The sequence below is a fragment of the Mobula birostris genome, chromosome 10 (assembly GCF_030028105.1).
Source record: "Mobula birostris isolate sMobBir1 chromosome 10, sMobBir1.hap1, whole genome shotgun sequence".
Lineage (NCBI taxonomy): Eukaryota > Metazoa > Chordata > Chondrichthyes > Myliobatiformes > Myliobatidae > Mobula > Mobula birostris.
In genome coordinates, this window is record NC_092379.1 from 128,220,251 (window position 1) to 128,364,429 (window position 144,179).

General features: G+C 42.3%; 1 protein-coding gene across 2 annotated transcripts; it reads right to left on the reverse strand.

The window, feature by feature from the left end:
- Window positions 1-30,614: 30,614 nt before the first annotated feature.
- On the reverse strand, window positions 30,615-115,229 carry eda2r (ectodysplasin A2 receptor). 2 transcript variants are annotated; one of them, XM_072271318.1, is made up of 11 exons: window positions 115,177-115,229; window positions 101,128-101,202; window positions 81,213-81,323; window positions 69,702-69,880; window positions 64,738-64,823; window positions 55,605-55,769; window positions 53,357-53,497; window positions 49,759-49,858; window positions 40,160-40,661; window positions 35,244-35,293; window positions 30,615-31,489 (listed from the first exon to the last, which is right to left on the reverse strand). In XM_072271318.1, the coding sequence occupies exons 2-10, from the start codon at window positions 101,164-101,166 to the stop codon at window positions 35,255-35,257; spliced, it is 1,362 nt and encodes a 453-aa protein (XP_072127419.1). In that variant the 5' UTR covers window positions 101,167-101,202; window positions 115,177-115,229; the 3' UTR covers window positions 30,615-31,489; window positions 35,244-35,254. The 2 variants fall into 2 exon arrangements, with proteins under 2 accessions (XP_072127419.1, XP_072127417.1); XM_072271316.1 differs by having other exon boundaries at window positions 115,004-115,215.
- Between the last annotated feature and the right edge of the window lie 28,950 nt (window positions 115,230-144,179).

Below are 144,179 nucleotides of genomic sequence, written 5' to 3' on the forward strand. Positions count from 1 at the left end.
ACTAAACAAATCTCTTCTGCTAACATAATGCTCAATTCCTTCCATGTTTCTCACATTCATGTACCTATCTAAATGTCAGCCCTTTTATTTCTTCTACCAAAGTGCATGACCATATATTTCCCAACACCATAATCCATCTGCTACTTCTTTGCCTATTCTCCTAATCTGTCTAAGTCCTTCTATAGCCACTCTACTTCTTCAAAACTACCTGCCCTTATACCTGTTATCATATCTTCTGCAAACTTTGCAACAAGGCCGTCAATTCCATCATTCAAATCATTGAGATATATCATAAAAAGAATCAGTCCCAACACAGACCCCTGTGGAACATCACTAGTCACCGGTAGCCAGCCAGAAAAGACTTCCTTTATTCCCACTCTTTGCTTCCTGCCAATTAGCCACTGCTTGATCCATACTAGAATCTTTCCTATTATACCATGGTCTTGTAGCCTATTAAGCAGCCTCATGTGTGGCACCTTGTCAAAGGACATCTGAAAATCCGAGTACACAAACATCAACCAATTAGTCTATCCTGCTTCTAATTCTTCAAAGAATTGCAACAGATTTGTCAGGCAAGATTTCCCTTGAGGAAACTATGCTGACTACGACCTATTTTATCATGTGCCTCCAAGTACCCTAATAATCGACTCCAACATCTTCCCAACCACTGAGGTCAGACTAACTGGCCTATAGTTCCCTTTCTTCTGCCTCTCTCCCTTCTTGAAGTGTGCAGTGACATTTGCAATTTTCCAGTCTTCTGGAATCTAGTGATTCTTGAAAGATAATTGCTAATGCCTCCACGATCTCTTCAGCCACCTCTTTCAGAACTCTGGGATGTACACCATTTGGTCCAGGTGACTTATCTACCTTCAGACCTTTCGGTTTTCCAAGATCCTTCTCTCTAGTTATGGTAACTTCACACACGTCATGACCCATGACACCTGGAACTTCCATCATCCTGCTAGTGTCTTCCACCATGAAGACTGATGCAAAATACTTACTAAGTTCATCTGCCATTTGGATGTTCCCCATTACTACCTCTCCAGTATTGTTTTCCAGCAGTACGATATCCATCCTCACTTCCCTTTTACACCTTACCTCTTCTGCACTCTCTCCAAAGCCTCGACATCCTTTCTAGAATGGGGTGACCAGAAAGGCACGCAATATTCTAGATCAGAGGTTCCCAACCTGTGGTTCAGGAACTGACCCCTCCTCCCCTGGTTAATGGTAAGGCTCAATGGCATAAAAAAAGGTTGGGAACTCCTGCTCTAGATACTTCATGCAATTCTTCAGATCTAAATAATAGAGGCAAAATAAATAATACGAAAAATGATCTAAACTAGTTTCCCTCAACTAATTCTAGAATCATAGAGTCATACAGTACAAAAGCATAGAAACAGGCCTTTCACCCATCTAGTCCATGCCAAACTATTATATTGCCTTGCCCCATCAACCTGCACCTGGACCATAGCCCTCCACACCCCTCGTATCCTTGTACCTACCCAAGTATCTCTTAAATGTGGGTGGAGCTAGGAGGATGATGTCAGAAACAGTTTTATTTCTATCTTTGATATCTCTTTTTTTCCCCTTTCACGGCTCCTTTGAAGACCCTGACCTGGAATTTCAGGAAATTCGGATTTTGCGGAAAAGGGACCATCTCTCAGAGACTCACAACTGGCTGCTCTTCGATATACCAAGGACGCAGCCTGGAAGACTAGTGTGCCTTCAGGGTGCTGGATTTTCATGGCTCTGGAGACAGGCTGATTCGAGGACAGTGCTGCCACCTGATTGTCGTGGGAGATGGAAGATCGAAAGCAGTGAGCTGGCTGCTGGCTGTGTGCTCAGGGTTCTTTGGGCCCAGAGCTCGGAAAAAGCGATGCATCAGAGCTTTTAACACCATAAATCAGCGAGTTGTTTTGTTATGTCTCTCCTCTTACTGTGAAACAGAGGCGCCTCTTTTTCCCTTTATTAGGGAGAGAGAAAGCCTGTGGTATGTAGAATACCAGGTGATTGAGTAGTCTTTGGGGTACTGCAAGCCTGTGTCTTTATTGATGCTTTGAAGAATGCTTGAGTGCTCGGTGGGGGGTGCCGATGCTTTTGTGCTGGTGGGGGAGGGGGGTCGTAGCTTTGCTGCTGCTTTTGCGTGGGAGGGGGAGTTGAGGGGGGCTTTGGTGTCCTAACATTTAACTGTCATTTATTCTTTGCAGCACTCCTCTATTTTCGTGGATAGTTGCGAAGAAAAAGAATTTCATGATTGTATACATATACTGTATTGTATACCTGTCTCTGACATTAAATGTACCTATTGACGTGCTGAAGCCAAACCTGCATCCACCACTTCCACTGGCAGCTCGTTTCACTCTGTGAATGAAAAGATTCCCGCTCATGATCCCCTTAAACATTTCTCCTTTCCATGACATCACCCAACCCCAGTGGGAAAAGCCCGCTTGCATTTACCCTATCTACAGCATGCCCCTTATAATTTTACATGCTGCTCTCAAATCTCCCTTCATTCTCCTACACTCTAGGAATAAAGTTCTAGCCTATTTAACCTTCCCTGATAACTTTTTTTTAGCGTATCTCACCACACGGTCAGCCATTCTTGTCTGGCGCGTGGTGTCAGGATTGGTCTCCTTTCGGATTAACCGGGTCACGATACGAACGTTCCTGACTCGACCCTTTTGTTTTTACGAGGCCGAGTGGCTAGCTTGACGCTCAACCTGGCACGGATGGAAAGCGTACTCGGGGGGTGGCCTGACTTGGATTCGAACTCGGGAGCCTTCACTCTGGAGTCCAGCGCTGATGCCATTGCGCCACCAGCCAGCCTCCCTGATAACTCAAGTCCTGGTAAATTTTCTCTGCACTCTTTCAGTTTCATAGATATCTTTCCTGCCATTTTCAAGGAATTCTCTGAAATATTAGACTAGTAAATAACAATCATGCTACAGTGCCCTTCCTTTCTCTTTGGCTTCTTCTACAGTTTCCCTTTCTTCCTCTTTCTATGTTCCTAATTTGACACTATGCACAAATTTCTGTCTTACCTCTACCATAGCTGCTGCAGCTCTATAAAACCCTGATTAGACCACATTTGGAATATTGTCACAAACAAGAGAAAATCTGCAGATGCTGGAAATTCAAGTAACACACCCAAAATGCTGGAGGAACTCAGCAGGCCAGGTAGCATCTGGGAAAAGAGAAGAGTTGACATTTTGGGCCGATACGTTGACTGTACTCTTTTCCTTGGAATACTATGTTCAGTTCTGGTTGCTTCATTACAGGAAGGATGTGGGAGCTTTAGAGAGGGTGCAAAGGAAATTTACCAGGATGCTTCTTAGATTGGTGAGCAAGTCCTATGAGGATAGGAAGGATGTGGGAGCTTTAGAGTAGGTGCAGAGGAGATTTACCAGGATGCTGCCTGGATTAGAATACATGACATGAGGAAAGGTTGAGCGAGCTAGGACTTCCCTCTTTGGAGCAAAGAAGGGTATGAGGTGACTTGATAGAGATGTACAAGATGATAAGAGGCATACATTGAGAGGACAGTCAGAGACCTTTTCCCAGGGAAGAAATGGCTAATACAAGAAGGCATAATTTTAAGGTGAAAAGTATAGGGGGATGTCAGAGGTACGTTCTTCCGACAGAAAGTGAAGGATGCTTGGAACACCTTGCCAGGGGCGGTGGTGGAGGAAGATACATTCAGGACATTTAAAAAACTCTAAGATAGGTATGGATGATAGAAAAATGGAGGGTTATGTAGGAAGGAAGGGCTAGATTGAGCTTAAAGTAGGTTAAAAGATTGGCACAACATCATGGGCCGTGGAGCCTGTACTATGCTGTAATGTTCTATGTTTTATAACAAAGCTTCACTAGAATGACCCTTGATAGCCCTTGAACAGCTGGTGATGAGTTGGCATCTTGAGTCAGAATAGTGATGGTACACCCTTTTCACGGGATTATGTAGAAAAAGTTTTCTAAAACAAATCTGTTTCAAGGAAGAAAACATAAAAAAAACAGAAAATGCTGATTATCCTATTATAATATTATAAAGAGCAGATGCTGTTTAATTAACTTGATCAACTTCTTCAACAAGCATAATGGCACACAGGGTTTATGGCATATTTGGCTGAATGTCAACCACAAATGTTGCAGTGATATTCTATACCAATGACATTATTGTGCTATGCAGTGAACAAACCAGTACACAATGCTCAGGATGCTGTACAGTCATTGTTATTTTGACAGAGCAAAAATTGATGTGCTAGCTATCCACTGATCCATTTTAATGCAATCTTATTGCATTATAATAATGGAAAGTGAAACACTAGGTTTCCCCTCCGCACCTTTTAGATCTTTTCACAATCTAATGCATTACATGTTTAAATATTTTTTTCCTCTATTCAAATTACTCAAACTTCAGGTAAACAGTTGACAAGTGTCTAAAGTGGTACATCTTAAGGACATATTCACTTAAAAGACTCACAAAAGCTGTTATCAGGCATTCGTTGACAATTTTTCCCAGTTATAATGGAGGCTGGCTGAACAAGACACATCATGACAATATAATTATATCTATTGTTCTCATTTCTCCTCTTGTTCCTCTTGACCTGCAACCCACATATTTTTCTTTGCCCCATAATTTCTCTGATGAAATCAAGACATTACAATCTAGAATCAAAATAACCTATTGCATAAGAGGAGACGGTTGGCACATATGTCCATACAAGCCAAAAGAGATCTATTACTCATTTCACTCTCTGGCTCTCAGTTGTACTCTTATCAGCTGCAACATGTAAATACATTTTAAATGTGATGAGGATTTCTGCTACAATCACATTTATGGGAAGATACTTCCAGATCCGATCATCATCCAGTAACTCTTCACATCAATCAGGAGCTACCAAAAAGAAATTTACAAGTCAGTCAAACAGCCAAAGTTTTCAGATAAGATATCCAACTTTCGTGAATTATCCAAAATCAACAATAAAAATAAAAGGTGCAAGAAACATTCCACAGGTCACGTGGCATCTTTGGAAAGAGAAACAGAGTAACAGAGTTTACATCTCAGCTCAAATACTTCCTCAGAAATGGGGTTAGTATGTTATAATGTGAAAAAAGCCACCAGGGAGTGAATTACAGCACATTTTTATTTGTTAAAGAACAAAAGTAACAGGACAATTTCTATAGTTACAATGCCCTCATAATGCTTCTTTTGAGTTACATGTACTTTTCTGGCCTGGAACCACATCCAAAATGAGTGTTAATTACTGTGGTCTTTCAGTGGTATTCATGCAATGGAATGTTGATTGCATTCATGCATATGCAGACATATATTAGTTACAGCAATTGGATGTTTCCTGGTCTGCAATTTACAGTTCTGAACTGTAGTTTGAATTCAATCCACAATCCATATTCAGGTCTGAAAACTAGTTACTGAAGTTAATATTTGCTAATGTCAGAGGCTTTTTCCCAGGGCTGAAATGACTAGCATGAGAGGACACAGTTTTAAGGAGATGTCAGGAGTAAGATTTTTTAACACAGAGAGTGGTGAGTGCATGGAATGGGCTGCCGGTGATGGTGGTGGAGGCAGATATGATAGGATCTTTTAAGAGACTCCTGGACAGGTACATGCAGCTCAGAAAAATAAGGATAACACTTGGTAATTTCTACGATAAGGACATGTTCGGCACATCTTCGTGGGCCAAAGGGTCTGAAGGTTTTTTATTCTATGTTTCTCTATCATAACTCCAGAATACACCCTAACAGTAAGTTTTCAGTTTTAATGAAGGGTATTGGACCTGAAACATTAACTCTGTTCCTCTTTCCACACACACATTGCCTGACCTACCTAGTGTTTCCAATATTTTCTGGTTATATATATTTCAGATTTCCAGTCTCTGCCATTTTCTTTTTTATTTTTAATGATCCTAATTCTGTCTTATCAATACCTACCAGAGCTAATAGGTTCCTTGGGTTCATCCTATTCAGATGTCAATTAAATCTCCACACAAGCCTCTTCTGTTCGAAACTAAACAACCTTAGCTTGAACAGAAAATGCTCCAGCTTTGCAAGTCTCGTCTTAACTTTCTCTCATGTTATAACACCTTGACAACATCACAGCAGGTCTTGCAGTCTAAAATAAAGATAGCTTTATAACTTAAGCCTGGCTGGATTTAATCACTTCTAATCACTTCCAGAACGAGGGGTCACAGTTTGAGGATAGAGGGGAAACCTTTTAGGACCAAGATTAGGAAAAACTTCTTCACACAGAGAGTGGTGAATCTGTGGAATTCTCTGCCACAGGAAACAGTTGAGGCCAGTTCATTGGCTATATTTAAGAGGGAGTTAGATATGGCCCTTGTGGCTACGGGGGTCAGGGGGTATGGAGGGAAGGCTGGGGCGGGGTTCTGAGTTGGATGATCAGCCATGATCATAATAAATGGCGGTGCAGGCTCGAAGGGCCGAATGGCCTGCTCCTGCACCTATTTTCTATGTTTTCTATGTTTCTATGTTAATACTCTTAATCACTATTAGTATTGCTTTCTGCAATCAGTGATGTTGTAGAGGCTTTCATCATAAATTCAGGCACAGGGATTAGAGCTACCTGTGCTCCAGAAGGCACCCTTTGTTAAAACTTCTCTATCATGAAGCAAACAAAGTTCAAGGAATAAGCCTTACAGATGTAATTCAGGATCAGGGACCGGAGAAAATGTTCGGCATAAGACAATGGCTGAGAAACAATCATTGCCATCATAAGACAAAGGAGCAGAATTAGGTCCTTCAGCCTAATGAGTCTGCTCCGTCATTTCTTCATGGCTGATTTATTATCTCTCTCAACCCTATTTTCATGCCTTCTCCCTTTTCCTTTGACACCTTTACTAATCAAGAACCTTTCAACCTCTGCTTTAAATATACCCAATGACAGCTTCCACAGCTGTCTGTGTCAATGAATTCCACATATTCATCATCTCTGGCTAAAGAAATTCCTTCTCATCTCTGTTCTAAAGCGTCATCTTTCTATTCTGAGGCTGAACCCTCTGGTCCTAGACTCCCTCACTATTGGAAACATCATCTCCACATCATCTCTACCTAGACCTTTCAATATTCAACAAGTTTCAATAAGGTCCTCCCTTGTTCTTCTAAGCTCCTGTGAGTGCAGAACCAGAGCCACCAAATGCTCCTCAAACATTAACCCTTTCATCCCCAGGATCATTCTTGAGCACCTCCTCTGGACCTTCTCTGATGCCAGCACATCCATTCCTAGATAAGGGACACAAAACTGCTCACGACACTTGAAGTATAGAAACAGAATCAGAATCCAATTTAATATCACTGGCAGATGTCATGAGGTGTGTTACTTTGCTGCAACAGTACATTGCAATACATAATAATAACTATAAATCACAATAGGAAGAAGATAGCAAAATATAAATTTAAAAAGTAGTGCAAAAAGAGGTACTGTCCTTCATTCAGAAATCTGATGGTGGAGGGGAAGAAACTTTTCATGAAGTGTTGAGTGCATGTCTTCAGGCCCCTATACCTCCACCTTGATGGTAGCAAGGAGCAGAGTGCACGTCCTGGGTGGTGGAGGTCCCTAATGATGGATGCCACCTTCTTGAGGCATTGCCTTTTGAAGGTGTTCTGGATGCTGGGGAGGCTAGTGCCCATGATGAAGCTGGCAGAGTTTACAACTGTCTGCAGCTTTTTCTGATCCTGTGCATTGGCATCTCCATACCAGACAGTGATGCGACCAATTAGAATGCTCTCCATGATTCATCTGTAGAAATTTGTGATGGTCTTTGGTGACATAACAATTCCCCTCAAACTCCTAATGAAATATAGCTGTTATTGTACTTCCTTTGCAATTGCTCAGGACTGATCCTCAGAGATATTGGCAATCCAAGAACATGGAACTGCTCACTCTTTCTAATTCTGATCTCCTGTTGAGGACTGCTGTGCATTCCCTTCTTGAAATCCACAATCGATCCCTTGGTTTTAGTGACATTGTGTGAAAGGGTTCTGCTGCAACACCACTCAACCAGCTGATTTATCTCACTCCTGTACACCTCCTCATCAACATCTTAAAATTCTACCAACAGTAGTTGTGTCATTAGAACATCTTTAGATGGTGTTTGAGATGTGCCTAGCCGCACTTTATATAGAGACAGCAGAGTAGTAGGCTAAGCACGTGTCCTTGAAGAGCACCAGTGATGATTTTCAGCAAGGAGAACATGTTATTTTCAAAGATTCAAAGTACATTTATTATCAAAGTGTGCATGCGGTATACAACCCTGAAATTCCTTTCTGATCCGCACAGACTGTGGCCTCCCATTGAGGAAGAAATTCCTTGTGCCCTTGCCACACATACAGTGCCTACACACACACACATAGCCATTTTTTTCTCTCTCTCAAGACAAGGCTTCCTCATCTTCTCCGACACAGGGACTGTAGAGGCTTTTGAAAGAAGTTCACCAGGACGTTGCCTGGATTGGAGAGGATTGGCTTTAAGGGTTGTTTCCTCTGGAGCGTCAGAAGCTGAGGGCAGAATTGACAGAAGTTTATGGAATTATGAGAGACACAGAGAGTAAGAGTCAGAATTTTTAACTAGACTGGGGATGTCATATACTAGAGGGCATAGGTTTAAAAGTGAGAAGGGAGACATTTAAAGGCGAGGTGTGAGGCCTTTTTATTCCCAAGCCTGAAGCATGCCTGTCCTGTGAGTTGGTACTGTCAAGTACAGGAGCAACTTTTAAGAAGCATTTAGATTGGCACATGAACAGTCAGATGACAGAGGGATATACAGACAGAAGGGATTAGTCAGTCTGGAATCGTGATTGATACAGACATTGTGGGCTGAAGGGACTGTTTCCGTGCCGTACGGTTCTATGTTCACACACAGTCACACTCTTTCTGCTGGTCCCCACTGGGTGGTGCCAGTGCAGCAGTTACCAAGGAAGCTGGACGATCTTCCTCAAGGAAACAATAATTTACGTTGGCACTCGAATGGGGCCAGGTCTGAGAAAGAAGTATCTTTGAGTTTTCTCTCAAGCTAGCTTCCAGAGAAATTGTAAGTAATGCACTGTATGAGCCAGCCAACACTGTCAGAAAGATCTCCATAGTACAAATACTTTACCATAGTCAGCATGGAACTTTTCTCTTCTGTGTCACGCTGCACTGCCGGAATTTACCAGGTAACACTCTCCATTATGAAAGCAAATACTTCACTTTCCTGGCAGAAATGCTGCCCTGTCTGTAATGCAATGAGAAACACAGTACAATGTAACAATGTAACAGAGTGACAATGCAGCACCCGTGCAGTGCAATGATGCATTACAGCTTGCGTCGCACCAGGTGCGTACCAAGCAGAAACCCAAAGTCCAACAGCACCGGATTTGAGATCAGTTAATTCCTTTCAACCATTCAGTTCTTGAACTAACCACCACAATCCTAATCACAAAAGTTTAGCAATACTATGACCATTCTGATCACTGAAGGGAAAATCACAGTTGCTCAAAATAGAAGGGTAAGAAGTGCTGGGACTCTTGTTAGTCATTATTTTTAGAAATGATTTGGATGCAAATATAGAAGACTTGATCAGGTTGTACAAAATTTGGAGGTGTTTTTGACAGTGAAGAAGGTTAGCACAGATTACCGGGGGATTTTGATCAGTTTGGGAAGTGGTCCAAGGAGTGGTAAATGGATTTTAGTACAGGTATGTGCAAGGTGATGCATTTTGAAAAGTCAAACCAGTGTGGGACATATACTATGAATAGTAGGAAGCAAAGGAGAATACAGGAACAGAGGAACGTAGGAGTACAAGTGTGTAGCTCATTGAGAGCCGCATCAGTTGCATGGTAGACACCAGGAAATCTGCAGATGCTGGAATTTCAAGCAACACACACAAAAAATGCTGGTGGAACGCAGCAGGCCAGGCAGCATCTATAGGAAGAGGTACAGTCGACGTCTCGGGCTGGGACCCTCGAGAGTGTCAGTTGCATGGTAGGCAGGGTGGTGAAAAAGGCGTTTACTGCGCTGGCCTTTACTAGTCAAGGCATTCATTATGACATAGTTGTAAGTCATTGGGAAGGGCAAATCTGCAGTACTGTGTACAGATTTGGTTGCTATGTTGTAGGAATTATGTAGTTAAACTGGTGTGGGCATGTGGCCAAGTGGTTAAGGCATTGGACTAGCGACCTGAAGGTCGTGAGTTTGAGCCCCGGCGAGGCAACGTTTTGTGTCTTTGAGCAAGGCACTTAATCACACTTTGCTCTGCGATGACACTGGTGCCAAGCTGTATGGGTCCTAATGCCCTTCCCTTGGACAACATTGGTGGTGTGGAGAGGGGAGACTAGCAGCATGGGCAACTGCTGGTCTTCCATACAACCTTGGCCAGGCCTGCACCCTGGAGAATGAAGACTTTCCAGGCGCAGATCCATGGTCTCGCAAGACTAACGGAGCCTTTACTTTATTTAGTTAAATTGAAAAAAGTGCAGAAAGGATGTTGCCAGGACTAGAGGGCCTGAGTTCTACGAAGAGGTTATCCAGACCAGAGCTTTATTCCTTGGAGAAAGATGGGTGACCTTACAGAAAAGCTTAATATTATTAGAGGCAGGGATGGGAACAGTCTTTCCCCAAAGCATTCCACTCAGAACATTGCAATATTTTTTGAGGAATGGTCTGAGAGACACCATTTATGCATCCCAGCCCACTGCATAGAAACAGCTCTGGGGGAATCACAAATAAGTCTGCTTTTTTAAAGCCTAAATCTGATGATTTAGGGCTAGTGTAAGTGGTTACCACATCACCTCCCAGCACCAGCGATCTCCAATCTGGGTTCAATTCCCAGCCGTAAGGAGTTCGTACGTTCTCCTCATGACCGTGTGGGATTCCTCGGGGTGCTCCGGTTTCCTCCCACAGTCCAAAGGTTAGGGTTAGTAAGCTGCATGCATGCTATGTTGGTATCAGGAGCTTGGCAACCTTTGCAGGCCCAGTACAATCCTTGGTGATTTGATCTGATGCAAACGACACATTTCACTCGATGTTTCAATGTACATGTGACAAATAAAGATTAGCCATGAAAAAACCCTAAGTAGAATTTTAAAATTCCTAGATAATAAATTCTCAAGTTTGTCAAATGTTTAATTTCCAATTGCTATATCAACTACCAGAAAGTAATAAACTTCACAGTGACAAGTTATGCAGTGACTACAAAATTTACCTCAGACACAGAACCTGCAGAAAATTTGTAACTTATGAGAGAGAGGGAAGCATCACAAACAAAAGCATTCTGCTGCATTGCACCAATCACTAACTTCTAAATTTAAATATTGTTTTTTGACATCAAAACCAGCAGAGAAACACTGTCTGATTGAATACGTTCCCCTTCTTCGGAGAAAAATGAGCTGCTACTTACCTGCCAGCTTGGGCATGTTTGAAATATATTAACATACACTCAGTGGCCAGTTTATTAGGCACGCTTGTACACCTGCTCTTTAATGCAAATATTTAATTGGCCAATCATGTGGCAGCAAATCAATGCATAAAAGGATGATGATATAGCCAAGAGATTTAGTCATTAGTCCAGACCAAACATCTGAATGGGGAGAAATGTGTTCTAAGTGACTTTGACCCTGGAATGATTGGCTGGGCTGGGCTAGGCAGATGGGCTGGTTTGAGTATCTCAGAAACTGCTGATTTCCTGGGTTTTCATGCACAGCAATCTCCAGAGTTTACAGAGAATGGTGTGAAAGACAAAGACATCCAATGAGCGGCACTTCTGCGGGTGAAAATGCCTTGTTAATGACAGATGTCAGAAGAGAGTAGCCAGACTGATTCAAGCTGATAGGAAGATGACAATAACCCAAATAACAACTGTGGCATACAGAAGAGCATCTCTGATGGCACAAAAAGTAGATGGGCTACAGCAGCAGAACACCATGAACATGCACTCAGTGGCCACTTTATTACATACAGGTGGTGCCTAATAAAGTTGTCATTGAGCATACTTTAGAGCCAGAAAACTACACTGAAATGTGTCACTTACTAAATGGTGACTACAGTTTAAATAGGTATGATTAGTCCTGTAATTCCACAGACAACTGCCACCACTCAGTCACCAACAAAAGATCCCAACCTTTCTATCGTGTACGAAGAGTGAGCCAAAGCAAACCTCCAGCTTTTTATATGCGATATATTTCTGTTAGAAAACCCATGGGTGGTCAAAGATGAACTTGCAGCTGGGAATGTGATTCAGACTCATTTAGAGATTGGATTAAACAGCAATCTCTCTTGGATATGTGATACAGAAGGTGAAGAGGAAAGGTTCAAATTCAGATTCAGAATAATTTATCACTTGGACATGGAAGCATACAGTGAAATGTATCGTTTGCATTAACTGGGAGCAACCTGCCTGTGTCTCTACACTTCCTGGCGCCTCTCCCACATCCCTGTCCCTAAACTCTAACATGATCTCCAATTCCCTTCTCTGTCCCCAAAACCATCCCTAACTGCCACAATCTCGACAGAGGACACAGCTTGTCACCATCTTGACCAGAAAGTTCACCCACAGGTTGAACTCCTTAGCGTCGTCTGAGGCAGCTTGGTTCCTACAATAGGTAGGACAGCAGTAAAAGTTTTGGAGGATGAATGAACTGTGGGCAGAGCTAGATCACCAGCTGCCTCGCACATGAAGAGGAACCTTCAAAAGATAATTTGGACGGTGTTTGGGAGTGTATCAAAGAAAGAAAAGGCAGCCCAGGTTAGGAGGAGCCTTCATTTACTGTCCTCACTTCCAATAATAAAATCCATTAAGCAACCACTTTTGCTCCTTGATTCTCTCATCTGCTCAGACCAATCCGGGTGAGGGGGGGGGGAAGATGGGAAGATGGAGAGGGGAGTAAGAAGTGGAAATGATGCAAGAAGCTAGTGGGTGACAGGTGGAAGAGGCAAAGAACTGACCAGAATGGATTTCCCTTCCACCTAGATTCACCTCCTCTCACTGCCTCCACCCTTTTAATCTGGCTTCTGCCCTCTTCCTTTCCAGTACTGATGAAGGGTCTTGGCCCAAAACATCAGCTGTCATCTTCCCTCCTCAGATATTGCCTGACCTGCTAAGTTCCTCAGAGATTTCTGTGTGTTGATCCATTCCCACACCTGCTGTCTCTCTGTGTCTCCAGGATGAGATTAGAGTGTATATTGTAACCTTTTGGAATGTAAATTCCATCTTGATTTTACTTGGCACCTGAACAGTATTAGTTTAGTTCCAGCACTCTCTGGCAGATGGAAGACTTGTTAAAGTGTTACCACTTTAGTTCCTTTATAATGAGGTGCTGTAAAGAATGTACATTTGTAAAGTACAATAATCATCCAGTACAGACCCACCCAGCAAAAAAAGTAAAATCTGAAAAATGATCTAATTGACAGCTTCCGTACTGATTGAGCTAATAGAGTTCTCACAAACTGAATTATTAATTTTAAGAGATTACGGAAGTCCAAGATTCCTCTCCATTTTGGATCAGGTTAACTGCCAGCTGAAAGGCATTATCAATTATTACTTCTGCTTTAGGGCGAGTCCCAACACCTGATTATATTAAGAAAGAATATGGTTGTCAGAGAGGGCAAGGCCAACAGGCTCTGTGTTCATAGTCAAATGTCATTTCACTCACTTTACAGATGTGCACACAAAGAGCAGTAACTCCAGCTAACAACTGGAAAGCTTGCCAGCATACAAAGAGCCTCATTCAATAGGAGTCTGAGAGTTACAGTTCAACAATTTGGAAAGCATGATTAAGACAGTGAACCGAGATTAAGACAGTGACATTCACAGCATGTCCCATCTTCCAACGAAGGGTAACGGTTATAGCATTCCTCAGACACTTCTTGAGTAAATGCAGAAGTCTATTGCCCCTGCCTTGGTGGTCATAGATCAGAAGTTCAGCAAACACAAAGACACAGAGATAAGAACAGAAAATGCTTCAAGTACTCAGAAAGTCTGATAACATTTGTGCATTGAGAAATAGTGTTAGTGTTTCACATTGAAGACACTTATTTACAATTAAGGAAAGGCAGAAATTATACTTAGAATATAGAACAATACAATACATTATGGGCCCTTGAGCCCACAATATTGTGCTAACCTTTTAACCTACTCCAAGACCAATCTTCCCTCCTATACAGCCCATAGACCTCCATTGCATATCCCTTAAACTTTCCTCCACTTCTCCACGCATTTTAAAATGATAATGTTTTTATGGCAGCAGTACAATGCAATACATAAAATTACTACAGTACAGTGCAAACGTCTTGGGCACCCTAGCTGCATATATGCATGCCTAAGACCTTTGCATAGTTCTGTATTTCTCTTATAATCTTATACACCTCTGTCAAGTCACCTCTCATCTCCTTCACTCCAAAGCAGCCGACTCATCCTTTTCTCATAAAACACACTCTCCAATCCAGGCAACGTGCCAGTAAATGCCCTTTGCACACTGTCTGAAGCTTCAACCTTCTACCTATAATGAGGCAACCAGAAATTAAATCTTGATTTAAGTTGCAGAGGTGGGAGGGTTGGAGTAAACAAGGGGAATGCCTGTGATAGGTTGTTGATACCAGATTTGAGAGGGTGGTGAACATTTATTAATCACAGCTGATCCAACCACCATTATTGGGCTACCAAGGGTAAGTAGGTGGGCAAACATCCACAAAATGTAGTACGCAATGAGAAAATGACAATAGTCTATTTTGGCAAAAACAATAAAGAGCAGCATACTTTGTAACCGATGACAGATTGCAGAACGCTCAAATTAAAAGGGTCTGTGGAATGGAGTGCATGATTCACCAAAGGTAACTATGCTGTTTTGCAAATAATTAGGAAAACTAAAGGAATGCTATCATCTATTTTTGGGGAACGTGAATAAGAGTCATGAGTAGAATAGAATGTGAAGGTGAAGTTACTGCTGTCACAGCAATGATCTGATCAAATGGCGGAATGGGTTGAGGAGATGGTTAGCCTTACTCCTGCATTAAACACTAATGGTTATTTTGTAAACAGGAGATAAAGAGAAACATGGATACACCTGATTGGGAGGTTCAATGCAATTCCCTGAAATCTTTAAAAGAGTTAGTTACAAGGCTGATAATGGGATTTGAGGACCCGAGCTATAGGGAAAGGTTGAAAAGGTTAGCGCTTTATTGCCTGAACCATAGGAGAATGAGGGGAGACTTCATAAAGGAATGCAAAATTATAATGGGTAGAGATAGGGTAAAATGCAAGCAAGCTTTTTCCACTCCAGTTGGGTGAGACTAGGACTGGAGGTCATGGGTTAAAGGTGATATGGATGGGAGGGGTAAAGAGGGGTATTTTCCAGGTGAAGGTCAATAGGACTAGGCAGAATAATAGTTTGGCACAAATAAGATAGGTGAAGGGCCAGTTTCCGTGCTGCAGTATTCTTTGACTCTGTGTAGAAGAGAATGAGGTGAGAGAAATCATAGTGGGTGTGAGATTCAGGGTGCACTGAATGCAGTACGCTAAAGGGACATGGAAGCTTTAGAGAAGGTGTGGAGGAAATTTACCAGCATGCAGCCTGGATTGGAGAAAATGTCTAATGAGGAAATGTTGAGTGAGCTTGGGCTTTTCTCTTTGGAACAAAGGAGGATGAGAGGTGACTTGATAGAGGTGTTTAAGATGGATAGATAGAGGCATAAATAAAGTGGCTTTTCCCAAGGCGGCAGTGGCTGTGCAGTTGAATTATTCCTTTACCTGGTAAATGCGCTTATGTCCCAGGAAGTGATTCAAGGCAAGTTTTGTATCTCCTCGGGTTGCATGGGAAGATAGGATATTGGCAATATGAAAAATTAACCAGAGCGTCACAGATTTGGAGAGGAAGATCTATGTCATGGTGGCATCTTATTGAAGGTGATGATAATTACAGAACTGGTATGTTGGAAGGGTGAAAGGAATCCCATCACTGCTGTTAGGCTATGAGACACAGGAGCAGAATTATACCATTCAGTGCAATGAGTCTGTCCGCCATTTGATCAGGGCTGATTTAAAGTTCAAAGTTCAAATGATCAAAGTAGGTACACTGAATACAACATCGAGATTCATCTTCTTGCAGGCAGCCGCAGAACAAAGAAACACAATAAAACCCACACGACAGAGACTGTCAAATACCCAATAAGTGAAAAAAGAACAAGTCGTGCAAACAATAGGAAAAAAACAAAAATGTATGCAGAACATTAACTGCAAAATCCCCTAAAGTAAGTCCACAGCTGTGGAGCCATTTCAGTGTTCAGCTTCCACTCAACCCCATTCAACTGCCTTCTCCCTAGAACAGAACTTTTAATGTCCTTGCTCATCAAGATCCTATCATCCTCCAATTTTAAAATACCCAATGGCCTGTCCTCCACAGCCACTTATGGCAATGATTTTCACAGATTCACCATCATCTAGATAATTAAATTTCTTCTCATCTCTGTTATAAAGGAACATTGCTCTATTCTGAGGCAATGCCCTTTGGTCCTAGACTCTCCCACTATTGGAACCATCCTCTCCACATCCACTCTATCTAGGCCTTCCATATTAGGATTGAGAGGAAACCAATAACCTCATGCAGTAGTTGGATCATTTAAATTTCTGAGAGTTATATTTGATTCACGATTAACTTTTCCATATCAGGAAAGTTGAGGAGAAATGTAAAAAAGTAATAAATGTGATGAGATGTTTGACTGGTAGGGAATGGGGAGCAAGTTGTTCAGCTTTGAAGAGAATGTATGTGGCTTTAGTAAGATCTGTGTTGGACTATGGAAATATAGTATATGGATCAGCAGCTAGGTCTCTCATAAGGAAACTGGATGTGATTCAGGCTCAGGCTTTGAGAGTGTGCAGTGGGGCTTTTAAAACATCACCAATATCAGTCCTACAGGTAGAAGTGGGAGTAATGCCTTTGGAACTAAGGAGGATGCAATTGATGGCAAACTACTGGGCTAATTTGCAGGGACACAATGATTCTCACCCTGCTAAAGGAGTGTTGCAGGAGTGCGGGGAAAATGGGAGGTTTCAGAGGGATAACTTTAGTCAGGTAGGGAATGATATTGCTAAAGAATATGGAGTGTTTGATCTAAGGGTAAGTCCTTCAGTAGTTTATCTGGTTGTAGCTTCATGGAAGCCTGTATGGCCTGACACAGACTGGCATTTGTTAGAGGTAAAAAGGAAAGGAAAATATAAAACGGATTTGGTAAGTGCATTTAACTGTCATGTGATGGAAAAGTATAGTGATTTTACTCAGATTTATGCGGATGGTGCTAAGGATCCTGAAACAGAAGTGACAGGGTTTGGGGTGGTAATACCAGCAAAAGAAATTGGAATCAGCAGAAGAACATCTAATAATTTAGGGGTGTTTACAGTGGAGATGCTGGCAGTGTTGGTTGTGTTGCAATGGGTGGAGAAAGCTAGACAAGTCAAAGTGTTGATATGCTCAGGTTCATCCTCAGTTCTAGCAAGTTTAAGGTCTTTTCACTCAAACAGTCAGCAAGATGTACTTTATAAATTCCTTCAGTCACTCACAAGAATTGCAAATCAGGGAGGTCAGGTAAACTTTCTATGGGTTCCAGCACATGTAGGGGTGAAGGGGAATGAGAGGGTGGATGAGTTGGCAAAGAGGGCATTAAAGAAAGAAAATGTGGAAATGCACATTAGTATCAGTAAAGCAGAGGTTAAGTGTGTAATCTGGGAAAAAGTCAACCGAATGTGGCAAGAAAGATGGGACAGGGAGGGGAAAGGGAGGCATTTATATCAAATACAAAAAAGTATCGCAGGTACTAGGGTAGGTAGTGGATACAGAAGAGAGGAAACTGTGTGGACTAGGTTAAGCCTGGGGCACTGTGCATTAAACAAAACATTGAAAATGATAGGGAAACCCCAAACAGGATTGTGTGAGGAATGTCAGGAAGAGGAGTCAGTAGAACGTGTAGTTCTGAGTTGCAGGAAGTATGGGATACAGAGAGATGATGAGAATTAATCTAAGGGAATTGGAGGTGCAGGAATTCACATTAAAGGGGTTGCTGGGCATGGGTGAGAGAGCACAGGTCAGGGTATTTTTAGCTTCCTTAAGGGGTACAGGGGTTTTTGATAGGATACGATAGATAAGCAGGAATAGGGTACTAAGATAGCCAAAGATGGGAGAATAAAGTGTAGGTTAGGGTATGTGTGTGTGTGTGTGATTGGGTGAAGGGATTTAGAATGTAAGTCTATTGCATGCTCCCGAGCAGGAGGTGGCGGTAATGCACCATTAACCTGGGTGCCAACCGCCGTAAAACAAGACAGAGAAGAAGAGAAGAACCTCATGCAACATGGAAACAAGCCCTTTGGCCCATCTTATCTCTGCTGGTCAGGATGTCCAACTAAACTACTTCCATTTTCTGCAGCTATGTGCGGCTCTGTCCAAGCTGTTGTGTATTTCAGCCTCTCGTTGTTTAATTTCAGATGTTCTGCATCTGCATTTGTTTACATTTCAATAAAGAAACAATTTCAAGTCAGAAAGAGATTACTTGGATGGCATCCTGCATTTGAAACCTGTTACTTTTGTTCTTTCAGGCAGCATAGTTACAGGATTGGGAGGTAATTGCAATCCATCACACGGTTCTGCTGTATCCTGTTCTGGGAATCATAATTAGAGACCAAATCAGTAATAAATCTTCTCACCCGGAAAACTGAAGATGCAAACACTAATCCTGAAAAAAATGTATGGAAGAATTGAACTGAACAGACAATTACAGGGCAATGCTGAATGAACAGGGAACAGTGACTTGGGATAGCTCCAGTGGAAATTGATGTAGACTTAATAGATTGAATGTCCTCTTTCTTAACTTTCCTTTTTTAAAGTCATAATAACTTGGTACTTATTTATTATCGTCACAAAAGATTCTTGCAAATTTCTGCAGATGTACAATGGAGAACATTCTGTGTAATGGTATCACTGCCTAGTAAGAAACCTCCAATGCAAGAGGCTGCAGTGAGTTGTAGACTCAGCCAGTTGCATCATGGGAACAATCCTCTCCGCCATCGAGGACACCTTCAAGAGGCTGTTTGTCAAGAAGGCAATATCCATTTTCAAAGGCCTTCACCATCAGGGGCATGCATTCTTTGTGCAATCAGAGAGACGGTACAGGAGCTTAAAGATATACACTCACTATCTTCATAACAGCTTCTTCTCCTCCGCCATTAGATTTCTGTACAGTCCAGGATTCTGCCTTCTTCCTGTAGCATTTGATGCTCTTTCAAATCGAGAACATATCAACCTCCACTTTAAATATATCCAATAACTTGGGCTCCACAGCCATCTGTGGCAATGAATTCTACAAATTTCTCCTCATCTCTGTCCTAAAGGGATGTCCTTGCATTCTGAGACTGTGCTCTCTGGTCATAGAATCCTCACTATCGAAACCATCCTCTCCACTTTACCTTGGCCTTTCAATATTTGATAAGTTTGGGATGGGATGAGACGAGCAACCTCATGCAGTATGTAAACAGGCTTCTTAATATTTGGTAGTTTTTTATAAATTAATTTATTTGAAGTACAAACTAGGTGCCTGAATTAATCTGGCAGCCCATTTTTACTGCATTAATTAGGTCATTATTGTAAGCAAACCAAGCTCCTGAACGCACTGTGAGCCAGAATTAGCAGGACTTTTCTCCTACTCCAGAGAGAAAAATGCTTCGAGGTTCAACAGCAAATGATCACTCATCTTCAAACTGTAAATTGCAGAACTGAATTTATTTTCATTGGGGAAAAAAAGTTATTGCAGATTTTTTTTCATTGAGAAGAATATAGAAGACATGCATGAATAGGATTGTTCACCTGAGATTGGAAGGGCAGGTTCAGAATCAGCAGGAGCTAAAGTTTCAAGCAACAGATTTTGTGAACAGTCATTGATACACAGGACAATCTTTCTTAATTGGCTAATTACATATGTACCAATTAGCACTTTTAAAAATAGGCTTGGTTGAATGTCTGGTTAGGAATAGGGCTGTGATTTCAAGTAACAAGCACAAATATCAAATGTTGAGTGGAATGTGACGGCTGTTGGCTCCTGGGAACACACAGGAGATTGACAGGTGGAGGGGCTTTTGCTACAATCCTTGTTTCATGTCAGCATAAAAAATCTTGGAATTTACAAACATATAATGAGGAGCAGGAATAGTCACATTCACCATTTAATTAAATCAAAATTTGTGTTGTTGCCTGCTTATAGTATCTTCATTACATACATTCCCATCCATCATCATCGGCTAATATAACAACCATATCTCCAGTACCTTCACACTAGTAATTCTATATAACTTGCAAAATGACCAGCTGATCTCTCAAAGTTTCCAAGCAAGTTGATAGGGTGCATAAAAAGGCGTATGGCGTGTTTGCCTTCATTAGTTGGCTGATTGAATTCAAAAGCCATGAGGTAATGTTGCATCTGTATAAAAGCCCAGGTAAACTTGGAATATTGTGTTCATTTCTGGTGGGCTTATTATAGCAAGGATGTGGAAGCTTTAGAGAAGGTGCAGAGGAGTTTACCAGGATGCTGCCTGGATTAGAGAAGATGTCTTATGAGGATAGGCTGAATGAGCTAGAGCTTTTGTCTTTGGAGTGAAGATGAGAGGAGGCTTGACAGGGGTGTATTAGATAATAAGAAGCATAGATTGAGTGGACAGCCAGAGACATTCCCAGAGTGCAGATGGCTAAAAGGAGGGGGCATAACTTTAAGGTGATTGGAGGAAAGTACAGTATATGGAGGACATAAGAGGGAGGTTGTTTTTTTTTTCCACAGAGAGTTGTAGGTGTGTTGAAAGTCCTTCTAGGAGTGGTGGTAGAGGCAGATACATTAGGGACATTTAAGAGACTTTTAGATAAGCACATTGGTGAAAGAAAAATGGAGGGATATTTGGGAGAGAAGGGTTAGGTTGATCTTAGAGTAGGTTAAAAAGTTGGCTAACATGGTGGGCCAAAGGGCCTATACTGTGCTGTTGTGTTCAGTGTTTTACGTTCTAAAGGTGCAGGACCCAGTCTCTATCCCTATGTCATATCACTGCTTACATTATGACAACCAGAAAAGAACTATCTTTTTTTCCCATTTTCTCATTCTTGTTAGCCAGCTCATCATTTGTTCATGCCGATATGTTACCTTCTAAACCATAAGCTTTTCTTTTCAGCAATAACCTTGGGTATGATACCTTATGAAAGACTTTTGTAAGTCTAAATATAGTAACCTCACCAGTTCACCTTTATCTAAAGTACTTGTTTCTCCTTCAGAGATTGCCAGTAAAACACACATATATGAATCTCCTATCACTTTAGCATGTTGATTTTGACTGTTACCCTAAATTTTCCTGAGAGTCACATTACAGAATCTTGATTAATAATCTCTTGCATTTTCTCCATGACAAATGTTAAGTTTACTAGTTTAGACCATAATATCATAAGAGACAGGAGCACAGCTATGCTATTCAACCCATTGAGTCTGCTCTGCCAAACCCATTCTCCTGCTTTCTCCATGTAACCTTTGATGCTCTTACTAAAAGCAAGAACCATTCAACCTCTGTATTAAATACACCTAATGACTTGATCTCCACAGTCAACTCTGGCAATGAATTCCACAGATTCACCACCTTCTGGCAAAAGAAATTCCTCTTCAACTCTGCTTTAAAGGGACATCCTTGTATTCTGAGGCAGTGCCCTCTGGCTCGAGACTGCCCCATTAAAGGAGAAATTTTTGATTTGTTTGTAGAACAAAATTTGATTGTAGAGCAAAGCTTGTGGAGTAATAGTTGATCTGATCACCCTGGTAAAAGGTAATGCTCTTTTAATTTGAACATGGTTTCATTACACCCAGTGCAATCAGATGTTCTGATTGAGAATATGTGAGGCAGGTTCACTACTTAGAAATGCCAATAACCCAGAGCTGTTGGAAAATTCCCCAAAAGGTCAGGCAACATCTGTGGGGAGAGAAAAAGAGCCAGAATTTGAACCTGAAACATCAACTTTTCACAGGTGCCAACTAATCTGCTGAGATTTCTAGACTTTTCACTTGATCTACATAAAACAACATAAGAAAAAGCCAAGCAAAGTTGCTCAAAATAACATTAGTCCAACAGTTTTAGGCATTTGTGTGTTTCCAGAGTTTTAATTCCTCAGAGAAACAATGTTTAATTACACAGAAAATTAGAATGCTGAGCAGATAGAATTAAGTCCTCACCTGAACATAATTAAATAAAATTTCAGGAAGGGGGAAATTGGTGGAAATTGGTTTGTTGCATAAATCAACCAACTAATGTGCTGAAGAGCTCTTTGAATCAGGATCTGGATCAACAGTGATAAAATTATACAACACTGAAAATAGGGCCTTCAACCCTATTCACTCTACTAAACGAATTGCTTAACTGAGCTCATCCCATGGGCCATGTTTGGCCAATTTCTCTTCTAGACTTTTCCTATGCACCCATTTGTTCAAACTTATAAAACCTTGCAACCGTACATGTCTCGGAATCAGAATCAGAATTAAAATGATGTTTAATATCACTGCCATATATTGTGAAATTCATTAACTTTGTGGCAGCAGTACAATGCAATACATAATAATACAGAGAAAAAGCTGTGAAATACAATAAGTGTATATATATTGCAAAAAAAGTGAGATATTGTTCATGGGTTCAATGTCCGTTCAGAAATCAGATGGCAGAGGGGAAGAAGCTGTTCCTGAACTGTTGAGTATGTGCCTTCAGGCTCCTGTATCTCCTCTCTGATGGTGACAATGAGAAGAGGACATATCCTGGATGGCAGAGGACCTTAAAGGTGGATGTTGTCTTTTTAAGACACCACTCATTGAAGATGTCCTGGACACTATAGAGGCTAGTGCCCATGATGCAGCTGACTAATTTTATCACTCTCTGCAGTTTACTTCAATCCTGTGCAATAGCTAACCCCTCCCTCCCCCAATACCAGTGGTTGCTGCAGCCAGTTAGAATGCTCTCCACTCTACATCTGTAGAAACTTGCCAAGAAACTTGGTGACATACCAAATCTCCTTAAACTTCTAAAGAAATATACCACTGTCTTCTTTATAGCTGCATCAATATGTTGGGTCCAGGTTAGGTCCTAAAAGATACTGACACCCATGAACTTGAAATTGCTCACTCTCTCCACTTCTGGTCCTCCTATGAGGACTGGTGTGTTCCTTCACATTGCCCTTTCTGAAGTCCTCATCAGTTCTTTGGTCTTACTGACGCTGAGTCTTACTATTGCTTCCTCTGGAAGCTTGCTCTACATACCCACCTTCCTTCATATGAAAGACTTGTTTGTCAGGTCCTGTTTGGATTTTTTCCTCTCACTTTAAACTTATACCATCTAGTTTAGGACTCCCATACTTTGGAGACAGTGTCTCAGGGTTACAGAGTTATTGAACTGATTTCTGCAGGAGCGGATTTCTACCTGATGTCTGCAGCAAGAAGTGACTGGTGAGGATCTCTGATGATGGATGCTGCTTTCCTATGGCAGTGTTTCATGTAGATGTGCTCAATGGTTGGGAGGGCTTTACCCATGACGAACTGTGTGGCGTTGCGTCCAAAGTAAATCTTTGGAACAAAACACTGAAGTAGAATAAAATTAATCTGTTCTATCTCAGAGATACAGAGTTTGCTATTTTTATCCAGTCAGTGCAGAAGTGGCCATTTTAACGATAAACTTCTAAGTCACAACTAAAACAAATCCTGAGTCAGTAGCACAGAGCTTGGCAGCTGTCCATTACAAGCTGGTTATATAATAGCAGCTCATCCTTAAATATTGTCTCTTCATTATTCACTCCAGAATAGAAGAGAAAGCTGGAGCTGCCAGCATCAAACAAAGCCTACAAATCTGCTGCTCAAACAGCTGCAGAAGATCATTAACATCAGAAGGCAATTCCATTGATAATTGCATCTTGAATAGCTCTTAGGATCTAAATCCTTGTACTTTGTGAGATTTCATTCACACAGAGGAAAACAAGTACACTGGATCTGATCTTCACAAGAACTCTGAAGCACAAGGACGAGGTGGTAAATGCGGGTTCTTTTTTAACATTTAAGAATAAATTGGACAGATACATGGATGGGAGGTGTATGGAGGGATGTGGTCCGTGTGCAGGTCAGTGGGACTAGGCAGAAAATGGTTCGGCACAGCCAAGAAGGGCTATAAGGCCTGTTTCTGTGCTGTAGTTTCTATGGTTTCTATGAAACATGCTATCAGCTGAAAACAATTTTTGGATGGATAAGTGTTTGCTCCATTTTTCCACTTGACCTTGCCCTCTGGGTTTCACGCATGCTCCAAAGAACTATCCATGGCACACTAGAAAATTGGACCATATCATTCAGCAGTACAGCACATAGATGGAAAAGTGTTCAGATATGATCCCTGCTTGGCTAAGCATTCGTCTGGCTACTCTCAGAAGTAGAAACACTAAACATGATACCCACTTGAAGCTGTACAGCATATGGATCTACATCTGTGTGGATAACAGCCGAGAATAGGATTGGGCTTAGTTCTGCAAGGTTTATGACTAAATATCACTCCTTTCACGAATCCAAGCTTACACATGCAGAACAGTAATTCGGACTCAGAGTAGTCCAGCACAGAAACAGGTCATTCATCCCATCCAATCTATGCTGACCTGACTTTCTGCATATTCCCATCTACTTGCACCTGGACTATACCCTCCTAAACCCCTCCCATCCATGTACCTATCCAAACTTTTCTTAAATGTTACAATTAAATCTGCAACTACTGTTAGAGTGATTTTTGGCTTTAACACATTTTCATTTAGCAAATGATTTCATCCACCAACCTTGAGATCTGAATATAAATTGCAGATTTAACTTAAAATGTAGCTCTAAGCAATAGGGTCCTAAAAGCCTTGCAACTCAGACCAGACATTGCTGATTAAAATTCATTTAGATGTCTGTGGTGTGAGTGCGAATAGGAAGATATGATGTTTGTGTATAGTTTCAAAGAAAGCATTGTGAATTCATTGTAATTATGGAATTGTCCCATGATGTTTAGCACACAAAATATCGAGCCCCATGTTGGCCAGGCAGAACTTTCAACCGAAAGGGCCTCATTATGATGCCTGCTGTATCTTGTTTTGTCAAATAAAGAGGCAGCTTCATAATCAACCACTACTTTTCTCTGGTGACATCATTCGCACAACGACCACCACTTCTGCTGACAACTTTTTCCTCTGAGCGAAGAGGTTTTCTCTTGCATAGCCCTTAAATATTTCACCTTTCACCCTACTAAGCCAATCTGAGGGGAAAAATATAACCACAAGATTCCGCAGATGTTGGAAATCCGGAGCAGAACACTCAGAATGTTGTAGGAACTCAGCAGGCCAGGCAGCATCTATAGAGAGCATTAAACAGTCTCTTCATCCTCAGCTGAAAACTTACCAGAGAGGAAAAGTCATTGCCTGAAACATCAACCGTACTGGATTTCCAGCATCTGTAGAATCTCTCATGTTTGTGTTTATGATTTGCTGTACTACTGTGAAGTCTCTTCAAGGTATGCCTACCACAAAGAAGCTTAAATCCAGATGAAGGGTCTTGGTCCAAAACATCGACTGCAACTTGTTATGCAAACCTCTCGAGTTGAGTATGATGTTCTCCAAAGGGGTTGTCTATTAGTGGGTTTTCAGAAGGCTGATCTGGGAGCCACATATTGCGGGGTGTTAGGGTGGACTCTCTTAATGGAAGATGTCTGTGCATGACTGATCCAAAGACAGTCACCACACGGTCCTTGACAGTTTGGGATCAGGGTCCCGTGGCATGGAATTCAAGATGACTGGGGACCCTTCTCTGCCATTGTGATGTGTCATCATCTTCTGCTAGCTCCACCAATGAGGTATTGAGTGGATCACCCTCTCTCTGGAACTTTCCCTTTGACCTTACCCCCATGGGTGACCCTAGCAGGAACTAAGTGCAAGATGGTTAAACTTCAGACAGCTCTGCTATTGGGATCTCAGGAATACACAAGCCTCTCCACCCCAACAAGATAACAATCTTTGGAGTGGTGTTATGTTGTATAACTTGAATATAACATCGAAACAAGCCTGATGCATTTTGGAAACAAGTCCTGCGGACTGATGAAGTTAAATAGAACTTTTTGGCTGCAATGAGCAAAGGTATGTTTGGAGAAAAAAGGGTGCAGTATTTCATGAAAAGAACACCTCTCCAACTGTTAAGCACAGGGGTGGATCGATCATGCTTTAGGCTTGTGTTGCAGCCAGTGGCAAAGGAAACATTTCACTGGTGGAGGGAAGAATGAATTCAATTAAATACCAGCAAATTCTGGAAGCAAACATCACACTGTCTGTAAAAAAGCCAAGGATGAAAAGAGGATGGCTTCTACAACAGGATAATGAACCTAAAGACACCTCAAAATCCACAATGGACTACCTCAAGAGGCGCAAGCTGAAGGTTTTGCCATGGCCCTCACAGTCCCCCAACTTAAACATCATCGAGAATCTGTGGATAGACCTCAAAAGAGCAGTGCATGCAAGATGGCCCAAGTATTTCAGAGAACTAGAAGCCTTTTGCAAGGAAGAATGGGTGAAAATCCCCCAAACAAGAATTGAAAGACTTTTAGCTGGCTACAGAAAGTGTTTACAAGCTGTGATACTTGCCAAAGGGGGTGTTACTAAGTACTGACCATGCAGGGTGCCCAAACTTTTGCTTCGGGCCCTTTTCCTTTTTCGTTATTTTGAAACTGTAAAAGATGGAAATAAAAAAGTTCTCTTGCTTAAAATATTAAAGAAATGTGTCATCTTTAACTTTATGCCTTTTGGAAATCAGCTCATCTTTTACTCGCTTAGCTATTCACAGTAACAGAAATTTTGACTGGGGTGCCCAAACTTTTGCATGCCATTTTTCAAAAACAAAAGAGTTGATCATTGACTCCAGAAAGTGTACATGCTCACTTCTACATCAACGGCATTGAGACTGAGATGGCTGAGAGGTTCAATTTCCAGAATCAGAATCAGAATCAGGTTTATTATCACTGTCATATTTCATGAAATATGTTGTTTTGCAGCAGTAGTGCAGTGCAATACATAAAACACTATAAATTACAAATATATATAAATTAATAAATTAACTAGTGCAAATAGAGAGCAAAAATAGTGAGGCAGTTCTCATAGTGGATGAATATCACCAACAGCTTGTCTGTTCCAGTCACACTGACATCACAGCCAAGAGAGTTCACAACACTTCTACCTTGTCAGAAGGCTAAAGAAATTTGTTATGTCCCCATTGACTGTTACTAATTTGTATCGACGCACAGAAAACATTCTAAATGGATGCTTAGTAAAGCAACTGCTCTGCAAGTGATACAAGAAACTGCAGAGATTTATGGACACAGTTCAGTACATCACAGGAACTGGCCTCCCCTCTGTGGACACGGTCTATAGTTCTCACTGACCCAGTTAAGCAGCCAGCATAATCAAAGACCCACACCTCTGGGATATTCTCTCCTTTCCCTACTTTCATCAAGCAAAGGATACAAAAGCCTGAAAGGATAGAATACCAGGCTCAAGGACAGCTATGATCCCTTGTTATCAGACACTTGAATGACAAGATGGACTTTTGGCCCCATAATCTACATTGTTATGATCTTGCACTTCATCATTGACCTGCACTGCACACTTTCGTAAGTTTTTACACTTTATGCTGCACTGTTACTCTTTTACCTTATTCGAGGACAAAGCACCATGTAGAGGTTTGATCTGTATAAACATTATGCAAGACAGATTAATAGTTTGGTATAGACTAGATGAGCTGAAAGGCCTGTTTCTGTGATGTAGTGTTCCAAGACTCGACAAGCATTGTATTCTATTTTGGGTAAATGTGACAATGTTTCTGGTGGACTGCATGGCCAACTCCAGACTCCAGACTAATAACCAATACCAATACAGTACCTTGAAGAGATTTCAAGGGAGCTTTACATTGATGAAAGGTCATCAACTTGAAATGTTAACTCTATATTCACAGATGCTGCTTGACCTACAAAGCATGTACCACTTTCATTTCATATTTCCAGCATCTGTTGTTTTTTTTTTCTCATTTTACATCAGAATCAGGTCTTACATCACTGGATTTTGTTGAAATTTGTTGATTTGTGACAGATGTAAAGTGCAACACATGAAAGTATAAATACAATAAGAAATTATATATATGTATATATACACATACATACATTAAAAATTGAATAAGTAATGCAAAAAGAAAGCAAAAAAATTGAGGTAGTGTTCAAGGGTTGGTTTACTGTCCATTCAGAAATCTGATGGCAGAGAGGAAAAGGTTGTTCCTAAAGCATACAGCGTGTTTGTTCAGGCTCCTGTACCACCTCCTGATGATAGAAATGAGAAGGTGGCATATCCTGGGTGAAGAGAATACCGCCTTTTGAAGATGTCCTCAATGTTGGGGAGGTTAGTGCCCATGATGGGACTCACTATTCATCTCTTCCTTCACCTCTATTCAGGGCCCCAACAGTCCATCCAGATGAGGCAATATCTCACTTGTGAATCTACTGAGGCTGTTTATTGGGTCTGGTGCTCCCAATGCAACCCCCTCTACATTGGAGAAACCTATCGTAAATCAAGAGACTGCTTTGTCAAGCACCTTCACGCCAACTGCCAAAAGCAGAACTTCCTGATGGCCAAACATTTCAATCCTGATTTCCATTCCCTTTCCACCACATAGGTCCATTGCCTCCTCTTTTGCTAAGATGAGGCCACCCTCAGGTTGGAGGAGCAACACCTTATGTTCTGTCTAGGTATCCTCCAACCAGATGGCAAGGACATCGATTTCTCCTTCCAATAAAACACAATTTTCCTACCCTTCCCCTCTTCTATTCCCCACTCTGGTCTTCTACCTCTTCTCACCTGTCTATCACCTCCGTTTGGGTCCTTACCTCCTCTTCTTTCTATGTCACCTCTCCTCTCCTATCAGATTCCTTCCTCTCCAACCCTTTATGTTTTCTACCTATCTGGATTCACCTATCACCTTCTAGCTATCCTCTTCCCCCACCACCCCACCTTTTTATTCTGGCATCTTCCTCCTTCCTTTCCGGATCTGAAGACGGGTCTTCGCCTGAAACGTTGACTGTTTATTCATTTCCATAGATGCTGCCTGATCTGCTGAGTTCATCCAGCATTTCTGTACGTCACTTTGGATTTCCAGCACCTGCAAAATTTCTTGTGTTTACGATTTACAACCCTCTGCAGCTTTTTCCAATCCCGTGCAATAGCCCCTCCGTACCATACAGTGATACAACCAGTTAGAATCCCTCCACTGTACTTCTGTAGAAATTTGCTGGAAAAGTTTGCCAGTCATTGATACCTCACAGTCACTTTTATTTTTAAAAAAGCTGATTTAATTAAATGCCCCAGTCATCAAACTAGGATTCAACTTATTTATTCTCTTGATAACCAGTCCAAAAGCACAATACTACCATTCCCTAACCAAATTAGTAATGCTACAATTAAGCTACTAATTGTAGAATAACCCCTTAGCGAGGAAAAAACTTCAAGCATAAAAATAAACAAACACCAACTCCAACGGTTGGCAACATGGAGAAAATAGCATGTTTAGTGGGGTGGACAGGCTAGAAGTTCAAAAGTGGAGGTAATAGAATGGGAGATTAAACTGAATCCTATTTGTTTCGAGAGTGGAAAGACAGCTGCTTGAGGGCCTGAGTGAGTTTGAAAAGTGTACTCCACTTGGCCCAAGCTCTTCTCACACCTTTCAGAGCCCTGATACTAGGTGCTGGATGCTTTGATAAATGATAAGATCTCCCTCCTGTCTGTGTTCTGAGTCTACTCTTCCTTTGCTTGTAAGAAAATTAAACATAAAACATCTTACATCAACATCAGTAACTATAGTGTAAGGGTTTCTTCTTTTATGTTACTGCTAAGGTGAATAAAATGGTTTGTCTATACTGTTAACTGCTGAGACAGTGGTTCTCTATAGCAGTATGCTTGGATTATAATTAGTGATAACGGAACTTGTATTCATTTGTTAACCAATTGGGTAGATGTTATTCTTTCTGTGTGAAAGCTGTTACTTGCGTGGGCTTTGGGGAGAAGGCGCGAAGAGGATGAAGAGAGTAGAGGTGGCTTGAGGAGACGGTTGCCGGACCCGCTGGGCCTGGGCTCGGGGCGGGAGCCCAGGGGTCGACGACGAGTGAAGGAGGATCAGCGACAGGGAATCCGTGAGCTCCGTTTGTGCACTGGACATGTTTATGAGATTATTGGCGCCTTTTATTTGTTTTCCTTTTTTTTTGTTCTCTACTAACCCCATACTTAAATATAAACTCTTACTTGTTTAACCACACATTGTGAACTGAATGTTATTTCAGGGTACTGATGTTACACAGGGGACACAACACACAGCATCCACCCAAGCTTGATTACCCAGTTTGGCGGGGCCGAAGGCTGCTCTCCCCAGACGGAGCGAGCTGAGCGAGCCTGAGGCTTACCGGGGGCTACAATAGTTTTGTACAAAAAAGTTGAATATCCAGGTAAGTGTTTTTAGTCTTTAATGTTAGTGTAAAGTTATCAAAATAATTAGCAAAAATGGAGTATCAGCACACAAACAAATAAACAGTCAGTTCAATGCAAGAAACTCCTAGTAGAAGATGACAGAATATAAAATTCCACAGGGTTAAATCACAGTATTAAGTTCATTTCTTTCCCGAATGCCCTGCAAAATATTACAGACATGTTCTTTAATGGTTAATGTTTTTCACAATTTCCCCCAGAAGATATCTCATCTTACATTTTCACCTTAAGGCTAGTGGGAATAATGGTGTTCTGATTGCTTCTTGAGCCCTTGCTCAGCTGCTGCTATTACAGGTATTTATTATGTAGTATTACTGAGCTACTGGCAATGAATACCAGCAATATGTAGAGAACTGAAGTTCCACATCTTCCATAAAGTAATCTCATTACTGAAAAGCATCACAGGAATAGCAGAGACAAAAATAGCTCCTCAGTAACAAACTTGGATTGTCTAAATGGTCCTCATGCCCTTTTTAACACTGCAACCAGATTTTGTATCACTGGTCCTCAAATCTATTAGGCTTCATTACCTCACCATTCCAGAGAAAAACTTAAACCCGTCCCTAATAACTACAATTTAATTGGTCCAATCAATGTCCGTCAATTGTGTTCCACTGATGGCGTTGCCAAGATGATCCAAATGTCACATCACTGCAGCGGCTGAAGGGTCTTCAAGGGATCCAGCACCAATGTCAGGGTACGATAGTCAAGGTAGCTAAAGAGGCTCAGCTCCCTTCCTGTCATTCCCCATCTTCCTGTGAGGTTCCTGTTTTCTAAATGCCTCTTCCCCTTCAGGCTCAGTGGGAAAAATCCATCTTCATACTCAACCTTCCACAATCTCTGCAGGAGCTAAATGCACACACCTGGAGCAGCAAGAAAAGGTGAAAAGCTCACATTACAATTAGGAAATGGTGATAATTTAACATTACAATTAAGAAAAATTAATAATTACTATAACTAAATTACATTAATCAAACATTCTAGTTAGCCCCCCACCCCCACCATCTATTACCTCAACCACTGCATTGTAAACACTTTAAACCATTGTTTATAAAGCTGTTTATATTATAAATACAAGCTGGTATTTATGTGCTTATGCACATTTTATTCCATATCCATACTTCTCACATTATTATACAATTACTTATTCTTTATCATTAATGTTAATATCAATGTTGCTTTCCTGTTGCACATCTTGGCAGCAAATTCCTAACACATGAATGTACATGGCAAATAAAGTTGATTCTTGACAAAGTATTTTCGTTCTGATGCAGGTTGATCTCATCGTCATGAAGCTGGAGACAGTTAGCCTATCCCCTTTACTCTTTGAGGTGTATTTCTCATTAAGGTACTCCCAAATTAGTGCATCCTTTACAACTTGCATCTTACCTCAGCACCACTGAATCCTGTCCTGTCTACTCTTTCTTCATTCCATCTCGCACCCAGATCTAGCATCTAATATCCCTGGAGATCTACCACTATAAAAAATCCTCTGACAATCTTTTTTTTAATGTCAAACCACTTGCTCATTAAAGATTAGCTTTGTTTGTCACATGCATATTGAAAGATCAATGAATGCAATGAAACGCGTCATTTGCGCCAATGACCGGCACATCTGAGGACGTGCTGGGGACAGCCCACAAGTGTTGCTATGCTACTGGCACCAACATAGCATGTTCAAACGTATTAGCCCTAACCTGTTTGTCTTTGGAATGTGGGAAGAAACCAGAGCTTCCAAAGGAAACTCCTGTGGTCTTGTATTGTGCTGTAATGCATTGTACTAACCACTACACTACCGTGCAGCCACTGAACAAAAGTTGTTTTTGGAGAATTTTACAGCTAGACTTGTATTATTAAGGGAGTTTATCTAGGAGTAATCATTTACCATTGGGAAATTAGTCTATGTGGAGTTCGATAGAATATTTTAAAAATACACTCAGAGGCCACTTTATTAGGTACACCAGCTTGTTAATGCAAATATCTAATCACCCAAGCACGTGGCAGAAACTCAATGCATAAAAATATGCAGACATAGTCAAGGGGTTCAGTTATCATTGAAACCAAACATCAGAACGGGGAAGAAATGTGACTTTGACCGTGGAATGATTGTTGGTACCAGACAGGGTGGTTTGAGTATATCAGAAACTGTTCGGCTCCGGTGAGCATCCTGTTCTGGGGGTGAAAATGCCTTGTTAATGAGTGAGGTCAGAGGAGAATGGCCAGACTGCTTCAAACTTAACTCAAATAAACATGCATTACAACAGTGGAGTACTGCAAAGAACCTTTGAACACACAACAATGGATCCTTGAAGCAGATGTGCTACTGCAGCAGAAGACCACGGACCTACATAGTGGTCACTCTATTATACTTGTAAGGCAGCCACTGAGTGTATGCTCACATAACATGCAGGGAGGCTGTTCAGCAGACAAAGAAGTCTGGCAGCATGAAACAATGCAAAGAACAAAATGCTGGAGGAACTCAGCAGGTCAGGCAGCATCTATGAAAATGAATCAACAGTCAACATTTCAGGCCAAGACCCTTCTTCAGGACTGGAAAGGAAAGGGAAAGATGCCAGAATAAAAAGGTGAGAGGAGGAGAGGAAAGAGGACAACTAGGTGATAGGTGAAGCCAGGTGGGTAGGAAAAATAAAAGGCCAGAGAGGAAGGAATCTGACAGGGGAGGAGAGTGGACCATAGGAGAAAGGAAAGGAGGAAGGGACTCGGGGGAGGTCATAGGCAGGTGAGAAGTAAGAGGCCAGAGCGGGAATAGCAGAAGAGGGAAGAGGAAGGGAATAGTTTTTTTAACTGGAGAAATCGATATTCATGCCATCAGGATGGAGGATACCCAGACAGAATATAAGGTGTTGCTCCTCCACCCTGAGGGTGGCCTCATCGTGGCTCAAGCAGCAGCCATGGATTGACACTTCAGAATGAAAATGGGAATGGGAATCGGAATTAAAATATTTGGCAGCCGGGAAGTATCACCTTTGGAGAATGGAGCAGCGGTGCTAGATGAAGCTGTGCCTTAATACAAGGTATTGTGTACAATAGACAGGTCGACATATGCATTGCTCATCTATCATGCATTTTACCTTCTCCCTCATTTGTTGGAGGCCTCCCACGAAATTGGCCTGAGCCTCCACCCCAGTTGCTGTTTTAGCATATTTTTCTGGGTGTGCTATGATATCCTGGGGCAAAAGTCAGCAATACATAATCACAATTTATAAATCTGATAATTGGTGTCACTTCCAGTGTTTGAACTCGAGTTAGATTACAGGAAATCTCAATACGTGGAAGTTCTGTATTGCAGAAGACATCTTAAAAATATCCAGTTCATTGTTAATATAGAAATTAATTATATTGTTTGTAGACTTTGATTCTGATCCAACAATTTGCCCTTAATCAATTCTTTCAAAACACGAAGCAACTGATCAATTATCTCTTGGCTTCTTGTTGGGCACCTCTGGCACTAAATAATTGATGCAGTATTTCAACACAAGTTACAAGCAACTGGAAATATCCTATTAACTTTTGTGTGATATACACATAGAAGAAACAATAAACCTTACTAAAAACTCTCCAAAGAGATATGGCTCATTTGATTTCCCAGCTGCATGAATACTGCAAACATTACGTGCCTCTTGATTTAATAAAAGGAGCTTGCATTCAAGTATTAAATATCATGGATCAAAAGTTAGGAGGCGTGGTGGTTTTAAGGTGAGTCCTAATGAAACAAAGATGAGTGAAAGAACAAAGTGGTTTGGGGGGAGGAAATACACAGTTGGGAGTTAATAAGAATATTCAGAGTACGACATAGCAGGTTAAAGAGAATCTAGGAGTAATTTTAAACACAAAGATGCATATTACAAAGACAGAGACTAACATAGACTGGTAATGACAAGAGTGATATATGCTTGGTACTTGTGTAATGCAAGACACAGACAGCAGCATTGTGAATAGACTGAAGTTTACTTTGGATCGAGGGTGGGTGTCTAGCCAGGAGACCTTTCAAATAATTTACTTATGGAACAAATAAAATTCTGGTTGAAGCTTTTGAGTATAGACAGTAGCCTGTATGGTTAGGGTGGTAGAAGTGAGAATAGTTCAACTTGAAATGGATAGGTGGTCAGAAAATCAATTGTGAAGAACCTGGTTTGATCCAAACCTCAGACAAGGAAGGATAAGAGTGGCAGGAGGGCAAGGAGTTTATGTCAGGGGTTGAAGGTGATGGATTTCCAGTGATCAGGCAAAGTAATTGAAATTTCAGGAGAAGGTATATCCTCCTTCAATAGCATCGCAACAAATGGCCTCCTCAAAGAGGTGTTTTATTGCCATTTAAATAGTGGTCATTATTTTAATTGGTGTAGAAGAAATGAAAGCACAATGGAGAAGATAGTTATCTCCAGCTCCAATTAAAATCAACCATGGCAGCTCAGTGTTGCTTATCAGGAGGAAAATGCAGACGTACATTGTTTTTTTGTAGAGACAGCAATTTCTAAGAAAATATTTCACTCTGTTGACCATCCAAAAGGAGAATCAATTCAGAAAAGAATCCACCAAGGTAGGTAAAGTGGTAAAAATTGCAGAGACTGGGGGAGGGACAAAGAAAAGACTTACCTTGAGTAGGTTCATGGGCTTTTCTGACCAACGTTTTCCAAATCAGGGATCTAATAAGGAAAGATGTACATTAGCTGGACAGACTGAATCAAATGGTAAGAACCAACAGAAGGATGCATAAGCACATTCTAGAAAAAGATATTCTTCAAGATTCTGGAGCCGGTAGCGAGCCGCACAATGTGGCTTGATCTTTTGGCAAGGCGGTGACCAGCTCTAGAATCTTGAAGTATATCAATCACAGTAACTTTATCATAAAAAGGAACAGGTGATCACCCAGATATCGCAGAACTCAAGGCTGAAATGCCTGAGACATCCACATAAAGCACCATGAATCTGGGCCTAATCGAAACCAAGGAACTTCACCAGAAAACAGATGAAATAATAGTTCTGATGAAAGTTCTCAGACTGAAACATCAACTGTTCATTCCTCTTTATAGATAATGCCTGAATTGTTAAGCTCTTTCAGTATATTCTGCGTGTTGCTCTGAATTTCCAGTACCTACAGAATCTCCCATGTTGAAAATGAAATAATTTGATCAATATCCTCAAGTGCCCAATTCAGCTTTGGAGATCAGAAGGATCTGCAATTTTATGCGTGCATTTCTCTATAAGTGGGGATAAAAAACTTTGGCTTTCAGCATTAAATCCTTGCATAGATTTTGACTGTAGGGTGCATTCAGCTCCACAAATATAGTTCCATTAAAGTCAATAACCAGTTGAGCATAAAAGATCCAATTTATTTCTAAGCGGACTGTTCTGTTCAGTGTTCAGGCTGACAGTTAAATGTAAAACTAACCTTAAATAATTGACCTTTTGTTTAACACCTTTTGTGGAGTCTTACTGTGTGCATTCAGATGCCTTGTCCTCTAGCTTACAATGGTGTCCACACCTCAGAACCACTTAGCACTTCAGGATCTCCTGATGTCATAAAAACTCTCCATAAGAATGTCAATCTTTTCCTTCCTTACCTACAACTAGGCAGCTTACTTCAGGAAACTCTCAACACTAGGTACAAAAGCAATATAAAATAGGTTCATGAGAAAAAAATAATTTCACTCTGAAGTCTGAAATTTTCCAAAAGTAGTTGCAAAAACAAAACCAAGTTCATGTTGTTCGTCCTTCATAGTCAAGATAACCATGGCTTCAAAGTCAAATGGGAGATTGGTGGCTGTGGGTCCGGAGGTGACTGATGAGGCCAATCTGGGCCCTGAAGGCTCGCCCACATGTGGGACACAAGTGGGTGGGTGCTGTCGTGGCAGTGGATGCTGCTCGGGCCTTGCACACAGCACGCTTTCGTTGCACCTCGATGACGCGCCTGACTTCAGCTGCACGGGCTCCTGTGGTGATCTTGCTGCGCCAAGCTGGACGGTCGAGGGCAAGCGTCTCCCACGTGTTGATGTCGACACCCAGGCCTTTGAGGGACGCTTTGTGGCAGTCTTTGTAACATTTCTTATGCCCCCCGACTGAGCGCTTGCCCTGACACAGTTCTCCGTACAGCAGCTGCTTAGGCAATCGGCTGTCTGGCATTCTGACCACACGTCCAGCCCACCTGGCTTGGGCTTTCAGCAGGAGGGTGTAGACACTGCAGAGCCCAGCTTGTTCCAGACTTTCCATGTCGGGGACTTTGTCCTGCCACCTGATGTGGAGGAGTCTGCAGAGACAGCTCAGGTGAAAGTGGTTGAGCTGTTTGGCGTGTCTGCTGTAGACAGACCAGGTCTTGCTGGCATAAAGGAGGGTGGTAAGGACCACTGCACAGTAGACCTTCAGCTTGGTGGTAAGGCTGAGTCCTCTCCGCTCCCAGACATTCTCACAGAATCTCCCAAGTTCATAACCACACTTAAATTGGAAGAAATGGTGAAAATATACAGCAAATAAAGATCCAACTACTGACTACAAGTGGGAGCAGAGACTGATTAAGTCTAGGACGATGGTCCAAACTGAATTTCTGATGTAATTCTACCCATCGGCTGCTGGAATGCAAAGGCTGTCTGTATGAATGGTGAGCTAGCGAAGGTGGTGGTCCTATGCAAGGTGGTCCTGGGGGTCACTTCAGAAGTGACATTGTAGCCCAGAGTCTACCCCCTACACATTAAAGAGGAAAGAGAGAGAGAGAAAATTGGACCACAACAACTGTGCATTGGGTATAGCTATCATAAGTCTCACAATGACCTAATCCTCCAGTAGCAATGGAGGAACAAAGGAAAATTCAGAGAAAACAAATGGTCATAGCATCTTCTCTGAAGTTAAAGGACAGTGAAACAGACAATAGACGATAGGTGCAGGAGTAGGCCATTCAACCCTTCGAGCCAGCACCGCCATTCACTGTGATCATGGCTGATCATCCACTATCGGTATCCAGTTCCTGCGTTATCCCCATAACCTTTGATTCCACTATCTTTAAGTGCTCTATCCATCTTTTTTTTGAAAGCATCCAGAGACTTGGCCTCCACAGCTTTCTGGGGCAGAGCATTCCATATATCCACCACTCTCTGGGTGAAAAAGTTTTTCCTCAACTCCGTTCTAAATGGCCTACCCCTAATTCTTAAACTGTGGCCTTTGGTTCTGGACTCACCCATCAGCAGGAACATGCTTCCTGCCTGCAGCGTGTCCAATCCCTTAATAATCTTATATGTTTCAATAAAGTAAAATGGAAATAACCAGAGAGAAAGAAAATTGCTGGTCTGAGGTGAGAGAACTCTCAGCTAACAGATTTTTGCTTGGCAACGTGTGCAAAATGCTGGAGGAAGTCAGCAGGTCAGGCAGCATCCATGGAAGTGAGCAGTCAATGTTTCAGGCCAAGACCCTGCTTCAGGACTGGAAAGGAAGGGGGAAGATGCCAAAATGAAAAGGTGGGGCAGGGGAAGAAAGATAACTGGAAGGTAACAGGTTAAACCAGGTGGGTGGGATAGGCAAAGGGTTGGGGAGGAAGGAACCTGAAAGGAGAGGAGACTGGATCGTAGGAGAAAGGACACTGAATCATTTTCCAGATAAGTGCCTTTTGGAGATGTCTAGTTACTCAGATGCCTTTGAGAGCATGACATTTGCACGTCTCCCACATATCACACACAAAGCCAGTTTGTCTTATTTTTGCTCTAAGCAACACAGGTCACTGCAGTTCCATATACTTAGAAGGGCTTGGAATTGGTGCCACTCCTAGTGAACATAAATCTCATGATCAACAGTTTCCTAATGTAACAAGTTTGGGCTGTTGACCAAGTTCCATGACAGCATGACTCAGAGTGCTACAAGGACAAAGAGTATGTGAAAGGAGGCATCACATGTTGATGCAAAAATACAGGAGCAATAGAAATAAAGAAAAGCTCTTTCAGCTTTCCAGGAGATGAGGTACAAAGTGTGTTATCATTGGTTGTTTTAAATCAGGTAAGACAGCCAAAAGAAGAAAATTCAAAGTTAAAAGCAAAACACTCCAGGGTCTCAACGATACACTACTTGATCCTATTCTGTTGAACTCTTTAAATTATGTTTTTATATTTCAAATAAAAACATTAATGACCTGAGCTCTCGGCTATAATTGATAATTTCAAAGTCCATTGAGTTGCAGTCTTCCTAAAAATACAGGATGGAATCACAGTATACAATCATCAAAACTAATCTCTATAAATACAAATATTTAATTTGACTTGTTATTAATGTAATTAATGCCCCTAGTTTTAAACAACTGGAAATGGAGCTATTTATTTTTCAAGTGCTGGATTCCTATATAATGAAGACACAATTTGAACTTCTTTGACATTGTAATAACCTCCTCCTATTTGACTGATTTAAGTGGTACCACTTATCAGACACTTATTGAAAGAGTAATTGACATACCATTACTTGACTTTGAGTAAAGACCTTTCCTTAGTAAAAGATCTTTTTAAGAGAAGATGAGGACCCCAGGTAGAATAGTGTGGCAGGATCTCAAAACTAACAAAATCCAATGAATTCCATTTAAAGATAAATAACCTGAAATTGCATCATCAAGCTCTGTACTTGCCTGAACAGCCCCACACACTAAGCAAGGAAACCTGACCAAAAAAAAACAGGCCCAACCAGGGAAGAGTAATGGGGGCAAGGATAAGGAGGATGTTTCCTTCGAGAGAGGAGAAGCATGTAGAATGTGAAACGTTGCAACTTCTGGACACAAGCTGTGATTGTACTCTGTTAATTCTGCTCGGCTGTTTGTAGGTCTGAGCACTTCATGGGGCTCAGTTTAAGATCCTAAGGCTTGCAAATTTGTACGCTTTCCCCTACCCCCCAACTTCTTACTCTAGCTTCTGCCTCCTTCCAGAACTGATTAAACGAATCGACCCAAAACTTTGGCTGTTTTGATACCTGACTTGTTGGGTTCCACCAAAATTTTGAGTGCTAATGCCAAGGATGCTAACCCTAATGCTAAGAATCTCTTTCTATTGCATTCAGCATCACCAAAATAATTACAAATGTTTTTCAAACAGCAGGAATGTATACACTTGTATTTCCTTATACACATCTCCTCCGTTGTCTAGTCGTGAACACCCACATCACATTGCCATACCCTTCATAATCAACATTCTGTATTTTAAAAGAGAAAATTTGTTGTTAAGAATATGAAAATGTTAATCAACAAACATCCTTTCTTGTTTTACATTCTCAAATGTTTTCAAGTGTTTATTAATGCACATGAATGCTTAAAAACATAGCATATTTGATTTATTTTATTGGTTATGTGGAAGGAAGCCTTGGTGATACAAGTGATTTTTGTGTTTTCCACAGGAAGTCTCCCACCTTTTTTCTCTCGGCATAGTATTTGCCCGTTTCTCACTTGGAGAAAGGAAGATAAAAGGGTGAAGAGAAACAAGTTTCCAATCATTTCCAAATGTGCCTGAGACATCAAACAACATGTCATTTTCATTTTAATTGAAACAATTGCTTACCCAGTTATTCCCAGCGGATGGACTGTGAAGCTGAAAGTTACCACATCTAATGTTGTGGCATTCCTCTGATTTGCTCTCACTACGCTTCCACATCCACAACTCCTTTGCACTAGGATCAGCTCTAATGCTACCGGAGGCTGTATGAGGCCTTACATGTGGTCTTGAGGGCTGGTAGTGTGCTGCGGTCTCATGGGCCACGACAGTGCATTCATCTTGTACATCCGCCACATATTCTTGCAGGTCCAGCTCAGTGCATTCAACTGGGACATGCTGCAGTCTGCTTTGGTACCTGGAGGCACAATGCACCAGAGCGGTGTTGTAGCCTTCTCCCACAGGCAGAATACTGACACCTTCATCACATTCCAGGAGGAATGTACCATCTAGTCCACCATTTGAAGATCTTGGGGTTGGACAATTGCTGCAGCCAGTTGCTTGGACCAGTGGTTGGCCTTCAGGAGAGCCATGTGGAACGGAGCTAGAGAATGTAGCACATGTAACAGTGCTGTAAAAACAAAAATAAATGGTTATTTAACAAAACCTTACTCAGTGACTACTTTATTAGGTATCCTTGCTTGCTAATGCAAATATCAAATCAGCCAATCATGTGGCAGCAACTCAATGCATGAAATCATGCAGATATGCAGACACATTATCACAGAAATGGCGTAGGATTCTATGCACTTCCTTCTCAAAACTATCAGATGAAGTTGCATGCAGTACTAGTATTCTGCTTTCCATTAGCTCACTGAAAAGGTGGGGCTGTTTTCCAGATCAAAGAGTAACCATTAATGCAGCAGGGACCAGGGATTTCCTTGCTCTCCACGGACTAACATGGTGCCACACTGACATTTCGCCTGTTGTGTTTAGCAGCACTGCAAGTGGCACCTTGTCAAAGGCCTTCTGAAAATCCAATTAACCAGTATCCACTGACTCTCCTTTATCTATCCTGCCGGTCAAATAATTCCTTTAGCTTTGTCAGGAAAGACCTCCACAAAGAAAACTATCTTGGCTTTGGCCTATTTTATCAAAGTAGTCTAAAAATTCACCATTAATAATGGAATCTAAAATATTACCATCTATTGAAGCCATGAAACTATCTGGTTAAATCACATCCATTCTTTCAAAAGCATGCATGCTTGTGGAGGACACAGGTGAGAATGCTCCATTCTGAGAGTCCAAAGCAGAGATGGAAAGAATCTCGGTTTCAACGTAGTGAGGACTGAGTGTGAGAAGAGGTCAAAGAGCTAGAAAGCAGCAGAAACCCCAGAGGGAGAGCAGCAAGAAGTTCCCACTGCCACTTATCTCTTCCCTCATGGTTCCCAATCTTAACTGCTTTATTTACCAGAGTCCACCACTGGTGGCCCTTAGTGTTCCTCTTAATCTCCCTCTGATAGCTTCTCCACTTTCCCCCTATAGTACCATCTTCTCTTCTCATTTCGGCCATTGGGGAGGAGGTACAGGAGCCTGAATTCACACACACTCAACATTTTAGAAACTGATTCTTCCCTTCCACCATCAGATTTCTGAACAGTCCGTGAACCCATGAAGACTACATCGTTATTTTGCTCTCTTTTTGCCTTACTTACTCTTTATATTTTTCTTACTGTAACTTATAGTATTGTTATGTATTACCCTGTACTGCTATTACAAAACTAATTTCATGATAATAAACCGGATTCTGTTTCTCCATATTTTGTCTTTTTCTTCGTCTCCATCTATCACTCACCTGCTACAGTCTCCCAGCTCCACACCTCCTCCTCTTCCCCAATGACACAATTGGTCTGTCACCTTATATTCCCCTCCTTAGTCCACCAGTCACCTCAGACTCCTTTCTCCTCTTTATACTAGCCACCTTTCCTCCCCATCCTCAGCCCCATTGCAGGGTTTCACCCGAACATCAGCAATCCCTTTCCTCTCACAGATGCTGCTCAACTCGTTGAGTTGCTCCAGCAGATTACTTGTTGATAGTGAGGAAAAACTGAAGCAATTAATTTTAAGTTCAGAAAGAAGGGGTTATAATCGAGGAGTTATGGTACTGTAGTAATATTAAAAATAGCATGATCGTTGTTTGCTCTGGCAACCTAATGCTGATTTTGATTTCTGTACCTGCATTAGGGCAACAGATGAAGTATTATGCAGACTTTATTTTGATGTGAACAGGTTCTAGGCAGTCACCTGCAGCCCAAGGGGCTGGATATTCCAAAAGGTTCACATGAAATCTGTTTCGAGTAGCATGAGGTGACACACAAAAACAACATTCTACTAACCACATGCATAGACCAGCTAATCTGTTGTTGAATGGAATTTAAAACAGGGCAACCAAAGGTCAACAATACTCTCATTCCTTTTGTTGAAACAACTCGAGTATATAATGCCAGAGTCTGTTTGCTTGAAGTTAATCAAATGTTAAATTTCACCTGTTAATTCTTTGTGGCTTTTGTGATATTCCTGATACCAAGTCCAAAAGTACTGTATGCCCATTTCATTTTCTTCTCTGCTGAAAGCCATTGACTAAATTATGGCAAACAGGATTGGTATAGATGAGTACTTGATGATTAGCATGAAAAAAATAGACTGAAGGGCCTGTTAATGTGAGTTATGACTTTACAATAGGAAAAAATTCATCTTCCTGCTTTGCCCTGCTGTGCTAGTGACCCCATCACAACAAAATGAGATCCATGATTCTCCTGACTGCCAAAGTAACAAGTTAAAATAGTGAGGGGTTGTCAGTAACTTCAAAAGGTCTTGACTAAACTAACAAAATGCTTACAGTGACCACTTGGAGACTCACTGTAACTTGCTCCTGATGGGGACTACATACGTGGCTGTCAGCACAGAGGGGTAGGCGGGAGGAAAGGAACTGCCGAGGTTTCGGGTTGAAACCACAGGGTTTTGAATCAAAATATTCAAGATTCCTTTCTTCCCACAGGTGTTGCTGAACCTGCTGAGTTCCCCCAGCACATTGTTTGTTACAACAGCTCAGAATCAGATTTAATATAAGTAGTGCAAAAAAACCCAGAAATAAGTAAGACTGCAAGACGTAGGAGCAGAATTAGGCCATTTGGCCCATCGAGTCTGCTCCACCATTTCATCATGGCTGATCCAAATTTCCTCTCAGCCCTAATCTGCTGCTTTCTCCCCGTATCCTTTCATGCCCTGACCAATCAAGAATCTATCAACCTCTGCCTTAAATATACATGAAGAGCTCGCCTCCATAGCTGCCCATGGCAAAAAATTCCACAGATTCACCACTCTCTGGTTAAAGAAATTCCTCCTCATCTCCGTTCTAAAAGGATGCTCCTCTATTCTGAGGCTGTGTCCTCTGGTCTTAGACTCTCCCACCATCGGAAACATCCTCTCCACATCCACTCTATCAACATTTCTATAGATTTCAGTGAGGTCACCCCTCATTCTTCAGAGTTTCATCGAATATAGGCTCAGAGCCATCAAACACTCTTCATATGACAAGCCATTCAGTCCTGGAATCATTTTCCTGTACCTCCTTTGAGCTCTCTCCAGTTTCAGAGCATCCTTCCTAAGGTAAGGACCCCAAAACCACTCACAATGCTCCAAGCGAGGTCTAACCAGTGCCTGAAAGTTTCAACATTACATCTTTGCTTTTATATTCTAGTCCTCTTGAAACGAATGCTAACGTTGCATTTGCCTTCCTCACTACAGACTCAACCTGCAAATTAACCCCAACCAAGAGAAAATCTGTAGATGCTGGATATCCAAGCAACACACACAAAATGCTGGAGGAACTCAGCAGACCAGGCAGCATCTATGGAAATAAGTACAGTTGACATTTCGGGCTGAAACCCTTTGGCAGGACTGGAGAAAAAACACTGAGAAGTAGACTTAAAGGTGGGGGGAGGGGAGAGAGAACCACCAGGTGAGAGGTGAAACCTGGAGGGGGAGGGATGAAGTAAAGAGCTGGGAAGTTGATTGGTGAGATGAGGTGAGAGACGGAAAAAGGGGATGGGAAATGGAGTAGTCGGTGGGGGGGGGGGGGGGCGCGGCATTTACCAGAAATTTGAGAAATCGATGTTCATGCCATCGGGTTGGAGGCTACTCAAACGGATAGCCTCCAACCCAAGTGTGGCTTAATCACAACAGTGGAGGAGGCCACGGATGGACATATTGGAATGGGAATGGGAAGTGGGATTAAAATGGGTGGCCACTGTGAGATCCCGCTTGTTCTGTCTGCCAGAAAGTTTGATGGAGTGGATGTGGAGAGAATGTTTCCTATGGTGGGAGAGTCTAAGACTAGAGGACACAGCCTCAGAATAGAAGGTCATCCTTTTAGAATGGAGATGAGGATGAACATCTTTAGCCAGAAGGTGATGAATCTGTGGAATTCTCTGCAGGTATCCAGAATGAATCCACAATTCATTTTGTAACAAAAGAGCAATGCCACCTCCTCTGCCTTCCTGCCTATCCTTTCATTACAATGTCTATCCTTGGACATTAAGATCCCAGATATAACCTTTCAGCCATGATTCCGTGATTCCTAATACATCATACCTGGCAATCTGCAACTGTGCTGCAAGTTCATCTGTATACTGCATGCATTCAGATACACCACCTTCAGTCCTGTATTCACACTCCTCTATTTTGTCACACCACGCTCGACCTTTTGATTCCTAACTTTGTCTGACGTCTTACCAACATCTGCCTCTGCAACCTCTCCACTAACTGTTCTGGCGCTCTGGTTCCCATCCTCGTGCAACACGAGTTTAGACCTCACCATGAAGCATCAATAAAGTAGTGAGGTAGTGGTTTGCTGGTACAGGAGGCTATCAAGAAGGCAAATTGAATGTTGGTGTTTATTGCTAGAGGGAATGAATTTAAGAGCAGGATTGTTATGCTGTAACTGTACAGGGTACTGATGAAGCCGCGTCTGGAGTACTGTGTTTATTTCTGGTCTCCTTACTTGAGGACGGATATACTGGCTTTGGAGGTGGTGCAGAGGAGATTCACCAGGATGAGGGAATTTTAGACTATGAGGAGAGATTGAGTTGCCTAGGACTGTACTCCCTGGAATTCAGAAGAATGACAGGAGATTTTATTGAATCATATAAAATTATGAAAGAGACAGATAAGATAGAGGCAGGGAAGTTGTTTCCACTGGTAGGTGAGACTGGAACGAGAAGACATAGCCTCAAGATTTGGGGGAGTAGGTTTAGGATGGAGATGAAGAGGAACTGCTTTTCCCAGAGAGTGGTGAATCTATAGAATTCCATGCCCAATGAAGCAGTGGGGGCTACTTCAGTAAATATATTTAAGGCAAGGTTGGATAGATCTTTGCTTAGCAGTGGAATTAAGGGTTATGGGGAAAAGGCAAGTAGGTGGAGGTGAGTCCATGGCCAGAAAAGATCTTATTGAATGGCGAAGCAGGCTCGACAGGCCAGATGGCCGACTCCTGCTCCTATTTCTTAGGTTGTTCTTATGTTCACAGGTTCAATGTCCATTTAGAAATCAGATGGCAGAGGGGAAGAAGCTGTTCCTGAAATGCTGAGGGTGCGCCTTCAGGCTTCTGTACCTCATTCCCGACAGCAACAGTGTGAAGAGGGCATGTCCTGGATGGTGGTGAAGTGGCTATACTCAGCCATAATGCTCCCTACCTTCCTCCAAAAGCTAACATTTAAATTTATACCTCATTCTTCATGAGGCCTTACCAACAGAACCCCATCACAATCTGGGTCAATGCCTTCAGAACCATAAATAAATCTTGGTAGAGCACTAAGTCAAAATAGAAGAAACAGAATTCTTCAGGATGTGACCCTGTCAATTACATTCACACTGCTATTTTCTGGTAAAAATCACACTGTAATCTGTGGGGTCAGTGTGAAGGCACCAGATAAAGAAGGCTCCAAAATGGCGCCAGACTGTGACCTCCGCTAAGTCGCAGCTCAGATGTAGTTGTTTTTAAATTTGTTTCTTCAGGTTTATAAAGATGGTTTTGGAGACAGAGAGAGAAGTTAGGGTTCAGGATAGGGTTTAAGGATGAGCCTGTGGGGGAATTAAAGGTCAGACAGAGTCCAAGTTTCCACTCCATGCTTGAAGACCAGCAATGCTGACATGGCTTATCTGTGGTCAGGGACAAGGGCCCCACTAGGTCAGTGAATGGTCGGTGTCCCGGAGTCAGAGTTCCTCATGGCCAAGAGAAGTAAGTTCTGATGGCCCCCACCCTCCAGGTTCATGACTCAGTGAGACTGGAGTTTAATGCCTAGTGTTCAGTGAATCGAGGCCTGAGGGTCAAATCAGAAAGTCCAGAGGTCAAGGCTCATTGGACGGAGCCGAGTCTGTGGTGAATCTCTACAAGTCCACTGGGAAAGTCAAAGCCCAATGTCAGTGAACCTAAGTCTGAGTCTGCTGGAGACTGGTAGCCTGTCCTGGGGTGAGAAGACTGTGTGCGTGGGTGAGAGGGAGGAACAGACCTTGTTTTGCTGTCGTTTTATTGCTTGCTGTGTTTGGCCTTATTCTGCCGAGCAATGTTGGTATACTAATTTGGCACTGGAATGCATGGCGACATTTGCAGGCTGTGCCCAGCACACCCTTACGCATGTTGGTTGCTAACACAAATGGCACAGTTCACTTAAAAACACAAACACGAGGAAATCTGCAGATGCTGGAAATTCAAGCAACACACATCAAAGTTGCTGGTGATCGCAGCAGGCCAGGCAGCATCTCTAGGAAGAGGTATAGTCGACATTTCGGGCTGAGACCCTCCTGAAACGTCGACTGTACCTCTTCCTAGAGATGCTGCCCGGCCTGCTGCGTCACCAGCAACTCTGATGTGTGTGGCGCAGTTCACTGTATGTTTTGATATCATGTGACAAATAATCTTCAAAATGGGTGAGAAGATGTTACAGGCTGATGCTTGTGTAGAGCTTGCAGCTGTAAACTCAAGCCTCTGCCTGCCTTCAAAAGAGGGATTCCTATACTTCCCCTGCCCCATCCTCTCCCAGAGGAAACAGGCTCAGACTGTACCTCACGGCCAATAATTAACCATGTGAAGAATCCTGCTCCTCCCTCTTTTTCATGGACCATTTTCTATGGAACTCCTGGGGTAGGAATGCCTGCCAATGGGAACTGCTATCCCAGCCCTTCCCCCCATTAAAGTACACAACCTGAGAAAAACAAGGTGCTGTTGCTTATAAGGAAGCTGGTGAGAGAATAGCTCTATTTGTCAAATGGACATTGAAATATTGAACTATACAGAGAAATCATATCAGCAAGGATTGTGCTGGGCAGCCTGCAGGGGTGGCCATGTCACTGGAGCCACCCAGAACTCACTACCCCAACCATAAGTCTTTGGAAAGTGGGAGGAAATGGGAGCACGTGGAGGAAATCAAAGAGGTCAAGGAGAGAACATACATACTCCTTACTGACAGCAGTGAGAATTGAACCCCATTTGGTGATCACTGGCAGAGTAAAGGGAAGCACTAACCACTACACTGCCATGCCGTGAAATCCTGAAAGGGTGAAGGTTTGTTGTTGTTGGGCCTCCCCTTGTTTCCCATCAGTCTCTCACAAGAGCTTCTGGTGGAAGACATTTATATGATACGGAATACCAAGACACATGCTCAAAGTACATCATTACATCATGGAAAGAGTTCAGAAAAGTTTGACGAGGATGTTGCCAGAACTCTAGGGAAAATCAGAATCAGGTCTAATATCACTGTGGTGAAATTTGTTAAGTAGAGTGCGATTCATAAAAAACAATTATACATTACAGCAAGAAATACAAATATATATAGTGCTAAAAGGGAGCCAAAAATAGTGAGGTAGTTTTCATGGGCTGGTTCATTAGCCATTCAGAAATCTGATGGCAGAGGTTGGGCGGGTTAGGACTTTATCCCTTGAAGCGAAGGAGACAGAGGTGTGATTTTATGGAGGTGTGAATGCACACGGTCATTTTCTCCGAAGGAAAGGGATTCAAAAACTAGAGGACACAGGTTTAAGGTGAGAGGGGCAAAATTTACAAGGGAGCTGAGGGGCAATGTCTTCACACAGAGAGTTGTACATATCTGGAATGAGCTGTCAGCTTTGAGGACATGACAAGCGCAGTGGATAGGGGGGAATAGATGGATGTTAATTTCCAGAAGGCATTCGATAAAGAGCAGCATAAAAGACTTATCCATAAGATAAGGATGCATAGAGTTGGGGGTGATGTATTAGCATGGATAGAGGATTGGTCAAATAATAGAAGGCAGAGAGTTGGGACACATGGCTGTTACTTTGGTTGGCAATCAGTGCTGAGCGTTGTGCCGCAGGGGTCGGTGCTGGGCCCACAACTGTTCATGATAAACATTAACAATCTGGAAGAGGGGACCCAGTGTAGTGCACCTAGGTTTGCTGATGACACTAAATTGAGTGGGAAAGCAAATTGTGCAGAAGATACAGCGAGGCTGCAGAGAGATATAGATAGGTTAAGTGAGTGGGCAAGGGTCTGGCAGAGAGAGTACAATGTTGGTAAATGCAAGGTCATCCACTTTGGTAGGAAAAATGGAAGATGAGATTATTATTTAAATGGTAAAAAATTGCAGCATGCTGCTGTGCAGGGGGACTTGGGGGTGCTTGTGCATGAATCACAAAAGGTTGGTTTGCTGGTACAGGAGGCTATCAAGAAGGCAAATGGAATGTTGACTTTCATTGCCAGAGGGATTGAATTTAAGAGCAGGGAGCATATGCTGCAACTGTACAGGGTACTGGTAATTAAGGGTTATGGGGAAAAGGCAGGTAGGTGGAGATGAATCCATGGACAGATCAGCCATGATCTTATTGATTGGCGGCGCAGGCCCAATAGGCCTTATGGGCTACTCCTGCTCCTATTTCTTATTTCAATAACAGCATTACAAAGACATTTGAACAGTTACATGGATAAGAAGAGCTAAAGGGATATGGGTCAAATGCTGGCAAATGGGACGAGCTTGGATGAGCATCTTGGTCGGCATGCTCCAGTAGGACCAAAGGGCATGGTTCCAAATTGTTTGATTCTTTACACCACAGTATTGTGCACAATCAGACCCACTGAAAGGTAGTCATCACTAATCAAAGTTATCAATAGAATACTTATTAATGCAAACTCAATACTGGTTGCCACAGTAGTGTAGTGGTTAGTACAATGCTGTTATAGTTCAGGGCATCAAAGTTCGGAGTACAACTCCAGCTTCCTCTGTAATGAGTTTGTGATATATGTGGGTTTCCTCCTGGTGCTCTGGTTTCCTCCCACAGTCAAATGACGTATCAGTTGGCAGGTTAATTGGTCACTGTAAATTGCCCTGTGATTAGGCCAGGGTTAAATAAGTGGGTTGCTAGGCCGGAAGGCTTGTTCTGCATAGTATCTCTAAATAAATAAGACACAGGAAGATTAACATTCGATTAACTTGGGAAACATTTTGACAGAAATTTAATTGTGTTACTGCTCTAATTGGGAAAATCAGGTTTTCGAAATTCCATTTATCACCACCTAATCATTTCTGTTGATTAAGTTAATATTTCACCAATCACTGTGGTTAATATCACCACCACTGGCCCCCAACTCCTTACACACACCAGAAAACCATCTGTTTGTACTTTTTTACCAAGTTTACCTTCTGTCCTGGTCATCAGATCCCGATGGACACAGATAGGTCACGAAACATGATCTCAAGGTAAGCGGTGCATCTTCAGGCTGAACCACATCAGCTGGCCCTAAGTACAAGGACAGCAAAAATGACTTGTGAAGGTGAAATGACTGGTTTTATCTGCTCCTGGTAACCAGTAACACAAACTTTGTTCCAGTTCATTTGGAGAAGAAAGTAAATGCTACTCATGCCTTATTTAATTTCCTTCTTTAAAAAACTGATCATTACCCAGACTAGAAATTCAACCCTGTAGTGTAATATTTTCAAGTATGTTATAATAGAGATCTGTAAAGTGACTGCTAAGTGGAGCTCTATTTGGCAAGTAATTTGGGAATGAGTAAGGCACCCATTGCACATAGAATAGTTACTCAGTAAATTACAATGATGTGGAGTGATGTGCGTTGCTATTAGGAAACTATACCATTAAAGCACATGAGTGATACAGTCAATAACTAAAAAGCACGCTTCAACTGAAGGCTGAGGAGTTTCTCCTGCAAATATGGGAGGACCTTTTCCAAACCATGAGACAAAGAGACGATTTAGTTCTTCCTGAGGTAGATAAAACAATGACATTTAAAATACATCTGAATGAGTATATGGATAGGGAAGGTTTAGAGCAGGAGTTCCCAACCCTTTCTTATGCCAAGGACCCCTACCATTAACTGAGGGGTTCACGGACCCCAAGTTGGAACCCCTGGTTCAGAGGGATACAGACTAAATGCAGGAAAATGGGAACTAGCTTGTTTAGTATAGATGAATGGGGCCGAAGGGCCTGTTTCATTCTGCATTATTCCATAATTCTATGATTGATAGCCAATGTCCCACTTTCCATTAGAGTGCATTTTGTCCATCTCCATGACAACCTACCACTTTGGGCCAAGTCTGTACCAAAGCAGTACCACAGCTTGATGTGGCGATCCTAATGGAAACTTCTACTTTAAGATCTCGTACCACAGTAAGAGATTACACTGCAAATTTTGCACAAAAGGCCCTAGCTCATAATCATAAATGCATAATGTATTGTACATTATGTGTATTAAAATCTCATCTCCCCTAAGCTTTGCATAAAACCTAGCAGGTTAATTGGTCACATAGGTGTAATTGCGAGCTCATTGGGCCAGAAGGGCCTGTTACCATGTTTTATCTTTAAAAAAAACTTGTGGAGAACATTGCTGGTTCAAAGTCTGTTTTTGTAGATGCAGAAGAACTTCTACCATTTAGAACATAAAAAATAAGAGTAGGTTACATTGCCCCTCAAGTTCACACTACAATCAAATACAGTCATGACTTGTAGGATCTTTGATCTCTGTTCTACTTTCCTGCTTATCCCTCAAATCCTCTGCATTGAATATACTCAATTGCTTGACATCCTAAACTCTCTAGAGAAGGTTTATAGCCCTGAGAGAAGAAATTAATCTGTAGCTCAGTCTTAAACATGTGCTCATTTATCCAGAGGTAATTTTCCCAGGGGTGTATGGGGTGTCAAAGGACTGGTAGCACCTCTGGTGAAGAGGCTTGTCATGTTTCTTCTGGGGCAGATCAATCACCTTTGTGCTAGTCTGTACTCTCAGCTCTTACCTGTGGCTCCAAGTAGCTGTCTGCATGTGACAGTGGCCACACCCCGGTACATCACTTTAAACTTTGACACACTTCCTAGTTTTCATCCTCCATACTCTTGCAACAAAGGCCAATATTCCACTTCACTCCCTAATATACTACTGTTGTTACTCTACCTGAGTATGGCCACATCGCGACAGTAGAGGATGCTATGGATTGACATATCGGAATTGGCATTGCAACAGTTGAGGAGGCCATTCCGATACATCAACCCACAGCCTTCCCTAATATCGCAAAGAGGCCACACTCAGGTTGGAGGAACAATAGTTTATATTCCGTCTGGATAGCCTCCGACTTGATGGCATGAACATCGATTTCTCAAGCTTCCCTCTTATGTGGAAGCTCCCCTCCCTCTGGTGCTCCTCCCCCTTTTTCTTTCTTCCATGGCCTTCTATCCTCTTCTATCAGACTCCCCCTTCTCCAGCCATCTCTTTCGCCAATCAACTGCCCAGCTCATTTACTTCATCCCTCTCCCTCCCAGTTTCACCTATCACCTTGTGTTTCCCTCTCCCCTCCCCACCTTTTAAATCGACTCCTTGTTTTTTCTCTAGGCCTGCCGGAGGGTCTTGGCCCAAAATTTCTGTCTGGCCTGCTGAGTTCCTCCAGCATTTTGTGTGTGTAACTTATAAAATGTGTGTTTTTTTTTACATTTCCATATCCATATGTAAACACCAATGTCACTATATTTGAGATTTATTTTTCATGGTCTGTAACCTGAAATTAAATGTTCCAAACTCCTCATTTAATTCTCATTCAGTTAGATACACAGCTAAGAATTTAGTCCTGCAGTGGCATACTCTACACCTCAGACAACTCCTGCCTCTCCCACATCTAAACGACACAGTGCACTCTCTTTGGCACAATGTGAAACTATCCTTTGTACAAACAGTTTGCTTCAGCTGAGAATGCATTTCATCTGAGCTAGAAGACCCAAAGATTAGACTTCTCCTCACTTTTAACTTTTAGCATTGTACTGAGAGGTACTGCAGTTCTAGAATTGCCAGCCATCGAATCTGAAGTCAAATTGAGCTTCCAATGAATATTAAGGCCCCATGAAGTTATATAGCAGCAGGGAGATTTTCTCATGACCTGATCAAAAATCAACTTCCTTTAACAAGCAGATTGACTTCATTCATACCATTTTCTATCAATTAGGAGCAAACTGTGCACAGCTTGACAGCAATATTTATTCGTGTGCAAGCCAGCAGCTGAGCGATACAGAAACAATCTACATTGGACACAAATTACTGCTAAATTATTTCTTCTGTTTGCATGTTGTGCAAAATGTAAGCACATATCCACTGGTATATCAAGCATAATACCCACTGCATAATGTGGTTCTGTCTCATCCAGTATGAATTTCCGTACATCTTTTGTATCCTGACTGACATTAATATTAACAAATTATTTTGTTGAAACACATAAGATTCTAAGAAGGTTTGACACAGTAGGTGCCAAGACATCGTTATCTTTGCTGTGGAGAGAAAAATCAGGGAGCGGAGTTTTAGAGCCAGGGATTAAAGAGAAGTTTCTACACTCTGAGTACACTGAATCTTTAGAATTCTCTGCATGGGTTCTGAACCTTTTTTTTTGCCATGGACCAACACCATTAAGCAAGGGGTCCATGGACTTCAGGTTGGAAACCCTGCTACAGCAACAAGCTGTGGAAACTGTCATGAACTTATTCCAGACAGTGGTTAATACATCTTGCACTCAAAGGAAATCAAAGGATCTGGGAATGGGGCAGGAAAATAGGAAAGTCATTGACTTTAGTGAACACAAAGTCATAACCTAATCTTAACTTCTACTAATCTTTTTCTTTTGAGCGTTGGATTTGGGCTCATCGGTGAAGTCAGCACCTATTGCTCATCCCTATGTTCCCCTAAAATGATATAGTGTCAGCTTTTATGCCATTGCAGTCACAGTTTTCATAATGGGCTTCTCTTACCGAGAGATTGTGGCGAATTATTCACAGCATTGGCATTCTGACAGTATTTCACCAATCCTTCAGTGCTTGTGTTACCCAATTGTCCCTCAGACGACAAAGACTCGTCTCTGGCTTGCTCATGCATTCGGGGCCTCTGAAGTCCTAAAAGAAGAAGTCTGAGTGAGTGAACTTTGTTGAGGAAGGACAGTGACATAGATGCATCTAGCTAAAGCTCCAATGTACGTTGTCAGAAGAAAAGTGTTTCTTTAACATTACATTAAACTCATTAAGCTTGATAGAAGGGATTCAATGCACTTCATAGAAGAAGTCCACCTCATTTATAAAATTACTTTCTCCACAGCTGGACAGTCCTAATTGCTTTATAGGTAATGAGAAAATTTCAAATGTAGTGGCTGCTCTGTCCCAAAAAGCGGCTGAAAACAAGATTAAAATATAAACAGCACAACGGGTTAGCACAGCTATGCAGTGGCCAGATTGGTGTTTGATGTACCAGTTCAATTCCTGCCGCTGTCTGTAAGAAGTTTACATGTTCTCCCTGTGACCCGTGGGTTTCTCCCTGGGTGCTCCAATTCTCCTCCCCACATTCCAAATGTTTTCGAGTCAGTAAGTTGTGGATGTGCTACGTTGGTGCCGGAAGCACGGTCACATTTTCAGGCTGTCCCCAGCACATCCTCGGACCGTGTTGGTCACTGATGCAAACTACACATTCCACCGTATGTTTCAACGTACATGTGACAAATAATCTAGTCTCTCCGATATACTCTGCACTATAAACGCTGGGAAGAGGAATCGGCTACATCACTGTCACCGGAATGAACATTTCAAAATTAGATATCAGTGTCTGATGAGGAAAAGCGCACAATTCAGAGTTGAAACTAAGGTCTTTAGAAATTTATTCTCTCAGAAGGTAGTGGGTCTCTGGAATTCTCTGCTACTGAGAGTAGTAAAGGCCAGATCTTAAGAAATACTTAAGGAAGAGATAATTATATATCTGAAAGAATAAGGAATTGAGGACGGAGGAGTTAAGGCTACCACGCTCAGCCAAATATTAAACAGCTGAGCAGGGTTGAGGGATGATGGTTTGCTTTTCTTGTGTTTTTGAGACTGTCACACTACCAGGAGTTGGAATGTTATTTTGAAGTTGCATAAATTGGTGAGTCTAAATTTGGATTATTGTGTGTAGATCTGGTCACCAATCCACAGGAAAGATATCAATAGCCTCAAAATAGTACAGTAGAGAGAAAATTTACAAGGATGTTACTGGGACTTGACAACATGAGTTTAATGCAGGCAAGTGTGAGGTTTTACACTTTGGGAGGACAAACCAGGGTAGGACCAGCATTGTGAATGGCAGGGCACTGACGCATGCCGTAGAACAAAGGGACCCGGGAATACAGATCCAAAGTTCCTTGAAAGTGGCTTCACAGGGAGATGAAAGTGTTAAAGAGAGCTCTTGGTACATTGGCCCTCATAAATTAGGGCATTAAATACAGGACTTGGGATGTGGTGTTGATGTTGCAGAAGATTTTGATGAGGCTGAATCTGGAGTATTGCTTCCCATTCTGTCATCTTCCTAGAGGAAAATTATCAATTAACTGGAAAGAGTGCAGAGAAAATTTAAAAGATGTACTGGGACTTGAGGACCCGAGTTATAGAGATTGGTTAGGACTCATTTTTCCCCCCTTGAAGCATAGGAGAATGTTGGGGGAGATTTGATAGAGGAATTCAAAATTATGAGGTGAATAGATAGGATGGAAGCATGCAGGCTTTGTCCCTTCAGGTTTGGTGAGACTAAAACTAGAGGCCCTAGGTTTAAGGTGAAGAGTGAAATACTTAAAGGGAATCTGAGCAGAAAGCTCTTTACTCAGAGGGTGGTGTAAGTGTGGAACGAGCCGCCAGTAGTAGAGTTCGACTGTAACAATTACGAGGAGTTTGGAAAGCTACATGGACGAGAGAGGTTTGCAGGGATATGGTTTGGGTGCAGGTAAATGAGACTAGGCCGAAGGTCAGGTTGGCCTGGAATGGATGGGCCAAAGGATCTGTTTCCAGTCTGTAGTGCTGTATGACTCTACCTCGCAGGACAAGCAAACATGACAGCACAGTGGTTACTGTAATTCTTTACAGCACTAGCATTTCGGGTTCAATTCCCGCCACTGTCTGCAGACTGCATTGGTCGTTGATGCAAATGCTGCATTTCACTGGATGTTTCAATATATGTGAGGCCAATAAAGCTTATCTTTAGAGTTACCATTGCTCTGCTTTTCTGCAATCAGCCGTCTGCAGTAGATGAAACAGAGAAGTAGCGCAGCCAGTAGGACTGTCGTCAGGGCGCTGCAGATCACAGCGACAAGGGCAGTGTCATATGGGGGAGCGGCGGAGCTCAGAACCTTCACCACATCTGTTCTGGAGGTACCTGTGAAGCAAACAGAAAAAGAGAAAGCCCTAAGACTCCTGTGCAGTGAAGACATTTTATTCTTGGCCTGAAGATCTATCCCAGCATAGATAACAGGCAGTTCACCAACTTTTCCATTACTTTGCTGATTACCTGCTGCCCAGCTGTCCACGAAATCACAGGGATACAGGTGTCCCCCGCTTTACGAAAGTTCACTTTACACCACTTCGCTTTTACAAAAGACCTATATTAGTACCTGTTTTCGCTAACTAAAAGAAATCCAAAGAGGATTTTCGCTTTTACGAGAAAAGGCGCCCGCTTTAAACTTGTGTTTACCCCGATAAAGACTACCACGACCGTGAAACCTTGCGCGGGCAGGTGTGTGCGCATGTATGCCCATGCCGATTTTTTTCGACAAATCGGTTTTGGCTAAATCTTCCCGATTTTGCTAAGTGAAACTACACTGTACATACATTATTTCTACTTTACATAGGCTGTGTATTTATCATATCATTCCTGCTTTTACTATATGTTAGTGTTTTTTTAGGTTTTATGTGCTAATTGGTATGATTTGGTAGGTTATTTTTTGGGTCTGGGAATGCTCAAAAATTTTTCCCATATAAATTAATGGTAACTGCTTCTTCGCTTGACGCCATTTCGGCTTACTAGAGGTTTCATAGGAACACTCTATTTTCAGATAGCGGGGAAAACCTGTACATTGCTGGTACACTGGATCCTCTCCAGGTACACCCCAGCACTTGGAGAATGGAGCATTCACAACTTAAGTACAGATTTAGAGTGACATTGTGATTCTGGCACTTGCTTCTCAATACTGTCAGATAAATTTGCATTCAACACTCGCATCCTACTTTCATTAGCTCACTGGAAGGATAAAGGTTTTTTTCCAGCTCAAAGTGTAACCATCAGTACAGCAAGAACTAGGGAATTCCTTGCTCTGCATGGACAGACACATCACCACACTGTATTTCATCCCTCAAAGGTGAATTATTGACTATGATTATTTTAAAGCCTGTTTCTATCATATTTCATGTTTTTATTTATTTTGAAATACATGACGGAACACGCCCTTCTGGTCCAATGAGCCACATTGCCCAGTAACCCACGTATTAACCCCAGTCTAACCACAGGACAATTTATAATGACCAATTAACCTACTAACTGGTACGTCTTTCGACTGTGGGAGGATTCCAGAGCACCCGGAGGAAACACACGTTTCATGGAAGGACATACAAACTTCTTACAGAGTGTCAGACATAAACTCTGAACTCCGATGCCCCAAACAGTGGTGGTGTTGCCCTAACTGCTATGCTACTATGACACCCATTTTATGCCCTAAAATTGGGATTAATTCCCACTCAGTAGAGGAACATTATGACCACGTTGATCACTCAGCACTACAATGGACCTTTGTTCTAACTGGTATAGAATCAAAGGTGTCATAGAAAACTACAGCACAGAAACAGGCCTTTCAGCCCATCTAGTCTATGTGGAAGCATTTAACCTGCCTAGTTTCATTGACCTGCACTGGGACCATACCCCTCCCATCCTTTACATATCCAAACTTTCCTTAAACCTTGAAATCAAGACCACATCCACCACCTGCGCTAGCAGTTCGTTCCACACTCAGTTCACTCTCTGAGTGAAGTTGTTTCCTCTCATGTTCCCCTTAAGCATTGCAACTTTCACCCTTAACCTATGACCTCTAAAGTCTCACCTAACCTCTGAAAAAAGCTTGCTTGCCTTCACCCTATCTACACGCTTCATAATTTTGTTTTCCTCTTTCAAATCTCTCCTCAATCTTTTACGTCCTAGGGAATAAAGTTCGAACCTATTCAATCTCTCCTTATAACTCAGGTCCTCTAGTCCCAGCAACATTCTTGTAAATTTTCTCTGTACTCTTTCAATCTTATCTATATCTTTCCTGTAGGTAGGTGACAAAAATTGCATACAATGCTCCAAATCAGGCTTCACCGACATCTTATACAACTTCAACATAACATCCCAACTCCTGTAGTCAGTACATTAATCTATGAAGGCCAATGTGCCAAAAGCTTTCTTTATGACTCTATCTACCCGTGATGCCACTCACAATGAACTATGTGAATTGTGTTGTGAAACAGTGTACAATTTGTGTCCAATGTATGCTTTTCTTGTGAATGCTGCTTATCTGATGCTATGTGCCTGTGATGCCACTGCAAGGTCATTTTTCAGTGCACCTCTGCATGCACGTACTTGTGCATATGACAAACGCAACATTGATATTTTTATTTTGTGCAACACTGATGGAGAACAATTCTTGTCGCTGCGTTACAGGCAGGACGTGGTGGCTTTGAAGAGGGTGCAGATGAGGTTCACTAGCGTGTTGTTTGGATTGGGTAGCGTTAATTGCAAGGAGCGATTGGACAAATTTGGATCATTTTCACTGGAACATAGGAGTCTAAGGGGCAGTCTAATAGAAACATATAAAATTACAAGAGGCATAAATGGGGTAGATATTCTTTTCCCAGGATAAAAATGTCAAATATTAGAGGGCATCGTTTTAAGATGATAGGGGAAACTGTCCCTTGAGTTTGCTGCCAAGGGAGAAGTAGGAGAAATAGATGTAATCCCAACATTTCAGAAACATTCAGACAGACACACAAGGCAACTAGGAATTGAGGAGTAAAAACCCTTTGCAGATGGGGGCGTTAGTTAGATGGGGATCGTAGTTGGCACAGACGTGGTGGTAAATAGAATTTGCCCCTGTGCTATACTAACAAACCAATGTTCTAACAACAGAAAATAAGATCACTAGACCATAATATATAGAAGCAGAATTAGGCCATTTGGCTCAGCCATTTCATCATTTTTCCACTTGGCCCCAATCTCTTGTCTTCGCCCTGCATCCCTTCAAGCTCTGACTTTTCAAGAATCTATCAAACTCTGCCTTAAATATACCCAGTGACTTGGCCTCCACAGCTGCCTGTGGCAATGAATTCCACAGATTCACCACCGATGATAGGTGGTTATGGAGAAGTAGAGAAGTGATCCAGTAGCCCATGCATTCAGTTATTCAGGGCATTGAGAGAGGGAATAGAATGGTGCAGATTTTTTAAAAACGTTGATAAATTCATCTTTTACAAAATGTGGAATTTAAAAGCAAAACAAAAACATAACTTTCCTTTGCACCCTTCAGCTTCCTTTCAGAAAATCCTTAAACACTGTCCAGCAATGAAGTACTTTGAGCGCAAGAAACAGTGCAGAAAACCACCACATAGAAAATAGCCTCTCAAAAGCACTAGTGTGAGAGTGAATGGATAATCTGTCCTACAAATGGTGACAAGAGAATACTTTGGATAAAACCCTTTGTTCTTTGAACTAATGCTTGAAATAAATGATCAGTTTCTCAGCTTGCACCCAAAAAAACAGCATTATCCACTCCCTCAATGCCAGCATGGATTATTATGCTCAGTCCTCTGGAGGGGTCTCAAACACAGAACCCGTAGATTTAAACTCAACATGAAGGCAAATGAGCCACAGCTGACAGTATGTAATTGATACTACAGTCTAAGAACAGCAGATCTCTCACTATGTGCACAATTTCATGTTGGAATAAGAGCATGTATATAAGAGGCCACATTAATATTCTCCCTGAAAGATTAAGTCACACAACTAAAATCCAGAATAAGAAGCAAAAAAAAACACACACACACAGGTGGTACAACTCAGAAATATTTTCTGTTTTTGTTAAGAACTGGTATGCTTCTGTAAACAGCACTAAGGTACTTCGCTGAATTAACTTTTATCTTGATTTGATCATTATTTATACATGGGACAGTACAAATCATCTGAAACAGACCTGCTATGAGTGAATATAATTCATTGTGCCTTTTATCATCTCACTCAAATCCAACGCCATTCATTTCCCTTAAAGCTTAGAAAGAAAATATTTTCTTTCAAAGTTTAAATGGCAGGTTTGGAGACAATTCTTTATCCAAGTTAAAATATACTCATACGAGTATTTGATAAGTGCCTCATCATAAAACAAAACTGGGAAACTGAGTACATTTACCCTCCATGGTTACAGAAACTCACTGGCCTCATTGCACGCCATGAATTTCTATTGCCTAGAACTTACCTTTACCCAGTTCTTTTCCCTTGAAGTCACACAATTGAAAAATCAAGTCTCCCCAGAGATAATAAGGGTAAAATTAACAGAAGTGTATAAAATTATGAGGTGCACAGATAGGGTAAATGCGAGCAGGCTTTTTCCATTGTGGTTGGACGAGACTAAAACTACAAGGGAGATGGGTTAAGGGTGAAAGGTGAAATATTTAAGGGGAAAATGAGGGAAAGCTTCTTCACTCAGAGGGTGGTGAGAGTATGGAATGAGCTGCCAGTGAAAGCGGTGGATACAGGTTTGATTTCAACATTTAAGATAAATTTAGCTAGGTACATGGAGGGGAGGGCCTTGGAAGGCTATGCTCTGGGTCCATGTTGATGGAATTAGGCAGAAAAATTGTTCAGCATGGACTAGATGGGCTGAAAGGCCTGGTCCTGTTCTGTAGTGCTCTATAACTCTCTGATAACCTCCTTTTACCTGTCATTTTGCACTACATGGACAATTTATAACGCAGGCCCCGAAGTCTTAAAACAGTGGTAACGGAAGACTGTAGAATGCGCCCCAGAACTGGGCTTCAGAATAGTTAGTTCAGTTAATTATTTTATTATCAGGGTGCAATACAGTCCCTTGCTTGCATGAGTGAACAGTATACATGATGATGAAAATAATCCAAAAATAAATATAGCAATCAGCACAAATGTGTGGGAAGCAGTATGGGGAGGATAAATACATTACACACTTGGCAATAAAGAGCAGGGAAAGCATAAAAGGTCAACACACCAGCCCATGTCCAAGTCCAGAGGAGACGTTAGGATTCAAAAAGTTACAAGTGATGGGTGGAGGGGTGGTGGGGCAACTATTCAGTAAACAGGGTCTGCGGGGTATCTCTACCATTACTAAGGCACAGTAGTTAAAATACAAAAAAAGGTGTGTGTCTGTTGAAAGTACTGTTATAGAGTAAATAAAACTCTTGAATTTAGAGAAAGGAAATACATGAAGGGCAAGTCATTGCCGCGTAGCCTAGTCACATGGAATGCTGCTCTGGGACAATGGGAGTCAGAGATGCTTCCGGTGCCTATGACACCATTTCCAATAGTGGGTGAGTCTAGGACCAGGCGGCATATGACCCTTAAGAACAGAGATAGGAGGATTTTTTTTAGCCATTGCCACAGATGGCTGTAGAGGCCAATTGGTTGGATATATTTGAAATGGAGGTTGATAGGTTCTTGATTAGTCAGGCATAAAAAAGTTACAGTGGGAAGGCAGGAGAATGGATTGAGAGGGATACTAAATCAGCCAAGTTTGAATGGCGGAACAGACGCAATAGGCTGATTGGCCTTTTTCTGCTCCTATGTCTTATGGTCTAATGGTTAACGGACATGCAGCCATGAAGTCTGCTCTGCAGAAATGGAACTGTGACTGGACTGATTGTGGAGCAACTACAAAGCAAGGCAAGCTGATTTAGAAAAGAGGTTTAGAAAGAGAACAAGAGATTGCCAGGAAGAGAGGAATGCAACAGCTAGTACTGGAAACCCCAAGGGACATCTCCCTCAGGCAAGTACACCATTTTGGGCCTCATTGGGGGGAAACGTCTTCTCAAGGAAGTGGACCATGGGAGTTGGGCTGAAGAGGAAGGTAGGAAAAAGAGTGGGATCTCAATGATAAGGGAACAAATAGATGTTCTTGCAATGCCAGAATGGTATGTTCTCTCTCTGGTACTTGGCAAAGAATGTCCTGGCGAAGTTACAGGACATTCTGGAAGAAGGTGAGATGCCCTTGGTCACGATACATATTGGTATGGGGGAAGGCAGAAAAATAGGACTGAGGGGGAAAATAAATCAGCCACGATGGAATTGCAGACACGAGGAAATCTGAAGATGCTGGAATTTCAAGCAACACACATAAAAGTTGCTGGTGAATGCAGCAGGCCAGGCAGCATCTCTAGGAAGAGGTACAGTCGACGTTTCGGGCCGTGACCCTTCGTCAGGACTAACTGAAAGAACAGCTAGTAAGAGATTTGAAAGTGGGAGGGGGAGGGGGACATTCGAAATGATTGGACCATTCTGATATGTCTATCCACGGCCTCCTCTACTGTAAAGATGAAGCCACATTCAGGTTGGAGGAACAACACCTTATATTCCATCTGGGTAGCCTCCAACCTGATGGCATGAACATTGGCTTCTCAAACTTCCGCTAATGCCCCGCCTCCCCCTCATAGCCCATCCGTTATTTATTTATTTATATACACAAATTCTTCTTCTCCCTCTGTCCCTCTCACTATACCCCTTGCCCATCTTCTGGGCTTCCCCCTCCCCCTTTTCCTTCTCCCTGGGCCTCCTGTCCCATGATCCTCTCATATCCCTTTTGCCAATCACCTGTCCAGCTCTTGGCTCCATCCCTCCCCCCCTGTCTTCTCCTTTCATTTTGGATCTCCCCCTCCCCCTCCCACTTTCAAATCTCTTACTAGCTCTTCTTTCATTTAGTCCTGACGAAAGGTCTCAGCCCAAAACATTGACTGTACCTCTTACTGGAGATGCTGCCTGGTCTGCTGCGTTCACCAGCAACTTTTATGTGTGATGATGGAATTGCAGAGCAGGTTTGATGGGCCAAATGGCAAAATTCTGCTCCTATGTCTTATGGATGAACAACTTAGATGAAAAAAGTGATGAGATCCTACAGACTGAATAAAATGAGTTGAGATAATTATTTTTTAAATCCTCAAAAGATAGCTATCTTAGTTGTTTTCATGCCTCCTATATCCATGTGTAAGTGGGTACAGGAGGCATGAAGAAGATGACTGTGGCAAGAGAAAGGGTGTGGGAGGATGGGATTTAGATTCCTGAGGCAATCTGGGGGAGGTGGAATCTGCACTAACTGGACAAATTTACACCTGGGTTCATTTGTTCCCTCCGCCATTGCTCTGGGTTAACCTGTACCGCATTGTCCCAGTATTATACACAGCTTTACATGCATACTTTCAGTGCTGGATTGAGAGGTAAATGCTTACCCAAGTCTTAGCAACTCCTCACTCATGCCTATTCCAAATCCCTCTTTTCTGATTGGTGGGTGAGGGTGAGGAAGGTGCTCCATTTCTAATTTGCCTTCTTCATCCAACCTAATCTCCCCAGCCTCCAATCACTTTCCTCCACCATTGCTCTTACCAATCACTCCAGTCCTCATCTCTCCCCTCCCTTCAAGACACACAAACGTGTGTCATGGTGCCCTCTCAGAATGTCGTGGCGTGTCCAAGGAGGACCACACTGCACGCACAACTTTAAATGCAAAACAGTGTAACACCTGTCTTCCTGTGACAGACGCCCAACACAGTGAGATAACCACACTCATTACCCCATCTCATCCAACCTCCACCACCCATTAGACTGCACTGGAGCATTCTGGTCATAAAGAACACCAATCACAAGCAATGCTAGACTGAGCTGCAAATTTGGCAAAAATTATCTTCAAAGGTAACAGAGCACTGAATATTTGTTGTCTGTCTGGAGATTATATGCCTTACTTATATAGTATTTTTTCTCCTCCACTGTCATATATTATCCCTGGCTGAACAAGTGACTGTACAACCTGTTCCGAGTTCTCTGCCAATACCATTCTATTAATACTCATTGTGAAACATATGATAGTGATTTTCAGTTTCTGTCTGTGGGGATATGACCTGACCTGTGCTTGACTTCTCCCTAAAATAAGGACTGAGATCGGATGGCTGAAATGTGGGGGTGGGTATCTATGAACACAGATGAGGTACTCCACCTGCCCTACGGCACCTGGAATATGTCTCGTAGCGTGCATGGCTACCATACCTGGCTCAAAAGCTCCAGGAAGTGAAAATGTTCCACTGCTGGCAACCCAGGAGAACATTCATTAGGTTTTGCTTTTGTCTACACTTCTTTAGTCCATTTATGGAACTAGAATTAGAGTACTAGGGTATGGAAACAGCCCTTCAGCCCTTCGTGTCCTGGTTGTTCATCCAAGTTAGTCCCCTTTGTCCACATCTGGCCTATATCCCTCAAAGTCTCTCCAATCTGTATATCAGTCCAATTGTATTTAAGTGTTGCTAATGTACTGTCCCTGCCTGAATGCTTCCTCTGGCATCTCATTCTATTTACTGACCACCCTCTGGGAGAAGAAGTTGCCCCTTGACCCTTTTAAATCTTTCCTCCCTCACCTTAAATCTATGCCCTTTAGTATCGCATTCCCTTTCTCTGAGAAAAAGACCGTGTGCATTAACCCTGTCTAACGCCCTTCATGATTTTGTACACCTCTAAAAGGTTAGCCCCTCCACCTCCCACACTACAAGGAGCAAAGTGCTAGCCTGCTCAACCTCTCCATATACAGTAATTCGGGCAATTTTTAGATAGAAACAGTTTGGAGACTGACGTGGACGTGGAGAGGATGTTTCCTATAGTGTGGGGAGTCCAAGACCAGAAGGCGTAGCCTCAGAATACAGAGATAAGGAGTAATTTCTTAAGCCTGAGGGTAGTGAATCTGTTGGATTCATGGCCACAGGCAGCTATGGAGGCCAAATCTCTGGGTATATTTAAGGCAGAGTTTGATATAATCTTAATTAATAAGGACGTCAAATGTTATGGGAAGAAGGTAGGAGAATAAGATCAAGAGGGATAGTAAATCAGTCATGATGGAATGGCAGAGCAGACTTAAGGGGCTGAATGGCCTAAATCTGCTTCTACATTTTATGATCTTATGGAGCAGATACCCAATAGGTATGGAAGAAATAGGATTATTGGGTCAATAATGGTGGCAGTATGAGCAAATGAATTTACTATATATTCTCCAACTATGCATAGTCTCGAACCCAGTTTGAAATCTGCAAGAGAAGCAGGCACCTACACTGGGACTGACTGGGCGTGACTGGGTCACTGCAGGGAATGCACTCTGTGTCCAGCAATCCTCCAAGCCGGGTTTTCCTGTAGAATCTGGAAAAGCATAAAGGAAAAGATTAATTGAGGACCTGAAGATAATAGCAAAAAGGACTGCAGAAGAGGAATGATGATTGGCATAGTTCTAAAAAAAAAAGCACCAATAAAAATGCATTTACGATTTCACCACACACCAACCTCATAGCACTTTTCCTGAAGATGTGCATTCAACATTACAGGATCAGAGTTTTCCCCTCTGCCACAGATTTCTGAGTGGCCCATGAACACTACCTCACTACTTTCCATGACCATGAATGATTTGGCAAATGTTTCTACAGAAGTGGTCTGCCATTGCTTTTTTCTGGGCAGTATCTATACAAGATGGGTGACCCTAGCCATTATCAATACTCTTCAGAGATTGTCTGTCTGGTGTCAGTGGCTGCACAACCAGGACGTGTGATGTGCACCGGCTGCCCATACGGCCATCTACCACCCGCTCCCATGCTTCACATGACCCTGATCAGGCGAGGCTGGGGAAGGGCTGAGGAAGTACTACACTTTGCCCAGTGACCTGAAGGCTAGCAGATGGAAAGAGTGCCTTACACCTCCTTTGGTAGAGACATAGTTCCACCTTGCCAACCCGCTCATCTATCTCCACCAGGAGCAATTTACAGTGGCCCATTAACCTATAGTACTCCTGTTTTTGGAATTGTGGGAGGAACTGGAGAACTGGGAGGTAACCCACAGAAGCAAAGGGAGACCATGTAAACTCTATACAGACAGTAATGGAGGTTAGGATTGAAAAAATTTTGCTAGAGCTGGGAGGCAGCAGCCCTACAAGCTGTGTCCTTGAGAAAGAGTACCACCCACTCTGGTTATGCAATAGGTAACCCTGATCAAGGTGGTAAGCATGTGCTACACCTTGCCCAAGGGGGATCTGCAGACTCACAGAAGGAAGGAGCCCCTTACACCTCCTTTGATCAAGACGCATCTCCACTCCGCCATCCCTTACTTACTTGTATATCTATTTATTTATTTGTATGCTTGCTCGTTACTTATTCTTGTAACCTATAGTAATTTTATATGCATTGCCCTGTTCTGCTGCTGCAGAACATATTTCAAGACATATGTCAGTGATATTAAACCTGATTCTGACATTTACAAAATGATGCAAAGAACTCCCACTGTTCCACAGTCACTACAGGGCACAGGGATGCTACCCAGTACTAACCTGATACTGGGGAAGACCTGGACACAGAGGCAGTGCTACAGGAAAAGGATATGTATGTTGACAGTCTCCCATTTGTAATAAGGTAATTGCTGTCTTGTAACAAGCCTGAAGTATTGATGGCTCTCCAAGTGCAAAAGCTGCCTATGAAATTCACTGCCTGGTAATCTAAATGAGTAAACCGTCTAGCTGTTGTCAGTGAAATTGTTGCCATAAAATAACGACGTCTTTGAGTCACAGAGTCAGAGCTGTCCAGCACAGAAATGGGTCATCCTGCCTCAATGTACATGCAGATCTTTTTACTCATGTACACTAATCCTATTTAAAGAGAAATGTTAGCTTTATTTGTCAAATGCACATTGAAACACTACTACAGTGAAATGTATCATTTTGCACCACAGCGAATCAAATCGAACCAGCCTATTAGTGTAAGTAACTAATCAGCCAATCATGTGGCAACAACTCAATGCATTAAAGCATACAGACATGGTCAAGAGTTTCAGTTATTGTTCAGGCCAAACGTCGGAATGGAGAAGAAATGTGATCTAAGTGACCTTGACCATGAAATGATTGCTGCTGCCAGATGGAGTGGTTTGGATATCTCAGAAACAACTTATTTCTTAGGATTTTTAAGCACAAGAGTCTCTAGAGTTTACAGAGAATGAAAATAATCCAGTGAGTGGCAGTTCTGTGCGCGAAAATGCCATGTTAATGAGAGGTCGAGGGAAAACGCCCAAGCGGGTTCAAGCCGACGGGAAGGTGACAGTAACTCAGACACCCACACCACAACAATGGTGTGCAGAAGAGCATTGCTGAGTATACATCAAATCAAACCTTGAAGTAGATGGGCTATAGCAGCAGAAGACCACTTTATTAGGTACAGGAGTCCACTGAGTGTATGTCCCTCATAATTTTGTGTGCCTCTGTCCAGTCACCCTTCAGCCTTCTTTGCCCCAGGTAAAACACAAGAACATCAAAAAGTAAGATCAGGAGTAGGTGACTTAGCCCTTTAAGCTTTCCCCTCAGTATTCAATATGATCTTGGCCAATCAATGTCGGCCTCAAACCTTCTTCTGGTACCTCGTCTTTAGCCAAGATGCTAAAATATCTGCAGAGCTCCATCTACCTCCTCCTTTTCTTCTGTTACAGCCTTGGACAGATCTTTGTATATTCGGTATACCGACTGGCTCCAGTTCAGAAGGTGGCAGTAGTGGGAGGGGAGGCACCCCTCCCCCCCAAGGGAGCAGACACTCTGCCTGGCTAAAACCGAGGTGAAGTTGACACTGGCCAGAGACACCCCATGCAAAGCTGCGGGGCCCAATAATATACCAGGTCAGGTTCTGAAAAACTGCGCAGCCCAGCTGATAAAGGTGCTGACAGATATATTCAACATTTCTTCAGGACAATCCATTGTCCCCTCGGTTTTCAAGTTGGCAGCCATCATCCCAGTGCCAAGGAAGGTCACAGTAACCTGCCTAAATGACTATCGTCTGGTAACAGTAACATCAACCATTATGAAATGCTTTGAGCAGTTGGTCCTGGAGCACATTAAAGCCTTTCTACTGGCTACAGTGGACCCTTTCCAGTTTGCTTATCTCTAGAATTGATCCACTGATGATGCAATAGCCTGTGCCTTCCACTCTGTCCTGTCTTGTATGCCAGACTGCTGCTTATAGACTTCAGTTCGGCGTTAAACACCATCATACCCCAGAAACTGGCGGGGAAACTGTCCTTGCTGGGTTTCAACTGCTCCCTCTGCAATTGGATACTGGACTTCTTAATCGTACAGCCTGATTTGGGAACAGCTTCTTTCCAACTGTGATAAGACTGCTGAACGGATCCCGACCCAGATCTGGGCCGTACCCTCCAAATATCCAGACCTGCCTCTCAATTTTTTTGCACTGGCTCACCTTCCATTTTTCTATTTTCTATTTATGATTTATAATTTAAATTTTTAATATTTACTAATTTTTACTATTTTTAATATTTAATATTTGTAATCCAGGGAGTGGGAAGCACAGAATCAGATATTGCTGTGTTAATTGTACATTCTAGTACCAATTGTTTGGCGACAATAAAGTATAAAGTAAGGCAACAGTCAGTATGTGAGGGCGGGGATGTCTCTCATCTCATTATGCTGAGCACTGGTGATCCCCAAGACTGAATGCTCAGCCCGCTACTAACGTTTGACTGTGTCGCAGGATCCAGCTCAAACCATGTCATCAAGTTTGAGGATAACACAATAGTGGCTGACCTCATCAAGAACGATGACGAGATGGAGTATAGAGAGGAGTGAAGCGGCTGGTGAATCGGTGAGGGGAGAACAACTTAAGCCCACACGTGAAGAAGATAAATCATTTTGGACTTCAGGAAAGTGCAGATGAACCACTGCCTCTGCAAATACTTGGCTCCTCTGTAGAGAGAGTTAAGTGCACCGAGTTCCTGGGAGTTCACACCGCGGATGGCCTCACCTGGTTCCTTAACATAATCTCCCTGATAAAGAAGGCACAGTGTCACTTCCACTTCCTAAGAAGATGGAGGCAAGCAAGGCTGTTCCCACCCTATCTTAGCTGCATTTTACAGGCACACCATTGTGAGCAGCCTGACAAGTTGCATCTCCATCTGGTATGGGAGCAGTTGAGCATCAGACCGGAAGTCCCTACAAAGGACTGTGAGAACAGTTGAGAGGATCATAGGGTTCTCCCTACCATCCATTGGGGACATTTATCAGAAGTGTTGCATACACAGGACCTTTAGTATTATTAAGGATCCCATCCATCTATCCAGCATCCTCTTTGAATTTCTACCATCAGGTAGGAGACTACGATGCATATAAACAAGAATGGTCATGATAAGAAACTATTTCTTCCCTTAGGCCATTAGGCTTCCGAACTCCCATCCATATTGTATTCAAAGTGTCACTAGTTAATCTGTTCCATACCTTACAATATTTAATATTAACGCACTTTTGTTTATCTGTCTGTAGATTTTATCCCTTACTGTCATAAATTATTGTGTGTTATGTGTACTAATGTGCGTGCGTTACACCTTGGTTTGAAAAATTATTGTCTCCATTCTATATACAGTGACTATAAAAAGTATTCACCCCCTTTGGAAGTCTTCATGTTTTATTGTTTTCGAGTGGTCAAGTCAGAATCCAGACTTTAATTCAATTGAGAATTTGTGGCTGGACTTGAAAAGGGCTGTTCACTCATGATCCCCATGCAATCTGACAGAGCTTGAGCAGTTTTGTAAGAAGAATGGGGAAAAATTGCAGTTCATATATACAAAGCTGATAGAGACCTATCCACACAGACTCAAGGCTGTAATTGCTGCCAAAGGTGCATCTACTAAATACTGAGTTGAAGGAGGTTGAGCAATTATGCAATTACTTGTGTTTAATAATTGTAATAAATTTAGATCATTTTGTAGAGATCTGTTTTCACTTTGACAGAAAGGTCTTTTTCTGTTGATCAGTGTCAAAAAAGTCAAATTAAATCCACCGTGATTGCATATTGTAAAACAATAAAACATGAAAACTTCCGAGAAGGCATGAATACTTTCTATATTTTAAGTTAAATGACAATAAACTTAACTTGACTTGATGGAACATATTGGTGGTAAATCCTCACTATTTTTAAAACTCTGATTTCAATAACATTGGTGTATTAAGGGAAATGCATCAGTAGAAAATTCTAGCACACTTACCCAGGCAAGCATTTCCCGCACACAGTATTACTAGAAACCGTGCAATTCACTTCCTGAAATCGATTCACAAGGGAGCAAGAGAGACACCGTTTGCACTTCTGCCATCCCCAACCTTCCTTGTACCTGTTGGGTCTGCAGGCCACACACTGAGCATCAGCGCCAACTCCAAAACCGCAGTCCTGCAACAAGTGGACAATTACAGAAAGGTTACAGTACGGACAAAGGTCATTCACTGCATTGTGTTTATGCTACTCTGTGCTTGTCCATATCTCCTACCAGCTCCTCATAGCTCTGCAATATACATATAAATATAATAAAGGCATCCGTTAGTCCTGCAAGATCATGGATCTGCGCCTGGAGAGTCTTCACTCTCCAGGGCGCAGGCCTGGGCAAGATTGTATGGAAGACCAGCAGTTGCCCATGCTGCAAGTCTCCCCTCTCCACAACACCAATGTTGTCCAAGGGAAGGGCATTAGGACCCATACAGCTTGGCACCGGTTTCGTCGCAGAGCAATGTGTGATTAAGTGCCTTGCTCAAGGACACAACACTGCTGGGGCTCGAGCTCACAACCTTCAGGTAGCTAGTCCAATGCCTTAACCACTTGGTCACGTGCTCACACAATATATATATTTCTTATTTCAAAAATATATCCACCTCTTTCTGAAATTGAGAATTACATCAGCCTAACATCCCCTGGCAATGTTATCCATATACTAAGTGTTTAATGTATTAAAAGTGCTTGTCGTCACATCTCTTTGGGTTGCTTTGCTGATTACATTCACTCTGTGTCCTCTGCTTTTTTAGATCAAAAGAAATACCAATTTCCCCCGGGATCAATAAAGTATGACTATGACTATGAGATAGGAGCAAAATTAGGCCAAGCTGCCATATATATTCTTCTCTGCCATTCAATCATGGATAATCCTTCATCCCTCTCAATGCCTTTTTCCTGCCTTCTTTCTGTAATTTTTGATGCCCTGACCAAACAAGAAGCTATCAACTTCCACTTTACACAGTATATACCCAACGACTTGGGCTCCAGGATGTCTGGGGCATAGAGTTCCACAAATCCACCATCCTCTGGCTAAAGCAATTCTTCCTCATCTCTGTTCTAAAGGGAAATCCTTGTATTTTAATGTCTCCAATAGTGATAGAGTCTCGCGAAAGAAGGCATCCTGATGAAGGCATCCTCTTCACATTCTCTATGTCGGCCTTTCAATTTTCAATAGGTTTCAAAGAGACCCCCCTCACTGGCAGAAAGATCACTTTGCTTGTAATTGTCACCCCCTAGACCAGTGGTTCCCAACCTTTTATGTGCCATGAACACCTACCAATAACGGAGGGGTCTGTGGACCCCAGGTTGGAAATCACTTCTCTAGATTCTCGGCAATCAGTACCTTCATGCTTCTAAGTATTTTCAAAAAAAGATTTATGAGAATATTCGCAGGGCTCAAGGCAAGGACTTTATTCCTTGAGGTGTTGGAATCCTAGATTATAAATGTCTCTAAGCATTATGAAGGGCAGAGATAAAGTGAAAGCACAGAGTCTTTCTCCCCCAGAGATATGGAACAAGCAACTCGGGGGCATAGTTTTAAGGTGAGAAGGGAAACAATTAATAGGGGCTGAGGAACAATTTCATCATGCACATGGTGATGTGCATATGCAACAAGCTGTCATGGGAAATGATAAAGTACAATAATGACATTTAAAAGGCATTTGGCTAGGAAAGATTTAAAGGAATATGCCCAACTGCAGGCAAATGGGACTAGCTTAGGTGGGCACGTAGGTCAGCATGGAAGAGTAGAGCCAAAGGGCCTGATTATGTGTTGTATTGATCTCTGACTCTACATACCTTTGTTTGATCCCCTTTCTGTCTCCACTATTTAAGGAAAACAATATAACTTTTCTCAATGTTCTTCATCTCTGGAGTAACGATAATAAATCTCCTCTGCATCTTCTCTATAGCTCTTACACCTTTTCTAGAGTAAACTCAGAGAGCACATGTAACATGACGAGGAAACCCACACCGCCGCAAACAAGGCAGTTATTGCAGGAATGCTGATTGGAAGCAGACATCTGGTTGGATTTCATCCTTCTCAGCCAATTGTACATGTTTTGTATACACTGCACAACAACCAAGAGAGAGAAGAAGGCTTTGATCTCAGGCCTGGTTTCTTAATGAGCAGAGTGCCCTAACAGAAGCACAGAACCAACCCTTTGGTGCCCAAGCCTCAACCCCTCCAAATATGCTGCAGCTATTGTCAAACTATGTAATTACCAATGGTGTTGTTACGTACCCCGTAACTGGGTTGCCAAACCAGCAGAAATGGACCACTTAGTTGGAGTCTGGATTACTGGAACTAAGAAAGTTTTTATTAAAGAAATAAGTAACACAGTATTCTAATAGTAAGGATATTAACGCAACAGGTTAGCAATGATAAAACACGCATGTACACAGAACTAGGATAATAGGAATCAATCAAGCTCTATCGCAGTCTAGGGGTAAATGATCAGTCTCAAGTGACGCAGAGTTCAGTTCAGCTGAATACAGTTCGCAGTAATCGCCGTGGTGCCGTTGGAGAGAGAGAGAGAGCGAATGATGATATTCAAATCGGATTCAAACAGACCTTTGATACTCCTCGCAGTTAGCTTTTGGGCGAGCCCTATGTAATGTCTTCTGAGGTCACTGACTGTGACCCCTCCGTTCCGGATACGATCGTGCTTCTGCGGTGAACCCGGCACCCAGGCAAGGGCGGACATACACACCAGGTTCCTGCCAATCGTACCTTTTCACCCTGTGCGCCTACGGTCGGTCCCGCGACCAGACCTCCAAACTCCCACCAACTTGTGGGGGGACACACTGCACTTCCAGGGTCTCATTACCTCGTGATCTCGTGGTGTCGTGGTGTGTCTCTTGCCTTAGCGAACCTGTTCCTTTTATTCCCCTGCTGGGGTATCGCCTGTCCATCAAACTTCAAACAGTTCAGGTTCAAAGCAACCGGTCTGACAATACTTGGAACTGTGTCGCTTTTCGTTAAACTCTCCCATCTCTCATTAACATTTAGAATGTTTCTCTCTTTGTCTCTCTTATCAGCATCAATCTTTTGATAACTTGGTCTTTGTCACAGTGTCAAAATGGTTGTTGAGATGCGTCTGGTGCGGTAGTGTAGTGGGCAGTCCTTGTCGCTCTCACTTTCAGCTTCCACAGCTGGCTAGCAGTCTTGCTGAATGTGTAAGTTTCTCCCTGCCAGTACGTAGTCTCTCCACCTCTCCAACAGCAAGGCTCATGTAGTGCCTCCTTCCTGGCAACACATGGAAACTAAACTCCTTTCACAATCAGGCTGAACTACAGATATGGGAAGGAGCTCTGGCCCCTGCACACATAGCATGCAGGCCCACTGGTGTGCGCACACACACTGGTGCTCGTGAAACAGATCCCCACCTATGGGTAAACTGTCCCACTGCCTTGTGGGTCACCTCAGGAGAGACAATGGCTACCAGACAGCAAATCCAAAGTGGAGCCCCTAAGGACATCATTCTACATCCTTCCAGAAGCCCCTGCAGCTAAGCTGGTACCAAACATATTGCTTCATAAGCTTTCCTTTAGACTACACCAGTGAGGCGGAAAGGGGGGTCTTTTCAGGATCTCCATACCTTCCGCCCAGGCTTGTGATGATGATGATAATCACCTATTGTCCTTCCGGACAGACGGACGATAACCAACCTACAGTTACCAATGCCATAACACCATAAGACATAGGAAAAGTGTTAGGTCATTCAGCACACTGAGTCTGCTCCACCATTCCTGACTGATTTATTACCCCTCTGAACCCCATTCTGCCTTCTCCCCTAACCTTTGATACCCTGACTAATCAAGAACCTATCAAACTCCACTTTAAATACCCACTGATTTGGCCTCCTCAGCTGACTGTGGCAATGAATTCCAAAAACTCTGTTCTGAGGCTGCACACTCTGATTTGAGACTCCCCCTCTATAGGAAGCATCCTCACCACATCCACTCTATCTAGGCCTTTCAATGTTCAATAGGTTTCAATGAGATCCCCCACCCCCCCGTCATTTAACGAAACTCCAGCAAGTACAGACCCAGGGCTATCAAATGCTTCTCATACATTAACCCTTTCATTCTGGAATCATTCTCATTAAACTTTCCTGGACCGTCTCCAACGCCAGCACATTTTTTTCTTAGATAACATCATCATTACATGCTGTGTTGTATGACATGGGCGATCATGGTCCCATGACCATGATTGTTCTGGGCAAACATCTCTGCAGAAATGGTTTGCCATTGACTTCTTCTGGGCAGTATCTTTATACGATGGGTGACCCCAGCCATCATCAATACTCTTCAGAGATTGTCTGCCTGGCATCAATGTTCACCTAACCGGGACTTATTAGATAAGTGCCCCAAGTATAGTTTGACGAATGCCTTACAAAGCCTCAGCATGATATCCTTTCTTTTATATTCTAGTCCTCTCGAAATGAATGTTAACACTGCATTTACCTTCATTACCAATGACTCAACCTGCAAGTTAATCTTTAGGGAATCCTACATTAGGACTCCCAAGTCCCTCTGAACCTCTGGTTTTTGAACTTGCTTCCTGTTTAGAAAATAGTCCATGCCTTTATTCCTTCTACCAAAGTTCATGACCAAATACTTCTCGACACTACATTCCAATATGCCACTTGCCTATGCTCTCAATCTGTCCAAATCCTTCTGCAGATTCCCTACTTCCTCAACACCACCTGACCCTCCACCTATCTATGAACCATCCATAAATTTTGGCACAGAGCCAACAATCATGTCATCCAAATCACTGACATATAACATGAAAACAGTGGTCCCAATACTGACCAATGTGGACCATCACTAGACATTGGCAGCCACCCAGAAAAAGCCCCTTTTATTCCCACTCTTTGACTCCTGCCTGTCAGACAATCTATTCATGCTAGTATCTTTCCAATAATACCATGGGCTCTTATCTTCTTAAGCAGTCTCATGTGAGCATCTGTCAAAGGGCTTCTGAAAATCCATGTAAACAACATCCACTGAATCTCCTTTGTCAATACTGCTTGCTATCCTGTAAAGAATTCCAACAGACTTATCAGGCAAGATTTTCACTTGAGGTAAACTCACTGACTTTAGCCTATTTTACCAGGTGCCTCTAAGTACCCCAAAACCTCATCCCTAATAATGGACTCCAACATCTTCCCAACCACTGAACTCGGTTTACTGGGCTATAATTTCCTTTCTTCTGTCTGTCTTCCTCCCTTCCTCCAGAGGCAGTGGCATTTGCAATCTTCTAATCCACTGGAAACATTCCAGTATGTAGGTTCTCTCCTCTTTCCCTTCCCCCACCTTTTTATTCAGGCATCTTCCCCATCTTCTCAGTCCTGAAGAAAAGTCTCAGCCCAAAATGTTGACTGTTTGTTTGTTTGTTTGTTCTCTTCCATTGTTGCTCCTAGCCTGCTGAGTTCTTCCAGCATTTTGTGTGCATTGCTTTGAATTTCCAGAAGCTACAGACTTTCTTGTGTATATGATCACTACTAATGCCTCAACAATCTCTTAAGCTATCTTTTTAGTAGCCCTGGAGTATAGTCCATCTGATCCAGGTGGCTTATCTACCTTCAGATCTTTCAGCTTCCCCAGCACTTTCTCCTTAGTTACAGCAACTACACTCAGTTCTGCCCCCTGACACACTCACACTTCTGCTATACTGTTTGTGTATTCCACTGTGAACTGACGCAAAATACTCATTAAGTTCGTCCGTCATTTCTTTGTCCCGAATTACACCTCTCCAATGTCCGCTTCCAGTGGTCTAATATCTGCTCTCATCTCTCTTTTGCTCTTTATATATCTGATGAAACATTTGGTATCCTCTTTTATATCATTGGCTAGCTTACTTTTATATTTAAATTTTTCTCTCCTTATAGGTTTTTTTACTTGCTTTCTGTTGGCTTTTAAAAGCTTCCCAATCCTCTAACTTGCCACTAATTTTTGCAATGTCATATGCCCACTTCTTTGTTTCTATGCTGTACTTAACTTTCCTTGTCAGCCATAGTTGTGTCATCCTCTATTTAGAACAACAGTCCCCAACCACCGGGCCGCGGACTGGTACCGGGCCGCAAAGCATGCGCTACCGGGCCACGAGGAAACGATATGATTTGGCGATAGGAGTCAGCTGCACCTTTCCTCATTCCTGGACTTATTTCCTGGCATAATTTACATATTACTATTTAATTATTTATGGTGCAACTGTAACGAAAACCCATTCCCCCGGGATCAATAAAGTATGACTATGACTATGACATTCCCTGTCACGCCCACTGTTGAGCTTGAATGCAAGCGAGCTCATTACGCACGCGTCATCCATGTCAGCGCAGGAAGGAAATCAATGACGGTGGGCTGAAAAGCATGTTTGACATAACATCTCTGCCGGCATCCTGGATCAAAGTCAAGGCTAAATATCCTGACATAGCCACGAAAGCACTGAAAACGTTGTTTCCATTTCCAACATATCTCTGCAATGAATGCAACGAAAACTAAATTGCAGAATAGACTGGACATAAGGAACCCCTTCGAGTATTGCTGTCTCCCATCACCCCTCGATGGGACCATCTTGTTGCAGGGAAACAAGCCCAGGGCTCCCACTGATTCAGCAATATTGGTGTGCTGCAATGACTTTATATGTTCATACGGGGAAAATATGTGCTGTGTGTTTAATATCCAAACGTTACTTAAAATGTTATGACGCTATTGACTTACTTATATAACCATATAACAGTTACAGCACGGAAACAGGCGATCTCTGCCTTTCTAGTCCATGCTGAACGCTACTCTCACCTAGTCCCACCGACCTGCACTCAGCCCACAACCCTCCATTCCTTTCCTGTCCATATACCTATCCAATTTTTCTTTAAATGATAATGTCGAACCTGCCTGTACCACTTCTACTGGAAGTTCGTTCAACACTTACTCCAAGCTCCCCGTCCTCCCCTGATAATTGACTTATCACTACATTCATGCGAGGAAAATATGCGCTGTGTGTTTAATATTAAATTCATTAGATAAACCCTTTTAGAAACGGAATTGAATGTATTAGCCACTTATCACCTACATTGCATTCGTGATTAACACCCCCTACCCCCCCAGCAGAATCGCCAGAAACAATTCGTAGAAAAAAATTGACACGTACACGCATGTGCAAATTACGCATGTGCACTGGTGCCCGCGCAAGGCTTCATGGTCATTGTAGTCTTTCTTGGGGTAAACTCAATGTATTTGACTGCTACTCTTGTTCGTTGGCAACCCTACCCCCCCCCCCCACCACCGGGTCGGCCGGTCCGCAAGAATATTGTCAATATGAAACCAGCCCGCAGTGCGAAAAAGGTTGGGGACCCCTGATTTAGAATACTTCTTCATTGTTGGGATATATCAATTCTGAATATCTTCCAGCCATTGTTGTTCTGCCATCATCCCTGCTAGAATCCTCTTCCAATCAACTTTGGCTAGCTCCTGTCTCATGCCTCTGCAATTCCCTTTTCTCCACTGTAATACCAATACATCTGACTTTATCTTTCCCCTCTCAAACTGTAGGATGAATTCTATCATATTATGATCACTTACCCCTAAGAGTTCCTTTACCTCACGCTCCCTAATCAAATCTTGTTCATTGCACAACACTCAATCCAGAACTGTCTTTCCCCGAATGGGCTCTACCACAAGCTGCACTAAAAATACATCTTGTAGACAGTCCAAAAATACTCTTCCTTGAGATCCAGCATTAATATGATTTTCCCAATCTATCTGCATATTGAAATCCACCATGATTATTGTAACATTGCCCTTTCTACATACCTTTTCTATCTCCTGTTGTAATTTGTATCACACATCCTGGCTGCTATTCAAAGCTCTTTATATAACTTCCATCAGGGTATTTTTACCCTTGTGGTTTCTTAACACTACCCACAAGGATTTTACATCTTCTGATCCTACACCACATCTATCTAATGATTTAAATTTTTTACCAGCAGAGTCACTCCACCCCACCTGCCTATCTGTCTGTCCTTACGATACAATACCTATGATCCCAACTATGCTCTTCTTTCAGCTATGACTCAGTGAGGCACACAACGTCATACCCGCCAATCTCTAAGTGCACTGTAAGATCATCTACCTTATTCTGTATACTGTGTGCATTCAAATATCTCCCGTTCAGTCGTGCATTCCTCATCTTTTCAATTTTACCCCCATATTACAATGCAGTTCATTCCACTGACTAAAATTTTGCCCTACCATCTGCCTATCCTTCTTCACAGTCTTATTAACTGCTTAAATACCAACTGTCCATCCTCAGCTCTATCACTTTGGTTCCTAACCCCCTGCCAAATTAGTTGAAAACCCTCCACAATACGTCTAGAAAACCTTCCTACAAGGATATTGGTCCCCCTCAGTTTCAGATGCAACCTGTTCTTTTTGTACAGGTCATACCTTTCCCAGAACAGCTCCCAATGATCCAGAAATCTGAAACATTGTCCCTTGCACCAGTTCCTGAGCCATACCTTCATCTGCCAAATCATCCTATTCTTACCCTCCCTGTGCTTCAGTGCCCTCAATGTTAAACAGGAGTAATTGTTGGAGGTAAAGAATGAGGCAGAGGCATTATCAAATTACTATTCGCAAGATGCCAGAATGCCACTGGGTTTCTGGCAATACTTTAGCAATCTATGCATTGTGCATTAAATGCAATGCCCCAAAATTTCCTTGCAAAATAGCCAACATTTACTCCCATTGATGTGAGGAAGCTTGTGATCTAAGGGAGTCATGTGAAGTTGGAGAAATTCCAAGCATCTCCACAGCCAAGTCCACTGTGGCCACTTTGGATGGCAGAGCACAGTTTGCCTCAGAACCCAATGTATACCTACCAAGTTCAACTGCTGTAGATTTAATAACCCCATTCACTTGTATAGAGAGCAATGTCAATGAGGGAGAGATGCAAGTTCCAATTAATATTCAGCTTGTTGAAGGAATTGACTTGATTTGAAAATATGCAAACTTTAAGAGTTTCAAGTGCTGCATTTTAATTGCCAAATTCATGTAGTTAATTTGTATTTAAAGAAAGATTAGCTTTATTTGTCACATGTACATTGAAACATCAAAACATACAGTGAAATGCATTGTTTGTGTCAAATCAAATCAGCGAAATTTGTGCGAGGGGGCAGTCCACAAGTGTCACCGTGCTTCCAGTGCCATCATAATAGACACACAACCTGCTAACCCTAACCATACATCTTTGGAATGTATAAGAAAGCTGGAGCAACCAGTGGAAACCCACAGGTCACAATGAGAATGTCCAACTCCTTGCAGATGGTGGCAGGAATTGAACTCCAATCGATGATCACAGGCACCCAAAAAAAATCGAACATTTGCTAACAATATGATGGGTGGACCACTAATTCTGAAAACACAGTGGATTCTGATTAATTGGGGCATCAGTTAATCAGGGCAGCCAATTTTTTGGGACAAAAGAACAAAAACTAATCAAGAAAACATTTGGGGTTCCTCTTGTTTATTTGGGACATAATGCTGCTTAACTGGGGCCGGAAATTGTTGCCAAACAGTTTCTAACTAGTGTCAGTCACGTGCACCCATGTAGCCGTTAGAAACTGCACTTTTAGAGTGAACAGTTTTTAAGTAGTGTCGGTTATGTGTTGGTGTTCAAAAAAAAAATCAGTGAATTTTGTCACTGATAGTTAGCAAGAAATAAACAGTAAGACAATTCAGAACTCTTGGTCACCGTGGTTCAAGACTTGAAGATGCCAGAAACAGCTAGAGTGAAAATGAAATGATTTGTCTACTTCAACAAGTTAGAAACTACGAAGAATTTAAAGGTATCAACAATCAACTTGAGTGTTACAATGAATATAAAGATTTGGAGGATGCAATCATCAAAAGGATTGTATGAAGGCCGTTCATTATCCGCTCCAGGTGCCTACACTGATTATGTTCATTTACTGTCAATCAAAAGGTGACTTATCTACCTTCAGACCTTTCAGTTTCCCAAGAATATTCTCTCCAGTAATAGTAACTTTAAATACTTCATGACCCCGACACCTGGAACTTCCACCATGCTGTTCACGTCTTCCACAGTGAAGACTGATGCAAAATACTTATTCAGTTCATCTGACATTTCCTTGTTCCTGATATCCACTCCTGCCTCTCTTTTACACTCTATGTATCTGAAGAAACTTTTGGTATCCTTTCTAATATTACTGTTTAGCTTAGTTTCGTTTTCCAACTTTACCTTCTTAATGACTTATTTAGTTGCCTTCTGTTGGCTTTTAATAGCTTCCCAATCTAACTTCTCACTAATATTTGCATTATTATATGCCCTCTCTTTGGCTTTTATGTTAGCTTCAACTTCTCTTATTAGGCACAGTTGTGTTATCTTGCCTTTAGAATTCTTCTTCCCCCATGGAAAGTACATACCCTGTGCCCTCCAAGTTGCTTCCAGAAATTCCAGCTGCTCTGCTGTCATCCCTACCAATCAATTCTGGCCAACTCCTCTCTCATGCCTTGGTAATTCCCTTTACTCCACTGTAATACTGATACATTTGACTTTAGCTTCTCCTTCTCAAATTTCATGGTGAATTTGACCATATTATGATCACTTGCCCCTAAGGATTCTTTTACCTTAAGGTCTCTAACCAATTCTGGTTCACTGCACAACACCCAATCCCGAATAGCTGATCCTCCAGTGGGCTCAACCATGAGCTGCTCTAAAAAGCCATCTCGTCAGTACTCTCGAAATTCCCTTTCCTGTAATCCAGCACCAACCTAATTTTCCCCAATCTACCCACATACTGAAGTCCCTCATGACTATTGTAACATTGCCCTCTAGCATGCATCTTCTATCTCTCATTGTAATTTGTAGACCACAGCCTTACTGCTGTTTGGGGTGGAGTGGTCTGTATACAACTCCCATCAGTGTCTTTATAGCTTTGCAGTTCCTTAGCTTTATCTACAATGATGCACTAGTCAAGTCAGAGCTCTCCCTTCCTTACTGGGATTCTCATCCCAGCTCCTTCATAATATTGGCAGTCAGCAAACCACTTGTTGGCAATTCTATGCCAATGTATCAATTTCTTTTATTAGTTCTTCGAAAAGCTTTAGAATTGATCAGGTCAATGCAGCAAAAGAATAAAGATTTATACATCAAAGGGTTTTCTCACCATAGGTAGTTCACACTTCGGAGTCAGAAATAGAGTTAACAGTTCAAGCCAATGACTTTCCTATCAGAATTGATATGAGCGGCCATTTCAAATCATCGACCTGATTTTTTTTTGTTGTGTTGCTCTCTCTGTACTCACAAGCTTGACCTGGTGAGCATTTCTGGCATTTTCGGCTGGTAATTTTAGATCGCCAGTTTTGCAGTTCATTTTGCACCCCTTGCAGAGTGGACACATTGCGAGCTGCCCAGACAGTTGCATACCTTTGACACTTCTTGTCCTGGTCCACACTCCTTACACAATTTGCAGTTTCCGTCGACATCCATGTACTCATTCTCCTGGCAATTATTCAAGCTGGCAAAGATATTGAGGAGCTGGGGAAGAAGTCAAAATGATATAGATTATGGATTTTTTAACTTTGTACTATTGTATAGGTACTTCCTTGGCACACAGCTAGTACTCATGAACTAAGAGTCTGATCATTTCATTGGTTTTTTTTCTAATGTTGTTTTAACATATTTACACAGGGACTGTACCAAGAAAAACGAAACACTTCTTTCAGGTGACGACAGCTCCAATTACATTAATACCAAGTAATGGCAGTTCTGACATAAGGTGAAAATATACGAGCAACTCTGACAAACCCTCAATAGAATAAAAGAGTTCTCAAATGAAAGATGAACCAAATAGTCTGGACAGACATAAATCCAGCTGTTCTGTGGGTAAACTCAAGGAAACACAACAGTTCAAGCCTGGACCGATCCTAGTGCATATATTTCCAATCCCAGAATGGCATTTTGGCAAGGTTCAAAACCCACACTGAATGAAACTCACGCTCCATTTTTATACCTCTGTGCTCAGCAGAAACTCTATGCACTGAGAAGGTCAAAATGACAGCCAGATGTCAGTGTGCCCCTGTCATCGTGAAACAACGCCCCTCCAGCCCCAGTCCAGGCATACTGAAGTTCACATCCACACCGGTGATGACAGCTCCACTAATAACAGGTAGTGTTAGTTACCGGATTAACGGCCAAGCTCTGGAGCACTGGTCCAGATAAAGGAGTGTGAATTTCCTCCCAGTGTAACTAAGGGTTTTAAATTCAAATAGTTAAATGAATCTAGAATGACATTACCCTGCCTGGCCAGAAAGTGACTCCAGGTCCACCAATACAGTTAAATCCTCATGCCTTCCTCAGTTCAGAGACAACAAAGAAATGCATTATAACAAGACTCCAGGCCTTGTTCTCTTCTCCCTACTGCAGAGGGAAGGAGGTAAACGGGAGTAAGGTCCCACACCATCTGGTTTAGGAACAGTTATTACCCTTCAACCAATAGCTCCTGAACCTGCGTGGATAACTTCACTCAACTCAACTCTAAACTCTTTTCACGACCTATTTATTGTATTTGTAGTTTGCCTTCTTTTGCACACTGGTTGTTTATTAGACTTTGTGCGTAGTTTTTCACTGATTCTATTTATTTCTTTGTCCTACTGTGAACGTTTGCAAGAAAATGAAGCTATGTATGTAGCGACATACACAGTATGTACTTTAATAATAAATTCACTTTGAACTTTCAAGTCCATATCCCATGATTTAATAAATACAATTGTACTTGCCTTATTATTTTCAATGCTTCTTTAGTTCTGAAAGAGTCATACATCAGATTTTTTGGATTTTTATTGAGTGGTTGATTAATTGGGCTAATCTGTTATAATAATAAACAAAAGAGATTCTGCAGATGCTGAAAATCCAGAGTAACGCACACAAAATGCTACAGCAACTCAGCAGGTCAGGCAGCATCTACGGAGGGAAATTAACAGTCATGATTCAGGCTGAAACTCTTCATCAAGACTGGAAAGGCAAGAGGAAAGAAGCAAGTGTGAGAGAGGGGAAGGAGCACAAGCCAAAAGGTGATAGGTGAAATCAAATGAGGGGAAAGGAGGGTGGGTAGGGGAGGGGCATAAAGTGAGAACCTGGGAGGTGATAGGTGGAAAAGAAAGGGCTGAAGCAGGAACCAAATCGGAGAGGAGAGTGGGCCCTGGGAGAAATAGTAGGAGGAGTGGCACCAGAGGTGACGGCAGGTGAGGAAAAGAGAAAGGGTAAAAAAGGGGCCAGATGTGGAAGTGCAAGAAGGGAGGAAGGAGAAATCACCGGATATTAGAGAAATCAATACCCATGTCGTCAGGTTAGAGCTACCCAGACAGAGCTCAACACAGGCACAGAATTAAGGATTCTATGATTCACTGATTCAATATACACATCATCAAAGATTTACAAATGATCCACCACCCTCCTGAACCTACCACCCATCCCTTCCAACTCAATCCAAATCAGGCAAATCATTCTGATAAAGTTAGTATCGCTAGTTTTGAGAATGGAGGGTTTGATTACACTGGGTACTCGCTGGAGTCTAGGGGGATTCTCATTGAATCCTATCAAATAGTGAATGGGCCAGGTAGGGAGGAGTTAGACAGGATGCATCCTATAGCGGGGGAGCCCAAGTCCAGAAGGCATGACTTCAGAATACAAGGACGTACTTCAGAACAGAGATGAAGATGAATTTCTTTAGCCAGAGCATGGTGAATCTGTGGAATATGTTACCACAGACAGCAGTGTAGGACGTCTATAGGTGTTTTACTGCAGAGGTTGATTGGATCTTCATTAGTAGTTGTCTCAAAGGTTACTGGGAGAGGGCAGGAGAATAGGGATGAGGGGGATTTAAAAAAAATCAGCCATGATCGATTGGAGGAGCAGAACCAATGGGCCAAATGGCTTAATCCTGTTCCTATGTCCTAAGGCAATCCCACGCATTCTCTTCTGAGGCAGATAATAGAGGTACAACAAACAACCGAACATTCTTCATTGAAGACAATAACTATCAACTGAACAGCAATATTTAATGCAATATCAAGACCATAAGACTATAAGTCACAGGAATATAATTAGGCCATTCAGCCTATCAAGTCTGCTCCGCCATTCCATCATGGCTGATTTATTATTCCTCTCAATCCCATTCTCCTGTCTTCTCCTGCCTTCTCCCCATAACCATTGGTGTGGTGACTAATCAAAAACCTATCAGTATCCACTTTAAATATACTCAATGACTCTGCCTCCACAGCCTTCTGTAGCAAGGAATTCCACAGATTCACCACCCTTTGGCTGAAGAAATTCCTCCTCAACTCTGTTCTAAATGGACATCGCTCTATTCTGAGGCTGTGCCCTCTGGTCCTAGACTCACCTACTATAGAAAACATCCTCCCAACATCCACTCTTTCTAGGCTTTACAATATTCAAAAGGTTTCAATAAGATCCCCCTTATCCTTCTAAACTCCAGTGAGTACAGGCTCAGAGCTGCCAAATGCTCCTCATATGTTAACCCCTTCATTCCTGGAATCATCTTCATTAACCTCCTCTAGACTCTCTCCAATGGCAACACATTCTTTCTGAGATATGGGGCCCAAAACTGTTGACAATATTCCTAGTGCAGCCTGACCTGTGTCTTATAAAGACTCAGCACTATTTCCTTGCTTTTATATTCCCCTTGAAATAAATGCCAACATTGCATTTGCCTTCTTTACCACAGACTCAACCTGTGAATTAATCTTTTGGGAGTCTTGCACGAAAACTCCTAAGTCCCTTTGCATCTTTGGTGTTTGAATCATCTCCTCATTTAGATAATAGTCTGCACTGTTGTTCCTTTTACCAAAATACATTGTCATACATTTCCCAACACTGCCACTTTTTTGGCTATTCTTCCAATTTGTCTAAATCCTGCTGCAACTGTATTGCTTCCTCAGCACCACCTACCCCTCCATCTATCTTCACGTCATCCACAAACAACAATGTGAAAGGTAGCCACCCCAATATTGATCCCTGAGGAACACTACTAGTCACTGGTAGCCAACCAGAAAAGGTCCCCTTTACAGGTGTCCCCACTTTTCGAACGTTCGCTTTACAAAACCTCACTATTACGAAAGACCTACATTAGTTCCCTGTTTTCGCTTTCAGAAGATGTTTTCACTGTTACGAAAAAAAAGCAGCGCGCGATAAAAAATTCAGCGCACGCCCCGAGCAGCCGCTCCTCCCCGGGAACTGCATTCTAGCCAGCATTGCTTAAACACGTGCCTGTGAGCAGCCGTTAACAAGGTGAGTTCTAAGGTATCGGAAAAGCCTAAAAGAGCTCGTAAGGGTGTTACACTTAGTGTAAAACTAGACATAATTAAGTGTTTTGATCGTGGTGAACAAGGACAAAGTGAGTTTGGCTTGTGGAAGTTGACAAAGATGATGTTGAAGAGGTTTTCGCATCCCATGAGCAAGAACTGATAGATGAAGAGCTGATGCAATTGGAAGAAGAAAGGATAACAATCGAAACCGAATGCAGTACCGAACTGAACGTAAAGCAACTGCGTGAGATTTTTGCTGCAATGATAAAGTACGACTTTAATTTTGAAAGGGTACGTAGATTTAGGGGATATTTGCAAGATGGTTTGAGTCCTTACAAAGAACTGTATGATTGAAAAATGCGCAAGGCTCAGCAGTCAAGCAAGCCTTCCACATCAGCCACAGCAGACGACGAACCTCGACCTTCAACATCAAGGCGGGCAGTCATAGGAGAAGATGAGCTGCCTGCCCTAATGGAAACAAACGACGAGATGACACCCCAGTGTCCTACCACCCCAACACCCAGGCCACGGACAGATACCGATTCGCGGAAAATGCAGCAGTAGCCGGGAGGCACACAGCACATCTTTAAGAAAAAAGCCAAAATAAACTTGTTAATTAATTAGGTACTGCCTGACATGTAATTGTCGGCCCAGATCAGAAACGATGCAATCGGAAATCAGCACCGATCTGGGCTGACAATTACGTGCCGGGCGGCACCTAATTAATTAGCATGTTCATTTCGGCTTTTTTCTTAAAGATGTGCTGTACTATTCTACGTTCTATGTTTATAGCGAAGACTGATGCAAAAAACTCTGTAAATTCATCTGCCATTTCTTTGACCACCATTACTACCTCATCAGCATCGTTTTCCAGTGGTCCAATATCAACCCTCACCTCCCTTTTACTCTTTATATAACTGGAAAAAAAAACTTTTAGTATCTTGCTTTATATTATTGGCTAGTTTGCCCTCATATTTCATCTTTTCCTTTCTTATAGTTTTTTTAGTTGCCTTTTGTTGGATTTTAAAATATTCCCAATCATCCAATTTCCCATTCACTTTTGCTCCCTTATATGCCCTTTCCTTGGCTTTTATGCAGTCCTCAACTTGCCTTGTCAGCCACGGTTGCCTACCCCTGCCATCTGAGAACAATTTCTTCTGTGGGACATATCTATCCTGTGCCTTGTGAAATATTCCCAGCAACTTCTGCCACTGCTCTGCCATCATCCCCACCAGCATCCTCCTCCAATCTACTTGGGCAAGCTCCTCTCCCATGCCTTTGACATTACCTTTAGATTCTCTTTTAAAGAAAACTCTTTAGATTCTGGACTAGTTCCTGAGGATTGGAGGGTGGCTAATGTAACCTCACTTTTTAAAAAAGGAGGGAGAGAGAAACCAGGGAATTATAGACCGGTTAGCCTAACATCGGTGGTGGGGAAACTGCTAGAGTCAGTAATCAAAGATGTGATAACAGCACATTTGGAAAGCGGTGAAATCATTGGACAAAGTCAGCATGGATTTGTGAAAGGAAAATCATGCCTGATGAATCTCATAGAATTTTTTGAGGATGTAACTAGTAGAGTGGATAGGGGAGAACCAGTGGATGTGATATATTTGGATTTTCAAAAGGCTTTTGACAAGGTCCCACACAGGAGATTAGTGTGCAAGCTTAAAGCACACGGTATTGGGGGTAAGGTATTGATGTGGATAGAGAGTTGGTTGGCAGACAGGAAGCAAAGAGTGGGAATAAACGGGAATGGTAGGCAGTGACTAGTGGGGTACCACAAGGCTCAGTGCTGGGACCCCAGTTGTTTACAATATATATTAATGACTTGGATGAGGGAATTAAATGCAGCATCTCCAAGTTTGCGGATGACACGAAGCTGGGTGGCAGTGTTAGCTGTGAGGAGGATGCTAAGAAGATGCAGGGTGACTTGGATAGGTTAGGTGAGTGGGCAAATTCATGGCAGATGCAATTTAATGTGGATAACTGTGAAGTTATCTACTTTGGTGGCAAAAACAGGAAAACAGATTATTATCTGAATGGTGGCCGATTAGGAAAAGGGGAGGTGCAACAAGACCTGGCTGTCATTATACACCAGTCATTGAAAGTGGGCAATGCAGGTACAGCAGGTGGTGAAAAAGGCGAATGGTATGCTGGCATTTATAGCAAGAGGATTCGAGTACAGGAGCAGGGAGGTACTACTGCAGTTGTACAAGGCCTTAGTGAGACCACACCTGGAGTATTGTGTGCAGTTTTGGTCCCCTAGCCTGAGGAAAGACATCTTTGCCATAGAGGGAGTACAAAGAAGGTTCACCAGATTGATTCCTGGGATGGCAGGACTTTCATATGATGAAAGACTGGATGAACTAGGCTTATACTCGTTGGAATTTAGAAGATTGAGGGGGGATCTGATTGAAACGTATAAAATCCTAAAGGGATTGGACAGGCTAGATGCAGGAAGATTGTTCCTGATGTTGGGGAAGTCCAGAACGAGGGGTCACAGTTTAAGGATAAAGGGGAAGCCTTTTAGGACCGAGATTAGGAAAAACTTCTTCACACAGAGAGTGGTGAATCTGTGGAATTCTCTGTCACAGGAAACAGTTGAGGCCAGTTCATTGGCTATATTTAAGAGGGAGTTAGATATGGCCCTTGTGGCTAAAGGGATCAGGGGGTATGGAGGGAAGGCTGGTGCAGGGTTCTGAGTTGGATGATCAGCCATGATTATACTGAATAGCGGTGCAGGCTCGAAGGGCCGAATGGCCTACTCCTGCACCTATTTTCTATGTTTACCTTTATTCCACTGTGATACTGCTATGTGTGACTCATGTTTCTCCCTCTCAAATTGTAGTATGAAGCGAGGAATAGGCCCTTTCAGCTGCAACATCCAGCAAGCCCCAGTAACTCCGATTTAAACCTAACCTAATCACGGGATAATTTCCAATGACTGATGAACCTAACCTTTGTCTTTGGACTGAGGAAGAAAAGCGAAGGACCTGGAGAAAACCCATGCATTCCATTGGGAGAGCAAAGAAACTCCTTACAGAGGACACTGCGATAATATTCTCGTCCTCCAGAAATGAATGCTAACTTTCCATTTGCATTTCTTACCACTGACTCAACCTGCAAGTCAACCTTTAGGGAAGAAGAACTCCCAAGTCCCTTTGCACCTCTGTTTTTTTAATTTTCCTCCCCGCCTAGAAGATACTTTACACCTTTATTCCTTCTACCAAAGTGCATGATCATACACTTCACTACACTATATTCAATCTGCCACTTCTTTGCCAATTCTCCCAATCTTTCCAAGTCCTCCAGCAGAATCCGTGCTTTCTCAACATGACATGACCATCCACCTATTTTTGTATCATCTACAGACTTGACCACAAAACTATCAAATGTTCACCCAGTCATGAACATATTACGTGAAAAAGAGCGGTCTTAATACAGTCCCCTGTGGCACACCACTACACCTGTAAGGCAACCAGAAAAGGACCCCTTTTTCCCCACTCTTTGCCTCCTTCCAGCCAGCTAATCTTCTACCCATGCTTCCTGCAATATCATTGCTCTTACCTTGCTAAAGCAGTCTCATCTGCAGCACTGAGACAAAGGCCTTCTGAAAATCCAAGCAAACAATATCCACTGACTCTCCTTTCTCTATCCTGCCTGTTATTTCCTCAAAGAATTCCAACAGATTTGTCAAGCAGGATTTCCCCTTAAGGAAACCATGCTGACTTTGGCATATTTTATCATGTGCCACCGAGTACCCCAAAACCTCATCCTTAATAATTCATTCCAATATCTTCTCAACCACTGAGTCAGGCTAACTGGCCTATCATTTCCTATCTTCTGCCTCCCTCCCTTATTAAAGAGTGGAGTGACATTTACAATTTTCCAGTCCTTGGGAACCATTTCAGAAGCTAGTGATTCTTGAAATATCATTACTAATGCCTCCACAATCTCTTCAGAACTCTGGAGTGTAGTCAATCTGGTCCAGGTAACTTATAAAACGCGTAGCTTCCCAAGTATCTTCTCCTTAGTAACAGCGTCTATATCTACTTCTGTCCCCTAACACTCTTGAATTTCTGCCATACTGCTAGTGCAGTCCACAGTGAAGAGTGACGCAAAATACTTGCTGTCCGTTATTTCTTTGTCCCCAATTATTACCACTCCAACATCATTTTCCAGTGGTCCAATATGTGTTCTGTCCCACTGTTACTTTTGGTAAAAACCTTTTGGCATCTTCATTTAAATTATTGGCTAGCTTACCTTCATATTTCATCTTTTCTCTCATTATGGCTTTTTTAAAATTGCCTTTTGTTGGTTTTTAAAATCTTCCCAATCCTCTAACATTCCACTAATCCTTACCATATTATATGTCCTCTCTTTTGCTTTTATGCTTTCTTTGACTTCCCTCATCTCCCACAGTTACCTCATCCTCCCTTTAGAATACTTCATCTTTAGAGTGCATCTATCATGCACCTTCTGAATTGCCCCCAGAAACTCCAGACATAGCTGTTCTGCCGTCATCCTTAATAGTGTCCCCTTCCGATCAACTTTAGCCAGATCCCCTCTCATGCCTCTGTAATTCCTTTTACTCCACTGTAATGCGGACACATCTGAGTTTATCTTCCCTCTCTCACTGCAGGGTGAATTCTATCATATTATGATCATTGGCTCTTAAGGGTTCCTTTACCTTGAGCTCCCTAATCAAAAGTGGTTCATTGCATAACACCAAATACAGAATTGACTTTCCCCTAGCCGGCTGAGCTACAAGTTGGTCTAAAAAGCTATCTCATAGGCATTCTACAAGCACCCTCTCTTGGGATCCAGCACTTCCCTGATTTTCCCAACCTACCCACACATTGAATTCCTTTATGATTATCGTAACATTGCCCTTCTTACATGCATTTTCTATTTCCTGTACAACGGTCTCTTTTTTTAAAAAGAAAACAGCTGCACAGATCAACTATTGCTCTGAGCAGGAAATTTTTACATGGCCTGAAATCTGCGTGGCACATTAAATGTTAACATGATCTAAAAGAAAATCTCAGCTGTGCAGCAACAAAGGCTATCTGTGCTGGAGTATTTCAGATTTTCGCAGTCACGCACCCATGCAGGTTAGAGCGAACAGTGCTCTCGTTGAAATCTGTATTCCACATCCCATATTGCTCCTGTCAGAATCTTTTTACCGTTGTACTTTCTTAACTCTACCCACAAGAATTGTACTTCTTCCAATCCTATGTCACCTCTTTCTAACAGAGCCACCTCACCCTTTCTGCCTACCTCACTATCCTTTTGATACGATGAGTATCCTTGGACGCTAAGCTCCCAATTATAGTCTTCATTCAGCCACGACTCAGTGATGCCCACAACATCATACCTGCCATCTCTAACTGCTACAACACCATCCACTTTATTCCATATGCTCAATGCATTCAAATATAATGTCTTCAGTCCAGTATTCATCACCCTTTTCAATTTTGCCCTATCGTTACCCTGCAACCCATCCCACTGACTGCAGTTTTGCCCTATCATCTTCCTCAGTCTCACTACACAGTCCAACTACTTGCATAAAATCTGCCCCACCTTCAGCCCTATTATTTCAATTCCCATCCCACTCATTACACAAGGTAGACTTGGCTCCTTGTGGTATCATTATATTTGTCACTTCTTTTAAAAAAGAAACAAATCTATTCAAAGTGTAAATTATATAGACACATATAAATATTTTAGCCCCTTTGTACGACATCTGATGTACAATATACACCATTATAAATATAACTCAATGTGCAGTACAGACTATTCAGCCCATGATATTGTATTGACCTTTTAACCTACTCTAAGATCAATCTAACCCTTTCCTCCCACATAGCCCTCCAATTTATATCATCCATGAACATATCTAAAAGTCTCTTAAATGTCCCTAATGTATCTGCCTCTACCATCATTCCTGGTGGTGTGGTCCATGCACCCACCACTCTGTAAAAAAAAACTTACCATTGACATCCCCCTATACTTTCCTTCAAGGATGCATCTTTGAATCTGGATGAGTCTGCTGCAGTTGTTACTGACTTCATTAAACCCTGTGTGGATGAGGGTGTACCTATAAAGACTTACTGTACATTCCCAAACCAAAAGCCGTGGATGAACCAGGAAGTACGTCGTCTGCTGAAGGCTAGGTCTGTGACATTTAAGTCCGGTAACCCAGGCCTGTACCGGAAAACCAGGTATGATTTGCAAAGGGCTATTTCAAGGATGAAGGGACAATTTCAAACGAGCTTGGAGGCGATATCAGATGCATGGCAACTCTGGCAGGGTTTGCAAGACATTACTTCCTACAAAGAGAAACCCAGTAGTATGAATGGCAGCGATGCTTCACTACCAGATGAACTCAACGCCTTCTATGCACGCTTTGAAAGGGAGAACACATCTACAGCTGTGGCAGATGCAATCTCCATGGCTCTTCACACGGCTTTAGACCACCTAGGCAACACAAACACCTACGTCAGGATGCTGATCATCGACTATAGCTCAGTATTTAATACCATCATTCCCACAATCCTAATTGAGAAGTTGCAGAACCTGGGCCTCTGTACCTCCCTCTGCAATTGGATCCTCGACTTCCTAACCGGTAGACCACAGTCTGTGTGGATTGGTGATTACATATCCTCTTCGCTGACGATCAACACTGGCGCACCTCAGGGGTGCGCGCTTAGCCCACTGCTCTACTCTCTGTATACACATGACTACGTGGCTAGGAATAGCTCAAACACTATCTACAAATCTGCTGACAATATAACCATTGTTGGGAGAATCTCAGGTGGTGACGAGAGGTGTACTGGAGTGAGATATGCCAACTAGTGGAATAGTGCCGCAGCAACAACCTGGCACTCAACGTCAGTAAGACGAAAGAGCTGATTGTGGACTTCAGGAAGGGTAAGACAAAGGAACACGTACCAATTCTCATAGAGGGATCAGAAGTAGAGAGAGTGAGCAGTTTCAAGTTCCTGGGTGTCAAGATCTCTGAGGATCTAACCTGGTCCCAACACATTGATGTAGTCATAAAGAAGGCAAGACAGCAGCTATACTTTATTAGGAGTTTGAAGCGATTTGGTATGTCAACAAATACGCTCAAAAACATCTATAGTTGTACCGTGGAGAGCATTCTGACAGGCTGCATCACTGTCTGGTATGGAGGGATTACCGCACGGGACTGAAAGAAATTGCAGAAGGTTATAAATCTAGTCAGCTCCATCTTGGGCACTAGCCTACAAACTATCCAGGCCATCTTTAGGAAGCGGTGTCTCAGAAAGGCAGCGTCCACTATTAAAGACCTCCAGCACCCAGGGCATGCCTTTTTCTCACTGTTACCATCAGCTAGGAGGTACAGAAGCCTGAATGCACACACTCAGTGATTCAGGAACAGCTTCTTCCCCTCTGCCATCCAATTCCTAAATGGACTTTGAAGCTTTGGAAACTACCTCACTTTTTTTAATGTACAGTATTTCTGTTTTTGCACATTTTTTAATAATCTATTCAATATACATAATTGATGTACTTGTTTATTTATTACGCTCATTTTATTTATTTTATTTTTTCTTTCTGCTAGACTATGTATTGCATTGAACTGTTGCTGCTAAGTTAACAAATTTCACATCACATGCTGGTGATAATAAACCTGATCCTGATTCTCATCTTCAAATTATGTCTCCTTGTATTAGCCTTTTAAAACATTTACATCCTGTGAAAAAAGTATTTGGCTATATACTCAATCTAAGCCACTATAAATCTTGTATACCTCTATCAAGTCACCTATCATCCTCCTTTGCTCCAAAGAGAAAAACCTTTTGTTCACTCAACCTATCCTTGTAGGATCTCTCATCAATCCAAGTAGTATCCTGGTAAATCTCCTTCGCAGCCTTTCTAAAGCTTCCATATCCTTCCTGTAATGAGGCAGCCAGAACTGAACACAATATTCCACGTGTGGTCTAACCAGGGTTCTCTAGAGCTGCAACATTACCTTACAGCTCTTGACCTCAATCAATTTACATAATGGTTTTTCTTAAGGGAGATCCTCAACAGCAAGCATGTATTAGTTGCTCCAAGTATTCATTCCAGGTGCTTTCAAGTCTTATTCATCTCCTCTTCTGAGTAGGTCTGTTATCTACTCAATATGTAGTTCCCAACATCTCCACCCAGTGCTGACTATATCATAAAACCAATGCTACACATTGAATTCTGTCCTGGTGATGGGTATCAACCTGAAACGTCAACTGCTTATTTCTTTTCCATAGATGCTGCCTGACCTGCTGAGTTCCTCCAACATTTGGGTGTTGCTTTCCCAGCATCTGAAGATTTTCTCCTGTTTGACACTGAATTCTCTTTCTCAACATGTTCTTTCTCACTACGTCAGGGGAATCATGCGGACATGTTAAATGCTCCATTCGAACCTTATAGCTTCTATTGTTCAAATTCAGTGTAGCTCCTGACTCCTAGTATTTCTATAATCTCTCCACATCTTCATGTTAAAGAACCCCCTTGCCTTGGTATTCCGAGCACACTCATAATGTCTCCCCTTTGAATTTCTCGTTTCCAACCCTGTAACCTGAGAGCCACTGCTTCTGGCTTTTCTTCTCTTCGTTCATCAATTCTTCCAAATCAGACCACGTCAAGCACGGCCCAGCATTAAGCCATTCGCATCAGAGTGTGCCTGGATTGAAGGATGACCGTGAACATGAATAATACCACAGGCAACACAGACCCCTTATCCACCAATCAGTCAACCTTCCCATTAGAATAAAGTAGTATGTGGTGTGTGAAACTGTTGGATTCTGTTAGAAAAGAGGAACAAGACCAACTGTGTTTATGGGAATCATGGAGCATTTGGAAATCACTTACTCATGGCCTGCGAAAGCTGCCTTGGTAGCAGTAATGGTCCACTCAGCGTGACCCAAATGGCAATAGGTCCAACCACTTTGAGTGGCAATTAATCAGCAGATGGGATCCCTTCTTTTCCATTGAAAGATGTCAACGTGTACCTGTTGAAGGGAGGTAATCGGCCATGTCCAACTGGGGGCAGCTCTAACCTCGAGGGCTGATACAACAGAACCATATATAAACTCTCCTGATGATATCAGGCTAGAGCTCCCACTGTCACTTAAGAACAATGTTGCACATGCTGAAAGTAGATATCCTTCAGAACATGTGCTTAAGATCCCTGAAGGTGTCACTGGAGCCAAGGGCTTTTCAAGTTTATAAGAACTTCAGAGGTATAAATAAAATAGACAGTCAGAATCTTCACTCCAGGGTAAAAAAGTCAAGTATAGTTATAGTTAGGACATAGTTATACTTTACTTTGAGATACAGTAAACGAGCCTGCAGTACACAAATACATACACCCATATTTCCAATTAACCTACTAGCCCATACATCTTTGGAACGTGGGAGGAAGCCAGAGCACCCAGAAAAAACTCACACAGTCACAGGGACAATAAACAAGCTCCTTACAGACAGCGATGGAAATTGAACCTAGGTTACTGGTGCTGTAATAGTGCTATGCTAACCACTACACTACTGTGCCACCTGATATAAGGTGGGGTGAGGGGAGTATAATGGAGATGTTTAGGGCAAGTTTAAAATATAAACATAGAGAATGGCAGGTGTCCGGAAATGGCTGCCTGGAAGACAGATGGAAGCAGACAGTGGTGTTTAAAACATAAATATGCAGGGCATGGAGGGATAAATCACGTACAGGGAAACTGTTTAATTCAGCATCATGATCAGCACGGACACTGAGGACTCAAAACCTCTTCCTGTTCTGTACTGTCCTATTCTATACAAGCCATTCTCTGCAATAGTTGCACAGACAATTAGTGCTGAGACAATGGAAGTGTTGTGTTTTCTCTTGGAAAAGTGATTTTATACCTCAATGTTGGCATGTAGCACGATTATATAGATTGTGCCATTCAGACAATGCTCTTAATTTGGTTGTATGTATGTTTTATGGTTAGGTTTAGTATGCAAGTCCCTCAACACATCAGATGATGGGTGCAGTGTGTACTGACAGATTACCCAGTAAATCAGTACTTTCTAACCAAGTGTATGTTTTTAATTTTATAAATTTTATTGTTTTACAGTGGGCCTATGAAGTTTATGAACCCTGTTGAATTTATGAACTCTGTTTCTGCATAAGTATGAGCTAAAATATGATTAGATCTTCATGCAAGACCTAAAACAAGATAAAGATAACTCAATTGAATAAATAACACAAAACACATTATACTCATTCATTTATTTATTGAGAAAAATGATCCAATGTAATATGTGTTTGTTGGAAAAAAATGTGAACCTCTGGTGCAATGACTTCATTATGGCCTGGTATAGGAATGCTAATGCTTTTGAGCAGAAAAATCCTACAAAAGGTAGTGGAATCGGCCCAGTACATCACGGGTAAAACCCTCCCAACCATTGAGCACATCTACATGAAACATTGCCATAGAAAAGCATCAATCATCAAAGATCCTGGCCACTAAGGCATGCTCTTTCCTCACTGCTGCCAATAGGTACAAGGTACCAGGTTCAAGAACAATCACTACCCTTCAACCAGCGGGCTCTTGAAAAAAAGGGGATAGCTACAGTCATTTAAGGACTCTTGGTATTTTGTTATTTCATGCTCGTTATTTATATCTGCATTTGCAGTTTGTTTACAGATTATAGTTCCTGATGTTTACAGTTACTGTTCTATAGATTTGCTAAGCATATCTGCATGAAAAAGAATCTTATGTGGTGAGATGTAGGTAACCTGATGATAAATTTTACTTTGAACTTTGATATAAATGACCTGCAGTAAAAGTTGAAACAGGTAGCAAGTTGAACTTGCCACACTTCAAGTGCATAGATAAGCACTTGAGATGTTGAGGCATTAAGGGCTACAGACCAGTTGGTGATAAATGGGATTAATAGCTTTAATATTTTATTTTCAAAACAAAAGCAATGAAATCAACAAGAATATACCAGCTCAGACATGTGTAAAAATGAAATAAGCAAAAAAAAAGGGACATAAACATTAGAGGAATGCCTATTGTGCAAGGGCTGAAAAATACTAAACATTAAATCTCAAATGAGGGCCGTGAGAAATCAACTGGGGGGAAATTGTTCATCCGCCCCCAGCCTCGTCCAGGTAGGCAAAAAATGAATCCCAGGTAGCTGAAAAATTTTTAATTGATTAGTTCTCAAGAATGTGAGTCTCTCCATCTGTATGACTGAGATCATGTCAGTCATCCATCTCCAAAAGGAAGGGGGACAGGGTGATTTCCATTCCCTCAACTTAAGTCTTTTGGCGACAGTCATCCCCAGCATCAGAGACTGCTGCATGGCTGTAGAGAAGCAAATAGCAGATTGCGAACAGCCAAAGACAGCGAGACCAGCTTCCAAGGGGAAGGATCTTTTATAGGCCTTTGAGTACCAGTCAAATAATTTGGACCAAAATCCAGTCAGTAAAGGGCAAAACCAAAAGGTGTATGACAACGTGGCCTCTGTCCCTTGGCATCTATCACACATTGGCGAGACAGAAGAGTAAATCCTGTGCAATCTAAGTTTAGAGTAGTGGAGACGGTGGACAAGTTAAAACTGGATCATTTCGTGTCTTCTGTTAACAGAGCAAGCCTGTATCATAGACAAACTCTTGTCCCAGGCAGCTTCAGGTAATTCGATGCCCAACTCCTCTCTCCAGGCGTCTCTAATCTTCATGGTAGACGCTATAGTGCAATCATCGAACAAACGAACAAACTTTAAAACGAGATGCTTGGAGTCAGGAAGGTTCTTTAAAATATCAAAAAATATATGCTTCCCTGGAAGGATTTCAAAATTACAAATCTTAGATTGAATGTAGTGTCTAATTTGTAGGTAACGAAAAAAAGTGCGAATGAGGCAGCTCAAATTTCTCTTTCAGCAGACTAAATGTTGCAATCCGTCCCTCTATGTACAGGTTTTCAATAGAAACTTGACCCTTCTCCCTCCAAGCATGGTAGGTTTTATCTGACTGTAAGGGTAGAAAGGAGTGATAGAAACAGGTTGGTGTTTGTACAGAGGTCTCTGGTAAATTCAGAACGCTCCTAATCTGATTTAGAATTCTGATGGAATTTTTCAAAACAAAACTTAAACTTTTTGAAGTCCCAGGCTTTTCTAATTTAGAGAATAACATGGCTGGCAAGGAGGAATTGACAACGGAGTTAGACTCCATACATAGCCACAAGGGAGCCCCAGGGGCTAGGTCATCTGGAGCTCCCTGTTGCCAAAACATTAGAGCCCTAGCACTGACAGCCCAATAATAGTGTCTGAATACAGGTAATCCAAATGGGATTAATATTAAATGGGTGTTTGGTGGTTGCCATGGTCAAGATGAATAATTTTCATGGTAATATTGCAGCTCTATAAAGCCCTGATTACACCACACTTGGAGTATTGCATTTATTTCACATTGCCTCATTATAGGAAGGATGTGGAAGCTTTAAGGAGGGTGTAGAAGGTTACCAGACTTCTGCCTAGATTGAGGATAATTTGGGTGGTTTGACTTTTCTCTTTTGAGGAAAAATGGATGAGATATGACTCGATAAAGGTGTATGAGATGATAAGAGGCATAAATCAAGTGATTTTCCCCATGGCAGTAACAGCTAATACGAGGGGAAATAATTTTAAGGTGATTGGAACAAAGTATAGAGGGGATGTCAAAGATAAGCTTTTTTATATACAAAGAGTGGCAGATGTATGGAAAGCGTTGCCAGGGGTAGGGGTAGGGGATACATTAGTGACATTTAAGAAACACTTTGATAGTCACATGCATGAAAAACAAAAGGAGGGCTCATTGTGAGGGATGGATTAGATTGATTTTAGACTAGATTAGGTCAGCACATGGTGGGCCAAAGGGCCTGTACTGTGCTGTGCTGCTCTATGTTCTATGCTCTATGTAAGGTGGACTAAAGGTCCTGTTCCTTTAACATTAGAATTCTAATCACTGTTCTGTGATTTCGTGTCATACAACCGTGACCCACCATCACCTCATGCTGCCTCTGCAAGAGGGACTGGACCTCTGGACCCTCTCACACCTCGGTAGGGTATATTCGTACAACTCCATCAAAGGAACATTCCTGAAAGTCCCCAACAACTTCCTCACCCATCACTGGAAAAGTCATAGTCAACAATCTGCAGCTATAAAGTACCCAGGTCCAAATAATACTGCCACCCCTCATAAGTAACTGGGTTCCACCTCCACAAATACTTTGTGCTGAGGTGCAGTACTCAAAAATGTGGTCCAAATGTGACAAATAGTCAGGCAGCCTCAGCCTCCGGAATGGCCAACTTTGGTTTGAAATTTGCCAGTGGTTTATAACCTGTGACCAGAGTGAAATGATGGCCAACAAATGACATCTGAAATTCAGTAAAGCCAAACTGATGGCCGTAACCTCTCTTGCAACCTTCACAACAAGTTTCCTCACTGAAGGCGAGGGTGTGGGAAGCAGACACAGTCAAGAACTCACTGCCCAAGTCCATCATGTAGGTGATGGCTACACCCATCCTATAACTAAAGGAATATCTTTACTTGAAGTACCTTAATCATTAAAAGGTCTTCTTCATAAGGTAACCTTGTGCAAAGCACGATTGCCACACTAACTTCGACATGTTGTCAAGGACCTGGGTGGACTCACTAATCTCTGCTGGTTGATATGCTCTTTTCAAAAGAGCCAGGGCCTCCCCTTTGTTTAACTTGCGAATGAAATTCCTATATGGTTGCTAAACTCTAGGTCCTCTGGCAAGGTCTGAAATATACTATAGACAGGAGTAAAGTTCAATACATTTGTCAGCTCTTTCACGTCCAACACCACCTTCTTCACCCCCCCCAATAGGTTTCTGCCCTTTCCTCTTTTTCTATTCCCCCCTCTTCTAACCTGGCTATTTTCAACCCCCCTCCCCTTTCTCCTATGGCCCTCTCTCCTCTCCTATCAGATTCCTTCCTCTCCAGTCCTTTACCTTTCCTTCCTGCCTGGCTTCACACATCACCTTCCAGCTATCCTCCTCCACCTCCTCCCACCAATTTTACTCTGGTACTTCCGCCCCTACCTTTCCAGTCCTAAAGAAGGGTCTCAGCCTGAAACATCAATTGTTTATTCATTTCCATGGATGCTGCCTGACCTGCTGAGTTCCTCCAGCATTTGAGTGTGTTGTATGTTGACCATTCCGATAGGAAGAGTCATTCCTATTGATTTTAAATCCTGTTTAGAAGCCTCTGGGGTGCATAAACACACATTTGTTCCACTTCAGCTGTATTTTTTGCTCTGTAATGTTAGGGAACTTCCTCTTCCACATACGACTCAGACCCAGGTATTCTTTAGGAGACTCTATATACGTGACATGGAGAGCTGTCCCTCCTGAGACAATGACGCATCTTACAATCAGTACGCGCATCCTCTTTATAGTTGATTATAATGGGAATGGTTTGCTCAACATTTCCATATTTGGTATTGTTCTAAGCAAGCTATAGGGACAAACACTTAAGTCTCGTAACCTCGTGGTGTACAGCAATAGGCTAAAGGACAACACCACGATTCCCTACTGATCTAGGCATTAAGCAATACAGACGTGCAACTCTATGGTCTCGCAAAGTTATTTATCTGACCCAGATGGACAAAATCCTCCACACGTAGCCTCCTGAGCACTTTCCCAACACCTACCAGTGTTCTTGTTTTGTCTCCAAAATGGAGAGAATATCAGCTTGAACATATAAGACACTTGAAGCACTCAATCATTAAAGACCAAAAGGTCTTCTTCATAACGAAACTTTGTGTCAAACACACAGCCCCTTGTGCACATTTATTATTTGGTAGCTGAGACTTTGCTGGTCCACATACATTTGCGGGCAGAATTACATATTTGGTACCTGCCAAGTCTGCAAATGAATCCAAATTGAGAAGCAGGTAAGGTTGTTAGCAGTTTGTTCTGAGTTCCTGTTGTTCCCATATAATTATATATTCTTATCTGTCTCAGGGACTATAACCAATCCAGTTAGCAAACCAATATGTTGGTCCATGATCAAGACCTGATCCTGTTTGAGATGGCACCTCTCCACCTACAGCTTAAGGGCAGAAGGGACTGGTCCTCGCTGATAGGAAATAGCTTGGCTCTCAAATGCAAACATGAACCCATACTTAGTAATGCCATTGTACAAGTTAAAGGAACACTTGCACAGAGGATACTGGAGATCCTCGGGCATTACTCCAGCATTATGGATTGCCGCACAATTAAAGCATAACGGCATCGATATTTGTCATCTCATGTATCATACTGAATAACGCCAGAGGTTTCCTCAACAGTTTTCAGCCCTCACCCCCAGTGTGTACCTAGTTTTGGGGTTCACCAATGGAGTCACACTGAAAACTGCTCAGGAATGCAGAGAAAATTTAAAAATGCTACAGACAACTGTGGACCTGAGTTACAGGGAATGGTTAAATAAGTTAGGAATTTATTCTCTGGAATGTAGGAGGAGGGGAGATTTGATAGAGGTATACAAAATTATAAGGGGCATAGATTGGGTAAATGCAAGCAGGATTTTCCACTGAGACAAGACTAGAGGTCATTGGTTAAGGGTGAAAGCTGAACTATTTAAGGGGAATCTGAGGGGGAACTTCTTCACTCAGAGGGTGGTGATAGTGTGAAACAAGTTACCAGCAGAAATGGTGGATGCAGGTTCGATTTGGGTGGGAGGGGAATGGAGGGCTATAGTTAAGGTGCAGGTCATTGTGAATAGACAGAATAATAGCTTGGCATGGACTAGATAGGTCAAGGGGCCTTTTTCTGTGCTGTAGTGCTCTATGATTCTTTGATCCTATGAATGTTACAAGCCATTATGTAATGATCCACACCCACGTCAATCACAATCTTCACTGAATGGCCATCCATCACACCATATGGCACACTCTGTACTTAAAATCATCTCTACAATTCCACACACTGCAAATACATACCAGGCTGAAGAAAACAAGGAGCTCGCACAGCAGTCCCATTTCCAATTCTTCTTCCTGATAGTTAGAACTTCTAACCTGAAAATCAAGCACAATTTTTATCACCTGGTTCTGGAAATCCATCAATGCATCCTTCTGACTCTTAGCTTTTCCCTTTTCCCACATTCATGTATAACTAGAGAACTTTGAAGCATGATCCAGTAGTGAATTGACTGGGTTATCTTCCTCCCCAACTGTGTTGCTGAAATTGGCTATAGCATTTATTCACACAAAGTTAAAGCAAAGCATTTGTCTTCCAAGGAAACCTGGATGCATTCTGGCACCCTGATATATGTCTATGAAGGCTCCTAGTCATCCAGGTCATTGTATATCAAGCAACAGTAAATCAAGGCAACTAGACTTGCAGTGTTGTTTAGAAGACATCTTGCCACTCATCTGAGAGGCTTCTTAATTCTAATCCATGGTGGTCAGTTTTCTGGCTTATAAACTGCATGAGTTGTTTAAAGTTATAGCCATCACATGGGGGTCATTAAACATCATAGAAGTAATGAAAGGGTCATTAGTCTTATCTACACCTAATAGAAAGGGGACATTCCTTTGACGATAACAATGTGCACATTTTGGACAGGGAGGACAGGTGGTTTGAAAGAGGAGTTAAAGAAGCCATCTTTGTCAAACTGGAAAACCCATCCCTGACCAGAGGGGTTGGGGTATGACACCAGCTATCAGATACTTACAATGCAGCTCTAGCATCTCTACCCCAGCATCTCCACAACAGTTCACACCTCCATCCATGCAAAGATGACCCTCTCATTACCTCTACAACTTCTAATGAGCCTCATGTGATTGCTAAACCTTTAAACAACTCAGAGTTTATAAACCAGAAAACCACCCACCATGGATTAGAATTGAAGAAGCCTCTCAGATAAGTGGCAAAACATCTTCTAGGCAACACAGCAAGTCCAGTTGCCTTGATTTACTACTGCTTGGTATCCTGGTATAGTTAAGTGATGTGTGAATACCCATGCTGTGTTAACCTGTTGTAGGAAGTGTCAAACTTACTCACTCATCGAGAGAGGCATCCCATAGGAGGCGGTGTTGGCCCGCGTGATGAGCATTGCAGCCCCACCCCCTACCTGCCTTTTAGCTGATGACATCATGGCGCCAGTAGAGTTTAAATCTAGCGCGCAGTAACCTCTTTGCTCTCTGGATCACCTTGGACCAGGTAGTCGAGAGTGCCAGGGAAATGGTCCGCAGTGGCGATGTGCTAAGGTAGAGAGGGCCCAAGCACACCCAGGCTAAGTATTTGCCACCGTGTGTATGTTTAGCATTTGTTTTATTCTGCTACTTCAGGCACTCAGTTTAAAAAGATTGTAACCAAGTGTAACTCAAAGGGTTCACCGAATGTTTAGTGTCTGCCTTGTCCTGTAAATAAATAACCTACTTAACAGTAATGAGTGTCTTCTGTCCCCACTCACCAAACCTGAGTTCACACAACAAAGCTATAATTCTACTACTTTAAAAAACAATTTTATCTTCAATCTTCATTGATCATAAAGCAGGATGTGACTCGAGGTTCATTATGATATGCTTTATAGAACATAGACCAGTACAGCACAGGAATGGGCCCTTTGGCTCACAATGTTGTGCCGAACCAATTTAATTAGTAATCACATAGTTAGTTATACTAATCCCATCTACCTGCACGATGTCCAAATCCCTCCGTTTTCCTCAGATTTATGTGCCTATCAAAGTGTCCCTTAAAAGTTTCTAATGTTTCTGGCTCTACCACCACTCCAGGCAGGGCATTCCAGGCACCCTCCATCTTCTGTGCCAACCATGATGCCAGTCCAAACTGATCTAAGTGGGCTGCACTGGGTCTATGTTGCTCCATCCCCTTCTGTGTCTGTGCCTGTCTAAATACCTCTTAGTGATTTCTATCAAGCAGTGGAGCTTAGGAGAGGATGGAACCAAACTGCGACTCCTTTGCTTGCCTCTTTGGAAATAGGTCTATTTCTATCTTTAATATCTCTATTTTTCCCTTTCAGGGTTCTTTTAAAGACCCTGACCTGTAGTTCCACACTGACTTTGGTTCTTTGCGGGAACACTATTTGATATACCAAGAACGTGGCCTGGAAGATTAGTGCGCCTTCAGGGTTCTGAGATTTTGTGGCTCTGGAGGCCGGTGGACTCAAAGTTGGTGGCCTCTGCAGGAACCTGGTGGGTCGTGGGAGTACACGGAAGATTGAAAGCAGTTAGCTGGCTGCTGGCGATGTGTCCAGAGACCCTAGTTCTTAGGGCACAGAGCTCAGTAAAAGCGACACAATGGACTTTTAACATCATAAACCAGTGAGTTATTTGTTATGTTTCTCCTCTTGCTGTGAAATAGGGACACCTCTTTTTTCCCTTATTAGGGAGAAAGACAGCCTGTGGTATGTCGAATTACTGGGTGAACGAGTAGTCTTTGGGGTACTGCAAGTCTGTGTCTTTATTGATGCTTTGCTACATGCTTGAGTGCTTGTGGAGGGTGCTGATGTTTTTTTGCTGGCGGGGGAAGGGGGAGTCATTGCTTTGCTGCTGCTTATGCATGGGAGGGGGAAGCTGGGGGGGCTTTGGTGTACTAACATCTAACTACCATTCATTCTTTGGGGCACCCCTCGGTTTTCGTGGATGGTTGCAGAGAAAAAGATTTTCAGGATGTATATTGTACACATTTCTCTGACATTGAATGTACCTTTGAAACATTTGATTTCAGCTTCCACAGCTTCAGCTGGACTCACCACTCTGCATTGAAAAAGTACCTTGTAAAACTTAAAACTTTCCCTCTCTGACATTAAACCCAAGCTTTCTAATAATTGACACTTCCACACTCCGATAATTTATCCGCATCCTTTACAATTTTATATACTTCTGTCAGTTCGCCCCTCAACTTCCGAAACTCCAGAGAAAACAGTCCAAGTTTGTCCAAACTCTCCAAACAGCCAATCCTCCTTAATCCAAGCAACATCCCAGTGATCCTCTTCTACACCCCTCTAAAGCTTGCACATTCTTCCTATAATGTGCCAACCAGAACTGCACACAATATTTCTAAGTCTTAATGGTTAAACTTAACAAAACAAGTCAATCACACTAGCACGAGGAATTCTGCAGATGTTGGAATTTCAAGCAACACACATAAAAGTTGCTGGTGAACGCGGCAGGCCAGGCAGCATCTCTAGGAAGAGGTACAGTCGACGTTTCGGGCCGAGACCCTTCGTCAGGACTAACTGAAGGAAGAGATAGTAAGAGAGTTGAAAGTGGGAGGGGAAGGGGGAGATCCAAAATGATAGGAGAAGACAGGAGGGGGAGGGATGGAGCCAAGAGCTGGACAGCTGATTGGCAAAAGGGATATGAGAGGATCATGGGACAGGAGGCCCAGGGAGAAAGAAAAGGGGAAGGGGGGGGGAAGCCCAGAGGATGAGCAAGGGGCATAGTGAGAGGGACAGAGGGAGAAAAAGGAGAGAGAGAAAAAGAAAGTGTGTATATAAATAAATAAATAATGGATGGGTACCAGGGGGAGGTGGGGCATTAGCAGAAGTTTGAGAAGTCAATGTTCATGCCATCAGGTGGGAGGCTACCCAGACGGAATATAAGGTGTTGTTCCTCCAACCACACTACTGGAACTAGACATCCAAATGAGAGAGACAGAACAGCAAAACTGTGGGCAGACTTCTGATGTAGGAAACAAAAAAAATGGGAAAGTCTTAGTAAGGTGTTTCAATTATTGAAGTATTAACTATAAAACCTATAGAACCATAATCAGAGAATTCCTAAAGGGTGTCCTTTAAGGCGGGTGAGCCACGGAGGATTCTACACAAGTATCAGATAATGAAGCCAGGCGACTGGAGGTAATATCAGTGAGAAAATAATTGAATTATAATTGCTGCCAAAAAAAAGTTGTACAATTTACTATAGCTTTGGTAAAGACAAAGATAAAACAGGATTTAAAACTTCTATATTGTTACAAGGCAAATCTTCCCTTGATAAGATGTGATGTAGCAAAAGCAGACTGGAGACACCTACTCAAGTACAAATGAGTGACACAGCAGTGGGAAAGAGTCAAGGGGGGAACTCAGGGGGCTTGGTGTGAAGGAAAAGCGTCAGATTGGAATACCTTTCATCCCCTGAACGAGATGCACAAAATGATAACAAGAAAGCTTATCGCAGGCAAGAGTTTAACACTGCCAAAAGATAGGAAGAGAATAAAAATGCAAGGATGAGATTAAAAGGGGAATTAGGAAAATAAAGGCCATGAAGAAAATCCAGATAAAATAAATTTCAAAGCTTTTTTTTAAATCATCAGTTTGAGTGCAAGAGGATCATTCAGAGAGGACTTATTAGAGGTTAACAAAATAACATTTAGAGATGAGATAAATTTTTCACTGAACATTTTCAATTGTTTGTCAAAGAATATGGGGCTGGTACCAATGTTATGGTAAAGGTGTATAACTGTGAATTATTAGAGCGATTAAAAATATTAAAAAGAGGAAGTTTTAAGAATAATAGCATTTTTGGACGTAGATGAATCATCAGGCCTGGATGAAATGTGCTCCAGACTGCTAAAAGGAGGAAGGAAATTACAGAGGCTCTGACTGTCATTTTCCAATCGCCTCAGCTTCTGGACAGCCGCCAGAGATTGGGAAACCTGCTGCAATTGTACCAAGTTTTCTTTTAAAGAAAGGGAGAAAGAGATAAACAAATAGTTACAAACCAATTGGTTTAACTTTGGTGGTTGAGAAATTATTTAAACTAATTCTGAAGGACTGTATAATCCTTCATTTAAGAAAGGCAGAGATTAATTAGTGACAGTGACAAAGGCATTCTTAAAGGAACATTATGTCTAACCAATGATTGCATTTCTTGAGACAATCATATGGTCCATGAAGGCAGTGCATGTGATGTGATGTAATCTACACAGGTTCCAGCAAGGCTTTTGATGAAACTCCAGTTGGCAGCTGGTGAAAAGTAAAAGCTCACGGCATCCAAGGGAGAGTTGCAAACTGGATCCAGAAGCTACATACACTCAGTGGCCACTTTATTAGGTACAGGAGTGGAACCTGGTGTGGTCTTCTGCTGCTGTAGCCCATCCTCTTCAAGGTTCAATGTGTTGTGCATTCAGAGAAGCTCTTCTACACACCACTGTTGTAATGCATGGCTACTGTCACCTTCCCGTCAGCTTGAACCAGTCTAGCCATTCCCTTCTCCCATTAACAAGGTGTCTTCACCCAAGGAACTCCCACTCACTGGAAGTTTTTGTTCTTTGTTTTTCCACACCATTCTCTGTAAACTCTAGAGACTTTTGTGTGTGAAAATCCCAAGAGATCAGCAGTTTTTGAGATACTCAAACCACCCCACCTGACACCAACAATTATTCCACTATCAAAATCACTTAGATCACATTTCTTCCCCATTGAGATATTTGGTCTGTACAACAAACGAACCTCTTGACCATGTCTGTGTGCTTTTATGCATTAAGTTGCTGCCACATGAATGGCTGATTAAATATTTGCATTAACGAAGTGTACAACTGTACCCAATAATGCAGCCACCGAGTGTATTTTGCCCTGCTGTCTTGCTATCAATGCTCTCCTGTAATTTAAATCTACTTTCCACTCCCCCCCACCCCACTTTCAATCACTTTGCCAATTTTTGATTTGTCTGAAAACATCATTCTATTTCAAATTATTAGTCAAGTTATTAATAAATATAACAAACAACGAAGGTGAAGTGGTGTTGCTGTGTCTGGGAGGTTGTTCTCAGTAGGGATCCAGAGGGCTCAGGATTTGGCTTGTGTCGCCTTATTAATGAATAAGTTAAAAGTAGGAGGAATAAATCTTTAAACAGAAGGATAAAATTGATGGGGTGGTCAACTGGATTGAAATGTGGCCAGTAGAATTCCATTCAAGAGTTAAGGTTGTTTACTGTCATTTGCTGTACACACGTGTGAGGGAGAACAAAATAATTGTTACTCCTGATCCACTGCAGCAATGCAGCACAAAAAAAACAGAATAAGATAAAGAACACAAAAGTTAAATAAAAACCAAAATTTTAAAAAAAACACAATACATAAGATTCCATCTGGTGAAGTGTAAGACGCCGGGAGACAAAGGAGTTTACAACAAATGAGAAGTTATTGTGATGTGTGGAGAAACATGGACCTTGGAATGCATATCTGTGGATATGGGTATGTTGTGGAATTGGCTGATAGATTAATATTAGTGATGTGCAAAATGCTTAGTAGATGCATAGAACACAAAAGTTGGGAACTCAGGCTAGAACTGTACAGATTAGGCTAGGTACACCACAACACGAATACTATATACCATTCTGGTCGGGATGTTAAGGATACAGTGATGTATTAGAGTGGGTATAAAGAATTAGCTTATGCAAAGAATGCAAAGAATTCAGTCCTGATTTGAAGGCTTCAGCCCGAAACATCAACTGCTTATTCCTCTCCATAGATGCTGCCTGACCCACTGAGTTCCTCCAGCATTTTGTGCAGTATGTATTGCTCTGGATTTCCAGCATCTGTAGAATCTCTTGTGCTTATGTGAGGTATTTTCTATGAGGAAAGATTGGATCTGGCTCTTTGAATGTCAAGGGAAGAGTTAATTGAGGCATATAAAATTATGAAGATACAGAAGTCTACAGATGCTGAAACCTGGAGTAAAGAATGAGCTGCTGGAGGAAATCAGTGAGTCAGGTAGCATCTGTGGAGGGAAAAGTCAATGTTTGGGGTTGACACTCTTTAACCGGATTCTGTGAGCAAACACGAAGGACTGATTTCCCTTAGCAGTGATGAAATATCTTGGGGCATTACATTAAACTAATTGAGATGGGAATTGGGGAATTAAGGGAAACTGATTTCACCAGTAGGGTAGGAGTCACCTCAATTGTGAACAGATTCCATGTGGACTTGCCGCTGCTATTGTGTGGTAACCGGAATCTCCGGAGCAGAAGGCTCTGAATCCTCGGCTTTGCTTGTTTCAGCGGCCAGGGCTAGGTCGAAGGCGCTCGGCAGAGGATGGCGCGAGGGAGACTGTACTGGAGGGGCTGGTCAGAGGCTCAAAGTTTTGGACTGACGGATTCAGTGTCGGCTGTGGACAGCTGCTTCCAAGGCATCGGCAAGTTGTCGGTGCCCGGACGTTTATAGCAGGGAGTTTCTCCCTGTTGCCGCCTGCTATCGGGGACTCGGGAGTCGATCGACTCGGGGACTTGAGACTTTTTTTTAACCGTACCCATGGTTTGTTCTTCATCAAATTATGGTATTGCTTTACACTGCTGTAACTATATGTAATAATTATGTGGTTCTGTCAGTGTTAGTCTTTGGTTTGTCCTGTTTTCTGCGATATCACTCCGGAGAAACATTGTATCATTTCTTAATGCATGTATGCATTTCTAAATGACAATAAAAGAGGACTGAGTGTTGTCATAATATATATTAATCGCTTGGGGAGAGAGGGGGAGAGAGGGGGGAGAGAGGGGGGAGAGAGGGGGGAGAGAGGGGATCCTGATTGGTCTCTCTTTGTGCTCAGTAGACCTATCAGTTTTCTCTGTGGGTGGGCTTTACAGTTGACCTCTCTCTCTCTTTCACTGTCCATTAGTTCAGTTTAGTGTCCTGCAGCGCTATGGCAGAGTGCTCCAAAAAAAGATATAAAACGTACTTCACCCCAGACTACACTAAAGAGTACCCCTGCCTAATAGGGGTCAAAAATAATGACAGTGTTGCTCACTGCACTGTTTGCAACAGTGACTTTTCTATTGCCCATGGTGGGTTAAATGACTGTAAAAGACATGTTGAGGTGAGTCCTGGATTATATCTCAACTAACCTTGAAAGACTGGTGCCAAACTACAAAAGTTTGCCAGTTGATGAGTTCTGGGGGAAGCTGTCCAAAGTAACATCGGTGAGCACAGGGCAGATGAGATTCAAAGAGCTCTGCCAGTTGATGAAGCTGCTTTTAGTGCTGCCAAATTCTAATTGTGATGTAGAAAGGGCATTCTGCATGGTGCGTCACATTAATACAGAATTCAGAAGCCAGCTGTCTCACAAAACACTTGTAAATCTGATGTCTTGCAAAATTAACAAATTCATTCACACAGACTGCTATGAGGTTGGGACCTCCCTGAAATGAGTTTTTGCAGGGTGGGATGTCTGTGTGTGCTTTTCCAAGATCACTTACTTTAAGGCAGGTTCCCCATATTCTGCACTTTACGTTTACAGACATTGGGGTTCCAAAGTATTTCACAGCCACATGCACTTCAATCCATTGGTCAATTCTCACACGGTTCTACAGCAATCCAAAGCCAACATATACCCTTCAAGCAACACACATCAAAGTTGCTGGTGAACGCAGCAGGCCAGGCAGCATCTCTAGGAAGAGGTACAGTCGACGTTTCAGGCTGAGACTCTGGTCTCAGCCTGAAACGTCGACTGTACCTCTTCCTAGAGATGCTGCCTGGCCTGCTGCGTTCACCAGCAACTTTGATGTGTGTTGCTTGAATTTCCAGCATCTGCAGTATTCCTGTTGCCAACATATACCCTTGTTTCTTTTCCCACGTGATTCATTCCTCTATTTCAAATAATTATTTAATTTTAACTTAAGAAGCAGTTCATTCTGGCTTAACCACCCTGTGTGTCAGAACAACTCTGCCTCACAGGAGGCTCTTTGAAGGAGTTCCACCTAAAGCACTCCCCAGTACACAATGACAATATTGAATTGATAATTTGTCAATCTGCTCCGCCTAAAGAAATCATATTTAACTCAATGAATACTTAAGTTCTGCAAATTTTAGTCTAAAGCAAAAAAAATTAGAATCAGAATCGAGTTTATTATCACTGGCATGTGTCGTGGGTTTGTTAATTTAGCAGCAGCAGTACAATGCATGATAATGAGAAAAATAAATTAGTAGATCAATTACAGTAAATATATATGTATATTAAATAGATTTAAAATAGTGCGAAACAGAAATTATATATTTTTTAAAGAGTGAGGTCATGTTCATGGGTTCACTGTTCATTTAAGAATCGGATGGCAGAGGGGAAGAAGCTGTCCCTAATCACTGAATGTGTGCCCTCAGGCTTCCGTACCTCATTCCTGATGGTAACAATGAAAAGAGAGTATGTCCTGGGTGATGGGGGTCCTTAATAATGGACACTGCCTTTCTGAAGCATCATCTCTATGGAGGCTAGTACCCAAGATGGAGCTGACTAATTTTATAACTTTCTGTGGCTTATTTCAGTCCTGTGCAGTAGCTCCCTCCCCACTTACTAGAGAGTGATGCAGCCTGTCACAATGTTTTCCACAGTTTATTAGGTGACAAACCAAATCTCTCCAAACTCCTAACGAAATTTCTTGCCTTCTTTATAGCTGCATCGATATGTTGGGACCTGGTTAGATCCTCAGAGATCTTGACACCCAGGAACTTGAAAATGCTCACTCTCTCCACTTTTGATCCCTCTGAGGATTGGTTCATGTTCCTTTGTCTTATCCTTCCTGAAGTACTGCTCCCAAAAGCCTAACTAGAACATTGGCTTTTTCCACCAATGACATTCCATTCTGGCAATAAATGTCAATCAGGTATAATTTGCACCTCTATTCATTTTGCTTTGAAATGCAGCATGAGATTTCCAAAATGTTCATACAGACAAGTCTCATATGTTCCATTTGTCTGTAGGACACTGGTTAATGGATTACTAATGGTGTAAATGAGAACAAAAGAGCAGACAGAAATGAAACGAAGCAAATTGTCTTCTTGATTACATGAAACAAAATGATCTCTATAATTTGTAACTATTATTACCAATCTGGATCTCGTTGAGCTTTTGAGAAACCGAAAGTTAATGCAATTCAAGTGAATTTTTAAAGTAATTTTCTGACTATTAAAACACACAGTTGGACTGAAACAAATATATAAAATAAAAAAATTCAAGACCAGGATGCATCTGTTAAAAGCTCATTATGTATTCCTCTGTTCTGGTGAAAACAATCCCTTTGAATCGAAACTCTGAGAACAAGCTGCAGGTAATCATCTAGCCAAAATAAAGTCTAAGAAGTAGTTTAAAATTATTAGATAACTCAAATCTGTTTTGTTATACAATTTCTACACAGATATGAGTTATGTTTCTCTTGGCTTAGCCCATTTCATGGATATGGTCCTCAATGTAGTTTATAGTACCAATCAGTTTCTTGCCTTTGTCTCGTATGTCCACTGACTGGTTATTTAAAACCCCAGCTGTCTGATGAGGCACAGAAGGAAATTAAAGTCGTCGCCATATAGACCATATGATATCGGAGCAGATGTAGAATATTGACCCATCAGCTTTGATCTGCCATTCAATCACGGCTGAATTTTTTCAACTCCAGCCTTACACATGTAACCTTTAGTCCCCTTACCAATCAAGACCCTATCAATCACTGCTTAAAATGCACCCAATGTCTTGCCTTCCACATCTCTCTGTGGCAATGAATTCCAGAATTTATCACCATCTAGCTAAAGAAGTTCCCCATCCCAGTTTTGAAGGCATGCCACTTTTCTGTGAGGCTGTCCCCTCTGAATCTAAAATCTCCTACTAATGCAACCAATCTCTCTACGTCCTCTTGCTCCAAGCCATTCAGTAACTAAATACACAGAAGATCCTGCAGAGCCTGGAAATCCAGAACAACACACACGGAATGCCGCAGGAACTGAAGTCAGGCATCATCTATGGAGCTGGAAGAAACAGCTGACTTTTAGGACCAAGTCCCTTCATCAGGATTGTATCCAGTCCTGATGAAGGGTCTTGGCCCTAAACGTCAACTATTCATTCTCCTCCATAGATGCTTTCTGACTACCTGTGCTCCTCCAGTAACAGTATCCAGTAGTTTTCAATGAGATCTCCCCTCATCCTTCTGAACTCCACACACTACAGCACAGAGACATCAAGCACTCCTCAAAAGTTAAGCCTTCCATTCCTGGGACCATTCGTACGAACCTCCACTGGGCCCTCTTCAGGGACAGCATATTTTTCCTCAGATATGGGACCCGAAATTGTTCAAAATATTCCAAGTGCGATCTAACCAACACTTTATAAAGCCTCTATATTGCACCCTTGGTTTTCTATTCTAATCCCTTCAAGATGAATGGTCACATTGCATTTGCCCAATTTACTTCTCATGCATGCATCAACTTAACATTAAGGGAATCCTGAACCAGGACTCCCAAGTCCCTTTGCACCTCCTGTTCCTGAATTCTTTCCCCATTTCACCATTATTCTTTTCACGAAAGTGCACAACCCCACACTTTCTGACACTGTATTCCATCTGCCATTTTGTTGCCCAGTCTCCCAATCTGTCCAAGTTCTACTGAAGACTTCCTGCCTCTGTAATGCTACTTGCCCCTTCACCTATCATCTGCAAATCTGGCCACAGTGCCATTGGTTGCTTCATCCAGATCATCACTGTACAAGGTGAAAAACTGCCGTCTCAACAGTGACCCATGTGGAACTCCACCGGTCACCAGCAGCCATCCGGAAAAAGTTCCCTTTATCCCCACCAGCACACACAAAGTGCTGGAGGAACACTGCAAGTCAGGCAGCATCTATGGAGAGGAATAAACAGTTGACATTTCAGGACAAGACCTTTTATCACCACTGTCTGACTTCAGGCAGTCAGTCAATCTTCCATGCATGCTAGTGCTTAGCTTCTAACAAGGTTAATACTGATTTGCGTGGTTTTGACCTGCTCCTGCCTGCTGCCATTTTAACTTTGCCCTTTGTGGACGTCAGGTAGGACTCCTTACTTTTAAATGAGAGTCTAAAGACATAGTTACAGCCCTTGTGTCACGGTCCCGATCATTAATTCCCTGTCTTTCTCCTAATTTCCTTTGATTCTGCCACAGTTCCAACCGTTAATTTCCCATTTGTTTCTAATTCTCTTTGATGATGGCACACCTGGTTTCCATCAAGACCTGCAGCATAAGAACCCCGGCATTACAACCACTAGTCACCAGATCATTGTGTGGTAATTAACGTTTCCTGGCTGCTTAAGACTGTGTGTTCTAAGTTTTGCTCCAGTTTCAAGGTTTACCTATGAAACTCTGTCTCTCTGTGTCAAGATCCCTCCTATTTGCTGATCAAAGTTCACGCCTGTGTAAGCATCCTAACTGAATCTCCATGCCTGTGCCCTGCACTTGGGTTTGCTTCATTCACTCATTGCAAAGCCTTGTGTGATTTTACCTGATGCCTGACCAGCTGGCAGTCAAAAGTGGCTAAGAAAATATTTACAAACAAGAGAAAATCTGCAGATGCTGAAAATCCAAGCAACACACACAAAACGTTGGAGGAACTCAGCATACCAGCAGCATCTTTGGGCCTAAAACATCAACTGTATTTTTCTCCATAGATGCTGCCTGGCCTGCTGAGTTCCTCCAGCATTTATATTTACTACGCATTTCTTTCTCCTCATCTACTTGAAAGTCAAGAGCAGCAGGGATACTCTCCCGGCTTTCACAGGATATTCCAGCTCTAGTCTCACAGTAACAACCACTTAGAGCTTGGGGGGGTCTTTAATGAGTGTGACCAAAGGGATGAAAGTGCTGCAGACATAATAGGTTCAGAAAGACAATTCCACAGTTCTTAGAAGCTTGTCAAAGTTTTAGATGATAAACCAAATCTTCTCAAACTCATCTGATTCATACCAGCCTTGTGACTGATCTGTGGAATTCTCTCTCTGAACCTACCATATCTGCAGCTCCTTCTCCTAATATTCATGTCTTTGGCCACACTGGTTAAAGACCCTTACCATCCAGGGCATCCTTATTGTTACTATCAGGGAGAAGGTTCCAGAACCTGAAGCCACACACTTGGCATTTCAGGAACAGCTTCTTCCCTCCTCCATCAAATTTCTGAATGACAATGAACCCATGAATATCACCTCACTATTTTGCACTTTTTGCAATTTTTAAAATATTTCTTATTTAACTTACTGATATATATAGACACACACTAATATATAAATGTTACATTTGTATTTCTGTACTGCTACCACAAAACAGCAGATATCACAACATTTGCCAGTGATAATAAACCTGATTCGGACACTCGTAGTCACCTCTCTTAAGTTCTTTCTTCATTTTTGTGTCAACTTTTTTTTTGCTGTATCACCAGGTTAGAGAACGTACAGAATTCCACAATGTAACACCAGTGAAAAGCAAACTGGCAACACTTAAGGCAGGAGGAAAATAAACACTTTTAAAGACCAAACGGAACTTGCCAAATATTACTGTGAATTAATCCCGTCCCAGAATAATCAGGTCCCGGAATGTCCAAGAGTGTTGCGTGCATCGCACTAGAGTTTTGTTAAATTGAACCAGCACCGTTTTTTGACATCATGTACCCAGTGTATGGGCCCACGTTTTTAGAGAGACTGAAATCTGCAGATCTAACACGGCACGTACAATGCGGCCGGGGCTTCTGAAGTCAGTGGGATAAACTGCGAGCTTTGCCCTCTTAGTGCCTCGAACATGCCCCAACTTGTTCAACGCACGGAGCTGCAGTTGCGGAAAAGTGAAAGGGGAGGAATTAAATCAACACTTCCTAAATAATTTTAACAGGTTATACGAATGTATAAAGCAGCCAATTACCGAGAGAACGATGGTAAGTTACAATTATTCGATCTTATGCACCGTAGCCTGTATTGCTGGACTGTTACTGAAGTACATCAGGGATGAATTAAGTTTGCTTGCAGCAGCGCTAACTTTTATCATTCGTAACATGCCCGGACTTGCAAATCCAAGTCGTTAATTCGAAATTAATTTAAGGAAAAATAAAATTCGGAAATGTAAGAAATAATATTTATATACCTGTGCAAAGCTTTGGTCAAAAGAGTCTTTCTTAGTTCTTAATGTTTGCTTGTTTAAACTTCCTGTCAGGCAATTATTTCAGTCAGTGGTATATTTAACCACATGATATTTGTACTGAATCACTGTTCTTTCCATTCAGCTGTGAACTTTATTAGCTCCCAGCTTCTTTTTACCTTGGAAATTGCAGGACACAGTAACCGTAAGATTTGACCCCTTCACTCCATGCAGCGGACAACCTTTGGACCCTTGATTTCTGTTATTCCTGCTTTCAATTCTCCACGCCCCTTCTGGCTGAATGATGCTAAATCCTCCTTTAACTATTGGAGAACCACACACTTCCTTTCTCCTTGCTTGGCATCAGTTTATGGGAGAAGTCCCCTGAACTCTCAGTGGTGAAAAGACCTGTAGACTTTTGTACAGTCTGCATGGCGCATTTCCTTTCCAACCCTACTATCAAGATTCAAGATAGTTTCTTGTCATTCTTCAGTACACGAATGTAAAGGAGAACAAAATAATTGCTACTCTGGATCCAATGCACCATTAAAAACAATAAAGAAAAAAAAAGCAATCCTATGAAACACAATGTAAAAGTAACTGTAAAGTGGCAGCAGGTGGGGGTGGTGAAGGGTGCTGAGGGGCTGTGGAGAGGTGTGGCTGATGTGGATGTAGTAATGGTGGAGTGGGTTAATGGATGGAGATGTTGACCTGACCGCTTGGGGGAAGCAACTGTTTTAGAGTCCAGTGGCCCTGGTGTGGGCGCTGTGCAGTTTCTTCCCTGATAGGAGTGGGACAAACATAAGCAGGGTGGGTGGGAACCTGCGTGGAATTACTGGCCTTTTTCTGGCACCCTTCTGCACGTATGTCCTTGATGGTGGGTAGGCTAATGCCAGTGATGCATTGGACAGTTGTACTCTTCAGTTGTAATCACTGCATGCGCATTTTCCTGGCATGCAGTGATGCTCTCAGCTACACACCTGTGGAACGTCATGAGGAGCGATGTGCTTAGTCCAGCTCTCTTCAACCTCCTCAGAAATTAGAGCTGTTGATGTGCTTTCCTAACTGTGGAGGATGTGTTTTGGGACCATGAGAGATTGTGCAAGATGTGCTTTTTGTAGGATCTTCCCTTCAAGGGCAATGGTGTTTCCATACCTGGATGTCATGCAACCGACCAGTCAGTATGCTCTCTACCACACATCTATAGAAGTTTGTCAAAGTTTCAGATGTCATGCAAATACAAATACTGCACACCACTGATCAACTCCTGTCTCACCAAGACCTTTTGTAAATGCAGTAAGATATCTTTACTATTTGTCTGCTCATAATAAATGGCAACATGTTATTTGCCTTCCTAATTGCATGCTCTACTGTACATTGACTTTCAGTCACTTTGGTACAGGACACCACGTAAAATAATCCGTCTTTCTGTTATATAGTTCATAGCCATACTTTATTGATCCCGGGGGAAATTGGTTTTTGTTTCAGTTGCACCATAAATAACAAATAGTAATAAAACCATAAATAGTTAAATAGTAATATGTAAATTATGCTAGGAAATAAGTCCACGACCAGCCTGTTGGCTCAGGATGTCTGACCCTCCAAGGGAGGAGTTGTAAAGTTTGATGGCCACAGGCAGGAATGACTTCCTATGATGCTCTGTGTTGCATCTCGGTGGAATGAGTCTCTGGCTGAATGTACTCCTGTGCCCACCCAGTACATTATGTAGTGGATGGGAGACATCGTCCAAGATGGCATGCAACTTGGACAGCATCCTCTTTTCAGACAGCACCGTCAGAGAGTCCAGTTCCATCCCCACAACATTACCGGCCTTACGAATGAGTTTGTTGATTCTGTTGGTGTCTGCTACCCTCAGCCTGCTGCCCCAGCACACAACAGCAAACATGATAGCACTGGCCACCACAGAGCCTATGCACCAAAGTATAGATAATTTTACAGTTTTTTCACTTTGCCAGGTACTTGCTGGTCTATGTCTGAATTGTAGCCTCCTCCCTTCTCATATTCCCAACCAGTCTGTAGAACATGGAACTATGCTGCACAGGAACAGGACCCTTAATCCACAACAGCTGTGCTGAACACAATGCCAAATTAGACAGAATCTCCTCTGCCTGCAAATGATCCATACCTCTACCATCCCTGCATATTGATGTGTGCACTTCATAGTCTCTTAAATGCCACTATCATATCTGTTTCCACCACTATTCTTGGTATCCCAATCCAGGAACTGACCACTCTATGTTTAAATTAAAACCTGCCCCACAAATCTCCTCTAAACTTTCCTCCTCTGGCCTTATATGCAAATCCTCTAGTATTTGACATTTCCATCCTGAGAACCACGTTCTGCTTGTATAGGCTATCTATGTCTCTCATAATTCTATAAATTTCTATCAGCTTCCAATGAAGTTCTGGAGAAAGCAGCCCAAGTTCGTTTAACCTCTCTTTATGGTTCATGCCACCTATTCAGGCAGTGTTCTCGTAAACCTCTTTTGTACCCTTTCCAAAACATCTACAGTGGGGTTAGAAAGTGTGCAAACCCTGTAGAATTTTCTCTATTTCACATAAACATAGAACATAGAAATTTACAGCACATTACAGGCCCCTCAGCCCACAATGTTGTGCCAACCATGTAAATTACTCAAGAAACTGCCTAGAATTTCCCTAGCACACAGCTCTCTATTTTTCTAATCTCCATGTACCCATCTAAGAGACTCTTAAAAGACCCTATTGTATCCACTTCCACCACTGCAACAGGCAGTGCTTTCAACGCACCCACCACCCTCTGTATGAAAAACTTACCCCTGACATTCCCTTGGTACCTATTTCCAAGCAACTTAAAACTGTCACTTCATGTTAGCCTAATCAGCCTTGGGAAGAAGCCTCTGGCTATCCGCACGATCAATGCCCCTCATCATCTTATACGTCTCGATCATGCCATCTCTCATCCTCCGTCGTTCCAAGGAGAAAAGGCCAAGTTCACTCAACCTATTCTCATAAGGTACGCCCTTCAATCCAGGCAACACACTTGTAAATCTCCTCTGCACTCTCTCCATAGTATCCACATCCTTTCTGCATACATATTACCTAAATTGTGATCAAATCTTCACAAGTCCTAAAACTAGATAAAGGAGTTAAAGGAATAACACAAAAAACATTATACATGTTCATTTATTGAGAAAAAAATTATCCAATATTACATGTATTTGTTGGAAAAAGTATGTGAACCTTTGGGGTAATGCCTTCTACAAAAGGTATTTGGAATCAGTTGTTGCAATCAATGAGATGAGATTGGAGGTGTGGGTTGCAGAGGTGCCCTGCCCTATAAAAAAGATACACAAAGTCAGGTTACTGACAGAGCCTGCTCTTCTCAGGAAAGGTCTGTTTATGTGCACCATGCCTCAATCACAACATCTTTCAAAGGACCTTGGAAGAATTGTAGAGATGCATGAAGCTGGAAAAAGCTACAAAAGCATTACTAGGGACCCAAGTGTTCATCAGTCCCCAGTAAGAGAAATTGGTACAAATGGAGGAACTCAGTACTGTTGCTACTGTCCCTAAGAGTGGACTCCTGCAACGATCACACCAAGCGCACAACGTGCACTGCTGAAAGAGGTGAAAAAGAACCCAAGGATAACAACAAAAGACCTGCAGAAATCTCTAGAGCTTGTTAAAGTCTCTGTTCACGTGTCCATTATAGGAAAAGCACTGAACAAGAATGGTGTTCATGGGAGGCCACTATGGAGGAAACCACTGCTCTCCAAGAAAAAAACATTGCTGCATGTCTCAAGTTTGCAAAGGACCACCTGGATGTTCTACAACACTTCTGGGACAATGTTCAGTGGACAGATGAGACAAATTTGAACGTTTTGTCAGAATTACACATTGCTATGTTTGAAAGAAAAAGGGCACTGCACACCACCAAAACCTCATCCCAATTGTGAAGCATGGTGGAAAGAGCAGCATGGTTTGGGGTTGCTTTGCCGCCCCAGGGCCTAGGAAGCTTGCAATTGTTGAGCGAGCAAAGAATTCAAAATTGTATCAAGATATTTTACAGGAGAATGTCAGAGTAGCAGTCCATCACCTGAAGCTTAATAATACTTGGGTAATGCAACAAGACAATGATCCCAAAGACAAGAGTAAATCAGCAATAGAATGGTTTAAAAAGAAGAAAATTTTGTTTTGGGATGGCTAAATCAAAATCCTCACCTTAATCCTATAGAAATGTTGTGGAGGACCTGAAGCAAGCGGTTCATGCAAGGAAGCCCACCAACACGCTAGAGTTGAAGCAGTTTTGACAGGTAGAATGGCACAAATTCCTCAAAGCCAATGTGCAGGACTGATCAACAGTTAGTGGAAACATTTGGTTGAAGTTACTGCTGTACAAGGTGGTCACACCGCTTACTGAAAGCAAGAAATACATGTAATATTGGATCATTTTCTCAACAAGTATAATGTTTTTTGTTTTATTTATTTAATTGGGTTCTCTTTATCTAGGACAGACATGAAGAACTGATCACATTTTAGATCATATTTATGCAGAAATAGAGAAAATTCTACAGTGTTCACAAGCTTTTTATCACCACTGTATATCCCTCTTGACTCTTATACTCAAAGACCCAGACACTGAAGGCTAGCAAATGTGGTCCCTTTGGCCAATTGTTGTTATAAAACATGAATAGCTGGGGTCAAAGCACCAATCCTGGCAGTCCTAGCCTGTCAGAGGAAGAAACCATATCCCACTCTTTACTTTCTGTCTGATAACCATTTCTCAATCCACGTTGGCATTGTTGGATCCGGAGACAATTTGGTCCAGAAGGTTCTTCTAAAGTCATGAATGAGACTAAAATCTTCTGGTTGCATCCTTTGTATAAGAAATAACAGTCAAGCATAACAGCAGGCAACCAACTCGCACTATAACCAACCTACTCTTTTGTAAGTAAGGAGAAAAGGAAGAACTTGTGTCATTGTCTGTCTTTATATTGAAAACTAATTCAAACCGGATAGATGAGGGAATTCTTTAATAAGAACAGCCTAGGAGACAAAGAGGACAGCTTTGATTTACTGACACTGCCATGACATCCCAGGCTTATGGACGAAGAAGCTACAAAAGCATAGAACCAGAGATACCACAAAGTATTTAGACAAACAGGTATTTATACAAGCATACAGTATAAGTCATCATAAATAAGTTAAAACTACCAGAAAAATGACAACACAGGCTCTAATGCAATACTCTATTATCCCCAGCTCTGTAACTGTTGAGTGAATTGCTGGATGGAAGCTTTAGCCAGATGGGACGCACGGTGAAAGCCTACGTCAAGAAACACAGGAGGTATATCCGTTTGGGTTACCTGGAGAAATTAGTGGTAGCAGATCATTGCATTTGCAATGGCCATAGGATTGGCTTTGATGGCACAAAACTATTGTGCCGCGCCAATGGGTTTTTGGACCACTTCGTAAAGGAAGCCATTGAAATAAAGTTAGAGGAAAAGAATTTTAACGAAGACGAGGTGTCCCCCTAAGTAAGAACTGGAATTCAATTGTAAACAAGGTGGGAGAGTAGAAACAAAAGAAAATCTGCAGATGATGGAAATCACACACACAAAATGCTGGAATGGGAATGACAGTGGAGGAGGCCATGGATAGACATATGGGAATGGGAGTCTCCCAGTGGCCACCCATTTTAATTCCACTTCCCATTCCTATTCCGAAATGTCCATCCATAGCCTCCTTCACTGTCGGGATAAGGCCACACATTTAGATTGGAGGAACAACACCTTATATTCCGTTTGGGTAGCCTCCAAACTGATGGCATGAACAGCAATTTCTCAAACTTTCAGTAATGCCTCCCCCAACCCCCCCCCCCGCACCATTCCCCATCTCCTTGTTCTGATCTCACGTTATCTCCTCGCCTGCCCATCGCCTCCCTCTGGTGCTCCTCCCCCCCCTTTCTTCTTTCTTCCATGGCCTTCTCTCCCTTTCACCAATCAACTTCCTAGCTCTTTGCTTCATCCTTCCCCTCCAAGTTTCACCCATCACCTGGCGCTTCTCTCTCCCCTCCCCCCCCCACCCTTTCAAATCTACTCCTCAGCTTTTTTTCTCCAATCCTGCCGAAGAGTTTCTACCCAAAACGTCGACTGTACATTTTTCATAGATGCTGCCTGGCCTGCTTAGTTCTCCCAGCATTTTGTAGTGTAGCAGAAACTTGACTGGATGAGGACTAATCATTCAGAATGGACAGAGTACGAGGGTATAAATACCACTGAGCTAGACATACCGAGGCATCATCACTGATGAAGATGGCAGAGTTTGTCACCAAAGCGTTGGTTATAATCAATATTTGTACCTGGCTGGAAGCCCGAGAAGAGTTTATTCATAACCAGTGTTTTGTAAAGTTGCAACATAACAGCCCAACTTTTATAATCTGTACACAGCCTGTGAAGACAAGCATGCCATATGCCTTCTTCGTCGCCCTATCAATCTCGAAGTCAAAGTCAAGTATTATTGACATATGCACAAGTACATGTAAGCACAAATGCAATGAAAAATGCACAAAGCATCATATAAGCAGCATTCACATCCATTGCTGACCTCTCAAAGAGGTATGGTGTGTGTTCTCTCAACCAGACATGCACACAGTATTCCAAATGCACCATAACCAAATTTTTATACATCTGAACTGAAACAGTTTCTCAATCATCTAACAGCAGTCACACATACGAAGAATAATATTAGTAAGTTTCTCAGACCTGATTTTTATCCCAAGATGGGTCACTCACTCCAGGGAAAAAAAAGGAAGATAATTAATATTACTGTACCGTTGCTTATTTTTCAGCGTTGCTGATTTTTTCCAGTGGCGCAGTCACAGTCAAATTGGCAGAAGCGGCTTCATCCAGGTCTGGGAGTAAGGGATTTAAAAAAGGAGCTTTCGTGGGATTTCAGCTTTTACCGGCAGCGCAATCACAGTCAAATCGGCGGAGGGGGTGTCATGCGGATCCAGGTGCAAAATATTTTAAAAAGGAACTTTCACAAGATTTAGGCTTTTTTTTCAGCAGCACAATCATGATTCATTAGCAAGGGCAAATGAAAATAAAGCAGTAACAAGCAGGACAGCCATTGTGTGAGCAGACCACTGTCAGAGTGGAGAGACTTTAGTAAAAATAGGCTTGGGCAAGGTAAATATCTGATGAGTTTCTTCTACTTTCTTCTTCATTCTTCATTCCTCATCTGTCAGTGCATAGTTAGAGCAGTGAGAATGACACCAGGGGCTGTGTTGTGTTCTTTGCGTGAGATGTGAGTATTCTCGGAGAGCTCCAGCCTCCCGGATCACCATACCTCCACCAGGTGCACTAAGCTGCACCTCCTCAGAGGATGTGCTAAGGAGCTGTGTTTCATGCAGGAAACGGAAGAGGTGTTGGGAACTACAGGGAGATAGTCACCCTGAAGTTAGAGGAGGCAGGAAAATGAGTGGCTATCAGAAGAGGAAAGGGAAATGGACAGCCAGTACCGAGTATCCCAGTGGCCATTATCTCCACAATAAGTATACTGTTTTGGATACTGTTGGGGGGGGGGGATGACCTTCTGGGGCAGAGCCACAGCAACCGGGTCTCTGGCACTGAGTCTGGTGCTGTGGCTCAGAGGGTTGGGGGGTGAAGAGGACTGCAGTAGTAATAGGGGATTCCATAGTTAGAGCAGTAGATATGAGATTCTGTGGACATGAAAGAATCTCTGGTTTGGTAGGTCGCCTCCTAGGTGCCAGGGTCAGGGCCATCTAGGATCAGCTCCAGAACATTTTAAAGGGGGAAGGTGGACAGTCAGAAATCTTGGTACATATTGCCAACAATGACATAAATAGGAAAAGTGAGGAGGTCCTGAAGAGAGAATTCAGGGAGCTAGAACCTCCAGGGTAGCAATCTCTGAATTGCCACATGCCAGTGAGGGTAAGGTTAGGATGATTTGGCAGATGAATATATGGCTGAGAAACAGGCGCAGGGGGCAGTGTTTGAGATATCTATATCATTGGGATCTCTTCTGAAGAAATTATGACCTGTTCAAAAAGGACAGGGTTACACCTGAACCCGCAGGGGACCAATAACCTTGTGAGAGCTGTTGGGAAGGGTTTAAACTAATTTCTCAGAAGGTTGGGAACTGGAGTGACAGGGCTGTTGGTTTACAAGCAGAGGGAGTGTGTAGTGAGAATGTCAGGAAAGATTGGCAGAAGGTAGGGCAACATTGCAGTTAGCGGGATGAGTTGCAGTGTAAAAGGGGGACAGAATTGAAAATGGTGATGAATACAAGACTGAAGGTGTTATATTTGAATGCCTTCAGTGTACGGAATAAAGTACAGTTAGAGATTGGCAGGTATGACGTTGTGGGCATCACTGAGTTGTGGCTGAAAGGAGGTTATACTTAAGAGTTTAACATCCAAGGCACACATTATATCAAAAGGACAGTCAGTTAGTCAAAAGGGGTGGAGTGGCTCCATTGGTAAAAAATGAAATCAAAACCTGAGAAAGGTGTGAGATAGGATCGGAAGATGTAGAGTCCTTCAGAGTTGAGTTAAGGAATTACAATGATAAGAAGACCCTGATAGGAGGTATTTATGGGCCTCCGTATGGGGATTTCAATATGCAGGTAGATTGGAAAAATCAGATTGGTGCTGGATCCCAAAAGAGAAAATTTGTAGAATGCATTGAAGATGTATTTTTAGAGCATCATGTGGTTGAGCCCACTAAGTGATCAGCAATTCTGGATTGGATGTTGTGTAGTGAACTGTATTTGATGAGGTAGTTAAGGTAAATGAACCCTTAGGAGGCAGTGATCAGAATATGGTCAAATTCACCCTGCAATTTGAAAAGGAGAAGCTGAGGTCAGGTGTATCACTATTTTATTGGAGTAAAGGGAATTACAGAGGCATGAGAGAGGAGATGGCTAAAGTTGATTGAAAGGGAACACTAGCAGGGATGACAGCAGGGCAACAATGGCTGGAGATTCTGGGAGCACAGGATCGATAGATCCCGAAGAAGAAGAAGTATTCTAAAGGCAGAATGATGCAACCGTAGCTGACATCAAAAGTCAAAGTCAACATAAAAGCAAAAGGGAGAGCATATAATAGAGCAAAAATTAGTGTGAAGACAGAATTGTGAAACTTTTAAAAACAAACTGAAAAATAAATAAAGGCATAAATGTGGAAAAGATGAAATATGAAAGAAAACTAGCCAATAATATCAAAGAAGATACCAATTTTTTTTCAGATATATAAGGACTAAAAGAGAGGCAAGAGTAGATATTGGACCACTGGACAACGAAACTGCTGACGAACTAAATAAGTATTTTGCATCAGTCTTCACTGTGGAAGACACTAGCAGTATGCCAGAAGTTCAAGAGCATCAGAGGAGAGAAGTGAGTGCAGTTATGATTACTAAGGAGAAAGTGCTTGGGAAACTGAAAGATCTGAAGGTAGATAAACCACCTGGATCAGATGAACTGCACCCCAGGATTCTGAAAGAGGAAAATGAAGAGATGGTGGATACCTTAGCACTGATCTTTCAAAAATCACTGGGTTCTGGGAGGGTTCCAGAGGACAGGTTAAATTGCAAGTGTCACTCCACTCTTCAAGAAGGGAGAGAGGCAGAAGAAAGGGAATTATAGGCCAGATAGCCAGACTTCAGAGGTTGGAAAAATGTTGGAATCAATTGTTAAGGTTGTGGTTTCTGGGTACTTGGAGGCACATGACAAAATACTCCAAAGTCAACATGTTTCCTTAAGGGAAAATTTTGCCTGAATAATCTGTTGGAATTCTTTTGAGGAAATAACAATTAAGATAGACAATGGAGAATCAGTGGATGTTGTGTACTTGGATTTTCAAAAGGCCTTTGACAAGGCGCAGCACATGAGGCTGCTTAAGAAGACGAGAGCCCATGGAATAACAGGAAAGATATTAGTATGGATAAAGGGTTTGCTGATTGGCAGGAGGCAAGGAATGGAAATAAAGGGAGTTTTTGCTGATTAGCTGCCGGTGACTAGTGGTGTTCCACAGGGGTCTGTGTTGGGACTGAATCTTTTTACATTATATGTCAGTGATTTGGATGATGGAACTGATAGCTTCGTGACTAAGTTTGTGGACAAAACAAAGATAGGTGGAGGTTCAGGTAGTGTTGAGGAAGCAGGAAAGCTGCAGAAGGACTTAGACAGATTAGTGGAATGGGCAAAGAAGTGGTAGATGGAATACATTGTTGGGAAGTTATGCTCATGCACTTTGGAAAAAGAAATATAAGCATTAAACTGTTTTCCAAATGGGGAGAAATTTCAAACATCTGAGTTGCAAAGGGACTTGGGAGTCTTTCTGCAGGATTCCCTAAAGGCTAAATTGCAGGTTGAGTCAGTGGTGAGGAAGGCAAATGTACTGTTTGCATTCATAGAACGTAGAACAAAGGAATCTACAGCACATGACAGGTCCTTCGGCCCACAATGTTGTGCTGACTATGTAGACTACTCTAGAAACTGCCTAGAATTTCCCTACTGCACAGCTCTTTATTTGTCTAACTTCCATGTACCTATCTAAAAGTCTCTTAAAAGATCCTATCATATCTGCCTCCATCATCACGGTCGACAGTGCATTCCACGCACCCATCACTCTCTATGTGAAAAACTTACCCCTGACATCCCCTCTCTACTTACTTCCAAACACCTTAAAAATATGCCCCCCTCATGCAAGTCATTTCAGCCCTGGAAAAAAGCCTCTGGCTATCCACATGATCAATGCCTTTCATCACCTTATACACTTCTATCAGGTCACGTCTCATCCTTTATCACTCCAAGAAGAAAAGGCCAAGTTCACTCAGTCTGTCCTCAGAAGGGGCGTGCTCTCCAATCCAGGTGATCCAGGTGATGTCCTTATAAATCTCCTCTGCACTCTTTCTATAGCATCCACATTCCTCCTGTAGTGAGGTGATTTCAAGAGGACTAGAATATAAAAAAAATGATGTAACGCTAAGGCTTGATAAGACACTAGTGAGGCCTCAGTTGGAGTATTGTGAACAGTTTTGGGGCTCCTTATTTAAGAAAGGAAGTCTTGACAATGGAAAGATTTCAGAGGAGGTCCACAAGAATGATTCTGGGACTGAAAGGCTTATTGTATGAAAAGCGATTGATGGCTCTGGGCCTTTACTCACTCGAATTTAAAAGAATGAGGGAGGATCTCATTGAAACCTATCAAATGTTGAAAGGCCTGGATAGAGTGGATGTGGAGAGGATGTTTCCTGTGGTGGGGGAGTCTAGGACCAGAGGCACATCCATTTAGAATGGAAATGAGGAGTATTTTCTTGATCGAGAGGGTGGGGACTGTAGAATTCATTGCCACAGGTGGCTGTGGAGGTCAGGTCATTGGCTGTATTTAAAGCGGAGTTTGATGTTTTCTTGGTTATTCAGGAAGTGAAAAATTACAGGGACGGGAGAATGGGTTGAGAGTAAAATGGATCAGCCATGATGAAATGGCAGAGTAGATTTGATAGGCAAACTGGCCTAATTCTGCTCCTATGTCTTAGGGTCTTATTTATGAGCACAGATTGGGATGGGGTTTGGAAGACAATGAAGATAGAGGAGGTTGTGCTTATATAAAGTGACATGTCTGCTGCTTGCTTTGATGTGATTTGCATCAATACATTGTGTGCTTGCAAAAAAATAAAACATTTGTTAAGCACTTTATCATAAAGATTGTACTCTGTTCAGTTAATAAAACTTATAGGAATCTTGGCACATCAATCCAGCACAGATTGCAGCAGTGATAACATAATAATCCTTGCAGGGTTTTCCAGATTCGTAATCAACATCATATCTTTCTCTCTTTAATCGGTGCCATCCCACTCAAAGTGTTTCTTATAAATGACTGTCCAATTTCCTGTCAGTTTCTTGTAAGTGAAAACATGCACAGAAATCATGAATTGTTTCTACAATAGACTTTGGCAGATAATGAGCAATAAGTTTGGATGATGCTGTGAGACGGTCATTGTGCATTCAAACCCGAAGACTTTTGCAGACTCGTAGAGTAAACTTCTCCTTAGATCATAATGGTTGAATGTGAAAATAATTATCCATTACCAAACAAGATGCTAATGGCTCTCTCCTGATTGTTCAGTTGTTAAACTCACTTGTCAAGAGTTCAACTGAGTCATATGGACCAAATGTAGTTTCTGATCTTGGCTGAATTACCTGCTGTTGGTCATGCCAGCTCCTCCAAGAGGACCACAAATTTGTCATGGGTTCCAGGCTAGTGTGCTTCAATGACCCAGAGAGCTATGTTGGTTGGAAGAAAGTAGCTTTGTTCCAGCAGATTTTTAGAGTCTAGGGTCAAGAAAGAGAGAGGAAGGTTGAGTTATTTTTGTCAGCCCCAAAACGTTACTGCATGCTGAAAGAAAAGGAAGTATTTGTGCAATTGTTTATCAAGATGTTGAAGATACAATATTTATCAACACCATTTACAAAAGTCTTGGCACTTATTGTAACTGCTAATGTGATGTCTCTCTCAGAACCTATGGACCCATATTCCAAGCCGTGTACTGATTCTTCCCACATCCCCTTCCGTTCACTTCAAAATGTTCTGCTTGTTCCCCATAAGTACTTAACCAGTTTCCTGTCCCTTTTCTTGCAAACGTATTTAATACAATCGAAGCAAATTGATTGTCTCAGTATTTGCCAAATATAAAGTAACAGCAAGTCTGAATGGTAAAGTGAATTAGACTTATCTTTCCTCTTTTGAGGAATGTTGCTTCTTAAGTATACTAAAGGCTGCAGAAATTGGGCTATAATCATTTCCAGCCCCCTTTCACTGGCTATTTTACAACATGTAGGGAGGGGTTAAATTGAAGACATGCCTGATCTCCATAACTCGCACAATCCCTACTATATCTAGCCTAATCTACTGATGGAAATATACCTCTGTTGCTGTACCCATTTCTGTGATTTGGTTGCCGGAGAAGCAGCCATCATTCTGGATCACTGACCAAAAGCGTGGACAAATCCCACAGGTACAAGATTTAAATTAAAGTAATTGAATAAAATAAGAAAAAATAGTCTCGAGTAGCGGTGGTTATAAAAACACCAGCTTGTTGCAAAAAACCCTTCTCCTTCACTGACGACCTTCAAGGAAGTAAATCTGGTGTTCTTACCTGACATAACTTACAGGTATATGTGACTTCAGACCGATCAGTGTCACTAATCCTTATGACGTAGGAGCAGAATTCACCTATTGGGTCTGCTCTGCCATTCCATTATGGCCGATCCATTATCTCTTTCAACCCCATTCTCTTGCCTTTCCCCTGTAACCTTGATGCTCTTTTTAATCAAGAACCTATCAAGCTGCAGTTTAAATGTGCTGAATGACTTGGCCTCCATGGCCATCTATGGCAATGAATTTCACAGATTCACTACGCTCTGGCTAAAGAAATTCCTCCTTATCCTTGTTCTAAATTTACCGCCCTCTATTCTGAGGCTGCGCTCTCCGATCCTAGACTCCCTGACTGAAGGAGACATCCTCTCCACATCCACGCTATCTAGGCCTTTCAATATTCGATAGGTTTCAGTGAGATTCCTCCCCCGCCCCCCGCCAATTCTTCTAAATTCCAGTGAGTACGGGCCCAGAGCCATTGAACACGCCTCCTACATTAACCCTTTTATTTCCGGAAACACTCTAGTGAGCCTCCTCTGGATCCTCTCCAAAGCCAGCACATCTTTTCTTCGTAAACACAAAATAATCTGCAGATGCTGGGATCAAAGCACACTCACAACACGCTGGAGGAATTCAGCAGGTCGGGCAGCATCCGTGGAAAAGATCGGTCGACGTTTCGGGCCGGAACCCTTCGTCAGGATATCTTTTCTTCGATAAGGGGGTCAAAACTGCTTTACAATACTCCAACTCCTTCAAGGAAGTAAACCTGGTGTACGTATCTGATATGACCTATATGTGCTATCCATCCAACCCATCAATGTGGTTAGTACCGAACAGTCTCCTTAGCTTCGGGGCACTGAGGTATGAACAGTGAGTGCCAGCCACTTAGGAATATCCTCATCCCGTAAACGATAGAGGTTCATTATGACAATGAATCGTAATGCATGTAGATAAATGTTGTGTTCAGGTGGTCAGATCCACCCCCATCTGAAACAATATTCTGAAAGCCACCTTTTCCCAATAGTTACTGTCATCTTGTTCCCAATTTGCCCTAAAGTTAATATCAACCATTGCCCTCTCCCATTCTAACCTTGCAGAATAACAGTAGATCTCCCACCTCTAGATCAGAACAGTCTCCATAGAGTAGTAGAAGTCACTACACCTAGTGTACATTAAAATAAATGTCTTCAGAAAGATGGGAGTGTGGGCTGAGGCAGGAAGAGGTAGAAGGAATGATAGACAAGGGAACTATTCAGGAACAATAAAGAATGATGATGCTCCAGTGATTTAAGAAGGCAGGTACGATAGCATAGTGGTTAGTGCCATGTTTTCCAGTGTCAACCATATGATCAGGGTTCAATTCCTGCCATCGTCTTAAAGAGTTGGCACATTTTCCCTGTGTCAGTGTAGGTTTCCTTAATTCCTCTGGGTGCATCAGTTTCCTCCCACATTACAAAAAAACGGGTGATTAGGATCAGAGAGTTATGGACATGCTGTGTTGGCACTGGATGCATGGCAATGCTTGTTGGCGGCCCAGCATAATCCTCACTGATTTCCTTTGGTGGAAACGGTGCATTTCAGTGTAGCAGCGTGTGAAAAATAAAACAACATTCAGACCCCACATAACACTACCCTGATTTGTTGCAATGCGTTTATTCAATTCTTCATTGAAATTTTTCAAAATGACTAAAAGTCATTCTAAACAAAACTTTTCAAGAGCAGTCACCATTACAGTAAGCATTCAATCAGCCAATGAGAGCGCTCTACATGTGCTCTGAGCCACTCACAGCCAATCACGTATTAGTTCATGCACTGCTTCCCCCCGCATGTATAAACGTTCTTGCTCCTTTGCAAATTTATTCCATTCTTTTTCACCCATAATGTCTGGAAAACAGCTTGCAGTGAGTGTAGTACATCTAAGATGTCTAGGCAAAGCATTAGCATGGACGTGAAACTGCAAGTGATAAGGCATGAGGATGTTAATGATGGTGATGTTGAAGCACTACTGCATTCTCATGGTGAGAGCCTTAATAATGAAGAGCTTTGAGAATTGGCAGAGCAGGACATCCTGGGTGAATTTGAGGACACAGGCGGAGAAGAGGAAACACCAGCAAGAAACCTCACCGCAAAATTTCTCAGCACTAGCATCACACAAGGCATGGACCAATTCATCAATAGTGACCCTGACTGGGAGCGAAGCAATAAGGCAAAGAGAGATGTTCTCGACATGATTTCCTGCTGCCGTGAACTGCTTCATGAGAGGAAACTTAAGAAAAGGCAGTCAAATCTCAATGCCTACTTGAAGAAGAAGCCAGAGTTAGGAGAGGACCCACAGCCTGGTCCCTCCTCTAAGATGTAACCACCACCCACACCCCTCTACTGCTGCTGCGATGTGTTGCTGCTCCATTGAGGTACAGGTTAGGCTTATCTGCGTCTTTGTTACTCCACGAATTACTGTGCATACATAAAATAATACAGCACACATGTCCATTTACGGAATGTTAGAATGACCCCACGCAGCATTGATTTACATAGCGTTCCAACTCCAGGAAATGTATCCTCAGTGCTAAGCTCTGTCTCTTCAAAGATCTTTAAAATTCATCATCATGGATAATCAGCATTGGCCACTTAAAGCTGGCCTTGCCTGTAAGGTGTAAGTTTACAGGAATTAATATAAACTATGGTATTTTTTAAATAGTTGGTGTTTACTCAAATCTTAAACCCATTTGGCACAACAGGTCCACAACAGATGCCATTTCATTAGCTCTTCACTCAACCCTAGAACGTCTGGACAGCAAAGATGCAAACATCAGGATGATCTTTATTGACTACAACTCGGTATTCAATACCGTCATTCCTTCAAAAATAATCAATAGGCTTCAAGCAACACACAGAAAATGATGGAGGAACTCAGCAGGCCAGGCAGTATCTATGCAAAAGAGACCTTGGCATCAGTACCTCTTTGCTCAATTGGATCCTTGATTTCCTCACTGGGAGGTCCCCAGTCAGCTCAGATTGACAACAATATCTCCTCCACAATCACCCTCAGTACAGGTGCACCACAAGGCTGTTGTGCTTAGCCCCCTGCTCTACTCGCTTTATACTTAGGACTGAGGGCAAAGAACAGCTCAAATGCCATATTTAAGTTTGCTGACAACATCACTGTCATTGGCTGAAACAAGGGTGGTGACAAATCCGCACATAGGATGGAGATTGAAAATCTGGCTGAGTGGTGCCAGTGTCGGCAAGACCAAGGAACTGATTATTGACTTCAGGAGGAAGAAACCAGAGATCCTTGAGCCAGTCCTCATTAGGGGATCAGAGGTAGAGAGGGTCAGCAACTTTAAATTCCTCGGTGTTACCATTTTGAATGATCAGGTAGAAGTTACAGGAGCCTCAAAATCTACACCAGCAGGTTCAGAAACAGTTATTACCTCTCAACCATCAGGCTCTTGAACCAAAGTGGATAACTTCACTTGCCCCATCATTGAAATGTTCCCACAACCTGTGGAATCATTTTCAAGTATTCTTCAGCTCATGTCCTCCATATTTATCTTATGTTATTTAGAGGTACAGAGTGGAATCAGCCTTCCCGGTCCTTTGAGCCTCACCGTCCATCAACTCACAACAACCCCGATTGAACCTTTTCCTAATCACAGGACAACTTACAATGACCAATTAACCTACCCGGTACATCATCAGAGGGTGGGAGGAAACCAGAGCATCAGAGAAAACCCATGCATTCCTTAGGGGGGATCTACAGAGACTCCTCAAAATGGACGCAGGGATTAAATGCCAAATTCCGATGCTTCAAACTCGAATAATGTTGTGCTATCGCCAAGTTTGTGGATGACAAAAAAGTGGTTGGCCTTATCAAGAATGATGACAAAATGGAGTTTGAGAGGAAGTGGGGCAGCTGCTGGATTGGTGTGCGAAGAACAACGTAAGCCTGAACATGGAGAAGACAAAGGAAATCATTGTGGAGTTCAGAAAGGTGCAGACAGATCATCCCCCTCTGTGAATACATGGCTCCTCCATACAGAGAGTTAAGTTCACCAAGTTCCCGTGAGTTCACATCACGGATAACCTCACCTGGTCCCTTAATGTCACCTCCCAGATCAAGAAGGCACAGCAGCACCTCCATTTTATAAGATTATGGCAAGCAAGGCTCCCAACCCTCATCTTAACCTCAGTTTACAGAAGCACCATTGAGAACACCCCAACAAGTTGCATTCCCATCTGGTATGGGAGCAGTCGAGTATCGGACCAGAAGTCCCTACAAGGGACTGTGAGAACAGCTGAGAGGACCATAGGCGTCTCCCTACCATCCATCGGGAACATTTATTAGGAGCGCTGCCTATGCAGGGCCATTAGTATTATTAAGGATCCCACCCATCCATCCAGCATCCTCTTTGACTTTCTACCATCAGGCAGGAGGCTCTGATGCATAAGGACAGGAATGGTCAGGATGAGAAATAGTTTCTTCCCCCGGGTCATCAGGCTTCTGAACTCCCGGCTGCACTGAATTCGAAGTGTCACTGGTTAATCTGTTCCATACCTTACTATATTTAATATTAAATCACTTCAGTTTGTTATTTATGTGTGATATATCTGTAGATTTTACCCTTACCTTCATAAGTTATTGAATGTTATATGAGTTACGTGTGCTGCTGTGCATTCCACCTTGGTTCATTGCCTGATTTCTATATACATCATATGGTTATATACGTTATATACATGTATGGAGTTAAATGACAATAAACTTCACTTGACTTGACTTGACTAACTGCTACACTACCGTGGCACCCCAATTATTGAGTTTTTTCTCTTTTATATTTTCAGTTTGTTGGTTTTTGCATATTAGTTGTTTGTCCGTCCTATTGGGTGTGGCCTTTCATTGATTCTATTGTGTTTCTTGGACTTACTGTGTATGTCCGCAAGAAAACGAATGTCAGGGTTGTATGAGGTGACGTATATGTACTTCGATAATAAACTTACTTAACTTTTAAACTCTCTTATACAGGGGCTGAGGAGAGAATGAATAGGCTTCTTAAACAAGATGATCCTTGGCCACGTCACCTCACTCTTGAAAATCAGTGGAAATCACAGATGCTTGAAATCTGAAATAAAAATAGAAAACGCTGAAAATGCTCAGCAGTTCTGGCCATTGGTGGAAAGAGTAACTTTTCAGATTTAAGACCCTATGTGAGAACAAAAGAAACTTGTTAAGCTGCAGGGGGAATTGGAATCAAGCTTACTGTCACTGTCAGAAATGAAATGAAATGTGTTGTTTTGTGGCAACAACACAGTAGAAAGATGTAAAATTTATCCAAATGAAATAAATAAATAAATATTGCAAAAATGAGAAACAGATAGCATTCTTGGGTTTGTGGATAGAGGGAGAAGGATCTGTTTCTGAGTTGTCGTGAGTAGGTCCTCAGTCCCCTATACCTCCTCCCTGATGGTAGTGACAAGAAAAGGGCATGTCCGGATGGTCCGAGTGAAGGAGAGGTCACCTTTCTCTGATAGGCTAAAAACCGATTTATTAAATAGGTTCCAAAAAGGATAGAGTGGCAGGGTGGATATAAGTCCCTATCAAAGGAGCTGTAAGGCATTCCTTCCCTCTACTAGCCTGCAGGTCACCCTTGGGCAATGTGTGGCAACTGCTTAGCCCCGTAATCAGGGTCAAGTGCAGCCACTTGAGCACGTGGTGGAAGGTCATATGAGCAGATGGTGCATATAACAGGTCCTGGTTTTGCGACTACTGACACCAGGCAGACAATCTCTGAGAGTATTGATAATGGCTGAGGTCACCAGTCTTGTAAAGACACCGTTCTTTACTATGGCAAAATATTTCTGTCAAAAAATTTACCAACAGCAATCATGGTCCTGGAAAGACCATGATCATCCACGTGAAATGACACTGCACATTCATGATAAAAAAAAGTTAAAAACATAGGGGTAAACAAGACCATCTGGTCAATGAGGGATTGGGAGTAGCTAGAGGATAAGAACAGATACAAAAAACAAACTCCAGGCAAAGACCATAAGACATAGGAGCAGAATTAGCCCATTTAACCCATCGACTCTGCTCCACCATTTCACGTGGCTGATCCCGGATCCCACTCATGCCCTCTCACCATATCTCTTGATGGCCTGACCAATCAGGAGTCTATCAATTTCAGCTTTAAATATACCCACAGACTTGGCCTCCACCACAGTCTGTGGCAGACCATTCCACAGATTCACCACTCTTTGGCTGAAACAATTCCTCCTTACCTCTGTTCTAAAAGGTCACACCTCAATTTTGAGACAGTTGCCTCCAGTTCTGGATACCCTCCCCATAGGAAACATTCTCTCCATGTCCACTCTATCTAGTCCTTTCAATATTCGATAGGTTTCGATGTGATCCCCATGTATTCTTCTAAATTCCGATGAGAACAGGCCCAAAGCTGCCATACACTCCTCATATGTTAACCCCTTCATTCCTGGAATCATCCTTGTGAACCTCCTCTGGAATCTCTCCAATAACAATACATCTATTCTGAGATAAGAGGCTAAAAACTGTTGACAGTACTCTAAGTGTGGCCTGACTGGTGTCTTATAAAGCCTCAGCATTATCTCCTTGCTTTTATATTCTAGTCCCCTTGAAATGCATGCCAATATTGCATTTGCCTTCTTTACCATAGACTCAACCTGTAAATTAACCTTCTGGGAGTCTTGCACTCCTAAGTTCCTTTGCACCTCTGATGTTTGAATTTTTTCCCCGTTTAGATAACAGTCTGCACTATTGTTCCTTTTACCAAAATGCATTATCATGCATTTACCAACACTGTGTTCCATCTGCCACTTTTTCCCCTTTCTTCTACTTTGTCTAAGTCCTGCTGCAATCGCATTGCTTCCTCAGCACTACCTACCCCTTCACCTATCTCCATATCATCCGCAAACTTTGCCACAAAGCTATCAATTTCACTATCTGAATCATTGACAAACAGTATGAAAAATAGCAGTCCCAAAACTGACTTCTGAAGAATACCACTAGTCACTGGCAGCCAACTAAAAAAAGGCCCCTTTTATTCCCACTCTCTGCCTCCTGCCTGTCAGTCATTCCTCTATCCATGCCAATATCTTTCCTGTAACAGCATAGGATTTTATCTTCTTAAGCAGCCTCATGTGAGGCGCCTTATCAAATGTCTTCCGAAAATCTAAGTAAATGATATTCACTGCCTCTCCTTTGCCCACCCTGCTTGTTACTTCCTCGAAGAACTCTAATCAGATTTCCCATTGCAGAAACCATGCTGACTTTGATTTATTTTATTATTAGTCTCCAAGTACCCCAAAACCTCATCCTTAATAATGGACCCCAACACTTTCCCAACAACTGAGTTTAGGCTAACTGGCCTATAATTTCCTCTCTTCTGTCTTCTTCCCTTCTTAAAGGGTGGAGTGACATTTGTAATTTTCCAATCCTCCAGGACCATGCTAGAATCAAGTGATTCTTGAAAGATCATGACCAATCCATCCATTACCTCTTCGGCAACCGCTCTCAGGACTCTGGGATGTAGTCCATCTGGTCCAGGTGACTTAGCCACCTCAAAACCTTTCAGTTTGCTGGCACGTTTTCCTTTGTAATAGCAATGGCACTCTGTCCTGCTCGCTGACACTCACGGACCTCTGACATACAGCTTGCATCTTCCACAGTGAAGACTGAAGCAAAGTACTTATTAAATTCATCTGCCATTTCTTTGTCCCCCATTACTACCTCACCAGCATCATTTTCCAGTGATCCAATATCAAATCTCACCCCCCCCCACTTTTATTCTCGATATAGCTAAAAAGACTTTTGTTATCCTGCTTTATATTATCGACTGGTTTGCCCTCATATTTCATCTATTCCCTTCTTGTAGCTTTTTTAGTTGCCTTTTGTTGGATGTTAAAAGTTTCCCAATCATCCAATTTCCCACTCACTTTTGCTATCTTACATTCCTTTTCCTTGGCTTCTGTGCAGTCCCTAACTTCCCTTGTCAGCCACAGTTACCTAGCCCTGTCATTTGCGAACAACTTCTGTGGGACATATCTATCCCGCGCCTTGTGAGCTAGTCCCAAAAACTTCAGCCACTTCTGTCCTGCCATCATCCCCACCAGTGTCCTCATCCCATGCACCTGGGCAAGCTCCTCTCTCATGCCTCTGTAATTTCCTTTATTCCATCGTGATACTGAACCATGTGACTTATGCTTCTCCCTCTCAATTGCAGTATGACTTCAATCATATTATGATCACTGCCTCCTTACGTTAAGTTGACTAATAAAATCTGGATTATTACACAACAACAAAAGAACATAGGAGTTGCGAAGTGCCCATTTTTGCTCCTCCATGATGGTAGCAGCCAAGTCCCCAGGCCACACATACCTGAAAAGGTGCCTATGCAGCCTGCTAACTGATTGTTCACATTGTACAAAGGCTTCCTGCAAACCTTACACATTTAGGATTAGTGAACAAGTGAATTTTCAGAAATAGTGTCACCAGTGAGGACAATGCGTGCAGATACATAAAAAACAATGCAGATATTATCCTTTGGCCACTCCCTTGCAGCCAATTACTTGCACGAAATATTTCTCAATCTCCATCTCATTTTTGCTTACCTTCTATTAACCTGGACTTGTGGTAAACATATCATTGCTGGCAACAGATCAGGCAACATTTGTAGAAGGAGAAATAGTTAACATTTCAGTTTGAAGACCCTGACAGATGCTGCCTGATTTGCTGAGTATATTTAGATTATATTTCCAACCTCCAAATATTGAAAGATTTTTCAAGCAGGAAACAGATGCGTCCAACTGCACAACAGATGATTGAATCATGTATACACAACAAATTGAGCACTATTTTAAAGCAAGTTGTTCAATGGTTCCTTCTAATATCAGAGAATTTATACAGTATACAACCTGAAATTCTTACTCTTCACAGACATCCATGAAATAAAACCCCCAAAGAATGAATGACAGAAACATCAGAACCCAAAGCCCCCCTCCCCTCCCATGCATAAGCAACAGCAGAAGCAACAACCCTCCCTCTCCCCCCTGCACTTGCACCAGATAAAAAACCAAACCACCCCCTTCCATGCAAGCAATAGCAAAAGTCAGTCAAAAAATTATAATCCAAAACCCAACACTTCGGTATCTCAGAAGGCTCTCTCACGCCAGCGAGGGAGAGAGGTCGCTCCTGCAATAACGAGAGCAGGGTACCAGCAGCTCAATGCTCTGATATTACAATATTCTGTATTGCTTCTCCGAGCACCCACCCCACCAATTCGAGGACTGACAGTCTCTCACACAGCATCAGAAAGAGAAAGCATCTCTCAAGCACGGGGTCCTTCTTCCAAAAGTATCACACACCGCCTGCTGTCTCAGTGTTTCAGTCTCTCATAATGCTTCAGTCGATGATATCAGTGAAAAACCGGGTTGCCTTTGGGGGCCTCACCCCGACAGTGCATGTCTTCCAGGCCACTCCTGCAGATATCGAAACGTCAGTCGTACAGGCAGTCTGAGAACCCACCACTCATGGAGAACCATAATCTGTGCTACAGCTGTAGATCACGGACTTTGACAGGACCCCACACACCATGAAAAGAAAAGGAAGACATGAGAAAGAAGAAAAAGTTGTTTCAAGGATGAACTGAAAGAAATTGCTTGGGCCTATAATAGCTTCTGACACCAGAGTTTTGATACCTGAGGTTTAATATTTATCAGAAACCATATAACTCTTATTGAGCTTTTTTCTTCTACATTGGAAAAATGAGCAATAAATTGTATGACCTGTGTTTTAAATACTTAAAGAAGTTCTGTGTGCCCCAGTTCCTGAGGAGATGTTGGATTGACTATTGGGAGAAAGAGTTCTAAGGAAGCGAGCAGAGTCAGTCAAGACATTCTGCAAGTCACAGTACCCAAAGAGATGTTTCATTGTGCATAGTTGGGCACATGGCAAGGTCCAATAAAAAGAAGTTTGGTTTAAGCGGAGAGGCCATTGTGATATTGGGCTAGCATTTGAGTGGGTGTGGTGGTTCAGACTATGGCGAGGAGAGGCAAAGAGCGTAGATTCATTTTCTTTTCATTTAATTTTTGTTCCTTTTTATCTCATTGCACAGCTAGAGCAGTGGAGATGCCAGGTAGGAAAGCAGAATGTTCCTCTTGTGGGATGTGGGAAGGCAGGGAGGTCTCCAGTGTCCTCTGAACGACACCTGCAAGAAGTGTGGCCATTCCCCTCAGCAACATGTACACTGCTTTGGGTACCATTGGGGGGGGAGGGAATGACTTAGCAGGGTAAAGTCACCGTGGTCCGGTCTCTGGCTCTGTGCCTGGCTGTGTGACTCAGAAGAGAAGGGGGAAGAAAAGGTAAGCAATAATGATAGGGAATTAATTGGTTAGGGGAACAGCTAGGAGCTTTTGTGGACAAGAACAAGATTCCGGATGGTATGCTGCCTTCCAGGTGTCAGCTTCAGGGACAAGTTAGATCAAATGGTGCAGGAGGACATATCAGCTTTTTGGGTCATTGGACTGTCTTCCAGGAAAGTGCCACCTGTACAGAAAGGACTTCTTGCACCTGCAGGAAGGTTTGGTAGTGCTGCACAGGGGTCTTAAACTAGGGTTGAGCCAAAGCTTCAAAGCAGATAGTGGAGTGGTTGTAGCAAAAGGTGTTGTTAATCCTACTTAGGACAAAAGGAATTAGAAGGTTGAATATGGTGGGACTAATGTACTGAGTTGTGTATATTTCAATGCAAGCAATACTGTAGCAAAGGCAGATGAGCTCAGGACATGGAATATCATGTGGAATTATGTCATTATAGCCATCAGTGAGACTTGGTTGCAGGAGGGTTAGGACTGGCAGTTCTGTGTTCCAGTGTTCCGTTGTTTTTGACTCGAGAGAGCAGGAGGGATTAAAAGGGGAGTGGTAGCATTACTACTCAGGGAAAATGTCATGGCAGTGCTCAGACAGGATAGATTAGAGAACATGTCTACTGATCATATAGAGGTGGAATTGTGGAATAAGAAAAGGATGAACATATTAATGGGATTATTTTATAGACCACACAACAGTCTGCAGGATTTAGAGGAGCATATTTGTAAAGAGATTGCAGTCTGTTGCAAAAACATAGGTGATTGTAACTTTCTAAATATTGATTCAGACTCCTGTAAAAGGGCTGGATGGGTTAGAGTTTGTCAAGTGCATTCAGGAAAGTTTTCTTAAAGAATGCAAAGACCTTCCAATTAGAGAGGATGCAATACTAGGGAATGTGATAGGGTAGGTGACTGGTGTTTGTGTAGGAGAATACTTTGCATCTCGTGATCATAATGCCATTAGTTCCAAGTTAATTATGGAGAAGGATATGTCTAATCCTCAGATTGAGACTCTTAATTGGATAAAGGCCAACTGAGATCCTATCAGAAAGTATCTGGCATGGGTGGATTGGGGCAGCTTGTTTTCTGGCAAAAGTGTACTTGGTTAGTGGGCGCTTTTCAAACGTGACATTCTGACAATACAGAGTTTGTATCTTCTTGTCAGAATAAAAGGCAAGGATACCAGTTTTAGGGAACCTCAGTCTTCAAGTTATTGAAGCCTGGTTGAGAAAAAGGAGGTGCGTAGCATCTATAGACAGGAAGGAGCAAACAAAGTGCTTGAGGAGTACAAGAAATGCCGAGAACACATAAGAAAGAGATCAGGAAGGCAAAAAGAGACACGCGGTTGCTATAGTAGACAAGGTGAAGGAAAATCCAGAGGACTATTACAGAAAAAGCATAGCAAACTGCTCCTTTGGAAGATCAAAGTGGACATCTATGCATGGAGCCAAAGGAGATGGGAAAGATTGTAAATTAATTTTTTGAATCTGTATTTACTTGAGAGACAGACACAGAGTCTATAGATGTGATTCAAAGCAGCAGTGTGGTCATGGACCATATGCAAATTAAAGTGAGGTCATGGACCATATGCAGATTACAGTGAGGTCATGTACCATTTGCAGATTACGGAGGCTGGGGAAGAGTTCTCTGTCTCGAAGCAAATTAGACTGGATAAATTCCCAGAGTCTGACAAGGTGTTCCCTCAGACCCTGTGTGAGGCAAGTGCAGAAACTGCAGAGGCCTTAGCAGAGACATTTAAAACATCCTTAGCCATGGGTTAGGTGCCAGAGGATTGAAGGACAGCTAACATTGCTCCATTGTTTAGGTAAGGCTCTAAGCATAAATCAGGAAATTATAGGCCGGTTAGCCTGACATCAGAAGTGGGTAAATTATTGGAAGGTATTCTAAGGGACCGGATATATAAGTATTTGAATAGATAGGGACTGATTAAGGAGAGTCATCATGTCTAACCAAACTTACAGAGTCTTTCAAGGAAGTTGCCAGAAAGGTTGATGAAGACAAGGCAGTAGATGTTGTCTACATGGACTTTAGCAAAACCTTTGACAAAGCCCTGCATGGGAGTTGGTCAAGAAGGTTCAGTTATTTGGCATCCAAGACAAGGTAATAATTTGGATCAGACATTGGCTTTGTGAGGGAAGCCAGAGAGTGGTAATAGATGGTTGCGTCTCTGGCTGGAGGCCTGTGACTAGTGATGTGCCACATTGTTGTTTATCATCTCTAGCAATGATCTGGATGATAATGTGGTAAACTGGATCGAATAATTTGCAGATGACACCAAGATTGGGGATAAGTGGACAGTGAGGAAGACTAACAAAGCCTGCAGCAAAATCTGAACCAGTTGGAAAAATGGTCTGAAATATGGCAGATGGAATTTAATGCAGACAAGTGTGAGATGTTGCATTTTGGGAGGACAAACCAGGTTAGGTCTTACATGGTGAGCAGTAGAACAGAGGGATCTGGGAATACAGATCCTGAAATCCTTGAAAGTGGCATCACTGGTAGGTAGTATCATAAAGAAAGCTTTTGGCACATTGGCCTTCAGAAATTAAAGTATTAAATATGGGAGATGGGGTGTTATGTTGAACTTGTATAAGAATTTGCTGAAGCCTAAGTTGTAGCATTATGTGTAGTTTTGGTCATCTAACCTACAGGAAAGTAGTCAGCAAGATTGAAAGAGTGCAGAGAAAATTTACAATGATGTTGCCAGGACTTGAGGACTTGGTGTAACGGGTAAGGCTGAATACATAGAAACATAGAAAACCTACAGCACAATACAGGCCCTTCGGCCCACAAAGCTGTGCCGAACATGTACTTACTTTAGAAACTACCTAGGGTTACACATAGCCCTCTATTTTTCTAAGTTCCATGTACCTATCAGGGAGTCTCTTAAAAGACCCTGTCGTATCCACCTCCACCACCGTTGCCGACAGCACATTCCATGCACTCACCACTCTCTGCGTAAAAACTTACCCTTGACATCTCCTCTGTACCTACTTCCAAGCACCTTAAAACTGTGCCGTCTCATGTTAGCAATTTCAGCCCTGGGAAAAAGCCTCTGACTATCCACACGATCAATGCCCCTCATCATCTTATACACCTCTATCAGGTCACCTCTCATCTTCCGCCACTCCAAGGAGAAAGGGCCGAGTTCAATCAACATATTCTCATAAGGCATGCTCCCCAATCCAGGCAACACCCTTGTAAATCTCCTCTGCACCCTTTCTATAGTTTCCACATCCTTCCTGTAGTGAGTTGACCAGAACTGAACACAGTACTCCAAGTGGGGTCTGACCAGGGTCCTATATATCTGTAACATTACCTTTCAGCTCTTGAACTGAATTCCACAATTGATGAAGGCCAATGCACCGTATGTTTTCTTAACCACAGAGTCAACCTGTGTAGTAGCTTTGAGTGTCCTATGGACTCAGACCCCAAGATCCCTCTGATCCTCCACACTGCCAAGAGTCTTACCATTAATACTATATTCTGCATCATATTTAACCTACCAAAATGAACCATCTCACAGTTATCTGGGACTTCATTCCCTAGAGTGTAGGAGAGTGAGGGGAGATTTGATAGAGGTATACAAAATTATGAGGGGTATAGATAGGATAAATGCAAGCAGGCTTTTTCCACTGGGGTTGGGTGAGACTAGAACTAGAGGACATGGGTTGAGGGTGAAAGGTGAAACGTTTAGAGGAACATGAGGGGGAATTTCTTTACTTGTGTCTGTGGAGTGAGTTGCCAGCAGAAGTGATGGATGTGGGTTTGATTTCAACAGTTAAGAGAAATTTGGATAGGTACATAGATAGGAGGGGTGTGGAGGGCTATGGTCTGGGTGCAGGTTGATGGGACCAGGCAGATTAATAGGCTGGCATGGACTAGATGGGCCAAAGAGCCTGTTTCTGTGCTGTAGTGCTCTATGACTTTATCTGCAGGGTATTTTTCATTTTCATTTACATTAGTCTTAGCTCTTTTGTTTCAGTTTTATCTCACTGATGTTTGTTTGGATGTTTCTGAGCCTTATGTTATTTTTATTTCAGTCTAATGTTTTAATAGACACATAAACCCATTAAATTGGAGAGGGCCATTAGTGTGGACCACCAATCATAGCATCACATGTAGTAATAACTTTCAGGGTTATGTTGCAGTTGCTCTCCAAGCTTCTCACTGTCTCGTTCTCTCTCTCTCTCTCTCTCCTTTTCTTCCTTCTTTGAGTACTTTCTGCCAAATTCACTGTCTTTGTGAGTATTACGGTGAAGATGTTTTAAAATAAATTTGGCTAAACTAAAGGTGAGAAGTACTTCAAAAATATGCTTTGTTCATAACAAAAATGTGTGCAAAGGAAGGAACAGTGCAAAAAGTTCTTTTACACTTAAGAGTTATTACATTACAGTAGTGCAAAGTTCTTTTTAAAAGAAAAACGAACAGCACCATTGCCACTCATATGGTCCCCTGAGGTGATATGTGGTGATATTCCCTTTTCATTGTTTGAGGGGCATCCCCACGCAATTCGATCTGTCCATGTGCAATAGCGGATGGACCCTACACTGTTGTCTTTGTCCACAGAACCTTTGTATTGCCTGCGTCGAGCACATCCTCCAGCACTTACTAGACTGCAGTAGTCAGTAGCATCCCCTTATGGACATCTCGCTCTGTGAGAAGACTCACAGGTTTCGAGTAGACCAAAAGACAATGTTCACTGAGTTGAAGACCTTCTATCTGATGTCTGTCTTGCTGTGTATCTTTAGAAAACCCATAGATCAGAGAGTACGTAGCTGCTGGTGATGAATTGGGACATGGACCTTTATATTCTTCTCCATACACTCTTAGCAAATCCACAGTCTGCAAAGGGGTGGGCGCCATCAGTGTGATAGGTCATTCGTTAGTGACACAGCTCAAGGTTTAATATAACTCAGGTACTTTCGGGTCTTTTCGGTGGGCTGCAATCAGCGCAAGAGATTGTTTGTTGGTGACACAGTGTGAGGTTTAAAAAGAGCCAGTGCTTTGGTAGAAGGAATAAAGGCACAGACTATTTTCTAAATGGGGGGAAATTTCAAATATCAGAGGTGCCAAGGGACTTGGGAGCATTCATTTGGAGAGGACTAGAATACAATACTGAAAATTGAGGAGGAGAAGATGGCGGCGCGACGCAGTGCACAGCCACTCCGGTGATGCATATCTGTTATCTGTCAAGTAGGGTGCCGTGCACAATTCTGATTTGATGGAGACAGACATGAGAGCACGGAGGAACATCTGGTGAAACTTCTGAAATGCTTGTTTCGCTGCCGCTGCTACTGTGTGATCCGAAATCTCCGGAGGGGAAGGCCCCGAGTCCTCAACTTTACATGTTGCTCGGCGGCCGGGGTGGGGTCGAAGCGCTCGGCAGAGATGGTGCTCGGTGCTCAGAGGACTGGTCGGAGGCTCGAAGTTTTCAGACGGACTCAGAGTCGACTGTGATCAGGTGCTTCCAGGGTGCTGCATCAGCAAGTTTGCAGTGCTGGAGGTTCATGGCAGGGAGAGTTTCTCCCTTCTACCATCTGCGTGAGATGATGAGGCTATCGGGACTTTGAGACTTTTTTT

Coding starts and splice junctions, on each gene's coding strand:
- eda2r (XM_072271318.1), bottom strand. CDS start 101,166: ATGGGACTGCTGTGCGAGCTCCTTGTTTTCTTCAGCCTG. Junction 81,324..101,127: donor TCCTTGTTTTCTTCAGCCTG/GTATGTATTTGC, acceptor CTTCTTCCCCAG/CTCCTCAATATCTTTGCCAG. Junction 49,859..53,356: donor TAATTCGCCACAATCTCTCG/GTAAGAGAAGCC, acceptor CCTTGTACTTAG/GGCCAGCTGATGTGGTTCAG.